Genomic DNA, 102,796 nt, shown 5'->3' on the forward strand with positions numbered 1-102,796 from the left:
CGAGCCATAAAGCAGCCAGATAAGGAAACGGGAGGGAGGCTCGGGAGGGCTGAGAAAGGATGGAGAGCAAAACAAACGCCGAGCAGCGCCCGCTGCTCGAGTTGTGCCAAAGCCCAGCACCTCCTCCAGCTCTGCACGCGCCAGGAGCTTCACACAACCCTCATCTGTGTCCTCGGTCCCCCCCCCCCAGCAAGGCAAGGCCACAGCCCGATCCCTTGGGGAACTTTATTTCCAGTGTGCTGTGGGCTCTGCCCCGGCAAACCCCCATCCTAGTGTTACACGCGCCCGGGGAGCAGAGCGTTTCCAAAGTGCTAGTGAAGCCCCAGTGAAAACAGGGCAAGGTTCGGGGGCATGCTGGTGCTGTTGGGGGGTGAAAGTCCTGAGTCGAGAGGTTCCTGGTGCAGCACAACCACGGGGTGCGCACACACACACACACACGTGCACGCACGCTCACACCCAGACGTGTCCACGCGGTGCTCAGCCCTCGGCTGAGGACGGGCTCCGGGATCCGAAACCCGGGGGGGCAAAATCCCTCGTGCATCTGTCGGCGGCTCCCGGCCGGTGCTGGCACCACGGTGGGGGTGAGCAGGGGCGGGTCCCTCGGGGGTCTCATGGCGTCTGCTCGGGCAGCGGCTCCTCCACGAAGCCGCTGCTGTCGGAGTGGCCGCTGCACCCCTGCAGCATCAAGCCTGGAGCGCGGGGAGGGGGCGCGCTGGCAGCGGTGCCGGAGGAAGCCCCCAGCTCCTGAGCACCTCTGCGCCCCCCCCCGCCTTGTGACCCCCTGCCCCCCTGGAGGAAAGCCCCCCGACTTACTTCTCCGGACCCGCAGGGAGGGAGGGAAGAAGCAGCCGGCTTCCTCGTGGGCATCGCCGTCGTCCTCGCCAGCACTCGGCACCTGCACGGAGAGGCCGGGGCTCGGGGAGAGGTTGCGCAAAGGGGGGGGGGGAGGGGGCTGGAGCGCATGTGCAAGGGCGTGCGTGCGTGTGAGCACACGCGTGTGCTTGTGCAAAGGTGCACCTGTGCATGCATGCGCACCCACGCCAAGGTGCATCCGTGCACGTGCACCCGGGGCATGCACTTCTGAGTGTGCACTGACACGCTTCCGTGCACGAGCGTGAGCATGGCTGGGGGCGTGCAAGGACGCTCCATCGTGCGAGAGGCTCTAAATCCTTCAGCCCCCAAACCGCCGCCACCGCCTCTGCTGCTCCACGGCCTCCTCGCCAGCTCCTCGTCCCCCCGGCAGCCCCGCGCCGCTCCCCTCACCCCCTCCCCAGCCCCCCGCTGCCCCTCACCTCTTCCATCTCGAAGGAGTCCGGGGCCTCCCCGCAGCGCCTCTCTGCCCAGCTGGGATGATGGGGGGAGAGCCCCCCCACCGCCGGAGCCTTCCCGGGGGGCTGCAGCCCCGGTGCATCCCCCTGCCACCATCTGGTGTCCCTTGGGTCACCCTCCCGGTGCCGTCCCCTGCTCCGCCGGGCCCGTTGGCCTCCATCTCTTGGCTGGTGGGACCAAGGGGACGATGCCCCGCAGGAGTCCAGGGGCTCGCCGGGGGGCTGGGCCCCTTCCTTCCTCCCGGGGGAGGTCCCCCAGGGGCTGGAGCCAAAACCGGAGTCCCCCTCGGCTCCCGGCTGCTCGGGGGTGGCGCACACCCACCCGCCATGGGTGGCCACGGCGCACGGAGCTGGGGACGAGGCGACGTCCGCCCACAGCTGCCTGTCCTCTGCGCCCCCCTGTCCTGTCCCCACGGGGCACGGAGCACCCCCAGCCCACGGCAGACACCCCGCCAAAGGGCTCAGGCAATGGGGACGCTCCTCGGCAGGCTCCATCCCCTCTGGGGCCAGCCTTGGGGACAGCCCCGGCTGCCGGTGACACTTGGGGACACCCCGCTCCGGCCACGGGGGTGCCGGCGGAGACCCCGGGGCTCCGTGCGTCCCCAGGGGCACCCCGCCAATGTCCCTTTCCCCACGCTCGCCATCGGGGGGGTCGAAGCGAAACCTCTCCTCCCTGGCCCGCTCCAGCACCTCCTGCACCACCCTGCCCAGGGCGCCGGCCCCCCGCGGGCTGTCCCCGGCGCGGGGGGCCGTGTACAGGCACATTTTGGCCACGGCCTTCTTCAGGCGGTCCCCGGGCGAGAGGACGGCGGGCTGGGCGGGGGAGACGCGGATATCGGGGACGTCGGGGTCGGCCCAGGCGAGGCGCGAGGGGGAGATGCGCTGCACGGGGGTCTTGGAGACGTAGGAGTAGAGGCAGAAGAACGCGTCGGCTGTGGCGGCCAGAGCTTGGACCTGCTGGAAGCGACCTGGGGGGGGGGAGAGGGGGAAGGAGGAGGCAAAGGGGGGGCGCTCAGGGGGTGAGGGGTGCTCAGGGGGCTGCAGCAGAGATGGGGTGGCCTCCCCAGATGGCACGGGGAGGGGGGAAACTGAGGCACGAGAGCGTCTTTGCCACCATCCCCATGGAGCAAAGCACAGCGTGGCGGATAAACCCCGGCTCTAGGGGGGTGGGCAAGCGCAGCTCCCCACGTCATTGTTCCCCCCCCCCCCAACAAGCTTGGGGACCCGGGTGTCACTCACTGGCCAGCATCAGGCAGGGGTCCTCCATCTCCATGCGCCGCACCTGGGCCTTCAGGAAGAGCTGGAAGTCGATGCCCTTGGCCTGCGAGGGCGCCGAGAAGAAGCGCGCGGGGATGCGAGCCACGGCGCCCGGCTCGCTCTGCACGAAGCCCAGGTTGTAGAGGATTTCCTCGGCGTCCGCCTGCCGCCACTCCAGCACCTCGGAGATGCTGCGGAGGGGATGGCCCCGGCTCAGCGCCACGGGGACAGGTGTCACGGGGTGGGGGGGGGCCCAGCACCCCCGTCGGGGAGCCCCTACCTGGAGCTGGTCTTGTTGGTGACGCTGGAGAGGGCGCTGGATGCCATGCTGTGCCCCAGGTTGAGCTGCTTGCCCCGCAGAGCCCTGGGGGGGGGAGATGCCAGGGGGTGTCACAGCCTGTCCCATGCCTGGGGACAACGCGACAGCCCTGGGGACAACCCGACAGCCCTGGGGACAGCCCAGCAGGGTGCAGAGGGATGGGACCCAGCTCTCACCTGCCGGTGGCTTTGTCATTCCCCGGTAGCAGAAGAGCTGGAAAAGGGAAGCAGAGAGGTGCTGGGGAGCGACGTGGGGCATTGCGGGGGGCTGGGGACAGGTCCCCCCGCCTGCCAGCCGTGCTGCAGTGACACCTCGCTGGCTGTGGTCACAGCCCCAGTGGATGCAGGGCTTGGGGACGGGCAGCCAGCCCCAGCCTGACCGTGCCCAAACCAAAACCATCCGGTTTTTGTCCCCTGCATCCCCCGGGGATGCTCTGCCCCTTGGGGACAGTGACACCGCAGGAGGGGACAGCCCAGGGGTGGCCGCTACCTTCAGCTCCCAGCGTCAGATCGTCCTCGAAGCTGGCGCCGCTGCTCCCGCAGCCTGCAAGACAGCGCGGCCGTGAGCCGGGGGGGGGCTCTGGGGACACGCGGGGACCACCACCCTCCTCCCCATCCGTGCCGCGCCCGGGCTGCCCACCCCAAACCCCACGTACCGTAGGGTCCCAGCAAGCCCAGCTCCTCCGGCAGCACCTCCACGGATGACCTGAGCCCAGAGCAGACCCCCGGTTAGCCCCCACTGGTGCTGCCCATCCCCGATCCCGGGGGGGGCTGAGTCTGGGAAGGGTCCTGAGCAGGGTGGGACAAGCGCTGGGGGACAGGGACGAAGCTGGGGAGGATGACGCGCTGGTGGCTCGGCTTGCAGGTGGCAGCATGGCACCGGGGGTGGGGGGGGGATGCCGAGCACCCAGGGGACCCCAGCTTTGAGGTGGGTTTTTTTTTTGGGAACCCCGCTGCCGCCCCTCTTGCCCAGCCCAACGGGGGAAGCCGAAGCCGGCCGGGGTTTTCCTGGTGACGCCAGGCGTGGGGACCCGCTCCCCGCAGGGACGGTGGCAGCGCCGGGGCCGGGTGCCATCTGCGTTTCCTGTGCGGGGGCGAGCAGGGAGTGGGGGGGGGGAACACCGCTGTCCCCCCCCCCCTCCCAGGCACACACGTGCCTGCGGCTCCTGTGCCACTTCCAGCAAGGGCCAGGCGCGAGCCGCGGGCGCCGGCATCGTCCCACACCCCTGGGGCTCACGGGGACGGTGCCGAGGGGTGCAGAAACCCCCCCGGGGGGGGGGGAGGCAGGGGGGAGGCAGCGTGTGCCCTGCAGCCCCAGCAGCTCACCCGCAGTGCTGCAGCCACGTCTCTATCTTGCTGGAGGAGCTTCCTGCGGGGAGCAGAGAGGCCCGGTGAGATAAAGCAGCACGAGCCGAGCACGAGGGACCCCCCTGCGCTGCGGTCACCGGCTCGGCGCGGTGCCGAGCGGCGCTGCCCAGCCCCGGGAAGCGTGCGCGTCCGCGTGCAAGTGCCCACGGGCACGCCACACCCGTGCACGTGCTCACAGATGCCTTTGCACGCACGCACGGGCATTCACGAGCAAGTCCCGCGCGCAGGTTCCCTGTTGGCGCGTGCGCTCGCCTGCCGGCGCGCCCCGAACCTTCAAGGAAGACGTCGTCCAGGTGGGGGGGCTGCAGCTCGGGGACGTCCTGCATGGCAGCGGCCGCCTCCTCCTCCACCACCGTGGTCCGCCAGCAGCGGCTCTGCCTGACCCAGGCGCGCCGCTTCTCCCACGAGGACGGGCTGAGCACCGAGGCGCCCTCCATGGCAGCTCCAGGCGGGCCGGGGCTCTCCCGGGCGGGGGGCAGGAGACCCTGCGGGGACAGGAGAGCCCTGAGGATGGGGCCTGGGGGGTCTCCTCCTCCAGCATCAGGCCGTGGGTGCCACAGGGGGCTCTGTGGGTGCACCCCGCATCCCTCCTCGCCCCACAAGGCATCCCCAGGTCCCAGCATCACCCCTTGGCGTGGCCGCGTCGCACAGCTCCGTAATCTTTCAGGGCCCCCTTTGGGATTTTTGCCTTTTAGGAGCGGGGACAGCAGGAAGCGAAGACCCTGTCTCCAACCCCATACCTGCTGCCCGTCCTTACTGGGGAGCGATCCCGCTGCAGGGGTGCTCAGGCATCGCCCCCGGGGCCCATGGGTGCTGGGGGACCCACGGTGCCGGGAGCTGTGCGAGCGGACGGAAGAGCTGCAGGGGCTGCGATAAGGCGCACGGAGCTGCGCCGGGGCCCGGCACCCTCTGGGACAGACAATGAAGATCTCCAGAGCCTGGTACGACCCTGCTGGGGAGCGACGTCCGCTCCCCACTAAACCCCATAGGAGCTTCCCCATCCCATCCCCAGCCCAGCCCTATAGGGTCGGGGCTGGCCGGTGCTCCCACAGCACCTCCGATCCCGCTCCTGCCCCCGTTTCCCAGCTACTTCTTCCTGCCCTGCTCCCCCGTGTCACCCCCAGGGGACACACGGTCCCTCACCCCCTGCCTTGGCATGGATGGGGTCAGGGTCCGTGGGGTCACGGCTCACAGCTGGATTTAGGCCCCCCCGCAGCATCCTGCACACCCGAACCACATCCCCGGGGGCACCCCAAGCCCCCTGCACCCATGGGTGACGTGAGCTGTGGGTGCCATCGCTGGCACACACACACACACCCCCCCCATGCACCCCCGGAGCTGCAGCAGTGCCGAAAGTCCCCAGAGGAGGGAGGGCGCATCGCAGCTCGTCCTTGTCACCATTTCCCCATTTCTCCTCCCGCCAGGCCAGGTGCAGGACGGGTGAAGCCCCCAGGGCCGGGACGTCACCCCCGGGCACCTCAGGGTGCGCAGGATCGATCCCGGACCACCCCACGCAGGATCGGTCCCCGGGATGGGGCGGCTGGGGGCTCGGGGAGCAGCCACCCCACAGCCGGGTGCTCATCAAGGCCGCATCCAGCCCGACCGGGGGCACGTGGCCGGGGCTTTCCCCATTTCAGCCCCGTGGGAGCTGCAGGGAAATGCTGCGACCCCCCCAAAGCTGGGGATAATTGCCCCCAGCCCCCAGCCTGCCTGCCCCCGGGGGACACGGGGGCTTTGCAGAGCCAAGCAAGAGGCCACGGCGCACGGGACCGTGGATCGGGGACCCAGCGTGGCTCGTTTGTCCCAGCCACGTGCCGGGGCGCCCCAGCCCCATCCTGTGCCACCCCCGGCGCCGGTCCCCATCAGCCCCTCCGGTCCCCTCTCCCCCCAGCACCTTCCTGGCACGGGGGGAGGTTTCTCTGTGCTCCAGGACCCACCTCCCCCAGACACCCGCCAGCTCCCCCATCCCCTCACCCCCGCCCCCCCAAACCCACATCCATCCACCTCCTGCTCATCCGCCCCCTCTGCCATGCCGCCCCCCCAGCCCTCACTTCCCCCCTCCCCCCCCCCGACCTTTTTGGGGTGAAACCAGCCCCACACCCTCGGGTGGCCCCCACCTCCATCACTCACCCACGCAGGGGGCACCCGGGCAGCCCGCCGAGGCGCTGCCTTATCCCCGCCGAGGGGCCATCGGCCTCGTCCCCCCCGCCCCGCCGCCGCCGTGCCCGGCCCCCTGGCGGCATCTGTCGTCAGCGAGCTGGGAGGAAACTCATCTGTTTTGAAGAGGAAATTAAAAAAATCAACAGTGAAACCTCAAACGTTGACCCACATCCGCTGCCACAGCGGGAAAAACTTAATGAGCTGCCTACGTGGGCGAGGGTGGCTAATAATAGCCCGGGCACCCATCGAGCCACCCAGGGCGCCCTTCCCAGGGGTGACAAGAGCACCCATCTCCGGGACAGGGGTCCCCGGGGGCGATGGGGCCAGCCGCGGGGATGTGCCCAGGCCAAGCGGTGCTGAGCGGGGCGGTGGGGTGAGGGGAATCGGTGCTTTGCACGGAGGAAAAAGCCGCTTGGCGATGCCGGGGGCGATGCTCCTGGTGGGGCACGGAGGCACCCGAGCGGCTCCGCATCCTCCGGCCGGATTTTCCCCTCCCTGGAGGACCTGGGAGGCTGGAGGGCCACCCCGAAGGCTGGCACGCCGTGCCAAGCTGCAGGCGGCCGCGGGGCGATAAGGGAGCTGCAGGAGATAATCGGCACCCGGCCCGCTGCCCCCAGCGCTGCGCAGCTCCGATAAGGGGCCGGGAGCCGGCACGGAGAAGGGACAGAGGGGACAGGCTGCGGGGAGGAGAGGGGACAGGCTGTGGGGACACGAAGCCGGGCGGTGAGGCAGGACGGGTGCTGGAGGTGGCCTTTTAAAGGCCTCTTTCCCAAAAGCTTTTTGCTCTCCGCGCAGCCCCAGCTCCGCTACCACCTTCCAGCAGCTCCTCCAGCACCGGGCTGAAGGCACGTGGGGACAAGGACAGGCCCCTGGGGACAAGGACAGGACCCTGGGGACAAGGACAGGCACCTGGGGACAAGGACAGGATGGCACGGAAGGATGGCACTCACCTCCAGCCGGGACATCGTGGCCACCAGCGCTGCCCGTGGGCCACCAGCCCTGGTAGGACAGAGGCAGACGGGCGATAGGTGGACGAAGAGGCTGAGGAAGAGCTCCGGGATGAAGATGGCTTTATCCCCGTCTTCCCCTTGACCTTCGCTGCTTTTCCTACCCAAAAAAAAAAAGAGCGGCGGTGGGGCAGGTCCCGTCCCAGCCCTCGCCGGCTCCTTGCCCCTCGCGGCACCACGGCTGCCCCACGGTGAGCCCGGCCAGCGCGGCTCGACCAAAGCCACGAGCCCGTCAAAAAAGGCAACGAGCCGGGCCGTCAGGACGCGCTCTCCTGGAATGGTGCTGCCCTGAGGAGGGATATTTTTAGCCTGCAAGCGTTTGCGGATAAAAGCCCCGAATTAACCATTGCTTTATCCCGCCTGGGAGCGCGATTTTCCAGGGAAGCCCCGCGGCGCATCGCCACCGTGCCACTTCGTCCCCTCCTCTGCGGGGAAGGGTTTCGTCCCCGCCGTAACGCCTGTGCCCTGGCTTCCCTCCAGGCCAGGAGCCGAAAAGCAGCCTCCTCCTCCCGCGGGATGCTTTCAGCCCGATGCACTTGGAGGGTTTTTTTAGCCCTGGGTCACATCCAGCACCCGCCATCCCCGCCCTGGCAGGGATGCTCAGGGATGTCGAGGGCCAGGGGACGCTGTGCTTAGTGGCCAAGGGACCCGGAGCATCCCCAGATCCCTGCTGCATCCATCCCAGCGCTATCACCCCGCATCTGGGCCCGATTCCACCTTCTCCTCCCCGATATTCCCCCCCCAAAAAATGACTTTGCAGCCTCTCCTCCCGCCGCCGCACGGCTCTGAAGCCGCTTTCCCCTCCACCTTCCCCAGCAGCTCCTGGGCTTTGAAGCCTCCTCCCCGCCGCCGAGCTGGGGCCGCATCCAAGGCTCCCAGGACGAGGCCGAGCAGGGCAAGGCCGGATCGAAGCCGGGCAGGATTTTCCCGTAAAAGCCCGGCGAGGAGTAAAATGGAAGTGGGCCGAGCCGAGAGCGCACGCGGGCAGCCCCAGGGAGCCGCGGTTATTTGCTGACAGCACGAGGGCGAGGTCCCGGCTGCTGTTTTGTGTCCTCGTTGCTTGGAGGAGGCCGGAAAATTGCAGGGGAGGAAGGGATGGAGAGGGAGGGGAGCTGGGAGGAGGCACGGCTGGGGATGTCCCGTCATCCCCCGACCAAGGGGACCCCAGGAGAGGACCCCGTGCGGGGAGACGTACCCCAAAACCCAGGAGCATCACCCGCAGCATCCTCCATTTCACCACTCCCGCCTCCAGGAGAGGCTGGGGGTGGCGCAGGATTGAACCCCAGCACCGAGGACAGCCCGGCTGGGGCCACCGAGCCCCCCCCCGGAGCAGCGGGGTGCTGCGGGGCCGCCTGCACGCGAGCGTTTGGTGCATCAATAATTAACGGCGCTGCGTGACGTCGGAGCCGGACACCCCCAGGGGACGAGCAGGGCGGGGGGGGGGGGGGCACACGGTTTTAGGAGCATTTCGGGGTTCCTGGTGCCTTTCCCCCAGCTCCAGACCACGATGGAGAGCGTGGCGTGCAGGCTGCTGCCCCGTCCTCGTGCCACACGGGGGGGGGAGAGCAGCGTCCGGTCCCGAACCTGCAGCACCCAGAGGTGCCGCCGTCCCCGCTGCCCCCTCCCGCCCTGGGGACACGCGTGGTGCCAGCTCCTCTGCCCAGACAGGCCTGGGGGACACGGGCAGAGCATCCCGGATTGGGGGGGGGGGCGAGCGGCTCTGCGGCCCCTCCTGCCTGACCTAGTTAGCTAATTCCCGCTGCCGGAGCCTCCCGCGGCATGAATAAGTGATGGGACGCGCTTTTAGGGCTGCGGCTGCGGCGCTGCCACCGCGTCCCCCCCCCTATTTCTGTCCCCACCTCCTGGCAGCCAGCACCCTGGGCCGGATCCGGCAGCCCCAGGAGTCGGGGGCTGTGTCCTGGGGGGGGGCTCTGCCCCTTGCCGAGGGGTTTTGGGGAAGCTTTGCTGGGGGGGGGGGGTGGCAGAGGCTGGGGACACAAGCCCGTGAGAGCCACCAGGAGGAGACCCTGTGGGGGGTGGCTCTGGTGGCTTTGGGACAGGACCCCGGGGTCCATCAGCTCCCCCCACCCCAGAGCACGAAGCCCCCACGGTGCCTCCGGGGCCGCTGGAACCGGGCACCGGGGGCCCCAAAATTCATCACTCCGAGCACGGGGGCGAAGCTCGGGGTTGGCCACCGCGGTGTCCTCGTCCCCCACAGCCCCCAGCCCCCCAGGGTGGCCGATGCTGTAGAGCAGAGGTCACCCCTGTCCCCGTCACCGCTCTGGGGGGTGTCACACCTTGCCAAGGGGGGTTCCACCCTGGCTGGAGGGGGGTCATTGTCCCCGCTGTGTCCCCTACAGGGTTGGGGACACCCCCAAAAAACACCCCCGGGCTGCAGCAGCACTGGGGACACCGGGGACGTGGCCCCGTGCCCATCCAGAGGGGCTGCCACATGGCAGTGTCCCAGCCCGTGGGGGGGGTGGCACGGGGTGCAGGGCAGCGCTTGTCCCCTCCTTGTCCCTAAATCTTTCACCCTTTTTTTTTTAGGACGGCCTCTCCCGGGGGCACGGGGCATCCAGGGACCTGCCACCGTGAAGTCCGCAGGAAACTCGGGCCTCCTGCTGCCACCCCGTCCCCGCCACCACCACGGGGGAGGCCAGCGTCCCCTTTTGGGCCACCAAAATCGGCGAGGCAGCCGCCCTGGGGGTGACACCGCGCCACGTCCCCCCCTGCAGTCACGAGGGACAATGGGGACGAGGGGCGCAGGGTCACCTCCGCGGGCAGGGACGGGCCCCGTGGGGGCTGGGGGGGGGGGGGGCGATCGATGCCCCAGGGGAATTTGCCCCCGTGGGCAGCGGGCCCGGGGCGCAGCACGTGTGGACTTTGCTCGTGCCGTGCCCTCCGAGCGGCCGGCTGCTGGTGCCTGGCCTTGTCCGGGCGTCTGTCCCTGCATCCGTCCGTCCTGCCGTCCCCGCACCCCGGTGGCCACGTGCTCCGAGGGTCTGGCCGTGTGTCTGTCCCTGCCTGCGCAGGACCCGTGTCCCTGCGGGTCCTGATGGCCACGTCCGTGTGTCTGTCCCAGTGCGGGCGTGTGTCTGCCCCGTGTGTCCGTGTGTCCTGCTGTCCCTGTGTCCCGCTGTCCCTGTGTCCTGCTGTCCGTGTGTCCTGCTGCCCGTGTGTCCCACTGTCCGTGTGTCCTGCTGTCCCTGTGTCCTGCTGCCCCTGTGTCCTGCTGCCCCTGTGTCCCGCTGTCCGTGTGTCCTGCTGTCCGTGCGTCCTGCCGCCCCTGTGTCCCACCACCCGTGTCCCACCATCCGTGTGCCCCAGCGTGTCCGTCTGTCCCCACGCGTGTCCGTCCCCACGCGTCGCCCTGCCCCAGCGTCCGTCAGTCCCGGCCGCGTGCCCGCGTTGCGCCCCGTCCGTGTGTCCGTCCCCGGGGTCCGTCTGTCCCCCGCGCTCCCCTTCGCCCACGTCCCTCTGCGTCTGCCCCGGTGGCCGCGCCTGTCCCTCTGTCCTTCCCCTGCCGGCGTCCGTCCGTCTGTCTGTCCGTCCGTCCGTCCGTCCGTCCGCCAGCCTGCCTGCCTGCCCCTGCCTCCTCCCGTCTGTCTGTCCGTCTGTCCGTCTGTCCGTCCGTCCGTCCGTCCGTCTGTCTGTCCCAGCGCCCCCCCCCCAAACCACCACCACCCTTGCGCTGCGCCCCTCGCCCTGCGCGGTGCCCCTGTCCGTCTGTCCGCCTGTCCGTGCCGGTGTCCGTGCCGGTGTCCGTCCGTCTGTCCGTGCCGGTGTCCGTCTGTCCGTCCGGCAACCAATCGCCGGTACCGGGGCGGCTCCGGGTGGGAGGGGGGGCGGGCGGAGCGGGGCCGGGCTCAGCACCGGGACCGGGGGCGGCTCCGGGAACGCTCTCGGGGGGGGGGGGGGGCCGGAGCGGAACCGGGGCGGGACCGGGGCGGGACCGGGGCGGCTCCGGGAGCCTCCGGTAAGCACCGGGAAGGCGCCGGAGGAGCCGCCCGCCATGGAGCCCAACAGCCCCCGCAAGATCCAGTTCACGGTGCCGCTCCTGGAGCCGCACCTCGACCCCGAGGCGGCGGAGCAGGTGGGGACACCGGGGGGGGGACACCGGGGACACCGGAGGGGGGGGGGTACCGGGAGGGGGGACACCGGGAGGGGAGGACAACGGGGGGAGGGGGGACAACGGGGTGGGGACACCGGAGGGGGGGGGGGGACACTGGAGGGGGGGACAACGGGGGGGGGACACCGGGGGGAACACCGGGAGGGGGTGGCACCAGGAGGGAGACACTGGGGAGGGGGGGACACCGAGGGAGGGGGACACCAAGGGTGGGGGACACTGAAGGGCGGGGGACACTGGGTGGGGGGGGGCACTGGGTGGGGACCGTGGGGTGCTTTGGAGCCCCCCCCCAAGGGACACGGAGAGGACCCTGTGCCGTCCCCGGGGGTGCAGGGCACGGCGTGGCACCGAGCAGCCCCCTGGTGACAGCAGCGGTGCTGGCAGCACCCTTGGGTGCCGTGCAGCAGCGTGGGTGCTGGGGGGGGGGGGGGGGGGACACGGGGTGCTGCGTGGGACAGACACGCCGATTCGGGGCGCACGGGGCTGGGGGCGGTGTGGCCGCATCGACCCCGACCCCGGCGACGGGCCCTAACCATGGGGGACACCCCCGCGCCCCGTTGTCCCCCGGAGAAGCCCCCCCACGGGCTGGGGGCCACGCAGCCCCCGCGGGTCGGGGACGGCCGAGGGGCTCCGGGTGCTGTGCCGGAGCCGTTGGCTGGCTCAGCGCCGCACCTTCGGGCTGCCCAGGGTGGGTGTAGGGTTACGGGGCCCCCCCCGGCCCCCACGCCGCCCCCCTGCTTGCTCAACCCCTGCTGGAGGGCATCCAACGGGCCCCAGGGCGGGGGGCTCACCCGCAGGCCCCCCCCAGCTCTGTGGGGTGACACTGGGGCGGGGGGGGGACACACACAGGGTGGCCGGCGGCACCCCGGGGGCCGGCAGAGCCCGGCTGCGGCAACGGGGGGCTGGGGGGGGCTCGGGCAGCGGGGCCCGGCCGTGGGAGCCCATTGCAAAACCATCTTGGCTCGGCGTGCGGCCCCAGAATAGCAGCAGGTATTGCATGTCCAGGGGACGCGGCCGCGCCGCTCAGGGGCTGGGAACCCGGGTGCGGAGCTCACTTGGCCCCCCCCTGGCCCCACACCGAGCACCCCCAGGTCCTCCTCCGACCCCAAATCCCGCGGGCTGGCGGGCTCCGGGGCCAGGCGGGTTTGGGAACGCCACGTGCCCTCGCTAACCGGGCACACGAGGAGCCCTGCGATGGCTCGAGGGTGCCGAAAAAGCCAGGAATTATTGGGGGGGGAGGGGAGCGGGGGGGGGGGCTCCTCCAGGATCCCGCCGGCCCCAAGCGCGCTGCCCCCCAGCCGAGGGGAGCGTGCCGGCGGCGCGGGGGCGAGCGCGGGGCCGTCTGCGCGGCGAGCATCTCGCTGTCGCTAAATACGGCCACGCACCATCTGGGGCTGCTGCACGGCTCATTTGCAGCGCCCAGAGTGGCTCGGGGAAAGGGGGGGGGGGCTCGGGAGAGGGTCCCCCCACCCACCTTGGGGGCAGGGGTCCTGGCGTCCTGCCCCCCGTAACGCCCGCGGGCATCCCGTGCCCGTCCCTGCCTCAGTTTCCCCCCCCCCAGCGGAGCTCAGCCACGGCTCAGGGGGGTGCTGGGCCCTGCTCGGGCAGGGTTTGGGGTGCGGTGTCACCCCCCAGGAGGGACCTCGGCCTCCGGGAGCCTCTGTCACCCCCTGTCCCCGTGTTCCCACCGGGCCAGGCAGTTCCCGTCCGGGTGGAAGGGGTCACCGGGGGCTCGGGGAGGTGCGGTGGCAGCAGGTGACGATGCTGGTGTCCCCTCCCTGGGTTTGTGTCTCACTTTTTTTGGGGGTGTCCCTGCAGGAAAAGACCTGGCGGGGTTCCCTTTAGTGGGGTTCCCCTTGGTGGGGTTCCCTTTAGTGGGGTTCCCGGGGGGGCGCTCAGCCCTATCAGCCCCCTGCCTGCCCGCAGCAGCGTCCCCACGTCCCGCAGCGCTGTCCCCAAGCCCTTCCAGCCCCACCCCACAAGCAGCCCTCGTCCCCACGGCCTTCGGGTCCCCGTGTCCCCGCAGGTCCCTCCATGCCACGAGCACCCATCGGCCCTGACCCTCCTGGGTGCCACCCATGGGTGCCGGGGCTGGTGGGGGGGCTCGGTCCCGCACCTCTGCCCGTGACGGTGCTGAGCGCGGCGTGGTGCTGAGCGCGGCGTGTCCCCGAGGCGGGTAGGGGACAGGCCGGGTGCGTTTGCTCCGTCATGCTCAGGGACGGGCTGGAGCCACCCGGATGGGCTGGTCCCCGACCCAATTGAGGTCCCCGATCCCATGAAGGTCCCCGATCCCCTTCTGGTCCCCAATCCCCCCCAAGGTTCAGCCCCGTGGGGTGGGAAGGATGGAAGGGACCCACCCTGCCGAGCCCCTCGGCGACGCCGTCCCCCCCCCCCCGGCGGCTGCTCCCGGCCCCGGCGTTTTCTTAATCGATGCTGGAGATTGATCTAAAAATAGCGCGGGCAGGAGAGCGGCGAGGTGGGGGGGGAGCCGAGCGTGTCCCCCCCCCTCCCACGGCGGGGGGACCCCAGCATCCTTCTGCGGGGTGCGGAGAGCGAAGGGGCCCTCCCCGGGGCGCGGGGGTTTGGGGGTTTGAGGATGGGGGTTTGGGGTTTTGGGGATGGGGGTTTGGGGATGGGGGTTTGGGGGTTTGGGGATGGGGGTTTGGGGTTTTGGGGATGGGGGTTTGGGGATGGGGGTTTGGGGATGGGGGTTTGGGGATGGGGATCTGGGGACTCGGGGATGGGTGCCCGGCCCCGAGCACAAGGGAAGCACGAGCCAGGTCCGTGGTGCTGAGCTCCAGCTGCGTGACCTTGAGCGGGTCACGCCGGTGTCCCCCGCCCCATCCCCGTGCCGAGGCAGGGGGGCATTTTCCGGGCTGTGCCGTAGGGCACGACTCTGTCCCCGTGGGGGGCACCGGGGGTGCTCGAGCAGCCTGGGGACGCGTCGGTGTCACCTTGGGGTCCCTCTGTAGGGTCCCCTGGGCCAAATCCAGCCCCTAAGAGCCCGGCCCAGCTCCATCACCAGCACCCCGAGCCCTGGGGCAGAGGCGGTGGATGATGGGGGGGGGGGACACGGCCGGTGACCGAAGCCACCGGGGCGAGGGGACGGTGACGAGGGCTGCCGGACCGGGAGCGGGGTGGCTCGGTGGCGGGGAGGGGGCGATTTTCGTCTCCTTTTAATCTCCGTTTAAAATCCAGATCGCGGGTTTCTATGGCAACCGGGCTGCCACGGGTTGGGGGGGGGGGCGGTTGGGGAGGGGGGGGCCGCAGGGTGGGCCGGGGCTGAGGCTGCGCACAGCCGGGGAGGGGGCTTGGAGGGGCTCCCCCCCCACCACCCGCTCCGGCCGCTCTGCCTGCTCGTTAGCATCTCATCAGCATCTCATTAGGCAGCCCGCCTCATTAGGGAATCCTCGCCGGGAAATTCGGAGCCGCTCAGTCAGTGGGTCAGCGGGGAAGCGGGGCGAGCGGCCGCCCCGGGGACACGGTGCCACTGGGGCGCCCACGGGGCTGCCAGGCCGGACGTGCTACCAAGCGGCAAGGATGGCGCCGCGGCCACCAGCGCCACGGGCCACCGAGCCCTCCCAAGGGGCCACCGAACCCCCCCTATGTGCCCTAGGGCGTGGGGCAGGAGCCGCCTGGGATGCTCCGGGCGACCTTGGGCAAGGACACGCGGGCGGGCAGCGGCGAGGACGGTGCCCGAGGAAGGGCAGGTCCCCGGTGCTGTCACGGCACCGACGTCCCCGCTGCTGTCACCGCTGTCCCCACGCCACTGCCGGCGCCGAGGTATAATTAGCTCCTGATTGTCGTTAGCCTCGGCCGGGAGACGGGGGAGATGTTGATTTAAAAGCCACCTGCGTCCTGGGCAGGGCTCGGCGCCCCACGTCCCCACGGGGCCACCGCCGGCCCGAGGCCAGCCCGCTCGGGGACACGAGGAGAGGGCCGGGCGAGGTCTCGGGGACAGGGGACGCGGGGTGCGGCGGGATTTGGGGCGCAGCCGCAGGTCCCGACTCTGTCCCCTCCCTCCAGATCCGCAGGCGCCGACCGACGCCGGCCAACCTGGTGCTGAGCAGCGACCAATCGTCCCCAGGTGGGTCCCCGCACGCGTGGCACCGCGTCGCACCGGGGTCCGGCACCCGCTCAGCGCACCCCACGGCCCGCCAGGTCCCCGGGGGACAGGAGGGGACGCGTGGGCGCTGCAGGGGGGCGGTGGCACTGCCCCGTGCTTCTAGGATCCTGGGTCTCACTCGGCCCATCCATCTCCGGGGGAAGCAGCTGCCGGTGACACGCGGCACAGCCGTGCCCTGGCCCTTCCCGCGACGCCTGGCACGTCCCCAGGGCTGGCACGGGCAGGGGGACGCCAGCTGTGACATTTGAGAGCGTGTCACTGCCCCCGGCCGGCATGTGGCCTTTGGGGACGGGGGCTGACCCCGGGTGGTGTCGCCGTCCCCGGCCGTCTCCCCCTCGCGGTCGCTGCTGCAGGGTGGCTTCGTCTCCCCGCCGCTTTGGGGACGCGCCGGGGGCTGGGTGGCCGTCCCCAAATGCCACCTCCGGACAAACTGGGGCCAGCAGCCTCATCCGTGAGGGCTGAGCGGCGGTAGGGCATCCCAGGGGGGGTTCAGGATGCGGCCCCAGCACGGCACCGTCCCCACGGGTCCCCCTTTCCCTTCTTGACGGGGTGAGCGGTGCGGGGACACCCAGCACCCGTGGGTGACAGGCACCCCGCGCCCACCCTGTGCCACCGCTAACCTCCTGCTCCTTCTGCCCCCAGAGATCGATGAGGACCGGCTCCCCAACCCCCTGCTGAAGGTAGGTGCTGCCGCGAGGAGCGGGGCGGCCCCAGCACCCCGGGGTGCCCCCCAGCACCCTGTCCCAGCACCCTGTGTCCCCCCCCCCCCCCTCGGGTCACCCACCTCTGCTTGCTTTGCAGTCGGGTCTGGCCATGTCCCCCAGGCAGAGGAAGAAGGTGTCCCGCACCACCCCGACCATGAAAGGTACCTCGGGGGGGGAGGTGACGGTCCCCTGGGGGACGCGGGGGACACGCTGGTGGCCTGGCTGTGGCCGGCTGCGGTGCCACCACCTTGGTGGCACGGCTGGGGACACGGGGACATGGGGACATGGGGACACAGGGACGGGGGCTGCTGCGTGCAGACGCCATCAGAGGGGCCAAGCGGCTGTGCCACCGCAGTGGCACGGGGACAGGGGCGTCCCTGCACCCGGGGGCCACACCGGGGACGCCGCGAGGGCTCGGGGACGCTGCGGTCCCCAGCACAGCGCCGCTCGCTGCCTTGCAGAGCTGCAGATGATGGTGGAGCACCACCTGTGCAAGCAGGCGCAGGGCGAGGAAGAGGAGGAGGAGGAGGCGGCCGCCGCCGGCCAGGAGCACGGCCCCGGCTGCTGCCACCACGGTGACGCCGGTGACACCGAGCACAGCCACAGCCCCGGGGGCACCTGCCCGCTGGCCCGGGCTCAGCCCACGCATGAAGGCGGCCCGGGGCCCGGTGAGAGTGAGTAGCGGTCACCGTCGTCCCCTCCATGGGGGAACGGGGCGCTGGGGGTGGCGGGGTCTGCACTCAGCCCCTGCCCCTCGCACCCGCAGGGACCCACGGGGACGGGCGGCAAAGCCTGGCCGAGGAGGGCACCCATATAGCACCGGAGGAGGGCAAGGGTGCTGCCAGCAGCCAGTAGGTGCGTACTGGGGGGCTGCGGGCGCGTACTGGGGGGCTGCGGGCGCGTACTGGGAGGCTGCGGGCACGTACTGGGGCGCTATGGGCACGTACTGGGGCGCTATGGGCACATACTGGGGCACTGCGGGGGCACACTGGGGCGCTGCGGGCGCGTACTGTGGTGCTATGGGCACATACTGGGGCACTGCAGGCGTGTACTGGGGGGCTGTGGGTGCATACTGGGAGGCTGTGGGCACGTACTGGGAGGCTGCAGGTAAATAATGGGAGGCTGTGGGTGCATAGTGGGAGGCTGCGGGTGCATACTGGGGCACTGTGGGGGCATACTGGGCCACCACGAGTATATACTGGGCACCACAGATGCATACTGGGGCACCACGGGGGTGTACTGGGACATTGTGGGTGCGCGCTGGGGCACCGCAGGGTGCACGGGGACACTATGGGGTATACTGGGGACACCGTGGGCTGTACTGGGGACATCGCAGGGTGTACTGGGGACACTGGAGGGACACTGGGAGTGCCGCCCCAGGGGACGGGGACAGGTGGCACCGGGGGAGGTGGCACCGGGCAGGGGCGGGGGGCGCACCCGGGCTCCCCGTCCCCCAGCACGCGTCCCCCCCCCCTCTCTGTCCCCAGGTGCCCCCCCCCCGCCGGCAGGAGCGAAGGAGCCGAGCCACCGCGTTTTTTTTAACGATCGTTTTCTAAGATTCCGACGGCTGTTTTGGGGTGTTCGTGACGTTTTTGTTGTTTGGTTGGTTTTTTTTTAATTATTATTATTTATTTTATTGGCCGCCTCGGCCTGGCAGTGGGGGCGGTGGCAAGCCCCCCCCCCCCCCCCGAGCTGTCCCCTGGCCCCCACCCACCGCCACCGGGACCCCGGGGGGGGTGACACGGGGGCCACGAGCAGCACAGCCCCCCCGCCACGCTTCGTCCCGCTCTCACTGCCCCCCCCCCGGGGTGTCCCCGGGGCCACCTCGCTGTCACCGCGCCCCGGGTTGGGGACACGCAGGTGCCGGGCCGTGCACCTGCCTTGCACGGCGTGCGTGCACGTGCTTTCACGGGGGGGGGGGGGGGGGGCACAAGCGCGTTTGCACACCCACGTGGGAGCACACGCGTGTCCGTTTGCACACCCACGTGAGCGCGCACGGCCACGGGGGCGCCCGCACGCACCACCCAGCGCCCTTGGGCGCGCGCCCTCTTTGCACGCACGCTGCCGGGCGTGGGCGCACGAGCACCCGTGCACACGCGTGTGCGGGGGCCCAGCACCCGCCACCTGTATTAAACGGATCCCTTCTCCGCGCCGGCTCCTCCTTGCCTTCACGCTGGGTGGGTGCTGGGGGGGGGGGGGACAGACCCCAGGATCCCCCACCCTTGGGTGCTTCAGCGCCCAGCCCCGCTGCGTGAGCAGCCCCCCGGGGACCCTGCTGCCACCTCCGTCCCCGTCCCCAAACCCTCCCCCCCCCCATCTCAGGTCCAAGGGAAGGGCTCGCTGGAGCCAGGCTGGTGGTGGCGCACGGTTTATTAATTGCTCGTTAGCGGCGGCGGCGCTTCGTTTGCATGCGTGTGCGGGTGGCAGCTCTGCCAGCAATGACCAGGGCGGAGGCACGACGAGTTACCGCATGGTAGAAAAGTACAAACACACACGGGCCGGGCCGCGGCGGCCGGCGCTGGGCTATGTACACGGCGGGGCAGGGCGGCCGGGGTCCGGGGGGGCGGGGGGGGGGGAATGGAGGATGCTCGAGGCATGCCGGAGCGGGAGGATGCCGGAGCTGGAAGATGCTCGAGGCACGCCGGAGCTGGGGAGGCTGGAGGATAGCGGAGCCGGGATGCTGGGGGAAGCTGCAGGGTGCCGGAGCCAGGATGCTGGAGGGTGCTGAAGCCAGGATGCTGGAGGGTGCTCGAGGGTGCTCGAGGATGCTGGAGCCGGGATGCTCGAGGATGTTGGAGCCAGGATGCTGAAAGCACACTGGAGCCAGGATGCCGGAGCCGGGATGCTCGAGGATGCTCAAGGATGTTGGAGCCAGGGTGCTGGAGGATGCTGGAGGATGCTGGAGCCAGGGTGCTCGAGGATGTTGGAGGATGCTGGAGCCAGGGTGCTGGGGGATGCTGGAGGATGCCTGAGCACACTGGAGCCAGGACGGCGGAGGATGCTGGAGCCAGGATGCCGGAGCTGGGATGCTCAAAGATGCTCGGGGATGCTGGAGCCAGGACGCTGGGGGATGCTCGAGGGTGCTCAAGCCAGGATGCCGGAGGCTGCTCGAGCACACCCGAGCCAGGACACCGAAGGAAGCTGGGTGGGGGTTCCTGGGGGTATTTTGGCACTGGAGGCACACCGGAGCCAGGAGGTGCTGGAGGATGCTGGAGACACCCCAGGACCCGGGGGGGGGGGGGGGGGGGGGTGCTGGCACTGCCCCCCCCCCCCCCCCCCAGCACCCAGTTCTGCACCCCCCGGAGGTGCCCCTGGGGCCAGCAGAGCTGGGGACGAGCCCCACCGGGACATGTCCCCAGCCCTGGGGTGGCCCAGACGTAACCCAGGAGCCACCCCACGGTGGGGGGGGGGGGGGGGGGGGGAAGGTGCTGGGGCCATATGGGGACAGGTCCCCTCACCCGTCACTGCCCCCACAGACCCCCGGGGGGGACAGGATGGGGACGGCACATTTGGGGACACCCACAGCAGCGCAAACAGACCCAGCAAAATAAAGGTGGCAGCAAACGTGACACAGCTCCTCCAGCCCCCTGCCACCCCCCCTTCCCCCCCCCCCGTGCCACCAGCGTTGTCCCCAAGCTCCCCCAAGCACCCGGCAGGGCAAAAAACAGATTTTTTTTTTTAAAAAGCCGCCAGGACAAAACCCGGGCACGGCGGTGCCGGGCAGCCGCCGGCGTGGCAGGGAGAGGCTCGGCGTCACCGTCACCCGTGGCCCGAGGCCACCCGGTTCGGCGGCCGGCTTGGCACAGGCTGGGGGGCTCCCAGGGGTCCCGGCCCCCCAGGACCCGGGGGTGGCAGCAGGGATGCTCTCGGCGCGGGCCCGGGCGGCTCCTTCCCTGCGAATGGTGCTGGAATCGATGGCGTCGAAGACTTTGGGCTGGACGGTGTCACTTGGGAGGGCGAGGACCTGGCCCCCCCAGGAGGGGACAGTCAGGGCTGAGCACGAAAGGGTCTGTGGGTGCCCCCCCCCCCCTCGGTTTTGGGTGCCCACCTCGCTCCCACCGGCGCTATTCCACCTCGCCGTTGTGCTTGTGCCGGCTGGGGGGCGCGGGGGGCTCCTCCTCGTAGGGCGACAGCTCCTCGATGGACGCCTGGTTGGTGATGCCTGGGGGGGGGGACACACAGGGCGGGGGGGGGGGGGGGGATGCTCAAGGCAGCCCCGTGCCCCCCCCAGGACCACGAAAAACCCAGCTCATTTCCTGGGGGGGGGTCTCCGTCCCCGTGGGTCACCGTCCCCATGGGTCACCATCCCCAGGGGTCACCGTCCCTGTGGGTCACCAGCGTCGGGGGCTGCTCGGCGCGGACCTGCCCCCCCCCCGACACCCTCCCCTGGCTCTGGTGGCCGTCCCCTACCGCTGGCCGCCCTTTCCTTCCACTTCTGCTTGTTCTCCTGGATGTACTTGGTCCAGGTGGAGCGGAAGCCGGCCAGGTCGGCGTTGATGTCCCCTAGCTCCAGGTGCTCGTCCAGGGACGTCTGCCGCCACTGCGAGCTGTGGGGGGACACGGCGGGGGGGCTGGCAGTGGGACAGAGCCACCCATGTCACCCCCCAACCCGCCAAAGGGCGCACGCGGCCACGTCCCTAATTAAGTGGGTGCCCCCCGCCCGGCTGAGCCCCACCACTTCCACCCAGGGGGGGCTCTGTGGGAAGGGGAAACTGAGGCACGGCCGCTCCAGGAGACGGATGTGATGGTGGGGGGGGGCTGGTGAACCAGGCAAGCCCGGTGGCTAGCGGCTGGGGGGGGGGGGGGGGGTGGTCCCCGACCTGGCCTGCTGGCTGGCCACGGGGTTGCCCTTGGCTTTGGAGCCGTCCTCGGCGAGGGGCAGCACCATCTTCTCGGCCACGTCGGTCAGCACCGAGAAGGTGGGCTCCACGATGAAGTCGATGAAGCCTGCGGCGGGGAAGGGGCACGGTGTCGGAGGGGACCGCGTGTGCGTGTGTGTGTGTCCCCCCCCAAAAACAAAAAAGGGGGAAGGGGCCATCCCCCAGCTTGGGGACGGGGTGGGGGCAGCGCTCACCGATCTGCGACTGGGCCACCAGCGTGGAGGTGCGGTCGCAGAGGGGCGAGAAGGGCAGCCCCAGCTCGGCCTCTTTGTCACCCTGGCGAGGCAAGAAGTGTCCCCAAAAGGCGGCCGCGGTGCCACCACCGGTCCCGGGGAGGGGAACGGGGGGGGGACGCGGGGCCCGTACCTGCCTGAAGAACTCCTCCATCAGTGCCTTGGTCCAGCGGCTGTGCACCGCCCACTGCTTGGTGGGGTGGCTGATGTCGGCCGCGTGCAGCAGCAGCGACAGCGCCTTGGACTTATCGATCCTGGGGAGGGCACCCGGCGCTCAGGCTGGCCCCAAAAAAACAACAACAAAAAAAAAAAGACGTCCCCTCCCCGCCACCGGGTCCCCAAAACCCGGGCGCCCGCGGCGTCCCCGCTCACCGCTCCAGCTGCTGCAGCGCCGTCTTCATGGACTTGACCTGCTGGAAGTGGCAGGACATGTCGGTGGCCAGGACCATCTCGATGACCAGAGCCCGCAGCTCCCTGCGCCGCGGGGCGGGGGGGGGAAAGGAGGCACCGTCAGGGCTTGGGGGGGTTGGGGACGGGGCTGGGGACAGCCCCCGGGGACCGCGGGGACGCGGGGGACTCACGCGAACTCGTCCTTGGTGAGGTTGACGAAGATGTTCATCTCGTCGTCCTGCATCATGCGGAAGACGGCGCTGATGTGGTGGTTCTCCAGCACCGAGCGGTCGTTGTAGAGGATGGCGCAGTCCGACCTGGGGGACGAGGGGACACCGGGGACCCACGATGGGACCCGCCAGGCCCCTGCATGGCAGGGGCAGGCTGAACCCCCCCCCCCCTTCGGGTGAGGGACGTCCCCGTGGTGCCAGAACATCTGTAGCCGGGCCATGTTGGTGGCCCCATAGCGCCAGGACATCTGCACCCTGGCCATATCGGTCACCCCGAGTGTCCCCAGGGTGCCAGGACATCTGCACCCTGGCTGTATCGGTCACCCCGAGTGTCCCCAGGGAGCCACCAGCACTGCCCCGGCCCTTTCTGTGCCCCTCAGCACCCCGCATGTCCCCAAAAGAGGTCCCCGGCCCTGCTGCTCTGCCCAGGCTGCGCCCTGCCACCTCTGCCATGCCACATCCCCCCTGCCGGGCCGTGCCACCTGCGCCGTGCCATGTCCCCCCATGCCGTGCCATATCCCCCTGCGCCATGCCACATCCCCTCATGCCATGCCGTGTCCCCCTGTGCCATGCCACGTCCCCCTGCACTGTGCCATGTCTCTGTGCAGTGCTGTGTCCCCCATGCACCATGCCACGTCCCCCTGCACCGTGCCATGTCCCTGTGCAGTGCTGTGTCCCCCATGCACCATGTCACGTCCCCCTACACTGTGCCATGTCCCCATGCTGTGCCACATCCCCTTGCACCGTGCCGTGTCCCCTTGCGCTGTGCCACGTCCTCCTGTGCTGTGCGATGTCCCTCTGCGCCGTGCCATGTCCCCATGCCATGCCATGTCCCTCTGCACCGTGCCACGTCCGCCTACACCGTGCCATGTCCCCATGCCGTGCCGTGTCCCCCTGCACTGTGCCATGTCCCTGTGCCGTGCCGTGTCCCCCATGCACCGTGCCACGTCCCCCTACACCATGCCATGTCCCCATGCCGTGCTGTGTCCCCCTACACCGTGCCAGTTCCCTATGCCGTGCCATGCCCCCATGCCATGCCACGTCCCCCTGCACCGTGCCATGTCCCCGTGCGGTGCCACCAGCCCTCACTTGGTCTGGATGTGGAAGCTGTTGGTGGTGCCCGTGTGCTCGTAGTCGTGGATGGCGGCAGCGAAGATGATGGCCAGGACCTCGATCTCCGTCAGGTAGTGCTGGGGACAGGGGCGTCAGGGACAGGGCCACCCACCCCACGGGGGGACAGGGCCACGGGGGGCACAGGGGGGTTCCAGCGCCACCCCACGTGGGGACAGGGACAGCCCGGGCACGGGTCCTGTGTGTGCGCGTGGCCACGTGTGACAACGCGCGTGTGACAACGAAGTGGGGGGGTCGGGACGCGGTGTCACCGCCTGCCACCCCCCCGGCTGGGGGTGACCCCGGCCCCCGGCCATCCTTGCTGCGTTTCCATGGTGACAGCGGAGTCGCTAGGTGGCGCCGTCGCCGTGGCAACAAGCATCGCCTGGACCGGGGGCTGCGCTGGGACCCCCTGTCCCCACCGTGTCCCTGTCCCCACCGTGTCCCTGTCCCCGCCGTGTCCCCGTCCCCATCCCCGTCCTCGTGGTGTCCCTGTCCCCATGGCGTCCCCGTCCTCACGGTGACCCCATCCCCATGGTGACCCTGTCCCCATGGTGTCCCTATCCCTGTCCCCATGGTGTTCCCATCCCCACGCTGTCCCTGTCCCTGTCCCCTCAGTGTCCCTGTCTCTGTCATGTCCCTGTCCCTGCAGTGTCCCCATCCCCGCCATGTCCCTGTCCCCACCATGTCCCCGCCCCCATAGTGTCCCTGTCTCTGTCGTGTCCCCGTCCCTGCTGTGTCCCCATCCCCGCCGTGTCCCTGTTCCCATAGTGTCCCTGTCCCCATCCCCATGGTGTCCCCACCCCCGCCGTGTCCCTGTTCCCATGGTGTCCCTGTCCCCATCCCCATGGTGTCCCCATCCCTGCCATGTCCCTGTTCCCATGGTGTCCCTGTCCCCATCCCCATGGTGTCCCCATCCCAGCCGTGTCCCTGTTCCCATGGTGTCCCTGTTGCCAACCCCATGGTGTCACTGTCCCTGTCCCCATCCCCATGGTGCTCCCATCCCAGCCGTGTCCCCATCCCTGCCGTGTCCCTGTCCCCATGGTGTCCCCATCCCCACAGTGTCCCCATCCCCACCATGTCCCCATCCCCATGGTGTCCCCGTCCCCACCGTGTCCCTGTCCCCATAGTGTCCCTGTTCCTGCAGTGTCCCCATCCCCATGGTGTCCCTGTCCCCGTCCCCATCCCCACGGTGTCCCTGTCCTCGTCCCTGTCCCCAGGGTGTCCCCGTCCCCATGGTGTCCCCGTCCCCATGGCGTCCCCATCCCCATGGTGTCCCTGTCCCCGTCCCCGTCCCCAGGGTGTCCCCGTCCCCACCGTGCCCCCTACCAGCATGCCGGTGCGCAGCAGGAAGCAGTGCACGGTCTGGGTGACGTCGGCGGCGTGGGCCTGGTTGTGGTAGGGGTTCTTGTACTTCCCGTAGCCGGCCTCCAGCGCGTCCAGCAGCGAGGTGAGGAAGACGGCGGGGATCTGCGGCGTGACACGCGCGTGTGCAACACACCGACACGCGCGTGAGGCGGGGAGAGCACGCGGGGGGCGGGCGCCGGGCGCACCTTGAAGCGGCTGTTGAGGTTGTGTCGGGTGAAGAGCTCGTAGACGATGGTGCGCAGGGAGTGCTCCTCCGTCACCCGGTTCAGCGCGAAGACGTCGAAGCACCACAGGTCGAGGCTCTGGGGGCAGCGGGGGCTTGGCCGGGGCGGGCTCGGGGCGCCGGGCGCCCAGTAAAGCCCAGTAAAGTCCAGTATGGCAGGCGATGCCCGGTGAAGCCCATAAACGCCCCGTGATGCCCAGCAATACCAGGTGATGACCAGTAACTCCCAGCAAAGCCCAGTGATACCCAGTAAAGCCCAGCGATGCCCAGCAATGCCCAGTGATAACCAGTAAAGCCCAGTAAAGCCCAGTATGGCAGGCGATGCCCAGTAGTGCCCAGTAAAGCCCGTAAATGCCCCATGATGCCCAGCAATAGCAGGTGATGCCCAGTAACACCCAGCAAAGCCCAGTGATGCCCAGTGAATCCCAGCAATGCCCAGCAGCACCCAGTAAACCCCAGTGAAGCCCATGCCCACAACATCCAGTAACGCTCCGTGAAGTCCAGTAACCCCCAGCACTGCCCAGTAAAGCCCAGTAACCCCCAGTGGAGCCCAGTAGCACCCAGTAGCACCCAGTAACACCCAGTAACACCCACAGATGCCCAGAGACACCCAGCAAAGCCCAGCGAGTGCCACCCCCCCACTCCCCATCCCACTGGGATCCCCCCGGAACCAGCGGTGCCAGGGGCAAAGCGCAAGGGGGTGGCAGCCCCGGGGGGGGCCTCGGGGTGCTGCTCTCCCCCCCCCCCCCGGTACCTTCAGGCAGTTCAGGACGGAGGTGGAGTAGCTGGGCCCCACGGCCGTGTACGTCCGGCGAAACATCCTGCAAGGGGCAGGGGCTGCTGGGTGCTGGGGGACCCCTTTGGGTGCTGGGGGACCCCTTTGGGTGCTGGGGGCAGATCTGGGTGCTGGGGGCACAGACCTGGGTGCTGGGCACCCATCTGGATGCTCAGGGACGCACCAGGCTGCTCAGAGACCCACATGAATTTTTGGGGACCCATCTGGTGCTCAGGACCCCCCCCAAGCACCCCTTGGCTGCTCAGGAACTCCCGTGGGTGCAGAGCACCCCCCCTGGCTGCTCAGGACCACCCCTGGGTGCTGAGCACCCCCCTGGCAGCTCAGGATCCCCCCGACTGCTCAGGAACCCCTCTGGGATTCTCAGGACCCCCCCGGCTGCTCAGGACCACCCTCTCCTCCAGGTTCTCAGGACCCCCTGACTGCCCAGAACCCTCCCGGATGCTCCAGACCACCCCCCCCGGCTGCTGAGCACCCACCTGGCTGCTCTGGACCCCCCACCCACCCCGGCAGCTCAGGACCCCCCTAGCAGCTCAGGACCCCGCGTCCCGCCACCCCTTTGCCCCCTGGGACCCCCCGTCCCCCCACCCACCCACCATTAACCCCTTCCCAGCCGCATCCCCCCCGCTCCCCCCCTATATTATCCCCCCCCCAGCTGCTGAGCACCCACCTGGCTGCTCAGGACCCCCCTAGCAGCTCAGGACCCCACATCCCCCCACCCCTTTGCACCCCGGGACCCCCCGTCCCCCCACCCACCCACCATTAACCCCTTCCCAGCCGCATCCCCCCGCTCCCCCCCTACATTATCCCCCCCCCGGCGCCCCCCAACCTCTCGACGAAGATGCCGGCCTGGACGGCGTGCACGATGCTGCGGAACTTGGGCTTCTCCTCGGCCCGGCGCCCCTTGGCCCGCGCCTGCTGCGTGAAGGTGGCCGCCAGCCAGTCCCGCACCTCCGAGGGCACCGCGTCCGAGCGCATCTCCCGCAGCTCGTCCTCCGTGTCCAGCATCTGCCTGCGGGGACCCGGGGGGGTCAGGGGGGGTCAGAGGGGGTCGGGGGGGGGTCACGGGGGTCGGGGGAGTAAAAGGGGGTCGGGCAAGGTCAGGGGGGTCGGGGGGGTCAGGGGAGTAAGGGGAGGTCGGGTGAGGTCAGGGGGTCGGGGGGGGTCAGGGGGAGTCAGGGGGAGTCGGGGGGGGTCAGGGGGGTCGGGGGGGTCGGGAGGGGTCACGGGGGTCAGGGGGTTGCAGGGTTCGGGGTGGTCAGGGGGGTCAGGGCAGTAAGGGGAGGTCGGGTGAGGTCGGGGGGGTCAGGGGGGGTCAGGGGGGTCAGGGGGGATCGGGGTGGGTCAGGGGGGTCGGGGGGGCCAGGGGGGGGGGAGTACGAGGGCGTCAGGGGGGATCGGGCAGGGTCAGGGGGGTCAGGGGGTCAGGGGGAGTAAGGGGGGGCTCAGGGGGGGTCAGGGGGTGTCGGGGGGTGTCAGGGGAGTTGGGGGGGTCGGGGAGGTCGGGGGGGGTCAGGGGGAGTCGGGGGGGATCGGGGGGGGTCAGGGGGGTTGGGGGTTCGGGGGGGTCAGGGGGGTCAGGGGAGTAAGAGGGCGTCGGGGGGGGTCAGGCAAGGTCAGGGGGGTTGGGGGGGTCAGGGGGGGTGTCGGGGGTGTCGGGGGAGTCAGGGGGAGTTGGGGGGGTCGGGGGGGTGGGGGGGTCAGGGGGGGGTCAGGGGAGGTCAGGGGGAGTTGGGGGGGGTCAGGGGGTGGGGGGGGAGTCGGGGGTGTTGGTCAGGGGAGTCAGGGGGGGTAAGGGGGGGTTGGGGGGGTCGGGGGGTGTCACAGGGGTCAGGGGGGTTGGGGGGGGTCAGGAGAGTCAGGGGGGGTCGGGGAAGTCAGGGGGGTCAGGGGGGTTGGGGGGGTTGGGGGGATCGGGGGGGTCAGGGGTTCGGGGGGGTCGGGGGAGGTCGGGGAGAGTCGGGGGATCAGGGGAGGTCGGGGGGAGTCGGGGGAGGTCAGGGGGGGTCAGGGGGAGTCGGGGGGGGGTCGGGGGGAGTCAGGGGGGGTCAGGGGAGTCAGGGGGGGGTCGGGGGGGTTCGGGGGGCGTCCCTGTGTCCCCCCTCCCCGGCCCCCGGCCCCGCGGGGCGGCACCTGGTCTCGTCGATGTAGACGGCCTCCAGCAGCGAGGCCGTGTACTCCAGGTTCCTCCTCAGCTCCTCCACGTTCACCTCGCCCCCGTCCAGCTGCTTCACCATGGAGCGGAGCCTGCGGGGGGGGGGCGGGGGGGGGGGAACACCGCTGGGGGCTGCGGGACCCCCCCCCCCAGCCCCCATGGGATCCCCCTCCAACCCCAGGGGATCCCCCCTCCAACCACCGTAGGACCTGCCTCCAACCCCCGTGGGACCCCCCCCCCTTCCAACCCCCATGAGACCCCCCCCCAGCCCCAACCCCTGTGGGACCCCCCCCTTCTAACCCCCATGGGACCCCCCCCTGTGGGACCCCCCTTCTACCCCCCCGTGGGACCCCCCCTTCCAACCCCCAGGACCCCCCCCATGGGACCCCTGCTGGTGGTCGTGGGACCCCCCCCTTCTAACCCCCATGGGACCCCCCCGCTGTGGGACCCCCCCCCTTCCAACCCCCGTGGGACCCCCCCCCCATGGGACCCCCCCCCCGCCGGTGGGGGCAGAGCTGATCTGGCGGCACCCAGCGCCCTGCAGCCGCAGCGCCCGGTGGCCCGAACCCCCCAAAGCCAGCGGCCCCAAAATTGTGCACGCCCCGAAAACCTGCACCCCAAAACTCCAAACCCTGCACCTCCAAATCCTAAACCCTGCACCCCAAAATCCCCAAATCCTGCACCCCAAAATCCCAAAATCCTGCACCCCAAAATCTTAAACCGTGCACCCCCAAAGCCCCAAAGCCTGCACCAACAAAACCCCAAAGCCTGCACCCCAAAATCCCAAAACCCTGCACCTCCAAATCCTAAACCCTGCACCCCAAAATCCCCAAATCCTGCACCCCAAAATCTTAAACCGTGCACCCCCAAAACCCCAAGGCCTGCACCCCAAAATCCCCAAACCCTGCACCTCCAAATCCTAAATCCTGCACCCCAAAATCTTAAACCATGCACCGCCAAAACCCCAAAGCCTGCACCAACAAAACCCCAAAGCCTGCACCCCAAAATCCCAAAACCCTGCAAAATCCTAAACCCTGCACCCCCAAATCCCAAAGTCCTGCACCCCAAAATCTTAAACCGTGCACCCCCAAAATCCCAAAGCCTGCACCAACAAAACCCCAAAACCCTGCACCCCAAAACCCCAAAACCCTGCACCCCAAAATCCCAAAGTCCTGCACCCCAAAATCCCAAACACTGCACCCCAAAATCCTAAACCCTGTACTCCCAAAATCCCCAAACCCTGCACCCCCAAATCCTAAACCCTGCACCCCCAAACCCCAAAGCCCGCACCCCAAAATCCTAAACCCTGCACCCCAAATCCCCAAGCCTGCCCCCACCATGGGCGAGCCCTTCCCCGTCTGGCACACGCGCGTGCCCCCGGCCGTCCGTCTGCCTGTCCGTGTGTCTGTCTGGGGGGGGTTCGGGGGGTGGGGATCCCATCTGTGCGCCCGCCGCCCCCGCAGCCTCGTCCGTCTCCCGCTGCAGCCGCCTCGCTCGCACGCCGGCTGCCAGCCGCACGCGGGGGACCGGGGACACCGGGGGACAAAAGCTGCCCCCCCTCCCCCCCCCAAGCCGGTCTGGGGACAGGGGACAAGGGACAGAGAGGGTGGGCGGGGGGGGTGGCAGCCCCAGGAGCGGTCACCGTGTCACCGCTTTGTGTCACCGCTTTGTCACCGGCACCCCCGGAGCGTCGCGGGGACACGCTGGGTGCCTGCTGCTGCCACCCAGTGCCACCAGGTCCCCGTCAGTGCCACCCGGTGCCACCAGGTCCCCGTCAGTGCTACTTAATGCCACCAGGTCCTCATCAGTGCCACCCAGTGCCACCAGGTCCCCGTCAGTGCCACCCGGTGCCACCAGGTCCCCGTCAGTGCTACTTAATGCCACCAGGTCCTCATCAGTGCCACCCAGTGCCACCAGGTCCCCACCGCTGCCACCCAGTGCCACCAGGTCCCCGTCAGTGCCACCAGGTCCCCCTCAGTGCCACCGGTGCCACCAGCTCCCCACTGGGACCTCCCCACCGGTGCCACCCAGCACCCACCGTGTCCCCACCACCCACGTGCTACGCGGTCCCCGAGGCCGGTGTCACCTGTCCCCCAGAGCCAGCACCTCCCCGTGACACTGCCAGCCCACCCCATGGCCTCGGGGACACCTCGGGGACACCTCAGGGAGCCACCAAGCGCCCCCAAAACCAGCGACAGCCCTGCCAGAGGACGGCCCCGGGGGACGGGGGACGCGTCCCCACGAGGGGACCCCGACGCGCGTCACCTCCGGCAGCGGGGTCCTGGCACGGAGCCCGGCGCGGCCCCGGGGGCCGAGCGCGATTTAATTAGGGGCTGATTAATTAACGGAAAGCAGGCGGCAGCTTCCTGCGCTCCCTCCGGCCGCCCGATCCCTGGCAGCCCTCGGCCTCGTTAGCGCTAACGAGAGCTGGCAGCGGGCGCGAGGCACCCCGGGACCGCGGGGTGTGCACGGGGGGGGTGGGCGTGGGTGTGCACGGCCCCGAGGTCCCCGCTCCTCGTGCAAGGTCCCCAACCCTCATGTGAGGTCCCCAACCCTCGTGTGAGGTCCTGTGTCCTCGTGCAAGGTCCCAGATCCTCGTGCAAGGTCCCCAACCCTCGTGTGAGGTCCCCAACCCTCGTGCAAGGTCCCAGATCTTCGTGCAAGGTCCCCAACCCTCGTGCAAGGTCCTGTGTCCTCGTGCAAGGCCCCTGATCCTCGTGTGAGGCTGCACGAGGTCACACGTGCTCGTGCAAGAGCTGCCGGCTCTGTGCAAGGTGACACGGGGCAGCCCCGTCCCCATGTCCCCATTCTGTCCCCTTGTCCCCTTTCTGTCCCCATCGCCACCCAGGGACACGTGGCTTCGGGGGGGGGGGGGCCTCCCGCCTGTCCCCAAAGGCCACCGCTGGGGCTGGCAGCCCCGAGGTGCCTCTGTCCCCCCGTGCCACCACACAGCAACACGGCCCCGACCAGCCCCAAAGCCACCGAGGGGGGACGCCGTGTCCCCTGTCCCCCGCCCCAGCACACGGAGGTGACACTGGGGACAGTCACCGGGGGCTGAACACTCAGTGGGAGGCAGGGGGGGCGCGTCCTGCAGGAGCCCAGGAGGTGACGGGACGGTCCCCGGGAGGTGACACTGCCTGGGTGAGGAGGGACCGTCCCCGGTGTCCCCAGAGCTGGGAGCATGGGGGGACCCTGCCGCCACCCCAGCCACCGGGTCCCCAAAACCTGGGGACAAAGCCACCGGGTCCCCAAACCTGGGGGCAAAGCCACGGGGTCCCCAAAACCTGGGGACAAAGCCACGGGGTCCCCACAGCCTGGGGACAAAGCCACCGGGTCCCCAAACCTGGGGGCAAAGCCACGGGGTCCCCAAAACCTGCGGACAAAGCCACCGGGCCCCCCATGTCCCCAAACCCTTCCACCTCCCACCCTGGGGTCCCCACGCTCCCCCCCTGCCCCTAACGAGCTTCGGAGCCTCGTTAGCGTCCTCCCCCAGCCTCCCTGCGGGGGGGGAGGGGGGGGGGCCACGTCACCCCCCTCCCTGTGGGGCGACGCCGCGTGCACACGCGTGTGCGCGTGGGCAGGGCGCTGAGACCCCCCCCCCGCTGTGCTCGCGCACGTGTGCGCCGTGCCGGCGAGCGTGCGACGGGGGCTCGAGCACAGCCGTCAGCGTGCAAGGGAGGCGCGCAAGCACGCGCGCGTGCAAGCAGGGGCGCACGCGTGGTGGGCGACAAGCGTGCAAGGCGCCCGCTCGGCCACAGGGGCCCGGCGAGGTGACGGTGACGGTGACGGGCGAGCGAGGGGGGCCGGGGGGGGCCGCCAGACGTCACCGCCAAGCTCGGGAGCTGCGGGGGAATGTCACCTTGGGAAGGGACGGTGGCTCCGTCCCCTGCACGGCCAGCCGGCCCCGGGGACACGCACCCGCGGGGGACACAGACCCTTGGAGACGCCCAGCCCTTGGGGACATGCGCCCCTGGGGACACAGAGCCCTGGGGACACGTAGCCCCTGGGGACACGCAGCCCTTGGGGACATGCACACCTGGGGACAAGCGCCCCTGGGGACACAGACCCTTGGGGCCAAGTAGCCCTTGGGGACACCAAGCCCTGGGGACATGCAGCCCTTGGGGACATGCACCCCTGGGCACACAGAGCCCTGGGGACACGCAGCCCTTGGGGACATGCAGCCCTTGGGGACATGCACCGCTGGGGACACAGAGCCTTGGGGACACGCAGCCCTTGGGGACACGCAGCCCTTGGGGACATGCACACCTGGGGACATGCAGCCCTTGGGGACATGCACACCTGGGGACACACGCCCCTGGGGACACAGACCCTTGGGGACACGGCCACGCGGGACCCCCGCGTCACTCCCCACTTGTGGCTGGAGCCGGCTGCCCCCACAGCCCCCGGGGACCCTCCAGCTGGACACGGACGAGGGACGGCCACCACCAAGGGACACGGCCACTGCTGAGGGTGACAGCCACCACCGGAGGGGGGGGACAGCCACCACCACCCCCCCCCAAGCTGCCGGGAGCAGGGGTCGCCTGCGTCACGCAGCAGCGCTGCCAGGCAGGTGCCACCCACGCCCCCGGTCCCCGCGGGCTGCCTGTCACCACCCACGCCTCCCCGTGTCACCTCCCCGCGTCCCACACCTGCCACACGGGGACGAGGGAGGCTCGCGACGCTCCGGCAGCGCCCCGGGGTGACACAAGTGACACAAGTGTCCCCAGGGCCACCCCAGGAGGGGGTACAGGGGCTGCTTCCCCCCCCTCCCCCCCAGCACCAGCACCCTGGGGTGTCCCCACCGCGTGCCCCGTGCCCTGAGTGCCACCCTGGGGACCTGCTGTGGGTCCCTGTGTCACCCACGTGGGGACAGCGGCACGGGGCACGTGGGTGCACGGGGACGGCGTGGGCAGAGCCCCCCAGAGATTTTGGGGAGGGGGCGGCAGCGGGGGGGGGGGGGGGAAGCGTGAGCACGGCGCAGCCCACGCACTCGCACACCTGCGCACACGGCGCCCGCTCCGGTGCGCTCCTACGCACGTGCACGGGGCTGTGCTCACGCCCACGTGCTCTCTCATGCACGCCCGTGCGCGAGCACAGGTGAGCTCCCCCCGTCTGCTCCTCCGTGCACGCGTGTGCACGCTCACACCGGGCGCTTGCACGCACACAGCAATGAGTGCGGCCGCTTGCACGCACGCAGCAATGAGCGTGGCCGTTCGCACACTCAGCCTTGCACGCCCGCACACCCCATTTCACGCCCAGGCCAAACCCCGACCCCGCCGTGGGCTCGCACCAGGGTGGCCGGCGTGCAACACACCCAACGAGCGTGAGCCCCGCTCGCCGTCCCTGTGTCCCCCCCCCCGCAGGGCACACCAGCGCCGTGCACGTGCGTGGCGGAGCGCGCCCGCGCTCACCTTCGCACCCACGTGCGGGGCGGCCACGCGCCCATGCGCGCTTGGGGCTGCGCTGCGGAGCACGCCCACGTGCGAGGCCGGGGCACGAGGGCGCACACGCGTGCGCGCACGTGAGCTCACGCGTGGGCACGAGCGCCCGTGCGCCCACGACCGCACCCGCCCCGTGCCACCGAGAGCCCCCACGGGGGGGGGGGGGGGGGGGGGGGGGACGGTGACACCCAGGGTGTCCCACGGGGCGCCCCCACCCCACGGCCCCGCCGCCCCCTAAATCCTCCCCAGGATTTTGGGGGCACCCAGACCCCGCTGCCCACCCCGTGTGCGCCCCCCCCCCCATCCCCCTGGCACCCCCAGGTTTTTGGGTGCCCCCAGCCCCCAGGGGTCCTGGGGGGGTGCAGGGGATGGAGGGGGGGTCCCAAGGGTGGCCGGAGGGGGCACGGAGGAGGGGGAGCAGTGGTTGGGGGGCACCTGGGGGTCCCCAGGGGGAGAGGGAGCTGGTGTGGGGGGGGGGGGCAGACAGGGGTCCCAGGGGGTCCTGCCTGGGGGGGGGGGAAGTGCACGGGAAGGTTGGGGGGGGGGTCCCCAAATTGGGGGTGTAACGGGGGGGGTGACACTCGGTCCAAGAAGGGTCCTGGTTTGGGGAAGGGGGTCCCTGCTGGGGGGGGGGGTCCTGGTTTGGTGGGGGGGGGGGGCCCAAATGGAGGGGGAGGGGTTCCTATTTGTTGGGGGGGGGGGGGGTTATCTGCGTCTGGGGAGGGTCCTGAGTTTGGGGTGGGGGTCCCGGCTTGGGGAGCGGGTTCTGGTTTGATGGGGGGGGGGGTCCCCACCTTGGGAGCGGGCTCCTGGCTTGGGGGGGGGGGGGGGGCAGTTTTGGGGGGCTTTATGGGGAGGGGGCTCACACCTGGGGGGGGGTGTCCCGATTTATGGGGTGCCCTGGACTGGGGGATCCTGGTTTACGGGGGGGGTGTTCATGCATCGGGAAGGGGGTCCCGGTTTCGGGGGGGTGGTCATGATTTGGGGTGGGGGGGAGTTGACGGTTTGGGGGAGATGTTCATGGTTTGGGGGGGTGTTCAAGTCTTGGGGGGGGGTGTTCATGGATTTGGGGGGGGGTCAAGTTTTGGGGGGGTGTTCACAGTTTGGGGGGGATGGCCAGGGTTTTGGGGGGGTCTCAAGTTTTGGGGGGAAAGTTCAGGGTTTTGGGAGGGTACGTTTCCAGTTTGTGGGGGTCCCGGTTTCTGGGAGAGTGGTCAGAGTTTTGGGGGGGAATTTGCAGGGTTTGGGGGGGTCCCAGTTTGGGGGGGGGATGTTCAGGGTTTTGGGGGGATGTTCATGATTTTGGGGGGGGGTCCCGGTTTGGGGGGGATGTTCCCAGTTTGGGGGGGGTCCTGGTGGGGGGGGGGGCTGTCCCGGTTTGGGGGGGGGGGGTCCCAGCTTGGGGGGGGTGTTCATGGTTTGGGGGGGATGTTCGGGGTTTTTGGAGGGATGTTCCCAGTTTGGGGGGGGGCCCGGTGTGTGGGGGGGGGCTGTCCCGGTTTGTGGGGGGGTTCCCGGTGTCCCAGGGGGGGGTGTTCATGGTTTGGGGGGGATGTTCGGGGTTTTGGGGGTGATGTTCCCGGTTTGGGGGGGGGTCCCAGTTTGGGGGGGATGTTCCCAGTTTGGGGGGGATGTTCATGGTTTGGGGGGGATGTTCAGGGTTTTGGGGGGGATGTCCCGGTTTGGGGGGGGTCCCAGTTTGGGGGGGATGTTCCCAGTTTGGGGGGATGTTCAGGGTTTTGGGGGGGATGTCCCGGTTTGGGGGCGATGTTTCCGGTTTGGGGGGGGGGGTCCCTTTTTTGGGGGGGGGGGGGTCCCGGTTTATGGGGAGGGGGGGATCACTCACAACGCCCGCAGCTTGACCCAGATCTTCTTGCTGGGCGCAGCCTTGGTCTCCAGCGGGGCCGGGCAGCCTCCGGCCGGCTCCAGCCCCTCTCGCTCGGGCTCCGGCCCCGGGAGGCTCCGCGGCGCCTCCATGGCCCCTACGGCACCGGCCCCGACCTCAGCCCCGGCCGGTACCGGCACCGGGCCCGGCCCCGCGGGCGGGCAGCGACCGAGCAGCCGCCGGTACCGCCCCGCCGCCGCCTCCCCTCGGCCGGTACCCGGCGGCTGCGCAAGCGGCACCGGCCCGGGCGGCGGAGCTAAGATGGCATCCCGGGCACCGGGGGTGGGGGCACCGGGGGGATGCACCGGGAGGGGGGGGACGGGGATGGGGAGGAATGGGGGGGGGGAGTTAGGGGGGGGGGAGTAACGGGGGGGGGGGTAATGGGGATGGGAGCACCGGGGATGGAGAGCACCGGGGGGGGGAGTAACGGGGGGGGGGAGTAATGGGGGGGGGAGTAACGGGGATGGGGAGCACCGGGGGGGTATGCACCGGGGGGGGGGGAGCACCGGGGATGGGGAGCAAAGGGGATGGGGAGCACCGGGGGGTGGAGTAACGGGGATGGGGAATAATGGGGGGGAAGCACCGGGGATGGGGAGTAACGGGGGGGGGAGTATCGGGGGGGGGAGTAACGGGAATGGGGTGCACCGGGAATGGGGGCACCGGGGAGGGAGTAAAGGGGGGGGGGGGGGAACACCGGGGGTGGGGAGCACCGTGGGGCAAAGAACCGGGAGGGGGGAGCACCGGGGATGGGGACCGAGGGGGATGGGGAGCACCGGGGGGGGAGTAACGGGGATGGGGAATAACGGGGGGGGGGCGGAGCGCCGGGGGGCAAAGAACCGGGAGGGGGGAGCACCGGGGATGGGGACCAAAGGGGATGGGGAGCACCGGGGGGGGAGTAATGGGGATGGGGAATAACGGGGGGGAAGCACCGGGGATGGGGAGTAACGGGGGGGGGGGCGGAGCGCCGGGGGGCAAAGAACCGGGGATGGGAGCACCGGGAGACGGGCCGGGAGGACCGAGGATGCTGCGCGCTCCTACCCGGGGATGCTCGGCCGGGAGCTGCCGGTGCTGCTCCCGGTGCTGCTGCCGGTGCCGCTCCCGGTGCTGCCCCGCTCCCGGTGTCCCCCCGGTGCTCCCGGTCCTCGCCGCCGCTCCCGGGGCTCGCCGCAACTTTCCCCGAGCCGGCACCGGCGGGAGGGCGGGGAGGGGCGGGGGGAACCGGGGGCGGGGGCGAGGGCACCGGGACCCGCCCAGCCCCGCTCTGCACCGGGCCCGGGGCTGGAGGGGGGGGGGAAATGCCCCGGGACCCCCATGGGGCTATAGGGGGGGCGGCCCGGGACCCCCGTGGGGTTTTGGGGAGGGGGGCACCCCAGGATCCCTATAGGGCGATGAGGGGGGGACCCCCGGAGCCCTATGGAGTTATGAAGGGGGGGACCCCCGGACCCCCATGGGGGTTTGGGAGGGGCTCTGAAGGACCCTGATGGGGTTTTGGGGAGGGGGGCACCCCAGGATCCCTATAGGGCTATGAGGGGGGAACCCCCAGAGCCCTCTGGGGTTATGAAGGGGGGGACCCCGGGACCCCCATGGGGTTTTTGGAGGGGTTCCACAGGACCCTGATGGGGTTTGGGGGGGGGGGGGGCACCCCAGCGTCCCTGTAGGGCTTATGGGGAGGGACCCTGGGACCCCTCTGAGGTTTTGAAGGGGGGGACCCCAGGACCCCCACTGGGTTTTGGAAGATGTTCTGCAGGACCCTCATGGGGTCTGGGGAGGGGCTCTGAAGGACCCTAATGGGGTTTTGGGGAGGGGGGCACCCCAGCATCCCTACAGAGCTCTCAGGGGGGTCCCCGGGACCCCTATGGGGTTTTGAATGGGGATACCCCAGGACCCCCACGGGGCTTTGGGAGGGGGCACAGGGCTTGGCAGCATGGGAAGGGGCTGGAGCCCCCCACCCAGTGCCCCCCACGGCCCCGCGACCCCAGCCCCACCAGCACCGAGACCGGTGCCACCGCCCCCCGTCACCAAGGCCGGGTGGCACGGGGCTGCCTGGCCCCCCCCCCCCCCCACATCGGGGAGCGTCCCCCCCTCTTCAGCAGCAGGGCAGCAGCACCCCGGACATATTGTAGGGCCTACCCAAACCCCGCCGGGCTGTTTGTGTGCAGGGAAATCACTTCCCAGGACAGGGCACTCGCTGACGGCAGCTTTGGGAACGGGGAATCGCGGGGTGAGCTCGGGGTGGTTGGGGGGGCCCGTCCCGCGGGCTCCCCCCCACCCCGACCCCTGCCCCACGCACGCCCTGACCCCATCCCGCGCCCCCCCTTTCCCATCCTGACCCAACTGAGGGTCTCCAGGCACACACCGGGGGGGGGGGGATTTCGGGGTGCCCGAGCCCCCGTGCGCCCCGATGAGCCGGGGGGAGCGCGGCAGCCCCCGCGCTGCCTCCCGCAGCCCACGCCGCTGCGCAGCCCCCGGGGAATATTAATAAGCCCTTACGTAAGGCCGTAGGTGTGCTCAGCACCCACCGCGCCGCACCGGCACCGGGAGGGGGTCTGGGGGGGGGGGGGGTCCCATTGGGGTGCCAGCGCCTCAGCACCCTGCCAGCTCAGCTGGGGGGCTGCCCACTGGGCGTTCCCCCTCCCGGTGGTTGCGGGTGAGCACCCATGGGTGCTCCCGGGGATGCTTCTGTTCGTATTCCTACAGGGGGGCTGTGCCGGGGGGGTCTCCCACCGCCGTGGGGTGTCCCTTGGGTGCTGGGACCCCACTGGGTGCTGGGGTCGGCAGGGAGAGCCGCACGGCCCGCCGCGTGGCCTGGGGGCTCCGTACCCTGCTGGGGGCATTTTGGGGTCCCCAAACTTTTTGGGGAAGGGGGCTCGGAGCCAGGCAGGGCGAAGGGGTGGAATAGGGGGGACCCCACGTTACGTGGGGCAGCCTGATGGGGGGGGGGGGGGGGAATGGGGAGGCAAAGGGGGGGGGGGGGGGCGCGGGCGGCGGGCGCGGGAGCAGCCGTGGGCAGGGATGCGCGCGAGACAAAGCCGCGCTGGCGGCGGGGAGCGGCGGCAGGCAGCTCGTTACCGCTTAATATCGTGATTGATGAGCGCCAAAATAGGCTCGTGCGGCACGCTGGGAACCAGCGGCACGTTCCGGGCGGCGATTTCGGGGGTGTCGGGCCCCCGGCGAGCGGAGCTGGTGGGGAGCGGCAGGGGGGCCGGGACCCCAAAAGGCAACGTCGTCGCCCCCGGCCCGATAGCGTTTTCCCCCGTGGGATCAATAAAGCAATCAGCCCCGGCCCAGGCGGCCGCACGCTCGGACTGGGGACACGATGGGGGCTTGGGGACGTGGTGGTTTGGCCACCAGGCCGCGTTTTTGGGGGGGGGGGTAGCTGAGCCCCCCGGGGTGCCGAGCGGGGCCGCGGCGGAGCCGGAGCTGCCGGTGCCCAGCTCCCGGTGACTCATCCCGGAGCAGGCGGCCGTGAGCGGAATGGAAACGGCCGCCCCGGCGCCTCCTTCCCTCGCCCCATTAATTTTCCCCCAAGATGCAGCACGGGAGAAAAATAAACACCCGGAGATGCCGGGCGGGGGGGGGGGGGGGGGGGAAGGAGAAACGTGACTTGAACCAGAGCCCCGGGGGCAGGAGGGCAGAGGGGAAACTGAGGCACGGGGCCAGCCCCAGCTGCTGGAGGCGCAAGAAGCGGCGGCATCGATTCTCGCTGATAAACCCCGGCGGCCCCTCTCCCCTCCCCTGCCCGGCTGGATGGGCTCCCCGAGGCCCCAGACCCCCCCCAGACCCCCCCCAAACCCCCCATCGGGACCTGCCCGAGGTTTGACGAGGGGCTGGATCCCCACCCTAGGGTGCTGGGTCCCCCCCCCCGAGGGCACCCAGGTCCCCACGAGCCGGACGCAGCCACTGGGGGGGTAAAAGCGTTTAATGAAGGAGGGGACGGGGCCGAGGGGACAATGTGGGGACGGGGACAGCGGAGGAGGAGCGAGGCAGCCAGGACCAGGTTGGTGCAAGGGGGACTGGGGCGGTTTGGGGGGGCCTGGGGTGGGGTTGGGGGATTTTGGGTGGTTTGGGGGGAGCAGGGTGGCTTGAGGGGACTGGGGTGGTTTGGGGGGATCGGGGGAGTTTGGGGGGATCGGGGTGGTTTGGGGGAATTGGGGTGGTTTGAAGGGATCGGGGTGGTTTGGGGGGATTGGGGTGGTTTGAAGGGATCGGGGTGGTTTGGGGGGATCGGGGGAGTTTGGGGGGATCGGGGTGGTTTTGGGGGGATCGAGGGAGTTTTGGGGGGACAGGACCGCGGCGCAGGGCCGGGGTCAGTGTGAGGGGACCCTGCTGAGCAGATTCTCCCTGCACACCTCGCGGTAGGCGTTGCGGAGCAGGACGTAGGGGAAGCAGGTCTCCAGCATGTCCACCGTCAGGAAGGACGACTCCGCCACGATCTGGGGGGGGCGAGGGACATGGCGTCAGCAGCCGCCCCCGCCCCGCCGTGCCTCAGTTTCCCCTCGTGCCCCCCCCCACCCCGAGCTGGGGGCAGCGCTGGGTGCTCCCTCCCCAGATGCCTCCCTGCCCGAGCTCCGGCTTGAACCATTTGCATTTAAATTGCTTTGCGGCGAGGGCGCTCGCTCCCTGAATACCAATCGGGGGGGGGGGGGGGGGGGACAGGGGGGGCGGTGGGTGCGTGGCCCCCACCCCGCCAGCCCTGCGGCTCCCCGGGGAGGGCGTCAGAGCTGGATCCGGCCCCCTGGGCCTGGACAGAGCTGGGCGAAGGCTGAGCACCGGGGGGGCTGGAGCAGCCTGGGCACAGCAGGAGCTCGGCAGAGCAGGGATACAACCCGTAGCCCCCCCCCGGGACCCCCAGAGGCCCCCCCCCGGGACCCTCCAGCACTCACCAGATGCATGAGCAGGCAGACGGAGTCACGGTTCCTGGCGCGCAGCTTGTCCGTCTCCTGGCCCAGCTGCAGGAGGCTCACGGAGGCCAGCTGAGGGACGGATCCTGCTCAGCGCTGGGGCTGTGCCGACCCCCCCCAAGGTGGTGCCCACCCCCGTCCGGGGACGTCTGCGGTCCCGTCTCCGGTCCCCGGCCGCGCTCACCAGCAGGAACTCCTTGAGGTGGGTCTCGATGTTCTTGTTGTGGACGGTGAAGAGCGCGGCCGACACGTGGATGATGGCCTTGGCCAGGCAGTGGATGTTGTTGTTGTAGCCTGGGGACACGGGGGGGTTGGGGACAGCGCGGGGGCTGTGCTTGGGGGGCCCCAAAGCCGGTGACATCGGGGTCCCACTGTCCCCGCTGACCTTCAGCTGCAGCTAGGGGGTGTAAATGACCCGGGGGGACCCTGCACTCGTAGGGAGGGTGGGGGGTCAGGGCGCTGTGGGGTCAGGGGCGGTGGGACACAGCCAGGATCGGGGACACAGCCAGGGCTGGGGACACAGGGACAGGGCTGGGGACACAGGGACAGGGCCGGGGACACAGGGACACGGCCGGGGTGGAGGTGAGGGGCACGGCCATGCCTCACCGTCCGTCTCCGTGTTGTAGACGGACGCTGGGTCGGAGGCCAGCAAGGGCAGGGACACGGCCACGAAGACCAGCAGCAGGCAGGCGACCTTGTAGTCCTCCTCCGAGGGCGAGCCATCTGCCAGGGAGGGAGGGGACATTAGCCAGGGGACCCAGGAGGACCTCGGGGACAGCCCCCCCCCGGGACCCCCCAGGCCCTGCGGTACCCGTCTTGCTGCCGGCGAGGACGTTGACCAGCGCAGGGTCGATCTCGCAGGGGATCCCCGCGGCTGAGGCCAGCTCGAAGATGCTCAGGGTGACCTGGGAGGCCACAAAGGCTCAGGGCTCGAGTGACACAACGCCGTGTAACGTCGCCGAGTGCCACACGAGCCAGCCCCGCGTGGGGATGGCTGCCCGAAGCACGGGTGGCACCACGCTGTCCCCACCCCACCTCCGTGCCCACCTGGATGTCGGTGTCGGGGGTGACCACGTCCGTCAGACACTCGATGGGGCCCATGAGGAAGGGGCAGTGGTGGGAGAAGACCTGCGGGGAGACACTGGTGAAGGAGCACCAGGGGGGAAAAAAGCCCGGGGGGGGCTCGTGCTGACCCCAGGGAGGGGGGCGCGCACCTCCCGCAGGCCCTGCTGCGCCATGGCGCGGAAGCTCAGGATCTCGCCGATGATGGTCATCCGCTTCAGGACGTTGTCGGCCGCTGCGGGAGGAGGAGAGGGCTCGGGAAGGATCCGTGCAGCGTGCGTGCACGCAGACGAGCGTGCAAACGTGCCAAAAGGCCCGTGTGCATGCCAGCCGCACGTCCCCGACGCCCCCCCCAGACTCACAAGTCAGCCGGGGCAGCAGAGCTGCCATCTGCTCGGGCTTGCAGGAGCTGGAGCGCAGCTGGACCAGCGTGTCCATGTTCTCGTTGACCAGCTTCTGCCAGGGACACGGGGCCGCTGGCACCGGGGACACGCGCGGCCGTCCCGGTGCTTTCGGCCCCGCTCCACGCTCGGGAGCGGGCGCGAGGGATTGGGGTGGTCCCCGAGGGTGGCCCTGCCTGCCCTGACGCGCTGCAGCACTCGGCACCGGCACCCTCGTCCTGGTCCTGGCACCTGGTCCTGGTCCTGGCACCTGGTCCTGGTCCTGGCACCTGGTCCCAGCACCCCGACCCTGGTCCCGGCACCCTGACCCTGCTCCTGCACCTCAGCCCTGGCACCCGGAACCCCAAACCTGGCCCCGGCACCCCAAACCTGGCCCCGGCACCCCAAACCTGGTCCTGGCATCCCAAACCTGGCCCCGGCACCCCAAAGCACCCGGCACCCCAAACCTGGTCCTGGCACCCCAAACCTGGCCCCAGCACCCCAAACCTGGTCCTGGCATCCCCCTGGGCACCCCAAACCTGGCACCCGGCACCCCAAACCTGGTCCTGGCATCTGGCCCCGGCACCCCAAACCTGGCCCCAGCACCCCAAACCTGGCCCCGGCACCTCATCCTTACCTTCAGCTCAGTGACCTGGGAGCTGACGTGCCACATGAGGTTGTCGCTCAGGAACTTCATGCCGTAGGGCCCGATGAGCTCGGCCAGCGCCCGCATCTCTGCGGGGACGAGGACAAGGGCGGGGACGTCAGCAGGGGACACAGAGGGGATGGCTCCCCGGCGGCGTCCCCGCGTCCTCCCCGCGGCGTCCCCGCGTCCTCCCCGCGTCCCTCACCCGAGACGTCGGAGAACTCGGCGGCGCTGAAGGACGGCTCGCCCTCGCGGGGCACCGTGGTGAAGGCCTGCAGGGCGGGGGCCAGCACGATGGCCCCCATGCTGGCCTGGCGCAGCAGGGCCTCCAGGTACCTGCGGACATCAAACCGCTGACCCCGCGGGGCCGCGTCCCCCCCGGGGAGGGGACGTGGCGGGGTGGGGGGGGGAGGACACCCCGCGTTTTCGGGCGTTGGCACCCACCAGTTGGTGTAGATGGTGGTGAGGGTCTGCTCGCCGGCGGCGTCGCGGGGCTGCGTCTGCTGCAGGAGGACGCTGCGGATGATGCGCCCCGTGTCCAGGCCCACCAAGTGCGCCAGCGACTGGATGAAGGTCACGTAGGCGCCCAGCCCCACCAGCACCTCCGAGGGACGGGCCACCTCCTGCGTGGCCTGGCTGTAGCCCGCCATGGCCACGACGGCCCTGAAGGGGACGGGACGGGGCTGGCCACGGATCCGTGGGCAAACGGCCCCCCGGCAGCAGCGCGGGGACCCGGTCCCGCTGCGCCGCGCGGCCCCGCGGCCCCGTCCCTACTTGGTGAAGCGCATCTCCAGGTGGCTGCTGAGGTACTCGGCCGGCGTCACCGTGTGCTCGAAGACGGTGAAGTTGGGCACGTGGTTGAGGCTCAGGGACAGCTCGGCCAGCGTCAGGTGCAGCTTGTCCATGCTGGGGGCGGGGGCAGCGCACGCTGGCAGCCACCCCGCGGCCCCGTAGGGTCGTGGGGACGGCCCCGTGACCACGCCATGCCCGTCGGGGCACGGCCACGTCACACCAAGCCCCCCCCCAAGGTCTGGTGCCCACGGCGGTGTTCCCGTGGCCCTGTGCTGCCCCCCAGGGCCGTGCCCGCCCCCCCCCCCCAGCCCTCCTCTCACTTGGTGGTCAGGGTCCAGTCCTTCCTCTGGCTCTCGGCCCCCGGCTTGTCCCGCTCGGGCTCCCCCTTTTTGGCCGGGTGTTTTAGGGTCTTCTTGTTGCGGGCCTTGCTGACGGTGGAGGCGCAGTGCTTGGGAAGCAGCTGGTGGGAACAGGGGGTTAGGGTTAAAACGGGGGGGATCACACCCCTAGCCCCCGAGGCTGAATCGGGGACACAGCCCGCCAGCTCTGCTCCCCACGGCCTCTCCCGTCCCGAGGCTGCATGGAGAACATCGAGAGCAAAGAGGCCAAAGACACCCCAAAAGCTACAGAGGTCCTGGAGACCCCAAAAGCCACGGAGAGCTCGGAGGCGCTGGGGGCCTGCCCCTCACTGCTTGAGAGAGCCCAGCGCAGAGCCCCGAGGATGATGAAGGGAGCGGAGCATTAAGGGAGGGGAGGCTGAGGGAGCTGGGGCTCTGAGGCCTGGAGGAGAGGAGGCTGAGGGGCGACCTCGTTAACGTTTATAATTATGGGAAGGGCGAGCGGCAGGAGGACGGGGCCAGGCTCTGCTCGGTGACACCCAGCGACAGGACAGGGGGCAGCGGGTGCAAGCTGGGACACGGGAGGTTCCGCTTCAAAACGAGCCCAAACTTGGGCACGGGGAGGGCGGCAGAGCACGGAACAGGCTGCCCGGGGGGCTGTGGGGTCTCCTTCTCTGCAGTCACCCCAAACCCACCCGGAGGCGTTCCTGCGTGACCCGATCCGGGTGTCCCTGCTCCGGCAGGGGGACTGGGCCAGGGTGATCTTTCAGGGTCCCTTCCAGCCCCTGATATTCAGGGGTTCTGAGCTCCCCACCTGCTCGCTGAGGTTGTGGTGCTCGGCGCAGGCGTCCATGATGCAGCCGCTGGCCTGCCGGGCCATCTCCTCCAGGAACTTGTTGCACAGCCCCAGCGCCACGGCCTGGAGCTGGGGGTACTGCGGAGGGAGAGTGACGTGACGGCCACGACGCGGCCACGACGCCCCGCAGCCGTGTGGCACGGGGCCGGGGCTGCCCCGAGGCCATGGCCCCGACTGTCCCCGACTGCCAGCGTCCCCCACCCACGTGCCACGGTGCCTCTGTCCCCCCACGTCCCCCCCCCGGGCTGCAGAACCCACCTCCTCGGGACACATGGGGTGGACGCAGCGGGAGAAGTGGCTGCAGAGCAGAGGGAAGGCGATGCTGTAGCGCAGCATTGAGGGCTCCTCCATGGTCGCCACAAACATTTTCTCCATGATGCGAGGGTAGAAACTGCAGGGGTGTGAGCAGAGGGGCGGGACAGAGGGGCAGGACGTGTTTCTGAGGGTCTGTTGGTCTTGTCTCCCCTCTTCCCTTTTCTCTCCTCTTTCCTTTTCTCTCCTCTTTCCTTTTTCCTTTTTCTCTCCTCTTTCCTTTTCCCCTTTTCTCCCCTTTTTCCTTTTCCCCTTTTCTCCCCTTTTTCCTTTTCCCCTTTTCTCTCCTCTCTCCTTTTCCTCTTTTCTCCCCTCTTTCCCTCCCCCTCCCCTCTCTTTTTCCTTTTCTCTCCTCTCTCCTTTTCTCTCCTTTCCTTTTCCCTTTTTTCCCTCCCTTTTTTTTTCTCTCCTCTCTCCCCCTTTTCTCTCCTCTCTCCTTTTCTTTTTCTTCCTCTCTCTTGTCCCCTTTTCTTCTCTCTTTTCTCCTCTCTTTCCTTTTCTCTTTTCCTTTCTCCTTTCCTCTCCTTCCTCCTTGTCATTTTTTCTCTTTCTTTTCTCTCCTTTTCCTTTTCTCTCCTCTTTCCTTTCTCCTTTCCTCTCCTCTTTCCTCTTTCCTTTTTTCCTCTTTCTTTTCTCTCCTCTTTCCTTTTCTCTCCTCTTTCCTTTTCTCTCCTCTTTCCTCTCTTCCTTTTCTCTCCCCTTCTCTTTCCTTTTCTTTCCTTTCTCTTTTCCCTCCCCTTCCCTTCCAGGAGGAGAAAACCCCCATCCTACGCCACACGTGCGCTGCCCCCGTCCCCATATCCGTGTGTATGCCCCCCGAGCCTGTCACCTAACCCTGCCCAGCCTCTCCTAGAGCTGACACATCACCCACGGCCACCTCCACCCCTTCCCACACCCGTCACCCCGCTGCGTGCTTGGCTCAGCACCTGGCTAGGGGCCCCCCCAGCCTGGCCGACCCCAACGCCTCTGGGGAAACTGAGGCACGACGGGCACCGCTGCTCACCACAGGTCCGAGAGGTCGGAGGCCTCGGCCAGCAGCTCCTCCAGGGAGTCGAGCAGCTTGGTGTGGAAGACGACGAGGTTCATGACGCGGCCCACGTCGGGGTTGGTGGCCAGCGGCAGCGAGGCCTTGGCCACGCTGGTGTAGGCCTGCGGGGGGACGGGGGGCTCAGGGGGACGGCAGGGCAGAGGGGACCGCTGGGAGGGGGACGGGGACAGTGGTTGGGATGGCAGTGGGGACAGCAAGGGACTGGGAGGCGAAGGAAAAAGGGACGGGGACTGGGAGGCGAAGGAAAAAGGGACGGGGACTGGTGAGGAAATAGGGACGGGGACTGGGAGGCGAAGGAAATAGGGACGGGGACTGGGAGGTGATGGAAATAGGGACGGGGACTGGGAGGTGATGGAAATAGGGACGGGGACTGGGAGGTGAAGGACACAGGGACGGGGACTGGGAGGTGAAGGACACAGGGACGGGGACTGGGAGGTGAAGGGACACAGGGACGGGGACTGGGAGGTGATGGAAATAGGGACGGGGACTGGGAGGTGATGGAAATACGGACGGGGACTGGGAGGTGAAGGAAAAAGGGACGGGGACTGGGAGGCGAAGGAAATAGGGACGGGGACTGGGAGGCGAAGGAAATAGGGACGGGGACTGGGAGGGTGAAGGGCACAGGGACGGGGACTGGGATGGGGAAAGAGGAGAGGGATTGGCGCAGGGAACGAGGACAGGGACGAGGACAGGGACAGAGCCAAGGACAAGGACAGCACCTGCAGCCGGAACCAGTCCAGGCGGAGCGGAGTGAAATCGAACTGCTCCTTGTCATCGACTGCGGGGAGAGAGAAACGTGGGCAGACGTGGGGAAGGGCCCGGGGGGGGGGGGCAGGAGGGGCTGATCCTCGGGCTGGGGGTGCTGATGGGGAGGTGCTGAGCCAGGCGGCGCTGGGTGCCAGCTTGGGGTGGCGGCACCCACCCCGTGGGACCCCCAGGAGCTCCTGTGTCCCCACTGCCCCCCCTGAGCCTGCGCCTGGGTGCCCAGCACAGCGCCAGGATTGCTGCTGGGCTGCAGGACGGGAGGACATCGGTCCCCAGGCCGTGTCCCCAGGTCCCCAGGCCGTGTCCCCAGGTCCCCAGGCCGTGTCCCCAGGGACGTGGTCCCTACCTCCCTTGACTGAGAGAGCCGAGAGGGAGCTGACGAAGGACGACAGGATGATGGATTCCTCCTCAGGGCACACGGAGAGGTTCTGTGGGGACGGGAACGGGATCGGGGACAGCCACAGGGGACAGGGCCAGCCCCAAGAGGGGACACGATCAGCCCCCAGCAGCCAGCCCGGGGCATCGCCCGCCCGCCCCGCGGTACCTGAATGATCTCGCTCAGCACCAGGGCGTCGAAGCGGGCCAGGTACTGCACGTGGTAGCGCTGCAGCACCCCGACCTGGCGCCGCACCAGGCTCCGCAGCTGCTCCATGAGGAAGAGCATCTCCGCGATGTGGCTGCCGCCGGGGCCACCCGTCAGAGCGGGGACAAAAAGCCCCAAAACATCCCCCTCCCCCCCAAAAAAAGGGGCAGCCAAGCCCCGCCACAGGGGCACGGTCCACCGCCGCCCGCGGCCACCCCGAAACCGTGCTCACCTGTCAGTGAAATCCTCGGGGGTTTTGGTCTTGGTGACGTGCTCGGCGTGCCGCACCAGCCAGCTCACCTCGTCCCGGCAGAAGGAGAGCGCCATGAAGACGAAGAGAGCCTGGGCAGGGCAGGGCTTAGAGGGCACGGGGCACCGGCACGGACCCCACACAGACCCCACAGGCGGCTTTCCCCCCCCCCCCCGCCGATGCAGAGCCCTGGCACCCCCCCCCCAAACACACCCTGCTGCCCCAAACCCGCAGCCAACCCTCCCATCGCCCCCCCTGCCTGGGGCTGCCCCCGCTGCCCCGTAACCTCCCCGCCCCGGCACCCCCCTTGCCCCACCGCGTGCCCCGTTAACCCCAACCCCACGGGCAGTATTCCCACCCCCCTCTCAGCCCCCACGTTGCTGCCGTTTCCCCCCCCCCCAGTGCTCACCTTGGGTCCCAGCAGCCCGGGCTGATCCTCCAGCAGCGCCTCGAGCTCCCGCACGGCCCCGCGCAGGTACGCCCGCCGGCCCCGGTGCAGGGGTCCGCTGTGGGGGGGGGGGGTCAGGATGAGGGTCAGGGCCACCCCAATATCCCTCCAGCCACCCTGTCCCCCCCCCAGGGACATCCCAGGCACCGTGTGGCAAAGGTGGGAACGATGTAAACCAAACTGGGGGGAACCCTGACCACCCCCCGGGTGCTGGCACCTCCCCACGCCCCCCTGGAGCCGCTGGGACATCAGAGCCTCGTGGGGTGGGGACCCCTCGATCCCTTTAAAGCTTTGGGACCCCCTGGGACCTTCCCCAGCCCCCCAGGGTCCCCCCGGAGCCCCCTGACCTTTGAGCCACGGCATGTTCCTTGCACTCCTTGAGATCGGCCACCCGCTTCCCGTAGCTGCGAGGGGGGACACGGCCGGGCAGTGCCACGCATGGGACACCCCAAAGATCCCACAGAGCCCCCCCGTGCACCCACCATCTGGCACCCAGCATCACCCCCAGCACCCAAACCCCCCCGTGCACCCAGCATCTGGCACCCAGCATCACCCCCAGCACCCAACCCCCCCCCCATACACCCAGTTTCTGGCACCCAGCATCACCCCCAGCACCCAACCCCGCCCATACACCCAGTTTCTGGCACCCAACATCACCCCCAGCACCCAAACCCCCCCCCATACACCCAGTTTCTGGCACCCAGCATCACCCCCAGCACCCAACCCCCCCCCATGCACCCAGCTTCTGGCACCCAGCATCACCCCCAGCACCCAAACCACCCCCCATACACCCAGTTTCTGGCACCCAACATCACACCCAGCACCCAAACCCCCCCCGTACACCCAGTTTCTGGCACCCACCGGCACCCCGAGCCCCCGGCAGAGCCCCCAGCCCCCGGCGGAGCCCCCAGCCCGCAGTCCCCAGCCCCGCCGTTACCCCTTGAGGCTGCCGAGCAGCTCCTCGGTGACCTTGTGGACCTGCAGGACCTCGTCGCGGAGGAGGGTGAGGTAGAGCGAGCCCTGCAGCGCCAGCCGCCACAGCTCCAGGCACTGCGGGGACATCCCCAGGGCCCCCGGGCACACCAGGAACCCCACTGGGGGCACGGCCGTCAGGCGGGGGGGGGCGGGCGCCGGGCACCGCGACACCAACCCCCCACGGGGCTCCCCACGAGGACTCACTCAGGATCCAGCGCTCCATCACCTCCAGGGACAGGTACTCGCAGGCCATCTGGGGACGGAGGCGTCGCGGCGTCACCGCTCGTGGCCCTCCCGCGCCCTCTCCGGGGTGACGGGCATCCCCCCCTCACCCCCCCACCCCACCGGGCACGGCGGCACTCACGGTGTCGGAGCTGGCGGGGCTCAGCATGGCCCCGGCGGTGCTGAGCAGGCTGAGGAGCTGGTCGCTGCGCCACTGCTCGGCCCCCTGGTTCCTCCGGGCGAAGAGGAAATGGAGGGACAGGAGGGCGCTGGTGACAGCCTGGGGGACAAAGGGGGGACAGCACAGGGGTGGCCCGGGGTCTGACGTGGCCCCGCCGGCTCCCAGGACCCTCGGGAGCTCCCGGCCCCCACCTTGGTGTGCGGCCCAAATTCCTCCGTCAGCTTCTTGAGGGGGTGCTCGTACTCCAGCAGCATCTGGCCCAGGCGGGCAAAGCTGGGGTCGCTGCGGGGACAGGGCGCTGGGGACAGCCCTCGCGGGGACGCCTCGTGGGGACGAGTCCCTGGGGACAGCCCCCGAAGGGGGACGGTCCCCGAGGACAGCCCCCGAAGGGCTTTGGGGCCAGCCAACCCACCTGGCGCCGTGGCTCATCTCGTGGGCGCAGTGGTACATGCCGACGAGCGCCCGGCGGTCCTCGGTGCGGGCCAGCAGCAGGACGAGGGACACGTAGGTGACAACCAGGTCCAGGTAGCCCTTGGTGAAGTCGTAGTTGACGTGCTGGGGACGGCGGCGAAGCCGTGAGCTGCGGCCACCCCCATCACCCCCCCCGGAGCACTTTGGGCACCCCAAATCCCCCCGGGGACCCCCTCCCCGGTGCCCTACTCACGATGTCGAAGAAGCACTGGTTGGCGTCGATGGTGTTCAGCAGCTCGTAGACGTGGTCCTGGCAGGGACAAGGAGCCACGTCACCGCTGTCCCCAACCCCCCCAGACCGAGAGGCCAGCGCTGCCCCCCCGGCACCAAGCTCACCCTGAACTCCAGGACGTCCACGAAGGAGTGGTAGAAGGGCCCCAGCGCGCGCACGATGTCCCCCTTGTCCTTGTGCACCGGCCCCAGGTGTTGCTGCGAGGGACAGCGCGGGTGACACGGCGGGGGTGACACACCGGGGACACCCCGGGCGGGATGACACGGGGCAGAGGTGACACGGGGAGGGGGACGGAGGGGAAGCCAGGCGGCGACAGCACGGGGTGGGGTGACACCCAGGCGAGGGTGACGTCGGGAGGGTGGAAGGGAGGTGCTGCGTGGCACGAGGCCACCCAGAAGGGGTGTGACGCGGGGCTGGGGACAGAGGGGACATCGCGGCCCCTCACCGTGCTGCTCCGCACGTCCAGGTTAGGGAACTTCTTGTTGATGAACTTGACGCAGGGCTCCATGGCCTTGTCGCTGAGGAAGTTCGGCCGCGTCTTGGGGTCGGAGCAGGTCTGCGGGGACCCCCTGACAAAGTCAGAGCCCCCAGAACCCCTCTCCTGGGGTCACACCCCACAAGACTCCCCCCCCCACGGCCCCCGATCCTTCACCCCCCACCCCAAACTCGACCTTTTTGATGTTGTAGATGCGGACGAGGACGCCCCGGCCCCGGTCGTTGAGGATGGTCAGCTTCTCGGCAAACTTGTTCTGGTACACGGAGGGCAGCGACATGGCGGCGGCGTGCTGGGGGGGCCACCCCGCGTCCCCCCTCGTCCCCGATCCGCCCCGCGGCCGCGGCACCGACTTCCCCTTCCTGGGCTTCCTGGGCTGGGGCCGCCAGCACGTGATGGTGACGGGTGACGGCGACGCGGCGTGACGTGACATGCAACGCCGGCCCTGGCCCCGTAACGACTCCAGCCACGGCCCTATACCACCGCCCAGGGCCACATAATAGCACCCGGGGCTCTATAACGCCTTGCGAGCCCAATGTGACAGAGTCCGAAGCCCTAACACACCACCCAGGGCCCACATTACGCTGACCAGGACCATATAACACCACTGGATCCACGTAATAACACCCAGGGCCTGTGTAACACCTCGCAAAGCCCACGTCACCTTGTTCAGGGCCCTATACCACCATCCAGGGCCCATATTACAGTGTCCAGACCCATCTAACACCCCTAGGTCCACATAACACCACAAAGGGCCCATATAACAACCTCTAGGGCCCACAGAATACCATGCAGGACCCATATAATGCCCCTCAGGACCCATGTAACACCCTTGGGGACCCACATAACACCCCCCAGGGCCCATATAACACTCCCTGGGTCCATATAACACCGCCCAGAACCCATACAACACCCTCTGGGGCCCACGTAGCACCTCCCAGAGCCCATATAACAAACCCTAGGTCCACGTAACACCATGTAGGGCCCATATAGCACCTCCCAGGTGCATATAAGACCATGCAGGACCCATACAACACCCCCCAGGGCCCACATAACACCTCCCAGGGCCCATATAACAAACCCTAGCTCCACGTAACACTGTGTAGGGCCCATATAACACCCCCAAGTCCATATAACACCATGCAGGACCCATACGACACCCCCCAGGGCCCATATAGCACCTCCCAGGTGCATATAACATCACGTAGGGCCCACGTAACACCCCTCAGGGCCCATACAACACCTCCCAGGTCCATACAACACCCCTCAGGGCCCATATAGCACCTCCCAGGTGCATATAAGACCACATAGGGCCCACGTAACACCCCCCCAGGGCCCATGCAACACGTCCCAGGTCCATATAACACCACGTAGGGCCCATGTAACACCCCCAGGTCCATGTAACACCCCCAGAGCCCACACACCACCTCACACATCCCCCCGGGCGCTATAACACCCCCCGGGACCCCCCTCAAAACAACCCCAGGCCGCGTTGCCATGGCGACGCCATTAGGCCGCGTTGCCACGGCGACGCCCTCGGGCTTCGGCGGAAGCTAGGCCGCGTTGCCATGGCGACGCGTCAGGCCGCGGCGGAAGCCAGGCCGCGTTGCCACGGCGACGGGGCCACGGCCGGCGAGGCGCCGTTAGGCCGCGGCGGGAGCCAGGCCGCGTTGCCACGGCGACGGGGCCACGGCCGGCGAGGCGCCGTTAGGCCGCGGCGGGAGCCGGGCCGCGTTGCCGTTGCGACGCGGGGGGGGCCGGGGCCGGTTCGCGTCCGGTGCGAGGAGCTCGGGGCCGGGGCCGCCGGTGGGGACCCGGCCATGGAGGAGGACACGCCGGATCCCCAGGCCCTCGTGCAGTGCCCCTACGACAAGAGCCACCGGGTGCGGGTGGCGCGGCTGCCCTACCACCTCGTCAAGTGCGAGCGGGTGAGCGGGGGGGGCTGGGGGGCGGCACGGGGCTCCTCATCCTCATCTTCATCATCCTCCTAATCTTCCTCCTCCTCCTCCTCCTCACCTTCCTCCCCCCCCCCGTCCCGCAGAACAACCCGCAGGTCGCCCGCCAGCTGGCCATCTGCCCCTTCAACGCCCGCCACAGGGTGCCGCACGCCGAGCTGCAGAGACACCTCGCCTCCTGCCCCGACCGCCGCCCGATGGACGTCCCCCTAGGTACGCAGCCCCCCCCCCCCGTTACACAGCCCCCCCCCGTTACACAGCCCCCCCCCCGTTACACAGCCCCCCCCCCCGTTACACAGCCCCCCCCCCCGTTACACAGCCCCCCCCCCCGTTACACAGCCCCCCCCCCGTTACACAGCCCCCCCCCGGCCCCCCTCCCGCCCCAATCGCCCCCCCTTTTCCTGCAGAGGCGCCCATGAAGCCCAGCGCCGACGGAAAAAGCCCCGAGGCCCCCGCGGCGTGGCAGAGCCCCCCCTGCCAGGAGGACTGGGACGCAGGTGAGTATCCCCAGAGCCCGCCGGTGTCCCCCCGGCGTCCCCCCAAAGCTGCCACGTCCCCTTTGTGTGTCCCCCCCCCCCAAAAAAAAACAGAGCTGGAAGGGCTGGAAGACGCCCCCCCGTTTATCTTCAAAGTCACGACGGGCGAGCTGCGCCTCCCGAGCGACAGGTAGGGGATGTGTCCCCCCACCCCCCCACCCCGGGGGGTGCACCCCTCGGGGTGCTCCCCGCCCCGACACCCCGCTCTTTCCCCCCCCCCCCCCCTCCAGGCGCGCCCCAGCAGCACCCCAGCGCCGGACCCGAGGCACGGTGCCCCGCCCCGGCGCGGAGCTGGACTTCGAGGGCCCGAGGATGGCGGCGGGGGGGCCGGGGCAGCGTTCGTCAGCAGCCCCCCTGGGGCGGGGGCACCGCTGGGCACGGGGGGGGCAGTGACCGCTGGGGAGAAAGTGATAGCGAGAGGTTTGAAATATATGTTTGAAATAACGCCGCCTGCGAGTGTGCCTGCTGTCGGGGCGGGGGGGGGGCCCTGTGGTGTCGGGGGGGGGCCCTGTGGCGTTGTGGGGGGAGGGGGGCGTCGCGAGGGGGGGGCGTCAGGGGAATTGGGGCCGCCGCGGGGTGAGGACCACGAGGACGGGGACCAGGAGGGCCCCGTGCTGCGAGCACGCTGTCCTGCCCCCCCCCCCCCACCCCCACGCTCCGTGCTGTGTCCCCTGCTTGTGGCACAGATGAAATTTTTGGGGGGGGGGGGCCGCAGCAGCCCCCCGAGCGCTGCGGGGTCTGTCGGTGTCACCACGCCCTCGGTTTGTCCCCATGAGCCCAGGGCCAGCTGTATCCCGCTGCTGCCCCCCAAAATCGTCCCCCCCGCCCCCTCGTTTGCAATGCCTGTGTCCTGCCCCCCCCCACTGCCCCCCCCCAGGCCCCCACTGCCCCCCCCCAGGCCCCCACTGCCCCCCCCTGCCCCGTCCCCAAGGTCCCCTCCCCTTAACTCATCCTCGGACGGCGACAGCTCAGAAGAGGACGGCTGAAACCGCCCCCCCGTGACCCAAAACGGCTCCAAGTAACCCCAAAACCCGCCTCACGCCCCCTCCCCCGACACGCTGGGGGCTGCTTCCCGCCCCCCTGTGCACCAAATCCCCCCTATTTCACCCCAAAAACCACCAAAGGAGCCTCCCTAGCCTGGCGCCAGCGGGCACTGCCCAGATTTTGGGCCCGGGGGGGGGAGATTTTATTTAATTTCAGCGCCTCTTGCACAACCCAGGCCGCGTCCCCGGGGCTCGCAGGATTTCCCCACCCGGCGGGGGGGAGGGGGGGGGCAGCCGGGGGGAGCCTCGCCAGCCCCCGCCCCGGGCGGCCCTCCAAAAAATTGTGTCACCCTGTGCCCCCCCCACCCCCCCGCGGGCACACGGACCCGTCACACCCACCCCGTGCTCAAGCCCAGCGCCGGGACCGAGGGATCCCCGCGATCCTCTTCCCCCTCCCTGATTCCTTCATTTCTTAATTCCTTCATTTCTTAATTCCTTCATTTCTTAATTCCTTCATTTATTAATTAATCCCTTAATTTCTTAATTAATTCCTTAATTCGTTAATTTCTCAATTCCTTCATTTCTTAATTAATTTCTTGATTCCTTAATTTCTTGATTCCTTAGTTTTTTAATTCCTTAATTTCTTAATTAATTCCTTAATTTCTCAATTCCTTAGTTTTTTAATTCCTTAATTTCTTAATTAATTCCTTAATTTCTTGATTCCTTAGTTTTTTAATTCCTTAATTTCTTAATTAATTCCTTAATTTCTTAATTAATTCCTTAATTTCTCAATCCCTTAGTTTTTTAATGCCTTAATTTCTTAATTAATTCCTTAATTTCTCAATCCCTTAGTTTTTTAATGCCTTAATTTCTTAATTAATTCCTTAATTTCTCAATCCCTTAGTTTTTTAATTCCTTAATTTCTTAATTAATTCCTTAATTTCTCAATCCCTTAGTTTTTTAATTCCTTAATTTCTTGATTAATTCCTTAATTTCTCAATCCCTGAGTTTTTTCATTCCTTGATTTCTTAATTAATTCCTTAATTTCTCAATCCCTTAATTTCTTCCCCCCCCCCTTTTTTTACTTTTCCTTCCCGCAGGATATTTCCGAGCCCTTCGGGGGGGGACCCCAGGGAGCCCCGGCGGCGCCGGGAGGTGAGGAGGGCTCGCCGACGAGGCGGATTTGGGGCAGTACGCGTGGAAACGGGGAATTTGTGTGTCACGCTGGCTCCCGGCCACCCCCGGCACGCCGCAAGCAGCGGCGGGGACCCCGCGGGGCTCGGTTTGGGGGGAAATCCTGCTTTTTTTTTTCTTTTTTTCTTTTTTTGCAGCGGTTCACGGAGAGGTCAGGTAGAGATCCTGCGCCTTGCGGCTGGCTTTGGGGGGGAAGCGTGCAGGAGGGGGTCACGCCCGTCCCCGCTGGCCGGGCAGAGGAGGAGCGATCTGCTGCTGCAATTAATTCCTCGCTTGCCAGGGCCGGAGCCGCAGCTGCGGAGCGCTTTCCGCGCACATCTGGCAGGAGCCGCACATCCTGGGCTCGGCCCATCTGGGAGACTCCTTTCCTCCCTCCATCGCCTATCCAGAGCCGGGATGCTCGGAGGCGCTGCTTCCTCCCCTCTCCTCGCCAGGATTTAACCTACCTTTGCCCGAAGCCGCCTTTTTTTTTCTTTTTTTTCCCCCAGGGCCGTGTTCGAACCCCCCTTGCCCGACTTCATCAGCGGGGTTAACCCCCCAGCACCTCCCCGTGCAGAACCAGGACCCCCTCCTGAGTTTTTCCCAGCTTTTTTTGTTCTTTTTTTTTACCCCCGCATCCTCCCCGGCCGAGAAGCTGATCCTTTTTTTTTTTTTTTTTTCCTCGCCGGACAGAGCGGAAACGTTTCCAGCGGGAAGCCCGCAGGTGGGAAGCCGGCCCCCGATCCCTCCCCGCCCCGCAAGGGTTAAGGAGGAATTTCTCGGGCTTTTTTTTATTTTTTTTTTTTGTGCCTCGCTTGTTTTAAAGCCTCTGACTGGTTCGGCTTTGCCTGACATCTCTCCCCTGTGGTTTCCAGAGCAGTTTCATGTGTGCTCTGAGCCGTGCCAATAACGGCGTTGCAACACTTGCCGGGAGTTTTGCTCCGAGGGTGGATCCAGCCGGGTAGGTTCAAGGGCCGGGTTATTTTTGTCGGGGGTGGCGAACGACGGGCGTTTTTCCCCGTTTTCCACCTTTTCGGCCTTGTTTTGTCTCGCTGGAAGCGGTTGGGGACCCTGGCCGTCCGCTGGAAGGGCCGAGGGTGGGCGAACTGCAGCCCCCGACACGCTGCGAGCAGCAGGGCTGGGCGCTGCCAACACCTCCCCGGGGGGCAGCAGGCACCCCAAAAACACCTCCGTGAGGTGCACCAGGCACCAAAAACACCTCCACGGGGCGCACCAGGCACCCCAAACACCTCCATGGGGCACACCGGGTGCTCCAGCGCCTCCTCGGGGTGTACCAGGCACCCCAAACACCTCCCTGGGGTGCAGCGGGCCCCCCAAACACCTCACTGGGATGCACCAGGCACCCCAAACACCTCCACGGGGCGCACTGGGCACCAAAAACACCTCCACGGGGTGCACCAGGCACCCCAAACACCTCCACGGGACACACCAGGCACCCCAAACACCTCCGTAGGGTGCACCAGGCACCAAAAACACCTCCACGGGGTGCAGCAGGAGCCCCAAACACCTCCCCGGGGCACACCAGGCTCTCCAGACCCCGGGCACAGCAGGTTCTGGGGGTGCCTCTCCCCAAACTTTTGTTTGCCGGACCCCTCAACAAACCCCAAACTCCCCCCCGCCACGGGGAGGCCGTTCCCCCCTCGGAGCACGCTTTGGCTGCAGCTCCGCTTCCAGAGGTGAGCGAGCCAGCTGGGCTGGGACGAAAACGGAAGCTCGAGCTTAACCTTTCCGCTTTTACACCCCGCAGCGCAACGACGGCGAAGCAGACACGTGTCCGGCGTCGGATCAGCGCCGGTTTCCTTCCGCGCGCCCAGGGAGCGCTCCCGGAGCTCCTCGGCCACCGCTGCCGCTGCTGGCAGGGCCGTCGCAGCGTCGGATTTTCCCTTCGCCTGGGCCGCGGCCAACGAGGGCACGAGGAGGTAGGGAGGGAGGGAGGGAGGGAGAGCGGCCGGGATTTTGGGCTGCGCCCGGAGGAACGTCGCTGCCTGCTCCCGGCACAGAGACGGGGGCTCTGCGGCTCCCATCTGGCGGCGGGGTTGCTCCGGGGCACGAAAAGCCGTTGGAAACCTGGCGGAAAGGTGTTTGCGGGGCGCTGCTGCCTGATGGAAAGCCCTTCACGGGGTGCCACTACCTGCCCGTCGTGGGCTGAGGAGGGGAAGGAGCTGCTGGGGTGGCGGGGACGGCTCCTGGGGGCATGCAGGGGGATGTTTTCCTGCTCTGGGGCCCAGTATTTGACCAGCACGTGGGGGATTTAGGGGCCGGGCTGCAGCACCGGGCTGGGAAATGCAAATAAATGTCCCCCCCGTCGTGTTCCTGGCCGCCACCGTCAAGCAGCAAGCCCTGCCCTGACACCGCCGTGCTTCGGGGAGAGCGCAGCGGCCTCTCCGCGCTGTGTTCTGGGGAGGTTTTCTGCCCGCTCAGAGCTGCCCCCGGTGCTTTAACCGCTTCTCCCAGTTCTCCTCCACGCAGCGAGAAAACGCCACGAGCGCCCGGAGCGACGGAGGCAGCGTCCCGGCACGGCTCCCCGCAGTCCCCGCACCCAGGGGACGTCCGCGGAGCCCCCTGCCCGGCGGGCGCCGGTGACGACGAGGAGACACGCGGATTTCAGTCCCCGCAGCTCCGCGCCGCCTGCGCGATACCCATTAAAAATTCCCCTCGCCTTAACTCAGCGCCGTCTCCCTGCTGTGATTCACCGCCGGCCGGCCCAGCGAAGGCAGAGAGAGGCCGGCGGGGGTTCTGCTGGAGAGGGGGGGGGGGGGGGGGGGGTTGAAAAACATCCATCGTCAAACTGCTCCCGAAAGCGGCAGGAAGAGGAAGAGGGTGGCCAGCGGTTGCGGGCAAATGGCAGCGGCGAGGCCCCGGCCATAAAGCCGCCCCTCCTGCCCTCGCCGAGGGGCTGGGGGACGCTTTGAAGTCGCCGGGGTGGGAGCAGCGATGCTGACGCCTCCGAAAGCTGCTGCCCACGGGGGGGGGGAGCTGCAGGAGGAGCCCCCTTCTGCTCTGCTCGGCACCCAGGGAGGTGAGAAGCCCGGCCCCGGGGGGGGATTCCCTGCAGGAATCGCTCCCTGTGGAGCCCCTGGGGGAGTTTTGGCACCTCTGCTTTCATCTCCGCAGCCCGGGCGGGCTGGGAGGCCGCAGACGGTGGCGCAGAAGCGGAGGAGCCGGGTGTCGGGATCGCTCCCTGCCACCGGGCCGCTTCTCTACCTGTTGGACCCTCGCCCCTTCCAAAAGCGGGGCCGGGCGCTGCCGCGGCGGCCGCCAGCCCGCGGGGAGAAGCTTCCTTCCTCCTCCCCCAGCCAGGGCGTTCCCCAGCTCGTGTTTACAGCCTCGCGGGGAGAGCCGGAGAAATTCGGGTACCGAGCGGTGCCCGGCGAAGGGACGGGGCCCTGCCTCGAGGGACGGGGGCCCCAGGGGCACGGCCGCCCCACGGCGGGGCTTGGCCCGAGCTCCGCCGTCCGCTGCGCCGCTTCTGCGGGGCGAGCGGGGCTCGTTAAAGCAGGAAATTGGGCGGAAAAACAACACATGCCCCGAAACAGCAGGGACGGGGACGACGAGGGCCAGCCAGCGTCTGTCGCCTGCCTGTGTCCCTTCCACGGCTCTAAAGCCCTTAAAAACGCCCCGTGGCTGCTTGGTGTTTAATCGAGGCCGCCAAGCGCGGTCCGGGGAGGATTGCGGGGTGCTTTGCGCAATGCCTGGGAGCTGGAAGGGGTCAAAAAGGGCAAAAGGGGGGGCCTGGCGCCTGGGGGAGGGGGCGGCTGGTCCCGAGCGTCTTGGGGACGCCCCACGCCGCAGGAGGAGCGGAGGCAGGGAGCGAAAATGGGGGGGAGCACAAGGGGGTGGCTGGGAGCGCACACGTGTGTGTGTGTGCGCGTGGAGGAGGTGACGAGTGTGTGCGGGAGGGGCGGGGGGTGACGTGTCCCGAGGTCCTGCCCCGGGTGTGCTCACACAGGGCGCACACGCGCGTGCTCACAACTCCGCGTCCCCACGGTGCCCATGGCACGGCCGGGGGGGTCCCAGGCACACGCGTGTGTCGGTCACAGCAGTGCCACCAGGGTTGCACCCTGGGTGTGTCGGTGTCCGTGTCCATCCCCGTGTCCCTGCTGGCGTCCCTGCCCGTGTCCCCGCCCGTGTCCCCGTGCATCCCCGTGTCCCTGTCCGTGCCCATCCCCGTGTCCCTGCCCGTGTCCGTGCCCGTCCCCGTGCCCCTGCCCGTACCCACATCCATGTCGCTGTGCGTTCCCGTGTCCCTGCCCGTGTCCCCGTGCATTCCCGTGTCCTTCCCGGTGTCCCTGCCGATGCCCATGTCCCTCCCTGTGTCCGTGCCCATTCCCATGTCCCTGCCCGTGTCCCTGTCCCTGTCCCTGCGCATTCCCATGTCCCTGCCCGTGTCACTGCCCATGCCCCTGCGCATTCCTGTGTCCCTGCCCCTGCCCTTGTCCCTGTCCCTGCGCATTCCCGTGTCCCTGTCCCTGTCCCTGCACATTCCCATGTCCCTGCCTATGCCCATACCCGTGTCCCTGCCCGTGTCCATGTCCCTGCCCATGTCCCTTCACATTCCCATGTCCCTGCCTGCATCCCTGCCCGTGCCCGTGCCCGTGCCCGTACCCGTGTCCCTGCCCGTGCCCGTGTTCCTCCACATTGCCGTGCCCCTGCCCGTGCCCCCCTCCCGCCCTCCCTCCACCCGTGCCTGCGCCCTCCGGGGCCCCTCCTGCCCCCCGCGGCGGCGGCGGCGGCCCCCCGTGCTGGCCGGGTGCCGGCTCCCCAACGCCTGCAGCCGCCAGCGCCTTTTTGGGAAGCAGCCGGCGCGGGGCTGCACCGCGCGGCACCGGGCCCCGCGCCAGCCCCGGGGAACGGCGCCAGCCCCCGCGCCCCCCACCCGGGGACACGGGCGCCCGCGTGTCCCCCCCCGGTGTCGCTTGCGCGTGCCAACCCCCTGCCCTATGTCCCTATGTCACCCCGTGCCCCCACCCCATTACCCATGGGGATGCTGCGCCGTGGCCACCCTCGTGCCCCCCCCCCTCAATCACGGTCCCCCCCCCCTTGAGCCCGACGTGTGCCGGGTGCCCCAGCCGGGGGGGGGGGGTTAAGGGGGGGTGCTGGGGGTGACGTGGCCCCGGCGCGGGCCCAGGCTATATAGGGGCTGACGGCGGCGGTGAGTCAGGCCCGGGGCCCCCCCCCCGCAGCACCCGCAGCCCCCCCCCGGCCCCACAGTGACTCAGGGACGCCCTGGCCATACTTAGCCGGGGGCACCCGAGCCCTGACCCCGGTGCCGGCATCCCTGGGTGGGGCTGGGGGTGTCCCGGGGAGGGATGGGGGGGGGAAGGGGGGGCCAGGAGAGGGGTTGGGGGGGGCATGGGGACTGGGGGGGGGGGGCACGTGGCGGTGGGGAGCCACGAGGATGGCATCCGTGGGGTGTCCCAAAGATGGGGGCCAGGGAGGTGGGGGGGCAATGGGGGGCCGTGGGGATGGGGGAGCTGGGAGTGGGGGACGTGGGGGTGGGGGACCTGGGGATGGGGGACCTGGGGGTGGGGGGCCATGGGGCTGGCACCCATGGGTGCCCTCAGGATGGGGGCAACGGGGACGGCACTGGGTGGGGGGGGGGGGGGGGGGCTCCAGGGTCGGGCTCCTCCAGGCCAGAGCGTGGGGGAAACTGAGGCACGAGCGGGGCAGCCGGCACGGCCCTGGCACGGGGACACGGGGGGGGGGAGCGTGCACAAGGGGGCACAAGCAGACGGTGCCAGGGCACACGCGTGTGCACGAGGGGGCAGAGGCCGGCGCGGGGCCGGGCGTGCGAGGCCGGGCGAGGGCAGGAAGGGCCCCGGCGCCAGCTCATTGTTCGCCACCCGCCTGTCACTTCCCCCCCTCCCCAGCCCGCGGAAACGTCCCCATTGTCCCCACTGTCCCCGCGGGCACCGTGCCCACGGGGGGCACGCACCCACCCCCCCCCCCCCGGTGCCCACCGGCGCGGGCGAGCTCCCACGCTTGGCACCCATGGGAGCAGCGCCCCTCGCACGGCGCCGCGTGGGGGACCCAGGCCCGATTCGGGGGGGTGACAGGAGAGGGGACACCCCCCCCCCCGTGTCCCCCCCGGAGCCCCCCACGTCCCCCCGACCCCAGCCCAGCTGTGGCGGGCGCCATTGCATCAGCGGCGCAGGAATGCGGCGGCCCCGCGGCAGGCGTGCGAGGCCCCGGCCCCCCTGCGCACGCCCACCCCTCCCGCCCCAGCCCCTCGCACGCCCGGGCACCCCCCTCGCACGGGAGGCCTTGGGGGGGGCTCGGGGGGACACCCCTTGCACGAGCCGGGGGGGGGGGCGGGGGGGCGAAAGGCACCGCTTGCACGCTCGGGCACGGCGGGCGTGCACCGTTTGCACGCGCGGGGGGGGAGGCGGAACGTGCGCCGCTTGCACGGTGGGGGGGGGGCAGCGAGCGTGCCGATTTGCACGCGCAGCCGGGGTCGCGTGCTCTCCCGGGCTTGCACACCCGTGTGGAGGAGGGCGAGCACGCCGATCTGCACGCCCGCTGGGCGCGAGTCCCCAGACGTGCACAGTTCGCAGGCTTGCGCACCCCCAAAGCCGCTCGAGGGCGGCAGCACCCATGGGTGCTCGCCTCGCACGCCCTCGCAGGCCGGCCCCGTGCCGGGGTGCTGGTGTGTCCCCACGTGTCCCTCGTGCGAGGGGGGGGGTGGTGGTCCCGGTCCCTCCCCCCCGGTGCAGCCGCGTGGGAACGGCTCCAGCTCCGTTTCCGCTGCTTCCTTCCAGGAAACGGCCGCGGCCCCCCCGGCCCCCCCGGCCCCCCCGGCCCAGCGTGTCCCCTTCCTCCCCGCCGCTGTCCCCAGGCCTGCGGCCCTGTCCCCGTCCCACTCACATCTGCCCCGTGTCCTGTGTCCCCCCGTCCCACCCCGCTGCTCCCCTCCGTCTCCTGTCCCCCCCTCCATGCCCAGTGTCCCCCCCTCCATGCCCAGTGTCCCCCCCCCATGTCCCGTGTCCCCCAGTGTCCCTGTCCCCACGCGTGTCCCCATCCCAGCCCCCACAGTGTCCCCACGCTGTCACCTCGTGCCTGGCCCACCTGGGTCCCCCCCCTGTCCCCCGTGTCCCTTTGCCCTCCCAGCATCCCAGTTCCCCCCCAGTATCCCGTGTCCCTTTGTCCCCTCGGTGTCCTGTCCCCCCGTGTCCCGTGTCCCCTGGTCCCCCGCTGTCCCACAACCCCCCAGTGTCCCCCAGCTCTCTGCCCCAGGGCCCACCCCCCCAGTGTCCCGTGTCCCCAGTGTCCCCACGTCCACCTGGGTGTCCCCACTGCCCAGTGTCCCCGTCCCCACCTCCACAGTGCCTCGGTGTCCCCACAGCGTCCCCGTCCTCTTGGTGTCCCCCAGTTCTCCCAGTCCCCGGCATCCCCATCCCACTGAGGTTCTCCCTATGTCCCCGTCCCCCTCAAGTGTCCCCATGTCCCCATCCTCCCAGCGTGTCCCAGTGTCCCGGTGCCTTGTGTCCCGGTGCTCGGTGTCCCTGTCCCACCAGGCTGTCCCAGTGCCCAGTGTCCTGGTGACCGGTGTCCTGGAGCCCAGTGTCCCTGTCCCCTGGGGTGTCCCGGTGCCGCTGGGGTGTCCCTGTCCCCCCAGGATGTCCCAGTGCCTGGTGTCCCTGTCCTCTTGGGGTGTCCCAGTGACCAGTGTCCCGGTGACCGGTGTCCCTGTCCCCCCAGACTGTACCAGTGCCCAGTGTCCCTGTCCCCCTGGGATGTCCCTGTCCCCCCAGGCTGTCCCGGTACCCCTGGGGTGTCCCTGTCCCCTTGGGGTGTCTCAGTGCCTGGTGTCCCGATGCCTGGTGTCCCGGTGCCCAGTGTCCCTGTCCCCCTGGGGAGTCCCTGTCCCCTTGGGGCGTCCCAGTGCCCTCAGGGTGTCCCGGTGCCCAGTGTCCCAGCTCCCGGTGTCCCTGTCCCCCCAGGCTGTCCCAGTAACCCTGGGGTGTCCCTGTCCCCTTGGGGTGTCCCGGTGCCCGGTGTCCTGGAGCCCAGTGTCCCGGTGCTCGGTGTCCCAGTTCCCGGTGTCCCTGTCCCCTCGGGGTGTCCCAATGCCTGGTGTCCCAGCTCCCGGTTCCCGGTGTCCCTGTCCCCTCGGGGTGTCCCGGTGCCCGGTGTCCTGGAGCCCAGTGTCCCGGTGCCCAGTGTCCCAGCTCCCAGTGTCCCTGTCCCCTCGGGGTGTCCCGGTGCCCGGTGTCCCGGTGCCCAGTGTCCCTGTCCCCTCGGGGTGTCCCGGTGCCCGGTGTCCCGGTTCCCAGTGTCCCTGTCCCCTCGGGGTGTCCCGGTGCCCGGTGTCCCAGTTCCCGGTGTCCCAGCTCCCGGTGCCCCCTTCCCCCCCCCCCCCCCCCAGCACCATCCCGTCTCCCCGGCACATCCCCGTCCCCCGGGGCTTCCCCCACCCCCCCATCCCCCCCCCGCCTCCCCGCTGCCCGGTGCCGGTGCCGGTGCCGGTGCCCGGCGGGGCTCTGGCTCCTCCCCGGTGAGTCACGGCGGGGCGGAGCGGCCGGGGCCCCCCCCGGGCACTTTCCGAGGGGACTCGGGAGCGGGAGGCAGCGCCGAGCCCGGCCAGCCCCGCTCCGCCATGGCCCCGGCCGCGGCCCCGGTCCCCCCCCGGTGCCGCCGCTCCCGGTGCCGGTGCCGGGCGCTGCTCCCGGTGCTGCTCCCGTTGCTGCTGCCGCCGCCCCCCCCCGCCGCCGCCTTCAACCTGGAGGCGTCGAGGCCCGTCGCCTTCCGAGGGGCTCCCGGTTCCCTTTTCGGCTTCGCTTTGGATTTTTACCTGCCCAAACCCCGGAGGTACCGGTACCGGCACCGGGAGGGCACCGGGCGGCGAACACCGGGGGTGGCTCCGGGAAGAGGGCACCGGGCGTGGGGCGAGGGGGTGGGCACCGGGAGGGCACCGGGAGGGCACCGGGAGGGGACCGGGGAAGGGGGGGGGACCGGGGAGCGGGGGGGGAAGGGGGAGCGGGGATTTGGGACCGGGGAGCGGGGAGCGGCCACCGGGACGGGGAGCGGGGGCGGGAGGGAGGGAGCGGCCCGGCGGGACCGGGAGCGGCCCCCGGGGGCGGGGAGCGGGGATCCGGGACCGGGAACTGGGACCGGGAACTGGGAAGGGGGACCGGGAACTGGGAACCGGGAACTGGGAACCGGGACCGGGCCGGGAGGCGAGGAACGGGACCGGGAACCGGGAACCGGGGCGGGACCGGGCCGGGGGAACGGGAACCGGGGGCGGGCCGGGAAGCGGGGGCCGAGTAACGGGAACGGGACGGGGCCGGGAAGCGGGGCCGGGGGGGGGCTGAGCCCCGCTCCCGGACCCCGCGCCGGCCCCCGCCGCGCCGGCTCCCCCCCGCCGGGGGTCCCGGAGCGTTTCCTGTAACCGGAGCCGGAACGGCCTCGGGCCGGGGGGGGGGGGGGCACCGGGGGCGGGGGGGGGGCTCGGCCGGGTCCCGGTTGCCCCCTCCCCTCCCACCGCTTTTGCCCCCCCTCGACCTTTTGGGGACCCCCCCACCCCCGTGCCCCCGAAGCCCCGGGGGTCCCCGTACCCCCCCTGCCCCCCCCCCTCCCCGGTGGGTGCCGCCCCCCCCCACCCCTCCGTACCCCCCCCCCGGTCCTTCCCCCCCCCACACCCCCCCCCCGGTGGTTTTGGAGCTTCCTCTCCCACGGAGCGGGGCTGACTCAGAGGCGCCTGCGGGACCCACCCGGGGGGGGGGGGGGCACCCAAAAGTCCCCGCCGTGTCCCCGGGGGGGTGTGGGTGGCAGCCGTGTGTCCGTCCGTCTGTCCTCCCCCCCCCCCGGCCACCCCTGAGTGTCGCCGTGCTGTGTCCCCCCCCCCCAGTGTCAGCATCCTGGTGGGGGCCCCCAAGGCCAACACCAGCCAGCCCAACGTCACCCAGGGGGGGGCCGTCTACCACTGCCCCTGGCCCCCCGGCGCTGACTGCACCCCCATTGACTTCGACCACATCGGTAAGGGGACGGGGACGGGGATGGGGACAGGGACACATGGACTTGGGGACAGGGATGGGGACGAGGGCATGGGGACAGGGGGATGGGGATGGGGACAGGGGGACAGGGATGGGGACAGGGACACATGGACTTGGGGACAGGGATGGGGACGAGGGCACGGGGACAGGGACAGGGGGATGGGGACAGGGACAGGGGCATGGGGATGGGGACAGGGGGATGGGGACAGGGGGATGGGGACAGGGAGAGGGGGACGGGGACAGGGACAGGGACAGGGGCACAGGGATGGGGACAGGGGGATGGGGACAGGGACAGGGGGACAGGGGCACGGGGACAGGGGGACAGGGGCATGGGGACAGGGACAGGGGCATGGGGACAGGGACAGGGGCATGGGCATGGGGACAGGGACAGGGGCACAGGCATGGGCATGGGGACAGGGAGAGGGGGACGGAGACAGGGGGATGGGGACAGGGACAGGGGGATGGGGACAGGGACAGGGGCATGGGGATGGGGACAGGGGCACATGGACGTGGGCACAGGGATGGGGACAGGGGCATGGGGCACAAGCATGGGGATGGGGGCACAGGGATGGGGACGGGGGCACAGGGACAGGGGCACAGGCATGGAGACAGGGGCACACGAACAGGGACAGGGATGGGGATGGGGACGTGAGGATGGGGACAGGGATGGGGACAAGGCTGGGACAAAGCCAAGCACTGGGATGGGGCTGGTGGGACGTGGGGACAGGGGACAGGTTATAGGGATGGAGCACGGCCAGGCGTGGGGACGAGGCACAGGGGCTGAACACCGCTGGGCGTGGGGACGGGGCACGGGGACGGGGCACGGGGACAGGGCACGGGGGACAGGGCACGGGGGTGGCACCCGGACACGGGCATGGGGCCGGGGCACGGGGGTGGCACCCGGACACGGGGATGGGGCCGGGGCACGGGGGGTGGCACCCGGACACGGGGATGGGGCCGGGGCACGGGGACAGGGCACGGGGGACAGGGCACGGCGGTGGCACCCGGACACGGGCATGGGGACGGGGACACCGCTGTGCACGGGGACTGGCACGGGGACAAGGACACCGCTGGGTGTGGGAACGGGCACAGCTGGGGCCGGGAGCCGTGGGCATCGGGGCCGGGGACAGAGACGTGGCCCCATGGCCCCTCTGGCCCCCCCGTGGCCCCCGTGCCACCCTGTGCCCCCCCCCCGCACCCCCCAGCCTGTCCCCAGTGCCCGTCCCCGCGGTGTCCCCCCCCACGGCCTTGGCCCCGCGGCTGCGCTGCGCCCGGCTGGTTAACGATAAACCCGGGGGCTGGGGGGGGGCAGGGGCTGGAATTGGGGGCCTGGGGGGGGCGAGGGGGGGGGAGCAGGGGGGGGGGCTGACCCTTGCGTCCCCCCTCCCCCAGGGACCCGCAGCCACGACTTTGGGGGCAACGGCACCGAGAACCCCGACCCCGTGGAGTTCAAGTCCCTGCAGTGGTTCGGGGCCACCGTGCGGGCACACAACGCCTCCATCCTGGTACTGGGGGGGGCACAAAAATGGGGGGGGGGCACACAAAAATGGGGAGGGGGGGGGGTCCTGGTCATAGGGCACATGGTGGGGGGGGGTGCACAGAGTGCCTGGGGCAGGGTTTGGGGGTCCGGCTGCGTGCGGACCCCCTCCCGTGCCCCCCGTTTCGCTGTGCCCACTGTGTCCCCCCCCCCCCCCTTTGCCGTGCCCCCCCCCCTCTCTTCTGTGCCCCCCCCCCCAGGCTTGCGCCCCCCTGTACAGCTGGCGCCCCACCAAGGACGAGGGGGGCCGGGACCCCGTGGGCACCTGCTTCCTCTCCATCGGCAACTTCTCCAAATTCGTCGAGTACGCGCCCTGCCGCTCAGGTGGGCCCCCCCCCGACCCCCTCCCGACCCCCCCAGACCCCCCCATTACCCCCCCAGACCCCCATTACCCCCCCCGAGCCTGGCATCAAGTGACACCCTCCTGTCCCCGTCCCCCCCCCCCCCCCCCCGAGCATCCTTTGTGGTACCCATGGGTGACACCCCCAGGTGGGCCCCCCCCTCGCCCCCCCTGACACCCCCAGACCCCCCCAGACCCCCCTGACCCCCATTACCCTCCCCCCCCGTGAGCCTGGCATCAAGTGACACACCCCTGCCCCCCCCCCCCCCCGAGCATCCTCTGTGGTACCCATGGGTGACACCCCCATGCCTGGCACCCCCAAGGTGTCCTCCCCCCCACCCAAGGGACCCCCCCCATCCAAGGGACCCCCCCCCTAGGTGTCCCCTCCCTCCAAAGAACCCCCCCCCACCCAAGGGACCCCCCATCCAAGGGACCCCCCCCCTAGGCGTCCCCTCCCTCCAAAGAACCCCCCCCCACCCAAGGGACCCCCCCCCATCGAAGGGACCCCCCCCGCCCAAGTGTCCCCCCCCCCCAAGCCTGGCATCTAGAGGAGGTGGCACCCCCCCAGCCTGGCACCCATGGGTCCCCAGGCCCTCCCAGGGTGGTGACACCCCCTCAGCCCCCCCAGCCCAGCACCCATGGGACCCCAAGCCCCCCCCCCCAAAAAATGACCCCCCCACTTCTCTCCCCCCCCCCCCAGATCTGAACTCTGCAGCCGGGCAGGGCTACTGCCAGGGGGGCTTCAGCGCCGAGTTCACCCAGGTGGGGGCACGGGGGGGCAATGGGGGGGGGTACGGGGGGCGTGGGGGATATATGGGGACACGGGGGGAGGCGTGGGGACGGGGGGGGCCCTGGACCCCCAGGGCTGAGCATTGGGGTGGGGAGGAGGGGGGGCGATGGGGTATTTGGGGGTATGGGGGGGGGGGGGCGGGGATATATGGGATATATGGGGGGGTGGGGGGATATATGGCGGGTGGGGGGATATATGGGGGGTTGGGGGATATATGGGGGGTTGGGGGATATATGGCAGTGCTGGGGGGGTATGGGGGGGTGTTAGGGGTCGGGGGGGGGCGTGCTGGGGGGGGCTGTTGGCTGAGGGGCTGTGTCGCCGCAGACGGGACGCGTGCTCCTGGGGGGCCCCGGCAGCTACTTCTGGCAAGGTGAGACCCCCGCGGGGCCCTAAATGCGCGTGAACGCCCCTGCCTGCCCCTAAATATTCCTAAATGCCCCCTAAATATTCCTAAATGCCCCCTAAATATTCCTAAATGCCCCCTAAATACCCCCAAAACACTCCTGCCTGCCCCTAAATGTGCCTAAATACACCTACCTGCACCTAAATGCCCCCTAAATAACCCCCAAATACCCCTGTCTGCCCCTCTATGCCCCTGGCTGCCCCTAAATACCCCCTATATACCCCTGGCTGCCCCTAAATACCCCCAAATGCCCCTGCCTGCCCCTAAATGCCCTCTAAATACCCCCTAAATACCCCCACCTGCCCCTAAATACCCTCCTAAATAACCGTCTGCCCCTAAATACCCCTAAATGCCCCGTGTGCCCCTGAATGCCCCTAAATACCCCCTAAATGCCCCTGGCTGCCCCTGAATGCCCCCTAAATACCCCCTGAATGCCCCTGGCTACACCTAAATGCCCCTTCCTTGCCCCTAAATACCCCCTAAATGCCCCTACCTGTCCCTAAATACCCCCCAGATGCCCCCACCTGCCCCTAAATGCCCCCAAATGTCCCTGCCTGTTCCTAAATACCCCCGCCTGCCCCTAAATACCTCCCTAAATAACCCCATCTGCCCCAAATGCCCCCACCTGCCCCTAAATGCCCCCTGAATGCCCCCTAAATGCCCCTACCTGTCCCTAAATACCCCCCAAATGCCCCTGGCTCTCCCTAAATGCCCCCTAAACACCCCCGCCTGCCCCTAAATACCCCCTAAATGCCCCTGCTTGCTCCTAAATACCCCCTAAACACCCCCACCTGCCCCTAAATGCCCCCTAAATGCCCCTGCCTGTCCCTAAATACCCCCCAAATGCCCCCACGTGCCCCTAAATGCCCCCTAAATGTCCCTGCCTGTTCCTAAATACCCCCCTAAATAACCCCATCTGCCCCAAATGCCCCTGGCTGCCCCTAAATGCCCCCTGAATGCCCCCTAAATGCCCCTACCTGTCCCTAAATAACCCCCAAATGCCCCTGCCTGCCCCTAAATACCCCCTAAATACCCCCACCTGCCCCTAAATGCCCCCCTAAATGCCCCTGCCTGCCCCTAAATAACCCCCAAATGCCCCTGCCTGCCCCTAAATACCCCCTAAATACCCCCACCTGCCCCTAAATGCCCCCCTAAATGCCCCTGGCTGCCCCTAAATGCCTCCTAAATACCCCCTAAATGCCCCCTAAATGCCCCTACCTGTCCCTAAATACCCCCCAAATGCCCCCACCTGCCCCTAAATGCCCCCTAAATGTCCCTGCCTGTCCCTAAATACCCCCCGAATGCCCCTGCCTGCCCCTGAACGCCCCCTAAATGTCCCTGCCTGTCCCTAAATACCCCCCGAATGCCCCCGCCTGCCCCTGAACGCCCCCTAAACACCCCCGCCGCCCCCCCCGGCCCCGGCAGCCCCCCCGGGTGCTGAGTGTCGCGGCGCCCCCAGGGCAGGTGATGTCGGCCACGCAGGAGCAGATCGCGGCCTCGAGCTACCCCGAGTACTTCATCCAGGACGTGGCCGGGCAGCTGCAGACGCGCCAGGCGGCCCCCACCTACGATGACAGCTACATGGGTCGGGGGCACGGGGACGGCGGGGGGGGGCCGGGGGGGGGGGACACGGAGGTGTGGGGGGACATCAGAGGTGTGTGGGGACGTGGGGATATGGGGACATGGAGTCATGGGGACATCAGAGGTGTATGGGGACATGGAGGTATATGGGGACATGAGGACGTGGGATGTGGGGACATCAGAGGTGTATGGGGACATGGGGACGTTGGGACCTGGGGACATCACAGGTGTATGGGGACGTGGGATATGGGGACATCAGAGGTGTATGGGGACATGGGGACATGGGGTCGTGGGGATGTGGGGACATCAGAGGTGTATGGGGACGTGAGGATGTGGGGATGTGGGGACATCAGAGGTGTATGGGAACGTGGGGATATGGGGACATGGGGTCATGGGGACATCAGAGGTGTATGGGGACATGGAGGTATATGGGGACATGGGGACGTGAGGATGTGGGGATGTGGGGACATCAGAGGTGTATGGGGACATGGAGTCATGGGGACATGGAGGTATATGGGGACATGAGGACATGGGGATGTGGGGACATCAGAGGTGTATGGGGACAGGGAGTCATGGGGACATCAGAGGTGAATGGGGACATGGAGGTATATGGGGACATGAGGACATGGGGATGTGGGGACATCAGAGGTATATGGGGACATGGGGACGTTGGGACCTGGGGACATCAGAGGTGTATGGGGACATGGGGTCGTGGGGATGTGGGGACATCAGAGGTGTATGGGGACATGGGGACATGGGGTCGTGGGGATGTGGGGACATCAGAGGTGTATGGGGACGTGAGGATGTGGGGATGTGGGGACATCAGAGGTGTATGGGAACGTGGGGATATGGGGACATGGGGTCATGGGGACATCAGAGGTGTATGGGGACATGGAGGTATATGGGGACATGGGGACATGAGGATGTGGGGATGTGGGGACATCAGAGGTGTATGGGGACATGGAGTCATGGGGACATCAGAGGTGAATGGGGACATGGAGGTATATGGGGACATGAGGACATGGGGATGTGGGGACATCAGAGGTGTATGGGGACATGGAGTCATGGGGACATCAGAGGTGTATGGGGACATGGAGGTATATGGGGACATGAGGACATGGGGATGTGGGGACATCAGAGGTATATGGGGACATGGGGACGTTGGGACCTGGGGACATCAGAGGTGTATGGGGACATGGGGTCGTGAGGTTGTGGGGACATCAGAGGTGTATGGGAACGTGGGGATATGGGGACATGGGGTCATGGGGACATCAGAGGTGTATGGGGACATGGAGGTATATGGGGACATGAGGACATGGGGATGTGGGGACATCAGAGGTATGTGGGGACATGGGGACGTTGGGACCTGGGGACATCAGAGGTGTATGGGGACATGGGGTCGTGAGGTTGTGGGGACATCAGAGGTGTATGGGAACGTGGGGATATGGGGACATGGGGTCATGGGGACATCAGAGGTGTATGGGGACATGGAGGTATATGGGGACATGGGGACGTGGGGACCTGGGGACATCAGAGGTATATGGGGACATGGGGTCATGGGGACGTGAGGATGTGGGGACATCAGAGGTGTATGGGGACATGGGGTCATGGGGACATCAGAGGTGTATGGGGACATGGGGACGTGAGGATGTGGGGATGTGGGGACATCAGAGGTGTACGGGGACGTGGGGATATGGGGACATGGAGGTATATGGGGTCATGGGGATGTGGGGACACGGAGGTGTGTGGGGACGTGGGGACATCGGGATGGGGGGACGTGGAGGTGTGTGGGGACATGGGGACACAGAGGTGTATGGGGACATTGGAGCTGGGATGTGCATGGGGACGTGGGGACATGGAGGTGTATGGGGACGTGGGGACATGGAGATGTGGGGACATGGGGACACGGAGGTGTACAGGGACATGGGGTCATGGGGACATGGGGATGTGGGGACATGGAGGTGTACGGGGACATGGGGACATCAGAGCTGGGATGTGCATGGGGACATGGGGACACAGGGACACAGGTGTACAGGGGCATGGGGACAGAGGGATGTGAGGCGGACATGGGGACGTTGGAGCTGGGGATGTACATGGGGACACGCGGTGACATGGGAACAGGGAGGGGGGACGTAGGGGACAGGGGACATGGCGCAGAGGTACGGGGGGGCACGGTGACACGGGTGACACCTCTCCCCTGCCCCCCACAGGCTACTCGGTGGCAGTCGGCGAGTTCAGCGGGGACACAACGCAAGGTGGGTGCCACACGGGGTGACACGGGGCTGGGGGGGGGGACAAGGGGCTGGGGGGGGTGACAAGGGGCTGGGGGGGGGACACGGGGCTGGGGGGGGTGACACGGGGCTGGGGGGGTGACACAGCACGTGTGACAGCGTCACTTTGTCCTTTGCAGACTTCGTGGCCGGTGTCCCCAAGGGCAACCTCACCTACGGCTACGTAAGGCTGCGGGGACGTGGGGACGTGGGGGGGGGGGGGCACCGTGGGGTGAGGGCCCTGGGTGTCCGGGTCCCTTGTCCCCCACCCCAGTGTCCCCCCCGCACCGTGTCCCCCCCCCAGGTCACCATCCTCAACGGCACCAACATGAAGTCCCTGTACAACTTCTCCGGGGAGCAGGTGGGGGTGCTGGGGGGGGTCACCCATGGGGGGGGGGGGGTTGGGGTGCCCATGGGGGGATGATGGGGTGGGGTGGGGGGGCTGGGTGCTCCCTGCGGGGGGGGGGGGGGGGAGAGAGGAGGGGACAGTGCTGGGAGGTGGGGGGGCACCCAGATAGGATTGGGGGCACCCACACACACAGGTGGGGCACCCGTGAGGGTTGGGGGGCACCCATGGGGGCTGGGGGCACCCATGTGGGTTTTGGGGGGCACCCATGTGGGTTTTGGGGGGCACCCATGTGGGTTTTGGGGGGCACCCATGTGGGTTTTGGGGGCACCCATACAGGTTGGGGGGCACCCATGTGGGTGGGGGGCACCCATACGGGTTGGGGGGCACCCATACAGGTCGGGGGGCACCCGTACGGTTTGGGGGGCACCCCTATGCTTTTGGGGTCACCCACACCCCCTGGGACCATCACTAAAATTGGGGTCCCCCCCCCCTTATCCCCCCCCCCAACAGATGGCAGCCTACTTCGGCTACGCGGTGGCGGCCACGGACGTGAACAGCGACGGGTGAGGACCCCCCCCCCCCAACTTTTCCCCTTCCCCCCAATTTTTCCCCATCCCCCCCCCCCCCACCAAGACCCCCAGCACCCCGGGGTGCCGCCGCTGACCCCCCCTGTCCCCCCCCCCAGGCTGGCCGACCTGCTGGTGGGGGCCCCCCTCTTCATGGAGCGCACGGGGGACGGGCGGGTGCAGGAGGTGGGCAGGGTGTACCTGTACCTGCAGCGCCCCGGGGGGGGCCCCCTGCCCGCCCCCACCATGGCGCCCGCCCCCGCCGCCGCCCTCACCGGGCCCCAGGAGTTCGGGCGCTTCGGCAGCGCCATCGCCCCCCTGGGGGACCTCGACCTGGACGGCTTCAACGGTGGGTGCACGCCGGGGGGGGGGCGTGGGGGGGCTTGGGGGGCGTGGGGGGGCTTGGGGGGGCAAGGGGGGGCACGGGGACCCAGGTTATGGGGGATGCGGAAACCCTACGGGGGGGGGCAAGTTATGGGGTGAGCAGGGGTTGGGGGCGTGGGGGGGTGTGGGGGGCAAGGCAGGGTTTGGGGGCCATGGGGGGGGGCATGGGGGGGCTTGGGGGACATGGGGGGGGCAAGGGGGGACACGGGGACCCAGGTTATGGGGGGTGCAGAAACCCTACGGGGGGGACAAGTTATAGGGTGAGCAGGGGATGGGGGGGCAAGTGGGGGCAAGGGGGGGCACAGGGACCCAGGTTATGGGGGAGGGGACAGAAACCCTATGGGGGGGGGGCAAATTATGGGGTGACCAGGGGATGGGGGCCATGGGGGGGGCATGGGGGGGTGCCCAGCCTTTTGGGGGGGGCACGGGGGGGAGGTTACGGATGAGGTGCCGGGGGGGGTCCCGGTGCCGTCGGGTTTACGGGGTCCTCATGGCACTGGGGGGTCCCCACACCTCTGGGTGACCTGGGAGGGCGGATTGGGGTGCCGGGGGGGGCGAGGGGGGGCAGCAAGGACCCCCCCCCCCACCCCCACCCCGCACCCCTTCTAACGGGGGGGTGGCGCAGACGTGGCGGTGGGGGCGCCGCTGGGGGCCGAGGGCCGGCAGGGCCTGGTCTACGTCTACGGGGGGAGCGGGGCCGGGCTGCGCCCCCAGCCCAGCCAGGTGCTGCGGGGCCTCTGGGCGCCCGGCCGCCACCCCGACTTCTTCGGAGCCGCCCTGCGCGGGGCCACCGACCTCGACGGCAACGGCTACCCCGGTGAGGGCCCCCGGGGGGCACGCGGCCCCGTCCCGATACCCTGGGGACACGCGGTCCCATCCCGATACCCTACATCTGGGGACGCGCGGCCCCGTCCCAATATTCCCCCACTGGGGACACGCAGCCCCGTCCCGATACCCTGGGGACCCATGGCCCCATCCCAATATTCCCCCATTTGGGACACGTGGCCCTGTCCCAACACCCCGGGGACACGCGGCCCCGTCCTTATACCCTACATTTGGGGACGTGGCCCCGTCCCGACACCCCGGGGACCCGTGGCCCCATCCCGACACCCTACATTTGGGGACACACAGCCCCATCCCGACACCCTACAGCTGGGGACACGCGGCCCCACATGTCCCGGGAACCCACCCAGCCCCATCTGTGTCACCCCCCCCACACCATGGGTGTCCCTTGGGTGGGGCCACCCCTCTATCTGGGGACACCCAGCCGTGCCACCCCCTATCTGGGGACAGCCAGACCCAGGTGTCCTGTGGATAATAACAGGGACACGTGGCCCCGTGCGTCCTCACCCCAGGGGTGCCCCAAAAGTGGGGGACACCCCCCCCCCCCGATGTGCCACCCCATGGGTGCCACCCCATGGGTCCCCTAGAGCTGGGGACACCCTGCCCCATCCGTGCCGCCCCACGGGTCCCCAACCCCAACCCGTCCGTAGCTGGGGGTCACCCAACCCCAAAACGTCCCACCGACACCGGGGGCCACCCAGCCCCGCCCCAGAGGTGCCCCATAGCGGGGGCCACCCCTTTTGGGGCCGCGCCGCCCCCTGGGCGCCCCGTTGGGGATGCCCGGCGACCCCGCCGCCACCTCTCCCTGCAGACCTCCTGGTGGGCGCCTTCGGAGTGGACACGGCCGTGGTGTACAGGTGGGTGCCACCAAATTTTGGGGTGTGGGGGGGTGTCCCCAAGGGGGTGGGGGTGTCCCCAAGGGGGTGTCCCCCACTCCGTGACCCCCCCCCCGTCCCCAGGGGCCGCCCCATCGTCCACGCCAGCGCCTCGCTCAGCGTCGTCCCCACCATGTTCAACCCCGAGGAGCGCGGCTGCGTCCTCGAGGGCACCGAGCTCCACGTCCCCTGGTGGGTGGCACCCTGGGGTGGCACCCTTGGGTGGGGGGGGTGTCCCCGTTGGGGGGGTGCGCGGTTGGCAGAGGGGAGAAATGGGGGTCCTGGAGGGGTTGGGGACAGCCGGGGGACAGTGGGGTGGAGGGTGCCGGGGGGGGGGTCGGGGGGGGGGGGGTTTGGGGACGCTGAGGGGTCGCTTTGGGGGCTGGGGACACTTGGGGTGGGGGGTTAGCAGGGGGCACTCCGTGGTTTGGGGCACGGGGGGGGGACATCTGGGGGGGGTCCCGAGTCGATGTGGGGTGGGCACCAGGGTGGGGGGGGGGGGGGGTTCTTGGGGACATGGGGACACTGGGAGGGGTGTGGGGGGGGAATGGGGGCCCGGGGGGCTTGGGGACACCCGGGGGGCACAGGGGTGGAGGGGGGGGTCCTCAGCTCGCGGGGGGGGGGGGCGAGGTGTCGGGGTTGGGGTTTGGCCCCCAGGGGACATGGGGGGGACATCGGGGGGTGGCAGGGGGAGCACGGGGTTGTATGGGGCCACCCATGGGGAGCCCCTGGGGGTGCATGGGGGGGGCCCTGAGGTGCTGGGGGGGGGGTACGGGGGGGGGGGCATCGGGACACTGGGGACACTTAGGGGACACTGTGGGGGGGGACTCAGGTGGCATGGGGGGGCCGCATGGGGGGTGCATGGGGCTTTGGGGGGTGCGTGGGGTTTTGGGGGCCACCAGGGAGCAGCGGGGGGGGGGCCACCAAAGGCCAGGGAAGGACCTGGCTGAGGAGGGGGGGGTCCCATGGGTGCCCCCCCCCCCCAGCATCAACGTCAGCTTCTGCCTCAACGCCTCGGGGCGCCACCTCCCCGGCCCCATCGGTGAGTGCGGGGGGACAGCGGGGGGGGGGAACGGGGACACGGGGTGGGGGGGGGGACACGACAAGGCACCCTGACGCGGGTCTCTGTGTGTGTCCCCCCCCCACAAAAAAAAAAGGCTTCGCGGTGGAGCTGAGCCTGGACGCGCTGAAGGCGCCGGGGGGGGCGCCGGGCGCTCTTCGTGGGGGGGCGCGAGCCCACCCGCAGCCTGGCCGTGCCCGTCCCCAACGGGGGGGGCGCCCGCTGCCGCACCATGGCCGTGTTCCTGCGGGTAGGTCCCGGGGTGGGGGGGGCACCCGACACCCACGTCCGACCTCCCTCCCCCCCCCCCGTCTCCCGGCCCCGCACCCCTCAGCACCCTTTTTTTGCCCCCCCCCGGGGTCGCAGAACGAGTCGGAGTTCCGGGACAAGCTGTCGCCCATCGCCGTGGGGCTCAGCTTCGCCCTGGACCCCCGCGCCCCCCCTGATGCCCACGGCCTGCACCCGGTGCTGGCCGCCAGCACCCGCACCCGCCTCGAGGCCAAGGTACCCCCGGCACCCCCTGGCACCCCCCGCCACCCCGTGCCACCCAGTGTCACCCCATGGCACCCAGTGCCACCCCATGCCACCCTATTTCACCTAGCATCACCCCATGGCACCCAGTATCACCCCATGGCACCCAGTGCCACCCCATGGCACCTCGCGTCACCCTATTTCACCCAGTGCCACCCCGTGCCACCCAGTGTCACCCCATAGCACCCAGTGCCACCCTATTTCACCCAGTGTCACCCCTGTGTCACCCAGTGCCACCCTATTTCACCTAGCATCACCCCATGGCACCCAGTGTCACCCCATAGCACCCAGTGTCGCCCAGTGTCACCCAGTGGCTCCCACTGTCAGCCCACGGTACCCAGCGTCACCCTATGGCACCCAGTGTCACCCCATAGCACCCAGTCCCCTATCACCCCAATGTCCCCATAGCCCCCGTGTCCCCTGTCACCCCCATGTCCCCCCATAGCCCCCATGTCCCCATTGTCCCCTATCGCCCCCATGTCCCCTATCGCCCCCATGTCCCCTATCGCCCCCATGTCCCCCAATGCCCCCATGTCCGCCCCATGTCCCCCCCCATGTCCCCAATGCCCCCATGTGCCCTATCACCCCCATGTCCCCGCCATGTCCCCAATGTCCCCACAGCCCCCGTGTCCCCCAATGTCCCCCCATGTCCCCACTGCCCCCATAGCCCCCATGTCCCCTATCACCCCAATGTCCCCAATGCCCCCATGTCTGCCCCATGTCCCCAATGCCCCCATGTCCCTCCCCCATGTCCCCCCCCATGTCCCCAATGCCCCCATGTCCCCCATTGTGCCCAAGTCCCCCCATGTCCCCTATCGCCCCCATGTCCCCTATCACCCCAATGTCCCCAATGCCCCCATGTCCGCCCCATGTCCCCAATGCCCCCATGTCCCCCATTGTGCCCAAGTCCCCCCATGCCCCCATGTCCCCCATAGCCCCTATCACCCCCACGTTCCCATTGCCCCCGTGTGCCCTATCGCCCCCATGTCCGCCCCATGTCCCCCCCCATGTCCCCAATGTCCCCATGTGCCCTATCACCCCCCATGTCCCCGCCATGTCCCCAATGTCCCCACAGTCCCCGTGTCCCCCAATGTCCCCCCATGTCCCCACTGCCCCCATAGCCCCCATGTCCCCTATCACCCCAATGTCCCCAATGCCCCCATGTCCGCCCCATGTCCCCAATGCCCCCATGTCCCCCATTGTGCCCAAGTCCCCCCATGTCCCCCATGTCCCCCATGTCCCCTATCACCCCAATGTCCCCCAATGCCCCCATGTCCGCCCCATGTCCCCAATGCCCCCATGTCCCTCCCCCATGTCCCCCCCCATGTCCCCAATGCCCCCATGTCCCCCATTGTGCCCAAGTCCCCCCATGTCCCCTATCACCCCAATGTCCCCCAATGCCCCCATGTCCGCCCCATGTCCCCAGTGCCCCCATGTCCCCCATTGTGCCCAAGTCCCCCCATGCCCCCATGTCCCCCATAGCCCCTATCACCCCCACGTTCCCATTGCCCCCATGTGCCCTATCACCCCCATGCCCCCACTGTCCCCATCACCCCATGTCCGCCCCATGTCCCCCCCATGTCCCCAATGCCCCCATAGCCCCTATCACCCCCATATCCCCGCCATGTCCCCAATGTCCCCACAGCCCCCGTGTCCCCCAATGTCCCCCCATGTCCCCACTGCCCCCATAGCCCCCATGTCCCCTATCACCCCCATGTCCCCAATGCCCCCATGTCCGCCCCATGTCCCCAATGCCCCCATGTCCCCCATTGTGCCCAAGTCCCCCCATGTCCCCTATCGCCCCCATGTCCCCTATCACCCCAATGTCCCCCAATGCCCCCATGTCCGCCCCATGTCCCCAATGCCCCCATGTCCCCCATTGCGCCCAAGTCCCCCCATGCCCCCATGTCCCCCATAGCCCCTATCACCCCCACGTTCCCATTGCCCCCGTGTGCCCTATCACCCCCATGCCCCCAATGTCCCCATCGCCCCCATCACCCCCATGCCCCCCCCCGGTCCCCAACCCCCCCGTGCCCCCCCCCCCAGGCTCACATCCAGCTGGACTGCGGCGAGGACAACGTCTGCGTCCCCGACCTGCAGCTGGAGGCCTTCGCGTAAGGGGGGGGGGGGGGGGGGACACGACTCCAGGGGGGGCTCCCAGGATTTGGGGGGGGGTCTGACGTGGCTGTGCCCCCCCCCCGCAGGGACCGCCGCGCCGTCTACCTGGGGGACCGCAACAGCCTGAACCTGACCTTCAACGCCCGCAACCAGGGCGAGGGGGGGGCCTACGAGGCCGAGCTGCACGTGCGGCCCCCCCCCCCACGCCCAGTACACCGGGGTGCTGCACCCCCACGGGGTGGGTGCTGGGGGGGGGGGCTAAATGGGGGGCTTGGGGGGGGGGCACCAGTTGTGGGGTGGGGGTCACTGGGTATGGGAGGGGCACTGGGGGGGGGGGTCCCCAGGTTGTGGTGGGGGGCACTGGGTATGGGGGGGGGCATGGGGGGGGTCCCCAGGTGTGGGGTGGGGGGCACTGGGTATGGGGGGGGCACTGGGGGGGTCCCCAGGTTGTGGTGGGGGGCCCTGTATATAAGGGGGGGGTCCCTGGGGGGATCCCAAGTTGTGGGGTGGGGGGCCCTGGGCATGGGGGGGGGGGTCCCAGTTGTGGGGGTGGGGGGCACTGGATATGGGGGAGGCACTGGGGGGGTCCCCAGGTTGTGGGGGGGGGGGCCCTGGATAGAAGGGGGGGGTCCACAGGTAGTGGTGGGGGTCTGTGGGTATAAGGGGGGGGGCATGGGTGGGAGGTCCCAGTTGTGGGGTGGGGGTCCCTGGATGTAAGGGGGGGCACTGGGGCGGTGACCAGTTGTGGGGTGGGGGGCACTGGGTATGCGGGGGGGGCACTGGGGGGGGGTCCCAGGTTGTGGGGTGGGGGTCCCTGGGTATGGAGGGGGGGGTCCCTGGCTAAGGGGGTGCACAAGGGGCCCCCCGCTATGGGGTGGGTGCGTGGGGGTGCCCCCAGGCGTGCCGGGAGGGGGGGGGGGGGAAGGTTCCTGGGGCACCCCCAGGTGCCAGCACCCTGACGGCCCCCCCACGCCCCCCCCCCCCCAGAACTTCTCGGCGCTGAGCTGTGAGCTGGGGGGGGGCAACGGCTCGAGCCCCCTCGTCTGCGACCTGGGCAACCCCATGAAGGCGGGGGCCAGCGTGAGTTGGGGGGGGGGTGGGGCTTGGGGACGGGGGGGGGTGTTGCAGGGGGGCTCGGTGTGACCCCCCCCCCAATTTGTTCCCGCAGATCTGGGGGGGGCTGCGCTTTACCGTCCCCCACCTCAGCGACAGCAGCAAGAGCATCCGCTTCGAGCTGCAGATCCGCAGGTGGGGGGGGGCACTGGGTGGGGGGGGGCACCCAGGGGTGGGGGGGGGCACCCAGGGGTTGGGGGGGGCCCTGGGTGGGGGTGGGGATTGGGGGACCCCGGGAGGGGGGGGTGTTGTCCCACCCAGTTGCACTATGGGGTGTGGGGGGGGGCTTTTTTGGGGGTTGGGGGGTGGAAGGTGGTTGGGGGGGGGCTCGATTTTGGGAGGGGGGGGGGGTTCACACTGAAGGGGGGGGGCGCTGTGGTGCGGGGATCCGGGCTGGGGGGTCCTTGGGGTTCCCGAAGGAGGGGTCTGGGGGTGTCCCAGCCCCCCCAAAGCTGGGGACAGGGTGGGGGGGACACTGGGGGGGGGGATGACACATTGTGTGGGGGGGGGTCCATGCCGTGACCCCCCCCCGTGTTACGGCAGCAAGAACGCCAACAACTCGCAGAGCGAGGTGGTGCCGGTGCCGCTGGAGGTGCGGGCGGCCACGCGCCTCTCCGCCTTCGGGTGAGTGCCACCGCCGGGGACACCGCACGGTGGGGGGGGAGACGGGGGGGACAGCGGGGACACCGGGGCTGAACCCTGCGCCCCCCCACCCCAGGGTGTCCCGGCCCGAGGTTGTCACCGTCCCCGAGCCCGGCTGGGTGGCGGTGCAGCCCCCCCGGCGCCTGCAGGACGTGGGGCCGCAGGTGGAGCACGTCTACGAGGTGGGTGGCACGCGGCCGTGTCCCCAGAGCGCGGGGCCCCCTGTCCCCAAACCCATGGGTCCCAATGTCCCCAAACCTGCTCATCCCCATGTCCCCGATCCCAAGTGGTCCCCGTGTCCCCAGCCCCGTGGGTCCCCGTGTCCCTGATCCCACATGTGCCCATGTCCCCAAACCCATGGGTCCCCCCGTCCCCACACCCACAGGTGCCCGTGTCCCCAACCCCAGGGGTCCCAATGTCCCCACACCTGTGCATCCCCATGTCCCCAAGTGGTCCCGGTGTCCCCATGGATGTCCCCATGTCCCAGTCCTGTGGGTCCCCACGTCCCTGATCCCACAGATGCCCGTGTCCTCATGGATGTCTCCATGTCCCCAGTCCCAAGTGGTCCCCATGTCCCCAACCCTGCAGGTCCCCCTGTCCCCAAACCCATGGGTCCCCCTGTCCCCAAACCTGCTCATCCCCATGTCCCCAACTCTGTGGGTCCCCCTGTCCCCAACCCTGCAGGTCCCCATGTCCCTGATCCCACACGTGCCCATGTCCCCAAACCCTTGGTTCCCAATGTCCCCAAACCCACAGGTGCCCATGTCCCCAAACCCTTGGGTCCCAATATCCCCAAACCCATGGGTCCCCATGCCCCATGTCCCCAAACCCACCGGTGCCCGTGTCCCCAAACCACGGGTCCCGTGTCCCCAGCCCTGTGCGTCCCCATGTTCCCAATCCCAAGTGGTCCCCATGTCCCCAACCCCAGGGGTCCCCCTGTCCCCAAACCCATGGGTGCCTGTGTCCCCAGTGTCCCCAAACCCACGGGTCCCCTGTCCCCAACCCTGCGGGTCCCCACGTCCCTGACCCCACCGGTGCCCGTGTCCCCACGGGGCTCCCCATGAAACCCAAGGGTCCCCATGTCCCCAACCCTCCTGTCCCCAACCCCAAGGGCGTCCCCACCGTGTCCCCAACCCTGTGGCTCCCCGTGTCCCTGCCCCGGCGATGTCCCTGCGGGGGCCGTGGCCGTGTCCCCCCCCCCCCATTGCCACGTGTACCCCCCCCCCGGTGCCACCAGGTGGTGAACGAGGGTCCCAGCGCCATCAGCCATGGCACGCTGGAGCTGAGCTGTCCCCTGAGCCACCGCGGCCACCGCGTCCTCTACGTCACCGGCCACTCGGGGCCCCGCAACTGCACCGCCAGCCACCCCCTGGACAGCCTGCGCCTGGCGGTGGGGGCACTGGGGGGCACTGGGGGGCACTGGGGGGTGGAGAGGGATGGGTGCTGGGGACACTGGGTAGCACTGGGGGGCACTGGGGGGCACTGGGGGGCGGAGAGGGATGGGTGCTGGGGACACTGGGTAGCACTGGGCAGCACTGGGGGGCACTGGGGGGCGGAGAGGGATGGGTTCTGGGGACACTGGGTAGCACTGGGGGGCACTGGGTGGCACTGGTGGGGCACTGGGATGGCACTGGGGGTACTGGGGAGCAACGAGGGATGGTGCTGGGGATACTGGGGTGCACTGGGGGCCAGCGAGGGATGGGTCTTGGGGATACTGGGGGCACTCAGGGGCACTGGGGGGCACTGGGTGACACTGGGATGGCACTGGGGGGCACTGGGGAGCAACGAGGGATGGGTGCTGGGGATACTGGGGGGCACTGGGGGCCAGTGAGGGATGGGTGCTGGCGATACTGGGGGTGCTCAGGGGCACTGGGGGGGCAATGGGGGGCACTGGGGACCAATGAGGGATGGGTGCTGGGGATACTGGGGGCACTGGGGGGTACTGGGTGGCACTGGGGGGCACTGGGGAGCAGCGAGGGATGGGTGCAGGGGACATAGGGTGACAGCGGGAGCTGGAGCACTGGGTGGCACTGGGGGGTACTGGGTGACACTGGGGGCACTGGGGAGCAGCGAGGGATGGGTGCAGGGGACACAGGGTGACAGCGGGAGCTGGAGCACTGGGGGGCACTGGGGGGCACTGGGGAGCACTGGGGACGCTGGGAGGGTCGGCTCTCCCCCACCCCGTCCCCGTCCCGCAGGAGCAGGAGCAGGAGCAGGGCCAGGCCAGGCCCGCGCCGCGCCGTGACACCAGGGACACGGGACACGGGGCAGCGGCCCCCCCGCGCCGCCCAACACCCTGGTCAGTGCCATTGTCCCCGTGTCCCCCCGTCCCCGTGTCCCCCCGTCCCCGTGTCCCCCCTGTCCCATGTCCCCATGTCCGCCCCATACTCCCCCCGTGCACCCCCCCCCCCCCCCCGCCGGCTGCCACCCATGGGTGCTGCGGGCGGGTGACACCCGTGGGTGCCACAGGGGTGCCCCGAGGCCGAGTGCTTCCGGCTGAGCTGCCCCCTGGGGGGGCTGGAGAAGCAGCAGCGGGCGAGTCTGCGCCTCACCTTCCGCCTGTGGGCCCCCTCCTTCCTGCAGGTGAGGCCGGGACCCCCCCCCGCGACCCCCCCCCGACCCCCCGGGACTCTCCAGACTGCCCTGGGACCCCCCAGACCCCCTCAGAACCTCTCCAGGACCCCCCAGACCCTCCTGGGACCCCCCAGACCCCCCCAGGACCCCCAGACCTCCCAGCACCCCCCATATCCTCCCGGGACCCCCCCAGACCCCCAAGGACCCCCCTCAGACCCCCCAGACCCCCCAAGACCCCTCCAGACCCCCCCCTCCCCGGGACCCCCCCAGACCCCTCTGGAACCCCTCAGACCCCCCCAGATCCCCCCAGGACCCCCCAGACTCCCCTGGGACCCCCTCAGGAACACCCCAGACCCCTCCAGACCCCCCTGGCACCCCTCCAGACACCCCGGGACCCTCCAGACCCCCCCCCCAGGACCCCCAGGAACCCCCCCCCCAGGACCTGGAGCCCCAGTCCCCTGTGGGTGCGGGTTAATGGGTGCTCCGGTCCCCCCATGGGTGCGGGTGCCCCCTGTCCCGTCCCGTTCCCCCCGGTGCGGGATCCCCCGGGTGCCCAGGGGTGCCAGCAGGCGCCGGCGCCCACCCTCGGGTGCCCGTGGGTGCCAGCGGGTGCCGGTGAGTGCCTGTGGGCACCCCTGGGTGCTGGCGGGCACCGTGGGTGCTGACGTGCCGTGCCGCAGCGGGAGGTGCGGGCGCAGGCGCTGCGCTGCGAGGCCGAGTACCGGGTGCTGCGGCTGCCCTACCGCGTGCGGCCCCCCCCACCTGCCCACCCAGCACCTCCAGGTGAGGGGGCACCCCCCGGGGGGGGGGGGAGGGGGTTGGAGCGGGGTGACCTCGTGGGGGCGCCGGGGCTGCGGGGGGGAGCGGGGCGCTGTGGGTGACCCCACGGGTGACGCTTTGGGTGACCCCATGGGTGACCCCAAGGGTCACACTGGGGGTGGCTGCGGGGTGGCCCCACGGGTGACCCCACAGGTGGCTGTGGGGTGGTCCCATGGGTGCTGCTGTGGGTTACCGATGGTCACAGGGGCACAGGGTGGCCCCACGGGTGACACTTTGGGTGACCCCATGGGTGATGCTGTGGGTGGCTGTGGGGTGGCACCGTGGGTGACACGGTGGGTTACCGGTGGTGACGGGGGCGCAGGGTGACCCCGCGGGGTGTCCCCATGGGTTAGAGGCGGTGAGGGGACGGTGCAGGGTGACCCCGCAGGATGGCCCCGTGGGTGACACCATGGGTGGCCCTGTGGGTGACCCCATGGGTGACGCCGTGGGTGGCTTTGGGGTGGCCCCCTGGGTGCTCCCATGGGTGCTGCTGTGGGTTACCGGTGGTGATGGGGGCGCAGGGTGACCCCACGGGGTGTCCCCATGGGTGACACCACGTGTGGCTTTGGGGTCACACTGTGGGTGACACCACGGGTGGCTTTGGGGTGGCACCGTGGGTGATCCCGTGGGTGCCACCATGGGTTAGAGGTGGTGACGGGGTCACGGCGTGACCCCGTGGGTGCTCCCGTGGGTGCCACCGTGGGTTACGGGTGGCGACGGGGACGCGGGGTGACCCCGCGGGGTGACCCCACGGGTGGCCCCGTGGGTGACCCCCGCGGTGGCCGCAGGTGGTGACGGGGCTGCAGTGGGCGCGCGCCGAGGGGAGCCCCGGGGTGCCGGTGTGGGTGGTGGTGCTGGCGGTGCTGCTGGGGCTGCTGCTGCTCGCCCTGCTCAGCTACGGCCTCTACAAGGTGGGTCCGGGGGGGGCACATGGGGGGGGGGGGGGGGGGGATGTGGGGGGGGGGACATTGGGGGGGGCTGCAAGTGGGGCTGGAGTGGGGGGGCAGGTGGGAACAGGGGGTATAGGGGATATGGGGGTGGGGGGCACGGGGGCGTGGGGGCACAGGGGGTGGAGGGGGGCACAGGGGGGCACAGAGGGGGCACACGGGTTGTGGGGGGACACAAGGGCACAGGGGACACTGGGGGCACGGGGGGCACGGGGGGTGGAAGAGCACAGGGGGCACCAAGGGATGTTGGGGACGCCGGGGTCCCAGGGGACGCGGGGGCACAGGGGTGGCACGGGGGACACGGGGGACACGGGGGCCGCCCCCTGAACCCCCCTCCCCCCCCGGCACCAGCTGGGCTTCTTCAAGCGCTCGATGCCGTACGGCACCGCCATGGAGAAGGCGCAGCTCAAGCCCCAGGCGGCCTCGGAGGCCTAAGGGGGCCCCCGCACCGCCGGCGTCACCCGGACGGCACCACCAGTGTCACCCGGACGGCACCGCCGGCGTCACCCGGACGGCACCGCACCGCCGGTGTCACCCGTACGGCACCGCTGGCGTCACCCAGACGGCACCGTCGGCGTCACCCGTACGGCGCCACCGGCGTCACCCGTACGGCACCGCCGGCGTCACCCGTACGGCACCGCCGGTGTCACCCTGTATGGCACCGCACTGCTGGCGTCACCCGTACGGCACCGCTGGCGTCACCCGTACGGCACCGCACCGCCGTCTGCCGTTGTACCGGGCACCGCCGCCGCGCTGGGCACGGTTGTGCCGGGCGGCAGTGATCCGGGTCACAACCGGGCCCGGTATCGGCACCGGCCGGGCACCGCCGGCAGATGGGGTGATGCTGGGATCGGGCACCGACACCACCGGGACGGGTGGTGACAAGGCCGGGCACCGCCACCGGGATGGGGACCGCCACGCCGGGCAGCAGCAACCCCGTGCTGGGCGGTGGCACCGCCGGGACAGCCACGAGAGCAGCGGGGACGGGCACCGCCGGGACGGGCACCGCCGTGTGGACACCGTCGCTGTGATGGGCGTCACCGTGAGGACACGGCCGTGCCTACACGGTCACCGCGCCGGGTGTCGTCGTGTTTACACCGTCACTGTGATGGCACCACCACGAGGGCACCGTGCCAGGTATCACCGTGTTCAACCATCGCTGATGGCATCACCACGAGGGCACCGCCGTGCCGTCACCCTCACCGTGCCGGGTACCACCGTGCTCACACCGTCACTGTGACAGCATCACCGTGAGGGCACCGTGCCGGGTATCACCGTGTTCAACCATCACTGATGGACATCATCACGAGGGCACCGCCGTGCCGTCACCACACCGGACACCGCCGTGCTCACACCGTCACCGTGACGGCATCACCGTGAGGGCACCGTGCCGGGTATCACCGTGTTCAACAATCGCTGATGGCAGCGCCACGAGGGCACCGCTGTGCCTGCAGTGTCACCGCGCCGGGCACCACCGCGCTCACACCGTCACCGTGACGGCATCACCGCGAGGACACCGCCGTGCCTACAGTGTCACCACACGGGACACCGCCGTGCTCACACCGTCACCGTGACGGCATCACCGCGAGGACACCGCCGTGCCGAAAGTGTCACCGCACCGGACACCGCCGTGCCGTCACCGTCACCGTGCCAGACCCCACTGTCACCGTCACCGTGCCCCGCCACCAGCCCCGTGCCGTGGGACACGCCACACACACGCGTGCCGGGGACGTGCGGTGGCCCCGTGCCACGCCGCCGGGGGCTGGCGCGTGCTGCACTGCCGGTGCCCCCCGCCGCGGGCACCTCACTTTGCACTGACCCCGCGCCCGCCTGCACCCCAGATTTAATTTTATTTTTTTGGGGGGGGGGGACACGACACACGACACACGACACACACACACACACACACACACACACACACACACCCACCCCCCCGGGTGTCCCCGTCCCCAGGGGCCGTTTGCACTAGCGTGGGGGGGGGGGGTGGGGGGCACAGGTGGACGCGGGGGGGGGGGGGGGGGGGGCGGCTTCAGTTTGTATTTAATTTGGGGAGGGGGCCTCGGGGGGGGGGGGCCCCTAATAAATGTGTCCTGCCCACTGCTGCGGGTGCGAGGGGTGTCTGGGGGGGGGGGGGGGGGGTGTACACGCGTGTGCCAGGCTCTGTGCATGGTCGGGTGCACACGCGTGTGCTGGGTGCTGTGCGCAGTTGGGTGCACACGCGTGTGCCAGGGTCCATGCACGGCTGGGTGCACATGCATGTGCTGGGTGCTGTGCACGGCTGGGTGCACACGCGTGTGCCAGGCTCCACGCGTGGTCGGGTGCACAAGCGTGTGCCAGGCTCCCACACACAACTGGGTGCACAAGCACGTGCCAAGCTCTGTGCACGGTTGGATGCACACACGCATGTGTGCCAAGCTCTGCGCATGGCCGGGCGCACACGTGTGTGCAGGGCTCCACGCGTGGTCGCGTGCACACACACGTGCCGAGCTCCGTGCACGGCTGCGTGCACACGCGTGTGCTGTGCACAACTGGGTGCACACGCGCGTGCTGGGTGCCGTGGGCGGTCAGGTGCACACGCCTGTGCTGGGCTCCATGCACGGCTGGGTGCACACGCGTGTGCCGGGCGCTGCCGCCGGCAGCTCGGGTTTCGGCGACATCCATTACGCGCCCATTAGCAGCCGGGCTCTCAATAATTCATGCCCCCCCCCCCCAGCTCCCCCCCTGCTCGTCCCCGCGGGGGGGGCTCCAGCACCCGATTCCCCCCCCAGCCCTCCAAAGGAGCCCCCAGCGCCCCCACGTGGAGCTCCCCAGCACCCATGGGTGCTGTGCGCTGCACCGCTGTGCCCCACCGCCGGTGCACAGCCCCCCCCCCCCCCCGGCACCCCAAAAGCCCCTCCAGCACCCACAGAGACCCCCCCCCCCGAGCACCCAAAAGCCCCCCAGCACCCAAAAGCCCCCCCAGACAACACCCCAGGCACCCAAAAGCCCCCCCCAGCACCCAAAGACCCCCCCCAGCACCCATAGAGTCCCCGCCAGCCCCCCAAAAGCCCCCCAGCGCCCCTCCAGGCACCCAAAAGCCCCCCAGCACCCAAAAGCCCCCCAGACAACCCCCCAGGCACCCAAAAGCCCCCCCAGCACCCAAAGACCCCCCCCAGCACCCATAGAGTCCCCGCCAACCCCCAAAAGCCCCCCCAGCGCCCCTCCAGGCACCCAAAAAGCCCCCCAGCACCCAAAAGCCCCCCCCAAAGATCCCCCCAGGCACCCACAGAGCCCCCCCCCATCGCCCCAAAAGCCCCCCAGCACCCAAAGCCCCCCAAAGCCCCCCAGCACCCAAAAGCCCCCCCAAAGCCCCCCCAGCCACAAAAAGCCCCCCAAAGCCCCCAGCCCCCCCAAAAGCCCCTCAAGCCCCCCCAGGCGCCCAAAAGCCCCCCATCACCCCCCACCCCGTGCATTGCACCCCCCGTGGCCCCCCGCACAGCCCCCACAGCCCCCCTCACCCCCCCCGGTCACGTGACCCAGCAGCTGGCTGGCGTGCACGGGGGGGGGGCGCAGAGCGCAGAGCGCATGCGCAGGGCCGGAGGGCGGGGGGGGGGGGGGCGCGTTCCCGCTGCAGCCCCGTGCGCGCTCCCGAGCCCCCCCCCCACCCCCGAGCCTCCCCCGACTGAGGTCAGGCGGAGGAGTGTGTGTGCAAAGGGGGGGGGCGTGAAAAGGGGTGTGCAAACTGGGGGGTGGTGCAAGGGGTGTGTAAAAGGGGTGTGCAAAGGGGGGGTGTGAAAATTGGGGGGGGGCATGCAAAGGGCGTGTGCAAAGGGGGGCGTGCAAAGGGGGCGCGCAAGGGGTGTGCAAATTGGGGGGACACGTGCAAAGGGGTGTGCACGGGGAGTGCAAATTGGGGGGTGTGCAAACTGGGGGGGTGGTGCAAAGGGGTGTGTAAAAGGGGGGTGCAAAGGGGTGTGCAAGTGGGGGTGTGCAAATTGGGGGGGACACGTGCAAGGTTTGTGCACGGGGGGGTGCAAATTGGGGGGTGTGTAAACTGGGGGGGTGCAAAAGGGGTGTGTAAAGGGGGTGCAAAGGGGGTGTGCAAATTGGGGGTGTGCAAATTGGGGGGGACACGTGCAAAGGTGTGTGCACGGGGGAGTGCAAATTGGGGGTGTGCAAACTGGGGGGTGCAAAAGGGGTGTGTAAAGGGGTGTGCAAAGGGGGTGCAAATTGGGGGTGCAAACGGGGCGTGCAAAGGGGTGTGCAATGGGGGATGTGTAGTGGGGTGTGCAAGGGAGGGTGCAGCCATGCAAAGGATTTGCACGGGGTGGAGGGGATGTGTAAACGCGGGGGGGGGGGGGCAGCCGTGCAAGGTGTGCACAGCAGGGTTGCCAGGGTTGGGTGTGCAAAGGGGCGTGCAAGGTGGCACGGGGGGGGGCAGAGTGCATGGGGTGCGGGGGGGGCATGCAAAAGGACGGGGGGGGTGCACTGGAGGTGCAAGGCAGGGCGGTGTCGGTGCAAGGGGATTGCACGAAGGGCGTGCAAAGGGGCTGGGGGGCGTGCAAAGGGACTGGGGGGCGTGCAAAGGGACTGGGGGGCGTGCAAAAGGGACTGGGGGCGTGCAAAAGGACTGGGGGCGTGCAAAAGGACTGGGGGCGTGCAAAGGGACTGGGGGGGGGGGCGTGCAAAGGGACTGGGGGCGTGCAAAAGGGGCTGGGGGGTGCAAGGGGGCTTTGGGGGGTGTGCAAAGGGGCGTGCAACGGGGTCGCAAAGGGAGCACAAGGGGGTGCCCGTGGGGTGTGCAAGGGGTGCACATGGGGGTGCGTTAGTGCAAGGCTCTGGCGTGTTCCCGGCCCCCCCGGCCCCACCCGAGGCCCGGGGCGGGTGTGGGCGCGGGCGTGTCGGGGTGGGGGCCCCGTCGCCATGGCGCCCGCCCGCCCCCGCCCGGCCGCACACGCGTGTCCTGACGTGTGCGCGTGCCCTGACGTGTGCGCGTGCGCACGCGCGTGCGCTGCAGGCGTGGGGGCGCGACGCCGGAGCCGCCGGGGACACGCGTGGGCCGGGGGGGACGCGCGAGGACACGTGAGTGGCACTTGGGGGGGGGGGGGGGGGGGCCGGGGGAGGGGGGGGGTCACGCTCTTGCACACGTGTGTCGTTGCACACGCGTGTGGCGGGGGGGACGTGGGGCTGGGGGGGCCTATGGGAGGGGGGCCTGGGGCGTGGGGGGTCCCCAAGGGGCACCAGGAGGAGGGGACGAGGTCCCCAAGGCCCAACGAGAAGGAGCGCCCCGTGTCCCCATGTCCCCAAGGGCCACCAGAAGGAGGGCTCCAGGTCCCGATGTCCCCAAGGGCCAGCGGAAGAGGGGGACCAAGGCCAGGTGTCCCCAGGGGCCATCAGAAAGAGGGGACCCAGGTCCCGTGTCCCCAAGTCGCTTGGGAAGGAGGGACCCATGTCCTGGTGTCCCCAAGGCCCAACGAAAAGGAGGGGACCAGGCCCCAGTGTCCCCAAGGGCCACCAGAAGGGCTGTAGGCCATCCCGATGTCCCCAAGGGCCAGCGGAAGAGGGGGACCAAGGCCAGGTGTCCCCGGGGGACATCAGAAGGAGCGCCCCATGTCCCGATGTCCCCAAGGCCCAAAGAGAAGGAGGGGACCACGCCCTGGTGTCCCCAAGGGCCATCAGAAGGGCCATCGGCCATCCCGGTGTCCCCAAGGCCCAGCAGAAGATGGGGACCAAGTCCAGGTGTCCCCGGGGGACATCAGAAGGAGGGGACCAGGCCCTGCTGTCCCCAAGGCCCATCAGAAGGAGGGGTCCCGTGTCCCCAAGTCCCTTGGGAAGGAGGGACCCAGGTCCAGATGTCCCCAAGATCCAACAGAAGAAGGGGACTAAGTCCAGATGTCCCCAAGGGCCATCAGGAGAGGACCAGGCCATCCTGGCGTCCCCAAGGGCCACCAGAAGGGGAGGACCAAGTGCAGGTGTCCCCAGGGGACATCAGAAGGATTGTCCCCATGTCCCTTGGGAAGGAGGGACCCAGGTCCAGATGTCCCCAAGATCCAACAGAAGAAGGGGACCAAGTCCGGATGTCCCCAAGGCCCACCAGAAGAAGCAGACCCAGGTCCGGGTGTCCCCAGGGGACATCAGGAGGGGACCCAGGCGTCCTGGTGTCCCCAAGGCCCCCAGGAGGAGGGGACCCTGGTGCCCAAGTGTCCCCGTCCCTCTGAGTGTCCCCAAAGCCCCTGGGGAGGGGGACACCTGCCTGCCCCCGTGTCCCCAAGGCCCATGAGGAGACAAAGCCCCAGCTGGCAGGGCCTGGGTGTCCCCAGGGGCCATCAGGAGGGGACCTGGGCGTCCGGGTGTCCCCAAGCCCCCCAGGAGGTGACCCCAGTGTCCCCAAGCCCCCAGGACAGGACCCCAGTGTCCCAGTGTCCCCAAGCCCCCCAGGGAGGTGCCCCCAGTGTCCCCAAGCCCCCTGGGGGGCGGGACCACCATGTCCCCAAGCCCCCCAGGAGGTGCCCTCGGTGTCCCCAAGCCCCCCAGGAGGTGCCCTCGGTGTCCCCAAGCCCCCCAGGAGTTGACCCCACTGTCCCCAAGCCCCCCAGGACAGGACCTCGGTGTCCCCAAGCCCCCGGGGGGACCCCCACGTCCCCAACCCCCCCAGGAGGTGACCCCCCGTGTCCCCAAGCCCCCCCAGGACAGGACCCCTGTGTCCTGGTGTCCCCAGGCCCCCCAGGAGGTGACCCCGGTGTCCCCAAGCCCCCCCGGAGGTAACCCCAATGTCCCCAAGCCCCCCAGGAGGTCCCCATCTGCCCCCCCGGGTGTCCCCAGGGCCCTACCGGAGCTGCCCCCCCTCCTGTCCCGGTGTCCCCAACCCCCCCCGTCCCCCCCAGGGACATCCCCGGCTCCGGGGGTCCCCGGTGCCGGCGGGAGGAGGGAGGGAAGCGGCGGGGGGGGGGGGCGGGGGGGGGAGGATGAGGGGGCCCCCCCCCCCCGCCGCGCGGCTGCCCCACTTCTGCGCCGCGCCATTGGCTGGGCGGCCGCGGGGGGGGGACACCGGGGGGGGGGGGGGACAGGGACAGCCGCCGCCACCGCCACCGGGCCGCCACCGGGGCCGGGGGGGCCCCGCAGGTAACAGCCCGCCCCCCCCCCCTTATTTTATCGCGTGTGTGCCCCCCCCCCTCCCGTGCCCCCCCCCCCCCGCTTCCATCTCCCTGCATCACCGCCGGGGGCTGCAGCAACGCGGCTGCTGCCGCCTCCCCCCCCCGGTACTGCCGTGCCCCCCCCCGGTAATGCCGTGCCCCCCCCCGCATGGATGTGCCCCCCCCCCACATGGATGTGCCCCCCCCCAGATCCTCTGTCCCCCCCCGATAAACCTGCCCCCCCCCCCAATGTGGTTGTGGCTGTCCTGAGCGGCTGTGCCCCCCCCCAGCACCGCTGCCCCCCCCCCCCAGGCTTAAAGCCCCCCCGGCATTTCAGGGCCCCCCAAGGAGCCCTGTAACGCCCCCCTCCACCTTACGGCTTCTCCCCCCCCCCGCAACGTGGCTGGGGGGCTCGTGCATGGCCTTGCCCCCCCAAAGCATCACTGCCCCCCCCAGCATCACTGCGTCCCCCCCAGCACCATTGTCCCCCCCCCCCAGCATTATTGTCCCCCCCAGAGCATCACTGCCCCCCCCCAGAACATCGCTGCCCCCCCAATAGCCTTACTGCCCCCCTAGCATCTCCCCCTCACCCCCGGCCCCCAGGATCCCTCTGACCCCCCCATATGGCCGTGCCCCCCGCATCACCCCATGTCCCCCCCCGCAGCACTGCCCCCCTCCATCCCTCTGCCCCCTCCATGACTCCTGACCGCCCCCCCCCCCATATAGCGGTGCCCCCCCAGCATCACCCTGTGCCCCCCCCAGCACCACTGCCCCCCCCAGCATCACTCTGTGCCCCCCAGCATCACTGCCCCCTCCGGCATCCCCCTGTGCCCCCCCGAGCATCACTCTGTGCCCCCCCGGACCCCTCTGCCCCCCTCCATGATGGCTGACCCCCCCATATAGCCGTGCCCCCCCCCCCCAGCATCCCCCTGTGCCCCCCCAGCATCACCCCGTGCCCCCCCCGCATCCCCATGCCCCCCTCAGCATCACTCTATGCTCCCATCATCACCGCCCCCTCCAGCATCCCCCTGTGCCCCCCCCATCCCCCTGTGCCCCCCCCATCACTCTGTGCCCCCCCGGACCCCTCTGCCCCCTCCATAAATGGCTGACCCCCCCCCCCAAAAAAAAAGTGCCCCCCCATCCCCCTCCCCCCCCCATCTCCCCCCCCCCAGCCCCCTTTCTCCCCCCCCAAAACACCCCCCATCCTATCCGTGGCCCCCCCACCACCCCCACAATTTTTTGGGGGGGGGGTCTCAGAAGCCCCCCCCCCCCCAAATTTGCCCCCCCCCCAGGCCGGGCCATGCTGCGGGCCCCGGGCCCCCTGGGGCCGCCCCACGGCCGCCTCCTGCTGCCCGACGCCGCCCTGCGCCTGCTGCCGGCGCTGCCGGGGGTGAGCACCGGGGGGGGGGGGCACCGGGGGGGGGAACACCGGGAACCGGCCGGGGGGGGGCACGGGGAACCGGGGGGGGGGCGGGCTGCGGGCCGGGAGGGGGCGCTAGGGGGCAGGGAGGGGCCTGTTGGGGCCGGGGGGGCTAAAGAGGGGGCGGGGGGGGTTAAAAGGGGGCGGGGGGGGGCTTAAAGGGGTTGGGGGGGGGGGCTTTGGGGGGGGGGGGTAAGGGGGATCCCCCCCCCCCGTGGGTTATGGGGGCTGGGAGGGGTCCTTAAGACCCCCCCCCCCCCCGGGGCCCGGGACGGGCTTTTGAGGACTGGGGGTGCTAAGGGGGGGCCAGGAGCGATCATTGAGGCCCTGGGGGGGGGGCTGCGGGGGCCGGGAGGGGCCGTTTTGCTCCCCCCCCCCCGGGGGTCTCTACAGGGCCAGGAGGGGCCATTTGCCCCCCCCGGGGTCCTTACGGAGGCTGGGAGGGGCTGTTTGCTCCCCCCCGGGGGTCCCTATGGGAGCCACTTGCCCCCTCCGGGGCTCTCTGCAGGTGCCATTTGCCCCCCCCGGGATCTTTATGGGGTCCATTTCCCCCCGAGGGTCCCTACGGGGGCCATTTGCCCCCCGGAGGTCTCTAGGGGGGCTAGAAGGGGCTTTTTGCCCCCCGGGGGTCTCTACAGGGGCCATTGCCCCCCCTCGGGATCTTTATGGGGTCCATTTGCCCCCCGAGGGTCCCTACAGGGGCCATTTGCCCCCCGGAGGTCTCTAGGGGGGCTAGAAGGGGCTTTTGCCCCCCCGGGGGTCTCTACAGGGGCCATTGCCCCCCCCCGGCATCTCTATGGGGTCCATTTGCCCCCCGGGGGTCCCTACGGGGGCTATTTGCCCCCCGGGGGTCTCTGTGGGGTCCATTTCCCCCCCCCCAGGAGACCCGGAGACCTCTATGGGGGCTAGGAGGGGCCATTTGCCCCCCCCGGGGGTCTCTGTGGGGGCCCTTTGCCCCCGGGGGTCCCTACGGGGCCCATTTGCCCCCCCGGGGGTCTCTGTGGGGGCCCTTGCCTTCTTGGGGTCCCTACGGGGCCCATTTGCCCCCCCCCGGGGTCCCTATGGGGTCCATTTGCCCCCCCGGGGTCCCTACGGGGGCTATTTGCCCCCCGGGGGTCTCTGTGGCGTCCATTTCCCCCCCCCCAGGAGACCCGGAGACCTCTATGGGGGCTAGGAGGGGCCATTTGCCCCCCCGGGGGTCTCTGTGGGGGCCCTTTGCCCCCCCCGGGGTCCCTACGGGGCCCATTTGCCCCCCGGGGGTCTCTATGGGGTCTTTTCCCCCCCCCCCCCGGGTCCATCCCCCCCCGGGGGTCCGTACGGCGGCCTGCAGGCTCCATCCCGCACCGCGCTCCGGCTTCGCGGCCGCCATACCGCCCCCATCCCATCCCATCCCCGCCGCTCTCGGTACACAGCACCGGGACCGGGGGGGGGGACACCCACGGGGGGGGGGGACACAGAGCCCCCCAACCCCCCCCCCCCCCTCCCGGAGCCCCCCCACCCCAAATCCCAGCCCCGGGGCCTGGTCCCGGTGGCGGGGAGGGGGCCGAGCCCTTTGTTGCCCTCCCGGTGCCACCGGGCCCCATGTGTGTGTGTGTCCCCCCCCAGCGTTAAAAGTGTCCCCCCCCAGTTAAATGTCCCCCCCCCAGTTAAATGTCCCCCCCCGTTAAATGTCCCCCCCGGGCCCTGGCTGCCACACGCCCGGGTCCCCTGGGGCCCCACGGCCTTGGCGTGGGTCCCGGCCACCTGCCCGCAGCCTGGCCCCGGGCCCTGCTTTTAACGGGGGGGGGGGCACATTTAATGAGGGGGGGCACATTTAATGAGGGGGGGGCAATTAACGAAGGGGGGGCACTTAATGAGGAGGGGGGACACCCCGTTAGCACGCCTCCGTGGCGTGCAGCCGCCGGGCGGGCCCCGTCCCCTGGGTTTGGGCAGGGAGAGATTCCTGAGGAGCTACGGCATGGGGCGGGGGGGGGACACAAGGGGCGGGGGGGGGGGGCCGTCTGCGGTAACGCCCCCCCCTACAGCCCCCCCCCACCCCCCCCCCCGGCACCCGCAGCCCGCCCCGTGGCGCTTACGGGGCCCCCCCCCCGTGCGGCACCCGCTGCGCCCTGGGGTGCTGGGGGGGGGCGGGTGAGGGGTGTGGGGGGGGGGGGGGTGCGGGGGGGGGGGGGAGGTGGATTTGAGGGGGGGTTGAGGGGTGGGGGGGGCGTAAGGGGGGGGGGTGTGGGGGGGGTTGAGTAGGATTTGAGGGGTGTGGGGGGGGGGCTGAAGGGTGTGGGGGGGGCTTTGGGGGAGGTGTGGGGGGTGTAGGGGGGGGGTTGGGGGCTGGGAGGGGGGGGTGAGGGGTGTGGGGGGGGGATTTGAGGGGTGTGGGGGGGGGGTTGAAGGGTGTGGGGGGGCTTTGAGGGGGGGTTGAGGGGTGCTGGGGGGATTTGAGGGGGCTTTGAGGGCTTTGAGGGGGCTTTGAGGGGTGTGGGGGGGGGCTTTGGGGGGGGGGTTGTGGGGTGTAGGGGGGGTTGGGGGGTGTGGGAGGGGGTTGGAGGGGTACTGGGGGGGCTTTGAGCAGTGTGGGGGGGGCTGTGGGGGGGTTGAAGGGCGTGGGGGGCTTTGAGGGGTGTAAGGGGGGGCTTTGAGGGGGGGTCGAGGGGTGCTGGGGGGGATTTGAGGGGTGCTGGGGGGTTGGAGGAGGGTTTGGGGGCGTGGGGGGGCTTTGAGGAGTGCTGGGGGGATTTGAGGGCTGTAGGGGGGGGGAATGACGGGACCGGGGGGCGCTGGGGGGGGGGGGGGGTGGCGGTTTGGGGAGCGGGGGTCCCGGCGCAGGATGCGACCCCCCGCCCCGTGCCGCAGATGGAGCCGGTGCCCAAGGCGGTGCTGGGGGCGGCGCTGGCCAAGCCCCGGCGCCCGGTGATCGCCTGCAGCGTCTGCCAGATCCGCTTCAACTCCGAGGTCAGCACCCCCCCGGACCCCCCCCGGACCCCCCCCCCAAAAAAAAACTGGGACCCCCCCAACCCCCCCCCCAGCCTGGGCCCGGCCCCGTTTTGGGGCTGGGACACGCTGGGAGCCCGGCCTCGGGGTGTCCCCGGGTGTCCCCCGTCCCGTGTCCCCATCCAACGCCCCCACGGTGTCCCATGTCCCCTGTCCCCACCCCGTGTCCCCACCCCGTGTCCCAGGTCCCCATCCTATGTCCCATGTCCCCTGTCCCCACCCCGTGTCCCCACGGTGTCCCCCGTCCCCATCCCACATCCCCATCCCACGTCCCCAGGATGTCCCGTGTCCCCATCCCATGTCCCGTGTCCCCATCCCATGTCCCGTGTCCCCATCCCATATTCCATGTCCCTTTTCCCCATCCCGTGTCCCCACCCCAAGGCCCCGCGGTGTCCCATGTCCCTATCCCATGTCCCCATCAGTGTTCCCTGCCCCCACCCCATGTCCCCACCCTCTGTCCCCACCCCATATTCCATGTCCCCATCCCATGTCCCCATGATGTCCCCTGTCCCCATCCCGTGTCCCCATCCCGTGTCCCCCCAGCGTTCGCTGTCCCCATCCCGTGTCCCCATCCCGTGTCCCATGTCCCCATCCCGTGTCCCCATCACGTCCCACGTCCCGACCCCCTGTCCCCTCGGCGTCCCACGTCCCCACATCCCCCCCCGGTGTCCCTTGTCCCCAGGGGCGCGTCCTTAGGGCCAGCACCCCTCGGGCGCTGTCACCGCTCCGCCGCCCCAGTGACACCCCGAACCCCGGGGGGCTCCCTCGGGTGCCACATCCCAGCTGCGTCCCCAGGGCGGGGGGGGGGGGGGGCTTCGGGGTGCCGTGCGTGCCCCCCCCCCCCAATACGGGGGTGACACGGCGTCCCCACGGCCGTGTCCCCGTGTCCCCAGAGCCAGGCGGCGGCGCACTACCAGGGGAACCGGCACGCGCGGCGCCTGAAGGGGCTCGAGGCCGCCCGCGCCCGACGGGGGGGGACACGGGGGACCCCAGGACCCCCCGCGCCCACCCCCACCTCGACGGGGGAGACGCCGGAGCGCGCAGGTGGGTCCCTGAGACGTCCCCAAATGTCCCCAAATGTCCCCAAAAACCCAGGACCGCGCCAGGACGCCCCCTGCGTCCCGTATCCACCCCCCACCCCGCACCCCGTGCCCCCCCATGTGTCCCATGTCCCCCCCCGTGTCCCATGTCCCCCCCCCATGTGTCCCATGTCCCCCCGCCATGTCCCATGTCCCCCCGCCATGTGTCCCATGTCCCCCCCCGTGTCCCATGTCCCCCCGCCATGTCCCATGTCCCCCTCCCCCATATGTCCCCCCCCCAAAACAAGTTTGGGGGGGTCCCGGACACAACCCCCCCCATTGCCCCTCTGTGTGCCCCCAGGGGAGCAGCCCCCGGCCCCCGCTGCCCCCGGCGCCCCCGGCCCCCCTCGCCCCCCGTCCCGCCGGCCGCGGCCTCGGAGGCGCCGGGGGGGGGCGGGGGGGCGCGGGGGTCCCGGGGGCGGCGGCGGACGGGGAGGAGGAGGAGGAGAAGGCGAAGGCCAAGCGGCTGCTGTACTGCGCCCTCTGCAAGGTGGCCGTCAACTCCCTGTCCCAGCTGGAGGCACACAACAAAGGTGGGGGGGACGGGGGGGGGCACGGGGGGGGGCTTCGGGGGCCACGGGGCCGGGGGGGGGGGGCCGGGGGCTTTGGGGGGACGGGAGGATATGGGACGGGGGGTGTTGGGGGGACACGGGGACGTAGGAGGGCGCTGGGGGGACGGGGGGGCTTTGGGGACAGGGGGCTTTGGGGGGGACAAGGGGGTTTGGGGGGACGGGGGGGGCTTTGGGGGACAGGGGGGCTTTGGGGGGGGACAAGGGGGTTTTGGGGGGACGGGGGGCTTTGGGGGACAGGGGGGACATTGGGGGGGCAATGGGGCTTTGGGGGGGACAAGGGGGACATGGGACAGGAGGACACTGGGGGGACAGGGGGGACATGGGGGGGGGACAGGGGGGCTTCGGGGGGGACAGGGGGACATGGGGGGGGACAGGGGGGCTTCGGGGGGACAGGGGGACACTGGGGGGACAGGGGGACATGGGGGGGACAAGGGGGCTTCGGGGGGACAGGGGGACACTGGGGGGACAGGGGGACATGGGGGGGACAGGGGGCTTCGGGGGACAGGGGGACACTGGGGGGACAGGGGGACATGGGGGGGACAGGGGGCTTTGGGGGGGACAGGGGGACACTGGGGGGACAGGGGGACATGGGGGGGACAGGGGGACTTCGGGGGGACAGGGGGCATTGGGGGGACAGGATGACACGGGGGGGACGAGGGCTTTGGGGCGCGTTGAAGGGACGGGGGACACGGGGACACAAGAGGCACGGGGGGGCACGGGGACACCGGGGACAGCAAACAGCCCTGGGGGGGGGGGGGCAAGGGTCCCGTGGGTGCCGGGGGGTCCCGGGGGGTCCCGGGGGTGCCGTGCCCGTGGTGAGGCGGCGTGCCCGCAGGGACGAAGCACAAGACGCTGGTGGAGGCGCGCAGCGGGCTGGGGCCCATCCGCGCCTTCCCGCGCCTCGGGGGGGGCACCGGGACCCCCCGGACGAGGCCCCCGAGCGCTCCTTCCACTGCCAGATCTGCAACGTGCGCCTCAACTCCGAGCTCCAGCTCAAGCAGGTAGCCCAGGACCCCCCCCCCCGGCCCCCCCCGACCCCCCTGATTCCCCCAGGACCCCCCAGACCCTGCCCCCCCCCAAACCCTCCGGACCCCCTTGGGACACCGCAGGGCTCCAGGAGGTCACTCGAACCCTTCCGAGTCCCCTAACCCCCCTCCGACACCCCCCCAAAACCTTTCTGACACCCCCCAAAACCTGAGACCCCCCAAAACCTTTCTGAGACCCCCCCAAAACCTTCCTGAGACACCCCCCAAACCTTTCTGAGACCCCCCCAAACCTGAGACCACCCCAAACCTTTCTGACACCCCCCAAAACCTGAGACCCCCCCAAACCTGAGACCCCCCAAACCTGAGACCCCCCCCAAACCTTTCTGACACGTCCCAAAACCTGAGACCCCCAAAACCTTTCTGAGACCCCCCCCAAACCTGAGACCCCCAAAACCTGAGACCCACCCAAAACCCTTTCTGAGACCCCCCCAAACCCTTTTTAAGCCCCCAAACCCTCCTAAGCCTTTCGGAACCCCCCAGGACCCCCCCAGCCCCTCATTTACCCCCCAACCCTTCCCGAACCTATCAGCCCCCCCCGAGGACCCCACAACCCCCCCCCCCAGCCCCCTCTAAACGCCCTCTGGAGATCCCCCAGACCCCCGTCACACCCGGGGGGCTCCCTGCCCCGATACCCCCCCCCCAGGTCCCTGCTCAGCCCCAACGCCCCCCCCCCCCCATGTGTCCCCCCCCCCCAGCACATCTCCAGCCGGCGGCACCGGGACGGGGTGGCCGGGAAACCCAACCCGCTGCTGAGCCGCCACAAGAAACCCCGAACCCCCCGGAGCTGGTGAGTGGGGGGGGGGGCTTGGGGGGGCCTGGGGGGGCTATGGGGCAGGGGGGGCTCTATGGGGCAGGGGTGGGCTACGGGGGGCCCTGGCTGCACGTTATGGGGCTGGGGGTAGCTATGGGATGTCCCAGAGGGGCTTTATGGGGCCGGGGGGGCTGTAGGGTGTTGTGGAGGTGCTTTATGGGGCCGGGGGGGGGGGCTGGGGATATCCATAGGGGGTCTTGGAAGCAATTTATGGGGCAGGGGGTGCTTGGGGGTAGCTATAGGGGGTGTTGGAAGCACCTTATGGGGTGGGGGGGCCTAGGGATATCTATAGGGGGCGTTAGAAACACTTTATGGGGAAGGGGGGGTCTGGGGATATCTATAGGGGGGTCTTGGAAACATCTTATGGGGCAGGGGGTGCTTGGGGGTAGCTATAGGGGGTGTTGGAAGCACCTTATGGGGTGGGGGGGTCTGGGGATATCTATAGGGGGTGTTAGAAGCACTTTATGGGGTGGGGGGGCCTGGGGATATCTATAGGGGGGTCTTGGAAGCAATTTATGGGGCAGGGGGTGTTGGAAGCACCTTATGGGGCGGGGGGGCCTAGGAATATCTATAGGGGGCCTTAGAAGCACTTTATGGGGTGGGGGGGCCTGGGGATATCTATAGGGGGGGTCTTGGAAACATCTTATGGGGCAGGGGGTGCTTGGGGGTAGCTATAGGGGGTGTTGGAAGCACCTTATGGGGCAGGGGGGCCTGGGGATATCTGTAGGGTGTGTTGGGAGCCCTTTATGGGGTGGGGGGGGCTAGGGATTTCCATAGGGGGTCTTGGAAGCACTTTATGGGGTGTGGGGGGGGGCTGGGGCTGCCTACAGGATCTTCTGGGGGCGCATTATGGGACAGCGAAGTGCTGGGGGGCGCTGGGGGGGCCCGGTGTATCTTAGGGGGTGCCCCATGGGGCGGGGGGGCTGGCGTCACCTCCAGGGTGCTCAGTGGGGGGGGGGCACCCTACAGCTGGGGGTGCCCCAGGGGGTACCTATGGGGCAGGGGGCCCTTTTGGGGTACCCCAAGGGGTGGGGATGATGCTGGGGGGGGGGGGTCTCCCCAGCACCCCCCACGCCCCCCACTGACCCTCGCCCTCCCCCCCCCCCCCCCGCAGACGCCGCTGCCCTTCCCCAAGGAGCTGCCGAAGGCGCTGGCGGGGGCGGGGGGGCTGCTGCCGCCCCCTGGCCCTGGCGGCCGCCGCCGCCGCCGCCGCCATGGCCGCCCCCCGCTGGCGCTGCGCCCCCCGGGCCCCCCTCCTGCCCGGGCCCCCTGGCGCCCGCCCTCCTGCGCCCCGCCCCCGGGCCCCTGCGCCCCGCCCACGCCCCCCTCCTCTTCTCCCCCTATTGACCCCCCCCCGGGCCCGGAAACCGTTGCCTGGCAACCGTCACCCGGCAACCAGCCCGGCGATGGGGACCCGGGGCTCGTCGCTTGGCAACCGTCACCCGGCGAGCGCCCCGGTAACGGTTACTCGGCAACCGCCCGGTGACGGTTACCAAGCAACGGTCGCCCGGCTGCAGTTGCCTGGCAACCGGGGGTTGTGGTGCGTCAGTGGTTGCCTGGCAATGGGAGGCGGTTACCTGGCAAGAGATGGTTACCTGGCAACGGTTACCCGGCAACGGTTACCCAGCAACGGTTACCCGGCAACGGGCCCCTGAAACCTGCCCGGCAACGGTTACCTGGCAACGGGCCCCGCCCCCAAACCTCCTTGGCAACAGTCACCCGGCAACCCGCCCCGAGCTGCCCAGCAACAGAGACCGCCCTGGCAACGGTTTCCTAGCAACGGCACCTGTCCGGTAACCCGGCAACCCGCACCCGGCAGCGGTTACCCGGCAACCAGCACCTGAGACGTTTACCCAGCAACGGGACCCGGCAGCGGTTGCCCGGCAACGGGAGCCTGAGACTGCGCCTGACAACGGTTACCTGGCAACAGGAGCCGGCAACGGGTATGCGGCAGCGGTTGCCCGGCAACCGCCCGTGACAAAGGGACCTGGCAACGGCGCCTGGCAACGGGCCCTGGCAGCTGCACCCGGCAACCGAGCCCGGGCGCTCCCCTGGCAACGGGCCCTGGCAACGGCGCCTAGCAACCGTCCCTAGCAACCGTCCCTGGCAACCGTCCCTGGCAACCGTCCATAGCAACCGCCCCTGGCAACCGTCCCTGGCAACCGTCCCTTCAACCGCCCCCGGCAACCGCACCTGGCAACGGCTCCATCCCGCCCCCCCCAGCTGCTTTCTGGGCTCAGCGATTTCTTTTTTTAACTGGAATTGGGAGATTTGGCAGGAAAATGATGAGCCCCCCCCTACCTCCCCCCCCCCAACCCCCCCCCCGGCCCCACTGCACAAATCCCGCGGGGACGGGGACCCCCAGTGACCCCCCCCCCCCCCCAAAAAAAAATAAAAGGGGGGGGGGCAGGGAGGGGGGTTCTGGGGGGTCCCCAGTGCCCCCCCCCGGCGCCTCAGGGAACCGCTAAGCAATCAGTGATGGCTCGCAGGGAACGGAGCCCCCCCTCCCCCCCCCCGGGGTGCCCCCCCTAGGGTGCCCCGCCCCACCCCTGGGTGCCCCCCTCCTTGGGTGGCCCCCCCCCAAGCCATGACCTCTTGCACTGAGGGCAGCGAGCCCCGCACACGCCCCCCGGGGGGGGGGCACCCATCCCTGACCCCCCCCCCCAACCCCCCACCCCGGGGCCCAGCCCATTGCAATAATGCGGGGGGGCCGGGGGCGCCCCCCCACCCTGTAAATACCCCCCCCCCCCAAAAAAAAATACCCTGGTACTGCCCCGCCAGCACTGTGCCCCCCCCCCAAAAAAAACTGGTATTGCCCCCCCAGCACTGTGCCCCCCCATCCCAGTTGCTTCCCTATTGCCCCCACTATCACTGTGCCCCCCATCCCCTTATCGCCCCCTACTGTGCCCCCCATCACTGTGACCCCCCCAACCCCTTAGCACCCCCCCACTATCACTGTGCCCCCCAGCCTTACTACCCAGCACTGTGCCCCCATCCTTATTGCCCCATCACTGTGCTCCCCCCACATCACTACTGCCCCCCCACTCATCACCCCACCATCACTGTGCCCCCCCCTTATTGCCCCCCACATCCTTTTTTGCCCCCATCACTGTGCCCCCCCACCCTTATTGCCCCCCACATCACTACTGCCCCCCCACTCCTTATCGCCCCCCCACATCACTGTGCCCCCCTTATTGCCCCCCACATCCTTTTTAGCCCCCCCACCCTCGTTACCCCCCAACTTTCACTGTGCCCCCCCATTCCCAATCACCCCCCATCACCCCTTATTGCCCCCCCTTATTGCCCCCCCAT

The 102,796-nt window shown here is 69.8% G+C and overlaps 7 protein-coding genes across 10 annotated transcripts; 4 read left to right on the forward strand and 3 right to left on the reverse strand.

The window, feature by feature from the left end:
* Nucleotides 1-211: 211 nt before the first annotated feature.
* TESPA1 (thymocyte expressed, positive selection associated 1) lies at nucleotides 212-8,740 on the reverse strand. 2 transcript variants are annotated; one of them, XM_066985596.1, is made up of 12 exons: nucleotides 7,382-8,740; nucleotides 6,402-6,544; nucleotides 4,543-4,756; nucleotides 4,230-4,272; nucleotides 3,560-3,609; nucleotides 3,394-3,447; nucleotides 3,081-3,141; nucleotides 2,866-2,949; nucleotides 2,568-2,776; nucleotides 1,293-2,296; nucleotides 814-895; nucleotides 212-689 (listed from the first exon to the last, which is right to left on the reverse strand). In XM_066985596.1, exons 3-12 carry the CDS (start codon nucleotides 4,706-4,708, stop codon nucleotides 610-612), a joined length of 1,833 nt encoding a protein of 610 aa, XP_066841697.1. In that variant the 5' UTR covers nucleotides 4,709-4,756; nucleotides 6,402-6,544; nucleotides 7,382-8,740; the 3' UTR covers nucleotides 212-609. The 2 variants fall into 2 exon arrangements, with proteins under 2 accessions (XP_066841697.1, XP_066841699.1); XM_066985598.1 differs by having other exon boundaries at nucleotides 3,081-3,117; nucleotides 7,382-8,737.
* A 2,615-nt stretch (nucleotides 8,741-11,355) lies between these two features.
* PPP1R1A (protein phosphatase 1 regulatory inhibitor subunit 1A) lies at nucleotides 11,356-18,541 on the forward strand. The gene is made up of 7 exons (XM_066985603.1): nucleotides 11,356-11,531; nucleotides 15,591-15,651; nucleotides 16,333-16,370; nucleotides 16,492-16,555; nucleotides 16,856-17,068; nucleotides 17,161-17,249; nucleotides 17,882-18,541. The coding sequence occupies exons 1-6, from the start codon at nucleotides 11,451-11,453 to the stop codon at nucleotides 17,247-17,249; spliced, it is 546 nt and encodes a 181-aa protein (XP_066841704.1). The 5' UTR covers nucleotides 11,356-11,450; the 3' UTR covers nucleotides 17,882-18,541.
* A 205-nt stretch (nucleotides 18,542-18,746) lies between these two features.
* On the reverse strand, nucleotides 18,747-36,307 carry PDE1B (phosphodiesterase 1B). Of its 2 annotated transcripts, XM_066985599.1 has the most exons (16): nucleotides 36,141-36,307; nucleotides 35,064-35,199; nucleotides 27,755-27,868; nucleotides 26,451-26,633; nucleotides 25,583-25,649; nucleotides 24,791-24,907; nucleotides 24,567-24,707; nucleotides 23,217-23,317; nucleotides 22,089-22,214; nucleotides 21,880-21,981; nucleotides 21,641-21,761; nucleotides 21,469-21,550; nucleotides 21,215-21,341; nucleotides 20,805-20,941; nucleotides 20,443-20,556; nucleotides 18,747-20,358 (listed from the first exon to the last, which is right to left on the reverse strand). In XM_066985599.1, the coding sequence occupies exons 2-15, from the start codon at nucleotides 35,192-35,194 to the stop codon at nucleotides 20,459-20,461; spliced, it is 1,647 nt and encodes a 548-aa protein (XP_066841700.1). In that variant the 5' UTR covers nucleotides 35,195-35,199; nucleotides 36,141-36,307; the 3' UTR covers nucleotides 18,747-20,358; nucleotides 20,443-20,458. The 2 variants fall into 2 exon arrangements, with proteins under 2 accessions (XP_066841700.1, XP_066841701.1); XM_066985600.1 differs by lacking the exon at nucleotides 36,141-36,307 and having other exon boundaries at nucleotides 35,064-35,293.
* A 2,696-nt stretch (nucleotides 36,308-39,003) lies between these two features.
* NCKAP1L (NCK associated protein 1 like) lies at nucleotides 39,004-51,474 on the reverse strand. 2 transcript variants are annotated; one of them, XM_066985595.1, is made up of 31 exons: nucleotides 50,236-51,474; nucleotides 50,010-50,120; nucleotides 49,669-49,761; nucleotides 49,526-49,582; nucleotides 49,274-49,392; nucleotides 49,053-49,143; nucleotides 48,823-48,960; nucleotides 48,663-48,711; nucleotides 48,421-48,577; nucleotides 47,831-47,887; nucleotides 47,445-47,541; nucleotides 47,018-47,127; nucleotides 46,747-46,879; nucleotides 46,549-46,630; nucleotides 46,157-46,215; nucleotides 45,393-45,538; nucleotides 44,336-44,468; nucleotides 44,036-44,155; nucleotides 43,204-43,343; nucleotides 42,866-42,997; nucleotides 42,536-42,754; nucleotides 42,297-42,427; nucleotides 42,083-42,180; nucleotides 41,428-41,521; nucleotides 41,218-41,300; nucleotides 41,051-41,131; nucleotides 40,815-40,908; nucleotides 40,610-40,726; nucleotides 40,188-40,297; nucleotides 39,986-40,075; nucleotides 39,004-39,535 (listed from the first exon to the last, which is right to left on the reverse strand). In XM_066985595.1, exons 1-31 carry the CDS (start codon nucleotides 50,488-50,490, stop codon nucleotides 39,410-39,412), a joined length of 3,522 nt encoding a protein of 1,173 aa, XP_066841696.1. In that variant the 5' UTR covers nucleotides 50,491-51,474; the 3' UTR covers nucleotides 39,004-39,409. The 2 variants fall into 2 exon arrangements, with proteins under 2 accessions (XP_066841696.1, XP_066841695.1); XM_066985594.1 differs by having other exon boundaries at nucleotides 49,274-49,416.
* A 136-nt stretch (nucleotides 51,475-51,610) lies between these two features.
* GTSF1 (gametocyte specific factor 1) lies at nucleotides 51,611-52,993 on the forward strand. The gene is made up of 5 exons (XM_066985601.1): nucleotides 51,611-51,985; nucleotides 52,099-52,225; nucleotides 52,420-52,509; nucleotides 52,603-52,678; nucleotides 52,779-52,993. The coding sequence occupies exons 1-5, from the start codon at nucleotides 51,626-51,628 to the stop codon at nucleotides 52,939-52,941; spliced, it is 816 nt and encodes a 271-aa protein (XP_066841702.1). The 5' UTR covers nucleotides 51,611-51,625; the 3' UTR covers nucleotides 52,942-52,993.
* Nucleotides 52,994-63,249: 10,256 nt separating this feature from the next.
* On the forward strand, nucleotides 63,250-83,476 carry ITGA5 (integrin subunit alpha 5). The gene is given in 30 exon segments (XM_066985614.1): nucleotides 63,250-63,533; nucleotides 64,573-64,700; nucleotides 66,110-66,222; nucleotides 66,455-66,578; nucleotides 67,295-67,356; nucleotides 67,709-67,754; nucleotides 69,247-69,372; nucleotides 71,579-71,623; nucleotides 71,779-71,822; nucleotides 71,943-71,999; nucleotides 72,498-72,550; nucleotides 72,673-72,902; nucleotides 73,563-73,754; nucleotides 74,592-74,637; nucleotides 74,740-74,847; nucleotides 75,642-75,697; nucleotides 75,813-75,858; nucleotides 75,860-75,965; nucleotides 76,082-76,219; nucleotides 78,293-78,360; nucleotides 78,451-78,556; nucleotides 78,558-78,602; nucleotides 79,352-79,444; nucleotides 79,533-79,612; nucleotides 80,021-80,101; nucleotides 80,196-80,301; nucleotides 81,357-81,509; nucleotides 82,318-82,418; nucleotides 82,589-82,702; nucleotides 83,374-83,476. Coding segments are annotated over 29 exon segments (2,796 nt in total). The 5' UTR covers nucleotides 63,250-63,321; the 3' UTR covers nucleotides 82,620-82,702; nucleotides 83,374-83,476.
* Nucleotides 83,477-89,190: 5,714 nt separating this feature from the next.
* ZNF385A (zinc finger protein 385A) lies at nucleotides 89,191-99,483 on the forward strand. The gene is given in 9 exon segments (XM_066985749.1): nucleotides 89,191-89,520; nucleotides 92,864-92,961; nucleotides 95,839-95,937; nucleotides 96,870-97,020; nucleotides 97,357-97,460; nucleotides 97,462-97,588; nucleotides 98,463-98,540; nucleotides 98,543-98,628; nucleotides 99,369-99,483. Coding segments are annotated over 8 exon segments (831 nt in total). The 5' UTR covers nucleotides 89,191-89,520; nucleotides 92,864-92,871; the 3' UTR covers nucleotides 99,465-99,483.
* The last annotated feature ends 3,313 nt before the right edge of the window (nucleotides 99,484-102,796 follow it).

This window comes from Anser cygnoides, chromosome 32 (genome assembly GCF_040182565.1).
Source record: "Anser cygnoides isolate HZ-2024a breed goose chromosome 32, Taihu_goose_T2T_genome, whole genome shotgun sequence".
Classification (NCBI taxonomy): domain Eukaryota; kingdom Metazoa; phylum Chordata; class Aves; order Anseriformes; family Anatidae; genus Anser; species Anser cygnoides.

Coding starts and splice junctions, on each gene's coding strand:
- NCKAP1L (XM_066985594.1), bottom strand. CDS start 50,490: ATGTCACGTCACGCCGCGTCGCCGTCACCCGTCACCATCACGTGCTGG. Junction 48,712..48,822: donor GCCCCGCCAGCTCCGACACC/GTGAGTGCCGCC, acceptor CTCCGTCCCCAG/ATGGCCTGCGAGTACCTGTC. Junction 46,631..46,746: donor TGCTGAGCGAGATCATTCAG/GTACCGCGGGGC, acceptor CCGTCCCCACAG/AACCTCTCCGTGTGCCCTGA.
- PDE1B (XM_066985599.1), bottom strand. CDS start 35,194: ATGGAGGCGCCGCGGAGCCTCCCGGGGCCGGAGCCCGAGCGAGAGGGG. Junction 21,762..21,879: donor GCGCTGCAGCAGCTGGAGCG/GTGAGCGGGGAC, acceptor TGCCCTCCCCAG/GATCGATAAGTCCAAGGCGC. Junction 21,551..21,640: donor TGGAGGAGTTCTTCAGGCAG/GTACGGGCCCCG, acceptor TTGCCTCGCCAG/GGTGACAAAGAGGCCGAGCT.
- PPP1R1A (XM_066985603.1), top strand. CDS start 11,451: ATGGAGCCCAACAGCCCCCGCAAGATCCAGTTCACGGTGCCGCTCCTG. Junction 11,532..15,590: donor ACCCCGAGGCGGCGGAGCAG/GTGGGGACACCG, acceptor CCCTCCCTCCAG/ATCCGCAGGCGCCGACCGAC. Junction 16,556..16,855: donor CACCACCCCGACCATGAAAG/GTACCTCGGGGG, acceptor GCTGCCTTGCAG/AGCTGCAGATGATGGTGGAG.
- GTSF1 (XM_066985601.1), top strand. CDS start 51,626: ATGGCGACGCGTCAGGCCGCGGCGGAAGCCAGGCCGCGTTGCCACGGC. Junction 52,226..52,419: donor CCCGATGGACGTCCCCCTAG/GTACGCAGCCCC, acceptor CTTTTCCTGCAG/AGGCGCCCATGAAGCCCAGC. Junction 52,510..52,602: donor CCAGGAGGACTGGGACGCAG/GTGAGTATCCCC, acceptor AAAAAAAAACAG/AGCTGGAAGGGCTGGAAGAC.
- TESPA1 (XM_066985596.1), bottom strand. CDS start 4,708: ATGGAGGGCGCCTCGGTGCTCAGCCCGTCCTCGTGGGAGAAGCGGCGC. Junction 4,273..4,542: donor GGACGACGTCTTCCTTGAAG/GTTCGGGGCGCG, acceptor TGCTCCCCGCAG/GAAGCTCCTCCAGCAAGATA. Junction 2,777..2,865: donor ACCAACAAGACCAGCTCCAG/GTAGGGGCTCCC, acceptor TCCCCTCCGCAG/CATCTCCGAGGTGCTGGAGT.